Source organism: Lolium perenne, chromosome 2, assembly GCF_019359855.2.
Source record: "Lolium perenne isolate Kyuss_39 chromosome 2, Kyuss_2.0, whole genome shotgun sequence".
In the NCBI taxonomy this organism is placed as follows: Eukaryota; Viridiplantae; Streptophyta; class Magnoliopsida; order Poales; family Poaceae; genus Lolium; species Lolium perenne.
This window is the reverse complement of record NC_067245.2, coordinates 230,826,901-230,970,779: the sequence shown is the minus strand read 5'-3', so window position 1 is coordinate 230,970,779 and position 143,879 is coordinate 230,826,901. Positions and strand designations below refer to the sequence as shown.

General features: G+C 44.0%; 6 protein-coding genes and 2 long non-coding RNA genes across 15 annotated transcripts; 5 read left to right on the top strand and 3 right to left on the bottom strand.

Moving 5' to 3' along the window:
* Window positions 1-7,773: 7,773 nt before the first annotated feature.
* LOC127335187 (uncharacterized) lies at window positions 7,774-11,576 on the top strand. The gene is made up of 3 exons (XR_007872637.2): window positions 7,774-10,155; window positions 11,160-11,226; window positions 11,336-11,576. It is a non-coding gene; the product is annotated as an uncharacterized lncRNA (long non-coding RNA).
* A 488-nt stretch (window positions 11,577-12,064) lies between these two features.
* On the top strand, window positions 12,065-21,189 carry LOC127335186 (uncharacterized). Of its 3 annotated transcripts, none has more exons than XR_007872636.2 (21): window positions 12,065-12,240; window positions 12,326-12,398; window positions 12,496-12,618; window positions 12,746-12,915; window positions 13,340-13,498; window positions 13,755-13,901; window positions 14,068-14,131; window positions 14,664-14,968; window positions 15,845-15,973; window positions 16,112-16,225; window positions 16,312-16,398; window positions 17,007-17,129; window positions 17,242-17,335; window positions 17,407-17,541; window positions 17,642-17,776; window positions 18,690-18,838; window positions 18,921-19,052; window positions 19,767-20,090; window positions 20,312-20,453; window positions 20,542-20,708; window positions 20,824-21,189. XR_007872636.2 is itself a non-coding variant. In XM_051361784.2 (20 exons), exons 1-19 carry the CDS (start codon window positions 12,157-12,159, stop codon window positions 20,444-20,446), a joined length of 2,682 nt encoding a protein of 893 aa, XP_051217744.1. In that variant the 5' UTR covers window positions 12,065-12,156; the 3' UTR covers window positions 20,447-20,453; window positions 20,542-21,189. The 3 variants fall into 3 exon arrangements, 1 of the variants encoding a protein (XP_051217744.1); XR_011752440.1 differs by having other exon boundaries at window positions 20,542-20,728; XM_051361784.2 differs by having other exon boundaries at window positions 20,542-21,189.
* A 2,993-nt stretch (window positions 21,190-24,182) lies between these two features.
* LOC127335184 (obtusifoliol 14-alpha demethylase) lies at window positions 24,183-28,005 on the top strand. Of its 5 annotated transcripts, XM_071826531.1 has the most exons (5): window positions 24,245-24,272; window positions 24,757-24,839; window positions 25,622-25,859; window positions 25,992-26,105; window positions 26,799-28,005. In XM_071826531.1, the coding sequence occupies exons 2-5, from the start codon at window positions 24,826-24,828 to the stop codon at window positions 27,795-27,797; spliced, it is 1,365 nt and encodes a 454-aa protein (XP_071682632.1). In that variant the 5' UTR covers window positions 24,245-24,272; window positions 24,757-24,825; the 3' UTR covers window positions 27,798-28,005. The 5 variants fall into 5 exon arrangements, with proteins under 5 accessions (XP_051217740.1, XP_071682632.1, XP_051217739.1 ...); XM_051361779.2 differs by having other exon boundaries at window positions 24,246-24,272; window positions 25,622-26,105; XM_051361781.2 differs by having other exon boundaries at window positions 24,250-24,272; window positions 24,757-24,820; window positions 25,622-26,105.
* A 10,458-nt stretch (window positions 28,006-38,463) lies between these two features.
* LOC127335182 (cytochrome P450 CYP94D108-like) lies at window positions 38,464-40,243 on the top strand. 2 transcript variants are annotated; one of them, XM_051361778.2, is made up of 2 exons: window positions 38,466-38,529; window positions 38,622-40,243. In XM_051361778.2, the coding sequence occupies exon 2, from the start codon at window positions 38,759-38,761 to the stop codon at window positions 40,097-40,099; it is 1,341 nt and encodes a 446-aa protein (XP_051217738.1). In that variant the 5' UTR covers window positions 38,466-38,529; window positions 38,622-38,758; the 3' UTR covers window positions 40,100-40,243. The 2 variants fall into 2 exon arrangements, with proteins under 2 accessions (XP_051217737.1, XP_051217738.1); XM_051361777.2 differs by having other exon boundaries at window positions 38,464-40,243.
* Window positions 40,244-71,948: 31,705 nt separating this feature from the next.
* On the bottom strand, window positions 71,949-73,316 carry LOC127335185 (uncharacterized). The gene is made up of 3 exons (XR_007872635.2): window positions 73,188-73,316; window positions 72,860-73,049; window positions 71,949-72,369 (listed from the first exon to the last, which is right to left on the bottom strand). It is a non-coding gene; the product is annotated as an uncharacterized lncRNA (long non-coding RNA).
* Window positions 73,317-74,940: 1,624 nt separating this feature from the next.
* LOC139835750 (obtusifoliol 14-alpha demethylase-like) lies at window positions 74,941-113,250 on the top strand. Its single transcript, XM_071825613.1, has 4 exons — window positions 74,941-75,089; window positions 75,900-76,118; window positions 96,228-96,239; window positions 112,746-113,250. Exons 1-4 carry the CDS (start codon window positions 74,941-74,943, stop codon window positions 113,248-113,250), a joined length of 885 nt encoding a protein of 294 aa, XP_071681714.1.
* An 836-nt stretch (window positions 113,251-114,086) lies between these two features.
* On the bottom strand, window positions 114,087-118,255 carry LOC127335180 (agmatine deiminase). The gene is made up of 10 exons (XM_051361775.2): window positions 118,003-118,255; window positions 116,426-116,539; window positions 116,236-116,331; window positions 116,055-116,139; window positions 115,527-115,582; window positions 115,353-115,431; window positions 115,140-115,274; window positions 114,792-115,027; window positions 114,540-114,695; window positions 114,087-114,423 (listed from the first exon to the last, which is right to left on the bottom strand). Exons 1-10 carry the CDS (start codon window positions 118,093-118,095, stop codon window positions 114,334-114,336), a joined length of 1,140 nt encoding a protein of 379 aa, XP_051217735.1. The 5' UTR covers window positions 118,096-118,255; the 3' UTR covers window positions 114,087-114,333.
* Window positions 118,256-134,556: 16,301 nt separating this feature from the next.
* Window positions 134,557-138,761, bottom strand: LOC127335181 (agmatine deiminase). The gene is made up of 10 exons (XM_051361776.2): window positions 138,512-138,761; window positions 137,055-137,168; window positions 136,869-136,964; window positions 136,692-136,776; window positions 136,132-136,187; window positions 135,923-136,001; window positions 135,711-135,845; window positions 135,366-135,601; window positions 135,127-135,282; window positions 134,557-135,023 (listed from the first exon to the last, which is right to left on the bottom strand). Exons 1-10 carry the CDS (start codon window positions 138,602-138,604, stop codon window positions 134,934-134,936), a joined length of 1,140 nt encoding a protein of 379 aa, XP_051217736.1. The 5' UTR covers window positions 138,605-138,761; the 3' UTR covers window positions 134,557-134,933.
* Between the last annotated feature and the right edge of the window lie 5,118 nt (window positions 138,762-143,879).

Sequence of the window (143,879 nt, the reverse complement as noted above, 5' to 3'; positions counted from 1 at the left end):
ATTTTGATATTCCGTTCCCCATAGAAAAACTTGATATAGCCTCTATGATTAAACATGAATTTGTTTCAGATTCCTCCAACTTGGGTAACCTGTATTATAAGATGATATTTTATAAGAAAGTTTGGAGAATAACTAAAAAAACTGAGAAACTAGTAAGATTGCCTGCTTTGTTTTGTCTAACCTTGATTCCAGGAGAGATTGGTCGGTTACGAGAAGGTGCCTGGATGCACACATAGAGAGAGGAGGTCAACATGCAAGAGACGACACGGAGGTCGAGGAGCACCTCGACTCATCATCCGATGCAGCAAGTTCCTCGCATCAACATGGTGGATATGCGGAGCCTCCACGCTTTTCTTCTGCGCAGGAGCTTTACTATGACTACTCCATGGACTACCCACCGGCGAGGAACAACGACCCTCGTTGGGGTTGAACTTCACTTAGGCCAAAAGCCTAAGCTTGGGGGGAGGTATACTGGCATTACTCATTCTTTGCATATTATGGTTGCTGGATACTCGCACATACTTGTTTTGTTCGTTTGAGTGGTTTTCTAATGAGAGGAAGATGATATTTGGGGAAATGCTGCCTGAAAACAGATTCTGGAACGTTACTGTAAAAATCGTCAAAAATAGCCAGAGCGTCATTTTGAGCTGCAAATTTTTGTGTAGGTTCCCCAGGTTGTTATCTAACTTTCATTAGTTGAACACTTTTCGATCTGAGCAACGTAAGATTTTTGTTAAAATCGATTTCTGTACTGCTGTCAGGTTTTGGCAGATTTCTGCCATTTCGCTTTTCTGTGTTTCTTTTAGTTTGCTATCTCTTGTTTTTGTTTTGTTTCCTTCCCAAAACACAAAAAGACCAAAAATATTTCTGTTATTTCTCTTCACCATTTGTTTGCTTTAGTTTCTTGCATTTGTTTCACTTTATTTGCTATTGCTAGTTTGCTATAAGAAAACCCAAAAAGATTTTGCTTTGTTTGTTTGTTTCCTCTTGTTCTTATTTGCAATTTGAAAACACCAAAAATATTTGCTGTTCTTCTCTGGTTTGTAAAGTTCTTTATGAGTTCAATGGTCTTCGGTGGCTGGAGCGTGGTTTTCATTTCATATTATCCAAGCTACACAAGTGAAAAGGCAATAATGACGATCTACGACAATCTGATTGTGGTGAGAGGCTGGTATGAACTCTATTTGTTTTCATTTTTGTACATATACTCATCCATGTGAGCATGCTTAGTTGGTTCATGTGAGGTATATGTTATTTGAGAAAGTCTAGTAGTTCATGATCTCTCATGTTTAGCTCCAATTTATTAATATGAGTAGCATGTCATGTATGTTTGTTTGCATTGTTTTATTCATAAGTAAGTATGGCATTGTGGTATCCTCCTCTGAATAATTCATTTATATCGACTTGGCACATGCTCACGCATGCATATGACTGAACAAAAAAGTCAATTAAGCCTCGATGATCTATATTGCTTCAGAGTTCTTGTATCACTTTTATGCCTCCGTTAATTTATTTTGCCGCAAGCATGATTATGACGATTCTTTGCTCTCTTGATTTGTCGCTCCCTAGTCTTTTGCTAGCCTTCACTTGTACTGAGCGGGAATGCTGCTCGTGCTTCCAAACACATGAAAACCAAGTTATTCCAGAGTGTCCACCATAAATACCTATGCATGGCATTTCAAACCATTCCAAGTAAATTCTCATGCGCTAACTTTAAAACCTTCAAAATGCTTCTCAATTTGTGTTTATGTTTCATAGCTCATGAGGAAGTATGTGGTGTTTAGCTTTCAACCTTGTCATTTACTTTTGACGGACTCTCATATGGACTAGTGGCACATCCGCTTATCCAATAATTTTGCAAAAAGAGCTGGCAATGGGATTCCCAGTCCCGAATTAATTAACTTAAATAGACACTCCTCCATGGTTTGTGATTGTTGGACGGCACCCGAAGGATTCGGTTAGCCATGGCTTGTGTAAGCAAAGGTTGGGGGGAGTGTCATCGTCATAATAAAACTAAAATAAAAAGGCACTCCTTCATGGTATGAGAATGTTGGCAGGCACCCGAGGATTCGGTTAGCCATGGTTTGTGAAAGAAAGGTTGGAAGGAGTGCCAAATAAATATGCAATAATTCATGGGAGCCGCTCTTGAAAGTCCGGTTGGCAAGGTAGTTAGTGTACCCATTACCATTCGTTGACAACAACAAACACCTCTCAAAATAATTTTACTCCTGCCTTTATAAAAATGAAAAGCTCTAGCGCATGTTAATCCCTGCTTCCCTCTGCGAAGGGTCAATCTTTTACTTTTATGTTGTGTCTCCATTATTTCTTTGAGCACTATCTTGAGAGCACAACTGTCATTCTTAGTATAATATGCTTGTCTCAAAATATGATTGATTGTGGTATAACTTTGATGCATTTATCTTTTGACAATCACTACTTCTAGTCTTTCTATGAACTCCAGAGGTGCCCGGGCATTTATGTTTTGCCAACCAAATACAGGCAAGCGAGATACCACTTTATCATACTCTCTTATGAACATTGCAATCTTGCTTATATACATGATTCATGATGCTTCTTATTAATTGTTGGAACCTCTCCATGATTGACATAGCTGTTAGATGATCTTATTTACATGTATCTCATTATGAACTGCTCGAGTATTAGCCATTGCATGAGAATATATACATCATATGAGCAAATGTGTTCGTGAAAGTTCTTTTTATCGCTCGATTGTTAACTGAATTGCTTGAGGACAAGCAATAAGCTAAGCTTGGGGGGAGTTGATACGTCCAAAACGTATCTACTTTCCCGAACACTTTTGCTATTGTTTTGCCCCTAATTTGTGTATTTTGGATACAACTAACACGGACTAACGCTGTTTTCAGCAGAACTGCTCTGGTGTCTCGTTTTTGTGCAGAAATCCAACTTTCGGGAAAAACCTCAGAATTTATGCAGAAGGCCCTATTTTCCCAGGAAACTAACGGAGCCAGAAGGACAATTGAAGTGGAGGCCCGAGGGCCCCACACCATAGGGCGGCGCGGCCCAGGGGGGGCCCGCGCGGCCCTGTGGTGTGGCCCCCTCGGCCGGCCTCCGACGCCCTCCTTCGGACTACTTATTCGCCTCGACCTAAAAACGCCAGGGAAGAAGTCGAAGTCGCCGGGAAACCCTCCGTAACGCCGCCACATCGCGAAACTCCGTCGCGGGAGCCAGAAGTCTCCGTTCTGGCACTCCGCCGGGACGGGGAATTGGAGGAGATCATCGCCGCCATCACCGCCAACGCCTCTACATCAACCAGCAATGTTTCCCCCATCCATGTGTGAGTAATTCCCCCGCTGTAGGCCGAAGGGGATGGTAGGGATTTTATGAGATTGGTCATGTAATAGCATAAGATTGTTAGGGCATAGTGCCTAGTGTCCGTTATTGGTACTTTGATGATATTGTTGCAACTTGTTATGCTTAATGCTTGTCACTAGGGCCCGAGTGCCATGATCTCAGATCTGAACATGTTATTGCTTCATCAAGATATTCATTGTTTATGGTCTTACCTATAAGTTGTATACACATGTCGATGTCCGGAACCAATGGCCCCGAAGTGACAAGAATTGGGACAACCGGAGGGGATGGTAGCGATGTGAGGATCACATGTGTTCACGGAGTGTTAATGCTTTGCTCCGGTACTCTATTAAAAGGAGTACCTTAATATCCAGTAGTTTCCCTTGAGGCCCGGCTGCCACCGGCTGGTAGGACAAAAGATGTTGTGCAAGTTTCTCATTGCGAGCACGCACGACTATATATGGAACACATGCCTATTGATTGCTTTGTACTTGGACACCGTTTTATTATTATCTGCAAATGCCCTGCTATGATTGTTACATGAGTTTCTCTCATCCATGCAACGCCCGTCATCCGTCCCCGTGCCTACAGTATTTTAATCCTGCTGTTTACTAAAATCACTACTGCTTTGTCTACATTACTCTTTCACATTGTTATTTCACTACTGCTACTGCTATAAACCTGTTACTACTGATAAACCTTTGTGAGCAAGTCTGTTTCCAGGTGCAACTGAATTGACAACTCCGTTGTTAAGGCTTCCAAGTGTTCTTTGTCTCCCCTTGTGTCGAATCAATAAATTGGGTTTTGCTTCCCTCGAAGACTGTTGCGATCTCCTATACTTGTGGGTCATCACTTGGCCAAATTTAACAAACTTTATACTGTTGGAAAGCAGATGAAAAGCTCTATCCAACCACACTGGCCTCTCTTTGAAATCAGTTGTAGAATTAAGGTGACAAAAACAACAAGTCAGAGACTTTTCAGTATTCAAATAAATCTTAAAAATCAACCAATTTGAATTTTGAAGTAAATCCAATTGCTATAATTCTCATTTCACTTGCACTAATTGTTTATGCAAAAATATGGTATGGTTACCTTGAGTGATCATGGCCCAAATTAAATAAAGGACTATATGGCTATTTCTAGTCAAAGATATTGTCCAAAACTATTAATAAATCACATGGGAGTTTTTCTCTCATTTAAATCTTGTCATGAATAATTCAAAATGAGGTAGAGACTCTGGTCATTTAGGTCTCATAGGAATTGTTTGATGATATTAAATCTCTACCATGTTGAGATTAAATTGTATGAGGTGCTTCACCCCATTTAAATCATTTTCTTAAATGATGAGTATGAAGAGGTTGACTTTGGTCAACCTAGGTAATATATTATTCATGAGAGAAATTAAATCTTAATAAGATAATGAGAGGAAATTATTTCTCTAAGTAATTAAAGGTAACACCTTAATTAGTATGAGAGGAACTTATTTTTCTTAAATAAGAAAAACACATCTACCCACTCCATAGTAATGTGTGATGCTAGTTTAAGTTGTGTAAATCATATGAGGTGTTTCACTCCATTTAAATCTTACCCCAAGTACTTTCACATGAAGTTTGAACCCCTGGTCAAATGCTCTCATATGAAATACTTGGAGATTTTAAATCATTGGTAGAATTGTTAAATAGTATGAGGTATCTCTGCCTCATTTAAATCATTTTCTAAAATGATGATGATGAATGGTTGACTTAGGTCAACCTGAATTAATGAGTGATTGTTTGAGAAATTACATCTTAAAGAAGATTCAATGGGAGGAAATTATTCCTCAAGAACTATATGGAAACTATCATTTACATATGAAATGAGAGGAAATTATTTTTCCTCAAGCAAGACCACCAATGCACCAAATTGTATTAATTGTGTGAATAGAATAGTTTGTGTGAATACATGTGATGTTTAGAATAGCCAATGAATTGCTTGGTGATTGTATCCTCGTATTCGTGTATAGACGCTAGTACGGGAGAATACCAGGAAGAGGAAGGATTCTACCCAGAAGAAGAAGAGCACTTTGATCACCTCAACCACCAAGGCAAGCTAACACCAATGCAAGCTCTATTGTTGCAAGATAATACTCTTGCAAAGTGCAAAGCTCACCATGAGCAAGGCATTACCCATTTACTTTATGTTCATGATCCTATTTCCCAGTTTTACTTTACAAGCTTTACTTACCTTTGTTTTATCAAAATACTTTTTGATTCATGATTCATTGGGTGAGTATTGGATTAGTACAAAAGTATCAATGTTAGCCTAGAAGCAAAGCAAATTACTTAGCACCCCTCATACTTAGATGCTAGTGCTAAATTAAAATTGACTACTCTAGATGGGAACTTGTGAAATGAAAAGACTTTGAAAACCTTGGAATGATGAGTCATTCTATTGAAAGATTTTGAAGGTGATTGTGACTGGTGAATGACATGGTGAACTTTACAAAAACTGATGGTTGGGTTCGGATGCGATACCATTCCAATTTTACAAGTACCCCCACAATACCTGATATGGGTAGGGCTTAACTAGAAGTTTATGTATCTTAGTATGGGTTCCCTCTAAACAAGCGTCATCGGGGTTATGCCAAGGGCTGCCTCCAAAGAAATATGAATGATGTGAAATGACGTGATTATGAGGTGAATGTCCGGCCCAAGCCCTGTGCAGTTCCCAGGCTGACAGTTTGTCTTCACTGGGAGGCCAAGCTCATGGGGAGAGATGCCTATACTAGGATATGTAAGTGAAAGGTTATGGTTGGTAGTCCGCACACGGAGTGTGATAAATCAGGGCCAGTTAACCCTGACGGATTATTGCAAATGTTGTGGCATAAGTGTACGACCTCTGCAGAGTGTAGAACTATTCGAATAGCCGCGTCCACGGTTATGGACGGTTGGAAAGGCCATACTGTTCCGTCATCAGACCATTTTCAAAAATATGACATGTGAAGGGTGACTGGTGATTTGAACTTGAAATGGTGACTTTGACTTGAAACACAACTGAGTTGTGGGAATGACACTAATGTTCCCACTTGAGTTAGTTAGCACTTGAAGAGTTTTTATTTCAAATACTTGTGAACTAAAATTGGCTTTATGCAAAAGAAACTAGAGCTTAGCACCCCCTTACCAGAAATGTTAGTACTTACATTAGTATTAGTTTGCGAGTACTTTAAAGTACTCACGGCTTTGTCCCTGACTATTCAAATGGCCAGACTATGAAGAGGAACAACAGTATGAAGAGGATGGACAACAGGACGTCTACGACAACTAGGACTACTCCTGACGTCAAGCGTTGGCCTGTGGACTATAGAGTCCCCTTCTATCTACGCTTCCGCTATGTATTTGTGATGTGTGTTGAAACAATAGTTCAACTATTATTGTAATATTGGATCATGTGATCTATTTGTAAGACGACTATGATATGTAATGAATGATGACTTATGATATTCAACTGTTATGTCTCGCAACAACAATATTCCTGGGATTGCGATGTATGGCATAACAGGCATCTGGACTTAAAAATCCGGGCGTTGACAATAAGTTTTTCCATACCCATGACCCGACAGGGTACATGTAAATAAGATAATTAGTGTGCCAGTCACGGGACTAGAGGCGAAGATACAATTGTTGAGAACAAGACATAACCATAATTTATAAACAACAAGACATTATAAACATGAACATCGGAAAGTATTATTTGCTCCTGAGCACCAGTGCTCTCGCCGTTCAAATAAATTTAAAATCATGCTGTACAAGTTTTAAAAAAATCTGGAAATAATTTTGCACATAGTTAGTGTTGTATCCCACAAGCATGTCAAATCGTGACTTGAAATTCTTTATATTGTGGGCTACACAAAAATGACAAATCTGATAAAATTTGGGGATTTGAAACATACTTCTACATATCTACATTTTTGTTATTTTTTTCCAGCTCAGAATACAAAGTATTTGGAATTGATATTTTACATGTTTGTGGGATAATTCATGAACTACATCCGAATATTTTTTTATTTTTTTTTAAGACTCACAGATATGGTTTTGAATTTTTTGAACTAACCAGGAGCACTGGAGCTCGGGAGCACGAAATCTGCGTTCCATGAACATATATTATAAAAATAGTAGTATAACATATATTATAAACAACAACACTTGTTCATAAGCAACACATCGGGATGGATCAGGTAAAGAAGATAGTGATTGTGCGAGAGGCTAACTAGACGCATATAATTCTAACCAACCTACCAGCAATCATGTGACTAGAAGCGTGAGATTTAGCCTATCCACGTAAATGCATGGTTACTACTGGTTGGGGCGCCATTTGGGGGGCGGATCCTATACACCGACCAGGTCGGTGTATACAACTTGCCGCACACTCCCCCGGCATCGTTTGGGCCGGCCCATATCCTGCTTCGGTGTTCTGTTTCTTTCCCGTCTTTCTTCGTCGTTCTTCTTCGTTCTTAGGTGTCTCCGTGGTCCGCTTCGCTTCCCCAACTTCCAAATTGCGAGCTCGGAGCACGGATCAGATCGCCGAGTCGCGCGCCCCTCGCCCCCCGCTCCATCCCACTTCGTCCGGAGCCTCAGGTTTGGTTCGCTCCCCGCACTGAATTCTCGAGGTCTATTCGTGTTTCTTGTGAGGCGATTTCGTCTCGTTACTGGACTATTTGTTCGGTTGTTTCGTTAGTTTACCGCTGTGCTTTGATCCGATTCGGCCCTGATGCATCTCCGGCCGAAACGAGGGCATCTTCCCGGCGACTTTTGGGTACCCTGTATGACTTTTTCGTAGGCGTGTTAAGAAAATCAGAGCTAGGGTTTGTGCTGGAGATGTTCGATCCGGTAGCCTGAATGCGATTCTGGTATTTACCTGGTGAATGGATGCTGTTGCTGCCTGTGATATAGCGAGGAGGCGTGATTGGTTAGTCCAGCATTTAATTTGTACTAGCATACACGGATGAGAGCATAGAAATGCATAGTTAAGTATTCCGACAGCCCATCGCACTGTAATAGGGGCACTACTGCAGTGCTACTGGATTGAGCGAGGAGTATCATGTCAGGCTTTCAGCCATTCCAATCAGATTTGGCTGGGTGAGCATTGCAATTCTGCAGGTGTAGTACGGTACAAATTTGATATTTTCTGCAGCTGTGTTAGAATAAAATAGAATGTATCGATGCAAGATTGGTTGCTTCACTTTTGTTACTCCAGATATAATGCCATAGCGAAATTAGCATCTTGATCTCCATGTTTGATACTGTAGGAGGTGCTGCAAGTAAGGGCTCAATGTGTAGCCTATTGATTTTTACTTCATTGTGTTATGGTAGATAGGTTAGTGTGTGTTTTGTTCAAACTGCTACATCTTGATACAGATTCCGGACTTGAGTACTGGGTACAACTCTGTGGCCCTGTTTCCTATATCATCTATCACAGGTTTAGTTATTAAAAAATAATCTCACAAACATTTCACATGTCCTGATACTGTTCAAAGTAGAAAACCATTCATGCTTTTATTTTTGTTCAAGGTAAAAAAAAAAAACGGTTCATACATAGAATCAGTTCATGCTTTGCACGGATATTGAAATAAAAGCTCCGTTCATGCGTTTATTTATGTTCAAGGTAGAAAACCGTTCATCTTGACAAAGGATATTGAAATAAAAGCTGCGTTCATGCGTTTATTTATGCTCAAGGTAGAAAGCTGTTAATTCCAAGAATGCGTTCATGCTTTGCATTTTTATTTAAGGTACGAAACCGTTCATTCCAAGAATCGTTCATGCTTTTATTTTTGTTCAAGGTAGGTAAACCGTTCATTCCAAGAATCCTGTCATGCTTTTATTTTTGTTCAAGGTAGGTAAACCGTTCATTCGAAGAATCTGCATGCTTTTATTTATATTCAAGGTAGAAAGCCGCTAATGCCAAGAATCCGTTCATGCTTGGATTTATATGTTCCTTGTACGAAATCGTTCATGCCAAGAATCCGTTCATGCTTGCATTTTTGTTCAAGGTATGAAACCGTTCATTCCAAGAATCCATTCATAATTTTATTTTTGTTCAAGGTACGAAACCGTTCATTCCAAAAATCCGTTCATGCTTTTATTTTTGTTCAAGGAAGAAAACCGCTCATGCCAAGAATCTGTTCATGCTTTTAATTTATGTTCAAGGTAGAAAACCTTTAATTCCAAGAATACGTTCATGGTTTAGTTTTTTGTTCAAGGTTGAAAACCGTTCATGCTCGTATTTTATGGTCAAGCTACCAAAGCCATTCATGCTTGCATTTATGTTCACGGTTCGAAACCATTCATTCAAGAATCCGTTCATGCTTTTATTTCTGTTGAAGGTAGAAAATAGTTCATGCCAACGATCCGTTCATGCTCGTATTTATGGTCAAGGTAGGAAACCGTTCATGCCAAAAATTTGTTCATGCATTATTTAATGTTGAAGCTATCAAAACTGTTCATGCCAAGATTTTGTTCATTCTTGTATTTAAGGTCAAGGTAGGAAATCATTAATGAGAAGAATTCGTTCATGCTTATATTTTATGGTCAAGGTAGAAAACCGTTCATTCCGAAAAAAATTGTGTAAGCTTTTATTTATGTTCAAGGCACCGCTCATGCGAAAGAATCAGTTAATGATTCTTTTCCAAGGTATGAAACCGTTCATTCCAAGAATCCGATCATGCTTTTATTTTTTGTTCAAGATAGAAAACCGTTCATGCCAATAATTCGTTCATGCTTTTATTTTTGTTCAAGGTAGAAAACAGTTCATTCCAAGAATCCGTTCATGCTCGCATTTATGTTTAAGGTACGAAACCACTCATGCCAAGAATCCGTTCATGCTTACATTTTTTTCAAGGTTCGAAACCGTTCATTCCAAGAATTTGTTTTTGTTCAAGGTAGAAACCGTTCATTTGAAGAATCCAGTCATGCTTTTATTTTTCGTTCAATGTAGAATACTGTTCATTCCCAGAATCCGTTCATGCTTTAATTTATGTTGAAGGTAGAACTGCTCATGCCAAGAATCCTTTCTATTTTGTCTCCTATTTTTTATGCTTATTGGAATTTTCTATTCTTCCAATTAATGCAAATATGATTCTGGGATTTTTGTCATTCAGTTCATTAGATGGTACAACAGAATTGAAGTATAATCATTTTCAAATGTTAGCTTCATATTCTTTTAATTCTTCAGCATTTGACTTTTTCTTTCGTGTATGGAATTTATACTCTTTGGCATATGTTAAAAAAAAGTTTGACGTTCAAGCCATACGTGAAAAATCTCTACTCAACTTGTGATAAGCAAGTATGATGAGAATGAGATACCATTATCAAGACAATTCATTGCTAAACATACCAGTACTTTTTTTACCTGTTTTCATTATGCCCTTCCATCATGTCACACCTTAAACCTTCTTTTCGTTGGTACTAGCCTACACTTTCTTGTCCATTTGATGGCAAAATTATTCCACTTTCTAACAGTTTATAGCACTGGTTATGAGCACTATAGTTATCCGCGGGTAAAGTGTTCATGGCACTTTTCATCCTTTGTTTTCGTTCCCCAAATAGTCCAGTCTCGTCAAATTGTGTCATCTTCAGAAACTTTTCATCCCATCTTCACAAGAAGAATATGAACATATAGAAACATAAGTTATAGAAAAGAGTATATTCGGTAACTCTGAACTTTATATTTTCATCTGTGAAAATCCCTGAGCTTCTTCAGCCAGAACGTCATGGGAAACATGAAGACTCTGAAATGCATTGTCAATCCAACTTGTGGTAAACAGTAAAATGAAATTTCTCACTCTTTCGCAGGGTCCACACCTTCTTCATTGACCAAAGTTCACATCCTCCGAGCAGGAAGAGATGATATATCATAAAAGTAAGTTTCTTATTTTTTTGAGCAGTACAAAGAAATCAATATAATTTCTTTTGCATTTCAAAAAACATTAATCTAGATTTTTCTTCTTTTCTCTATTTCATTTTCCCAGATATTTCATAAGGGAAAGGAACAGAACACAAGCATGGAAATGCTTCTCCTACAAGGCAAGGAGATTCACAGATCATTCGGAAGGAAAGCATCGAAAACGAGTTTCCAAGTGATAAACATGAATTCTGTGTACCCAGACAGAAAAATGTTTTGTCCCTATTTGTCACATTTTGACAGTTTTTTCTCATTGATGTGTATTACGTGCTATACAAACGGGGAAGAATCAGTACAGTTCACTTTTATCATGTATATCTGATGCAAAAAAAAATGTTTCGTTGAACAGTACAGTTCACTTTTTAGCTTCTGGTTAATGCAAAAAAAAAATTCAATGGAACAGTCCGAAACAGTACGAAAATCATTAGGGAAAATGCATCGACTAAACACAACAGACAGGAACATGGAAACGCACGAAAACATCGAGCAAGAATAAATACCGAAGGGTTCACCGTAACTGGGCCAAGCCCACATACGACCAGAGGGGTGTGCGGCACCGGATCACTGCCGACCAGGTCGGTGCATAGCATCTCCCCCCTTGGGGCGCCTCCTCACTGGTGCTCTGCGTTCCAACCCTAACGCCCAAATACATGTGACATGGGTCATTGCCATATCCAGCCTACACGAAACACGAACCAGAAGAAGCGGTGGACAGAAAGCTCCCGTACGGCCCTACTCGTGAAATGGGCCTGGCCCACAACCGCAGGCGGAGCTCCCCTACTACCCTCTGCCTCTGCCTTCCCTCAAAAAATACAAGGAGCTCCCTCTGCCACCGCCGCCGCCGCCTCCTTCTCTCCCAGCCGCCTCCGGCCCCGAGCGCGTGGCGTCATGGGGCGACCTAAGGGCGGCGCAGGGGAGGCGTCGAAGAAGCCCAAGGCCAAGCCGAAGCAGCGAGGCGGCGTCGACTTCAAGGTAACCACCACCCCTGCCATCTCCTGGAGCGGGCGCCCCACAACCCCCAGTCACGCTAACGGGTTAAGATTTTGGTGGTTCGCAGAAGTACAAGCACAAGGTAGGGCGGAAGCTTCCGCCGCCCAAGAACACCACCAACACGGAGATTAAGTCCAAAAGTGAGGCCAGCTTTTCTGCCTGTTGGTCCCTACCTACTTGCTTCTGACGTGCCGCAGCGATTAACACACGGAGATTCGTTGTGTCGTCTGCTTGCAGTGATCGTGCTGCCGGAGCAGAGCATGGCGTCGGAGAGGGCGGGCATGGCCGTGAACAAGCGCGGGCTCACGCTGCGGGAGCTCCTGCAGCAGACGGTGCACTACAATCCCAAAGTGCGGCGAGGTCAGCTAGCTCTGCACGACGCATTGTGACAATAAATAAATGCACTGAGCTGCACAGCAATCCATCTCAATTATTCAGTCTAGGCAGCTCACAAGAACTATGCTGTATTTTGTTTTTGTTGTTGAAGCTGCATTGAATGGAATAAAGGATCTTGTCACTAAGCACCCGGCAGAGCTTAAACTGCACAAGGTTGCTATGATTGAGAAGCTGCAGGAACGGATATGCGACTCCGACAAGGTGGTCCGTGAATCGCTGTACACGATACTGCAGTCTCTGATATTCCCATCTTTGAAAGAGGTACTCCCTCCCCACCCTCTCACCAAATGCTGCGGAAGTTTGTTTAACTGAACAATTAAGATGCCATTCGCGTCACACCCTCTTCAAATAGATGCACGCACAGGCCGTAAACCTAGTATTGCTCATGTCATAATGTTCCCTTTATGAGCATAATATGCTGCCTGCTTATTGAATGCATCTTTTCTTAACACCTTGACGATCGGTGGTAATTCATTAAAATGCTCCAAACACTGAAGCGCCAACCTTCGCTTCATTCTTTTTAAAGCCAAAATTTTCTACTTTGTTTCACGGACCTTGGTAGTATCATAGATGTCATATTTGCAGCATCTTAGTCTTCTGACCTGCTCCAGTTTTCTAAATCTACTCCTATAGTTTCTTTGATCTTGGCTCGGGAAGTCATATTATTCTCTGTTTACTATTACAGGACAATGCAATATCTACGAGGAGTACTCTATCTCTGTTGATGGCGAATGTTTTGAATGGAATGACACACCTTTCTATGGATATCCAGTTAATGGCTTTCAGGTTTCTGGAGCTAGTGGTTCTTAATTTCCCATCTTCCTTTCCCAGATATGCTGAACAGGTCAGTGGAATTCAGTCATGTATTGGTGTGTTGAAACTTGAATGCTTCCCTGTGTGGTAAACAAGTTTAGTTTGTTACAAATGTAGTTCTGGGGTCTTGCTTCGTGCTCTTAGTTCTACAGTGGCTATATTATATGGAGTTGTCGACTAGGGAATATATTGTCCAAACTGATTTCCGTTCCTGCTAGGTGTATGAATTGTGATTGACCATATCTGTTGTCAAGTAATAATTTCTTTTGCGCTGTTGCTTCTGGCAGGCTTTCAACAACTTTGTTGCTGTACTGAGCAACGACAGGATCCATCTACAGGATAAGAGTAAACTTAACAGTGTCCTTGCTGGGCTTGGGCACTGCCTTTCCTTGGTTGCCCGTGCCACGGATAATGATGATGCATCAAATCGACCGGTTAGCAAGCTGAAACTTTTTTTTTGCTTCGATTTTTTCCTTCCTGACACAGCTGGGAGCTTTAATGAAGAACATGATGAGATCGCAAGTGCAAATATTCTGAAATGTGCAGATCCATGGAACACTTCTATTGTAATGAACATAATCTTTTCTTGTGATTCTACAGGGTCATAACCTTTCTACGAAAGAACTTTGGAAACCCACTCTTGATGAAGATAATTCGGGGAGTAGTAAGTCTTCTAAACACTATCTTCTTCTGTTGCGTACTTATATGCTAGCAATTTGTGCAGTTGTGCATTCCACCTTTAAGGAACCAAAAACACTGAATGTGAATTTGGTTGTTGTATAATCAGAGAAGCTCAATTAACAAGCCTGCTGGAGCCACCGAACTCCCTAGATATTTAGCACATTTTAGGCTTGTTCTCCATAGGATCTGCAATCTGGCTGCAAAATAAATGAACATGGAATGCTAAATTAGTAGTTCTAGCGAATTGTTAGATAGCTTTTGGACACGGTGGCACTTTCTGTTACGTTCTGACAAGCAAACTCAGAAGTCTTTAGTTAGGATAGCTAAGTGGTGTACAATTTATTTGGGTGGTCTAGTTGAAATCGCAACACCAAGTTAGAACAACATTCAAAAAAATGATAAATTTTTGGTTGATAGCATAGCACAGCTGTTACATCCCCTCTAGCAATTTTTCAGTTACGATCTTCTGTTCGTTGAGCCTTCTTATCAGTGTTTCATTCGCTTATGCAATGCAGGTACATTTGCGACATCCGATGTACTAACGAAGCTTCAAAACCTCATCCAAATTCTTGTTAATTCTATAGAGGTTTCAGCTTCAGAAATATGTGCAAAGCCAGCAAATGATGCTCCCTCAAGTGAAGCATTATTGTCAGCTCTTCATTGCCTGGATCTAATCTGTAGAACTTTTGTTCGCGAGGCAAAGAAACCTCAGATGGAATTTGGGAGAACCAAAACTCTGTTTGGGCCTGACTGGTTGAATAGCTCTGTGTTGGTATATCTAAAGAAACTGTGGGGAGTGAAACGCTTGTTTCATGAGAAGGTACAGTTTTTCCCTGCTCATTACTACCTCCATCTTGCTGATTATACTGAAACCATTATCTGATCAGCCAGTAGAGAAAAACATCGTAGGGTTTCTGGGTTTGATTAAGTAGTCTTGAAGTGATCATGAAGAATGGGTGAATAGAACCAGCATAAGTTGACAAGGAGGGAAAATAATCCTTCAGGATTCCTCAAGTCTCTCTTTGGGTGTCATCTTCACTAGATTTCTACAATATATGAAAAACAGGACAAATTCGAAGTAGTTTGTTTGGATTTCTACAGTATATGATTAAGTAGTCTTGAAGTGATCATGAAGAATGGGTGAACAGAACCAGCATAAGTTGACAAGGAGGGAAAATAATCCTTTAGGATTCGTCAAGTCTCTCTTTGGGTGTCGTCGTCACCAGATTTCTACAGTTTATGTAAAACAGGACAACTTCGAAGTAGTTTGTTTGGATTTCAGACAGTAAAGTTCCAGTAGTTGAGATGCGTTTCCTCCTATGAGTTATTCCTTTGTTCCGAACACCCTCCAGTCACACAGATTTTTTTTATGGGAGTCAATCCTTTCAAATTCGTATGTGGTTCCTTGATCTAAAAAAACAGCAAAAAGTTGATGCTGCAATTTGCGATTTATTCATGTCCTTATATTAATTTATACCAAAACACTTGGTGCTGTAAGGTGTTGGCAATGATATGGTTTTTATTTAAGATTTGCTTGTGTATTGTGATGTTCAAATATTGTAAGTCTTGTATTAACATATTTCTTGTAGACTTTATCCCGCTTCAGACTATTAATCATGCTTTCTTAGAAGGTTTAGGCTATAACAAACATTTTGGTGGGATCTTAGTTCTTATGAAGTTGTCTTTCTCATTGCAGGGAGATGACAGATTTTTTATCTTCAATCTGAAAATTGCTGAAATATTTTTGTGTTTGCGCACATCAGTGGATGATACAATGTTTTCATCTGAGGAGTTATGCCAGTTTGTATCTTCTTTATTTTCAAAGGTTGTCGGTGGTTTCATCAGTTTCAATAAACTGAGGCGTATTGTTGCCCTTTCTTGCAGATAAATCTTAGACAGCTTATGATATGTCTTTTGTGTCATTTCATGGATTTGTAACTGTGATTGGTGTTTTTTTAATCAGGCAAAAGTACTTCGCAACAAGGATCTCATGGAAACACATTTGGGTCCACTTATAACTTGCATACCTGGTCTTATATCCAATGCCGCAGATGACTCAAAAGGATATTTGTTGGAGGTATGACTGATTTCCTTATACTAGTCCGACAAATATGGTGGTTATTTTATAACTTTATCAAAATAAAAGAGTATATTCAACTGCAGGCATTTACAGATGCATTTAGGGACTCCAATGTGGATTGCAAGCTAATCTTGCCATACTTGGACGCAGTGGGAGAAATGTTGCTTCCTGTAGGTGCCTTTGTTGGATCTGAACTTAAATTCCTTCTGCATATATTGTCATGTTTAATCACCCAACCAAATAGCTAGTACAACATGCACATAATCTGGATTATCAGATTGATGCTTGTATTAAAATAAGGTTAAGGTACTCTATAAAACATGGAAGCTCAAGTTAAAACTCAATTACTGAGTAGAGAGAAACAATAAACAAAAATTCAGACAGATGATCAATAAATTAAGTTGATGCAAAAGTCACGTGTCACAGCAAACTTCTCAGTTCCCTTCTATAACACCACTCAATCATGTGAGATTTGATCATTTGCAAATTGTAAGTCATTAATTCCCTCTTACTACTACTCAATCATATTGAGAGTTGATTTTTTTAAAATGAAGATTGCTAACTGCTAAGTCATTCTGTAGATATGCTTCCATTTTCCTTGTACAGATTTTTTTTATTGATTTGGTCCTGAAATCTGAATACTTCCCTGCACTTATTCATTCTATATGTTCAGCTGAAAACAACATCACCCTATAAAGATTAACTTTCCCTTTCTTTACAAAGGGAGTACTGATGTATGATTTGCTTTCTAATATTTTTCCTTTGTTTTCTTGTGTAGGAGAAATCAGGAATAACTTTTACTGAACATGATTCAGGCATATCGGAATATCATAGCACTTGGATAAATGAGCTACCTGGGGTATTACTACAATCAGTTGATAAAGCTCCTACAGTTACAAAGGTCTGTTGCAAGTTTGTTTATGCAGCACATAGCTGTTAAACCATTCTTCACTATTGTCTGTGACTGACCTTCTCAGTAATTATGTAATTTATGATGATATGAATGATCATAGGTTGTTTTGGAGCTTCTTCTAAGAATTGGACAGTATTTCCCCACTTTAGAGTGTGAAAACCTGCGACCCATTGCACAGTTATTTGGTACTAAATGTAAGTACTCCACTACTTAAGAGATCTTATCGTCTGTTTTTATCCTGAACTAATATCATTTTCGCTGACAGCTTCATCTGGAACGGTAGAGCTTGGTCCTTTTATTTGCCTTCCACATGACTGCCAAGAACTTGCCATTGCATGCCTTTATTACTTCTCCAATCTGCTCCCTGACATAATCAAACCATTGGCTTGTTGCTGTTTAAGTAAGTTTTTATGCTTCAACAATACCGCTTTTTTTTAACAACTGTACAGCTATGTTATTCCCTGTTGAAGTTCGCGGATATTCTAATTTATGTAATGCAGGTGATAAACTAGAGCCCCTCATATTATTTAGAATTGTTGAAGTTCTACAGTCAACATACAAGGCTGGGAATTTACAGATAACAGAGCAACTCAGTTTCTTGTCATTGCTAATGGCACGATTCGATGTTAATCGTGGTGAGTACTTGAAGTTAATCAGAGTTTGCTCTTATTAAGTTTGTTATGTTAGCTGAAACTTTGTGTTTTACGTAGTGACTGGTACAGTAGGAAGTGATGGGGATAAGACTTCATAATACAAAATGGAATAACTTGTCGAAAGCTGCAACCATAGCAAAAAGCTATACCATTAAACATAATTTTGGTATCACATTGATTCTAGAAAATTTACAGCTTCATGGTAAAATACAACCCAGATTTTTGTCAACCTCATGATAGAATGCGACCTAGAAAAGTGTAACATCCTCAAACAAAATGCAACATTATTTTTGAGATGGTGGCACAACTGTCTTCGTTGCTGCTGGTGGTTGTTTTCTCGTTGCATGGGGGTCATGAGAGGATCAATATCTGCACTGTCTTCACTCGAGCCCCTCCACACTCTCCGGACCCACTTGCATGCTGCCACCGATGCCTCAGACGGATTGTGTGCTACTCTGCCACCACCTTGCTGTGAGAGGTGTAGGTGGCAGAGGAAGAGAGTCCGACAAGGAGTTTGAAGGAGGAAGCAGCCAGTAGGGTAGGATTTGGCAGGCTTGGGGATGTGGCATGCAGTGAAAGAAGGGAGGGGAATGGGGTGAAATTCAGAATGGTTTTAAGATTGAGCACTTGGCGTTTAGAATACCACTATCATAGGATTCAGCAGAGTACCATTTTTCTATAGAACGCGGGACCTCATTGATAGGCTGTTTTTTTTTTCCTGTGATGATAGACCGTGTTTCTGGTGGTAGTGCAGGGATAGAATAATAAGGAACCAGTTATAATTACCAATCCTTGCATTACCTGGAAAATCCCCAAATATGGCTTATTGAATGACTTGAGCAGAGTTTTTTTTTTTGGCTTTGTCTGACACTTGCCTTGGAATTTGTTGACCTAGGTATGGCCTGTACTCAGGAGGATGCCCGAAAGATGTCAAATTGGAATACTTTCAAGGCCTTGAATCACTTAATTTTGACTTCGTTATCTGAAATGGGTGATGGCTCCCTGGTCCTTGAATTGATATGGAATAATTTATCTAATGAGATTGTGAGCTTTCGTAACTGCTTTTTTAAAATATATTTTTCTCATAAAAACCCAATTGAACTCATGCTAGTTTGCTTTACTACAGGCACGAAAACCATCACCACATAATATTAATGGTCTGTTTAGGATTATTGTTACACTTGATGCAGCAACAAATAAGCTCATGGATGAAGATGTCATTAAGCTAATAGCTGGCTACTTGGTCGATGCTGCTCGGGTGTGTACTCCTTATTCGAAAGCTTTGATATTCATAGTTGGATGATTGTTGCACCTATTATTTTTCTGCTGCTTATTCAGCGGATCGTAACATAGATGAATTGCATTATATGTTAAAGAAATTCAGAATGGCTTCTACATTGAACACTTGGTGTTTAGAATACCACTGTATCTAGGATTCAGTTGAGTACCATTTTTCAATAGAAAACAGGACCTCATTGATAGGTGTTCCGTGTTTCTGGTGGTAGTGCAGGGATAGAATAATAAGGGACCAGTTATAATTACCAATCCTTGCATTACCTGGCAAATCCCCAAATATGGTTTATTGAATGCGATATATCACTGACGTTATCAGTTAAACTGAGCTATGTGTAGTTGCCAGTTTACAATCACTGAAGGAACTTTTTTTGCATACAGGCTCATTGTGATAATATTTGAGAAAAGAAATCAGAAACAAAGTTGATAAATTGGCATTATGTATACAATTTTTCTAGAAAGAAGTTGAATTTCCAGTGAACACTTTTGGACGATTCATCAACTTTATCAATTCACCTGGTTGATGCTAAGAGCAGATAATAGCTGTCCTTATTAGTTGATTAGCGTGCGACACAATCATTTACATGCTTCTCCTTCTGGCCATCATTTCTTGACCTTATTACTCTACTTCTGGTTGTGGGTGAGAATTGATCTTACCCCTGTTATCATGCATCTGCAGGATTTGTCAAAAACAATTGAAGTGGGCTTTCAGTCTGACAAGACAAGATTATTTCAATACTTTATAAAGCCCTGCAGAATCATGTTTGAGCAGAATGACAAGCTTCTCTGCAGCACATTGGAGATGCTTAAATCTTTTGCATCAGGAAACGATCATATATTTTCATCTGTCTCCAATTTAGATTACCCAAGGGAGCTTTCACAACGAGTTTGTATTGTCACAACCATACTGGTCTTCTTATTCAATGATCAGAGGCTCCATCGAAATCTCTCTCTGAACAAAACGGTTATTAAAGGCATCCTGCATTATATAAGGCATCAGATGGTGAGTGGTGATGAGACATTTTTTTTTTTTGGTAGTCACAGAGTAACTTTGAGCACCTTCAAATAAAACATTTTTTGTAATGTGTTAATTTGAGGATAGTGAAAACATAAAATGATAATGTAGCTCAGATACACTGGCTTGCGTTATAATTCCTGAACGTAGTTCAGACTTCAGAAAGACTTATTCTTACAACTATTTCATTTTGTGAATTCTTGCTGCAGGATCCTAATGTGCCTGATGTAACATATGGAGAAAAGCAGACATTAAAATTTGCTTTTGAGCAACTCAAGACCAAAGCATTGCAGTTGAACTGTTGGGATAGAAGTGAGCTGGAAGGGCTTTCAAGCACCACCTAATGTAAATGTGAGTAACTTCGTCATGATTCACTAATGATGCCACTTTCAAAAAAAATTTTTTTTTGCCAAATGAAACCCTCATCTATCTCTGACAGGGACATCCATCTGATGACTTCATATGGAAGTATGATGATGGAAGGAAAAGGATAGAGTGCTCGATGGAGAGGGTGGGCTGCGGATGTGCGCCATTTTCCAAGTTGTGTCACATTGCAGGGGTGCAGCATGTATGTCAGGCGTAGCTGTTACTAACAGTGTACTGAAGGTTGGTGCTTCCAGACAAAGGCAAGAAATGCCGTTGGGTATCATATATAATCATGTTTCACACCTATCAGATCAAATCAGTAGATTTGTCATGATCGTGCAAGTACTTACTGCAGGTGGTTAGAAAAGATGTACGGTTCACGTTTCTTGTGCCCTGGAAACTACCAGTCAAAGACTTCCAGCAAAGTACAGTTCAAGTTGCTCTTGAGATTTTCTTTTTGCTAGAATCTTTTTTGAGCTATTTTTTTGGCAGTTTTGAGTTAGTTAATTCGAAGAATGTAAGTTGAGAGTTTTTTTTTAGATGTATCCTTAAATCTGTTCAAGCATCCACTGTGTGAATTGCCACCCAAGCTGATTGAGCCAAACCACTTGTGAGTCGTGAGCACTTCATATATGGGTGGTGACTCTTGATTGCATTGTAAATGCAGAATTTTTGATCTCAGTTATCTCAAGCCATCGATTTGATTTACTATTACGTTGCATTTTTGTGTTGTGAAAACTATTCCTTCGACACCCCTCTTTGACCAAATGATGCTAACATCCAAATAATTGTCTAAATAATTATGTGATATTTTCAAATTTTCTAGTTATAGTACTGCCAGTGCCAGATATGAATCAAAGCAACGAGAGTCCTGCTATGCGTACGATAAATTTCGTCCGATTCCTGTACGATCGGACTTACTACACGCGGGACAACTAGTGGTTTAGCTTTGGGCGTACTGCTACTTGGGATGGGAAAGAGCGTGGCTTTCGTGGCTCATTCATTTCCTCATTCATTTCCAGACAGCGGTAGAGACGAGAAGAACTAGTCAAGTCATAGCACATGCGGCCGCCGGCGCGTGCCCTTCTGAAATTTTCACTCATCACATGAGGTTCTCATCGTGGCGCTCTCTGTATAATTTTGCTCTTCCTCCATGGCGAACTGGTCAATTGGCAATCGTGACCAGAACAAGTTAAATTGCATCAGATGGATGAATAAGAGCATCTTGAGCCGCGATTTTGTTCGTGTCGCGTTTGGAACGTCGCTTCCCAGCCGCGTCCCCCAAACAAAATTTCAGAAATTTAAAATTTGAGCGAATTCATTCAAACTTGCTATATATTACATAGATTCGAACGAAATTCGGTGAAATTTAAACTAAACCCTAATCTAGAAGTACTTACGGCGGCCAGAGTCGTCGTAGTACTGGTGGAAGTTGTACATGTCGTCGGTGATGATCTCCTGCTTGACGCGCTCGTCGGCTCGTCCTTCACCAGGCCGTTTGGCCCAGCCTCGCCGTCATCTGTGAGGTCCACGAGAGGCTTGCCGGTGTCGCGGATGGACATGGCGATCGCCCTGTCGAGGTCGCCCCTCCAGGCGTCCTTGTCGTTCAGCGACGCCACGAACGCCGCGTGCAACCTTGGACAGTCCTCAGGGTTAATGTACAGCGGCGGCAGGCGAAGCGGCAGCGGGTCGTTGGACGCAATAAATGCCGGCGCGGATGGCCACGCGGCTATGTATGACGAGACGCGTCCTTGCGCCGCCTGGAAAATCTGAGACGCCATTAACATCGCTTGACCAAAGGTAGGCGCCGGGGTTTTAGGCTCCCGATCCGCTGATGCGTCGGGCCCGCGCGTTCGCGCCTCGCATTTCGTTGTGTCTGGCGTGCCCAGAACGTCCCCTGTGTAGCGGGGATGGGCTCGGGGCACCGGACACCGTATTAGGCCGCACCAGACAAAAAGAGATTTTTGGGCACGCGGCTGAAAACGTTTTTTCGTCCCGTGCGCCCAAATCCCTTTGGGACGCGGCTGAAGATGCTCTAAATGCTTAGTACAGGAGTTTAAATTAGCGCCGGCCATGGCTACGCCATTAAGCTATCGACGCAGACAAAACTAGATCCAAAGGTTTGAATTGGGGAAGAGGATTGCATGTTTTGAAGCTGTGGGCATATTTTGGAGACGCTCGGCAGTACTACAGGTTTGAGTTTGGGCGAGACTTGGCCTCTGGGAAGGAAAGGGGAATTAACTAGCGCTAGGTGGAACATCATCGTACACACATCGGAAGATAAATTGTCGTGTGTGAAGCATTTTCGAAGCAACAACGAAGCCAGAATTGTAGCTGTTGTTTTTCTTTCTCAAAGATAGATCTACTTTTATGCACGATTTCTTAGTACTTATTTGTTGACGTAAATAAACTCAGGCTTTCTCAAACCATTTAAACCACAATCTAGATGTTAGAATCACCTAGAGGCTAGTGTCAATGCATACCGAGTTTCAAACACTTAACATGGAAGTTACAATCGGATTATTGTCTAACGATATGTATAGTGGCCTGCGAGGCTGCGACACAAACCACAATCTAGATGTTAGAATCACCTAGAGGCTAGTGTCAATGCATACCGAGTTTCAAACACTTAACATGGAAGTTACAATCGGATTATTGTCTAACGATATGTATAGTGGCCTGCGAGGCTGCGACACAATTTCAGAGTGGAAGACTTTTGATACACATACAATTATCAGTACTGGTACATTTTTCTTTGAGATGACATGATATCAGTACTGCTCCGTGCACTGTCTCAGTATGTATTTCTTCTCTACCTCGCCACACGCAAACTATTGCCTTGAGAGTGCAAGAATAAATGATCGGATCGTTACTGCAGTTGAGATCATGGTATGCCTTTGCTCATCTACGACCGGCTGCTGCTGCTGTGTGATGCAGTGTATGCCACCTCCCAGCACGATCTCTCTTGCGCGGATCCATTCAGATCATCTAACCTTACAGTGATTATTCCTGTCACAACCAGTCATGGCTTGCTTCAGCCTCGCAAGCTGACAGTGATCTTTACCACCTCTATCTGCCGCCCTTTTGCATCCGTGGACTGAGTGCCTTAGGGCATCTTCAATGCAAGGCGCTTGCCTGGACGCTTGAGGCGGAAAAAACTACTTCCTCTTCCTCTGGTTCATATTAATTGACTCTAATATAGATGTATCTAGACATATTTTAGTTCTAGATACATCTATATTGAAAGCAATTAATATGAATTGGAGAGAGTAGCAAAAATCGTTCGCATCGGTGGAGGAGTCGGACGGCTCCAACGCTAATGCGCGAGCGCTGACGCTTAGGTGAAGAAAAAATTGAGCAGTAAAATCGGGCCGTTGCGAGAAAATTTTGGTGAAGCGTCGACTCAAACTTTGGCATCGAGGCAAGAGCTTTTTCCAGGATTGGACTGGAATTGCTTGTAACTACCAGGGTATTAATCCTGGCGCCTAACTAAGCGTCCCACGTTGTACATGGCCTTAACCGATATATAATTCATACGGTGGGTCGTTCTCATCGTCCGTCCATGACAGGAAGATCACGCCGGGTTTAGTGACTTGTACTGTGCATAATAGGTACTTACTAGTTACTGCTACATCATCCTTGACTTCTCTAAATTATCTCGCCTAACTTCCCTATTGTACATTAGAGGAGCCGGCTCCGTCTACCAGTAGCTGCGCTTCTATATATTTAGTCAGACCTTGCGAAGTTTCCTCAGAAAGCACTTGCGTCTGGTGATCGAAGGAGTCGAAGCTCGTACTGAGGCAGGTATATGCTTCTGTCGTTTCTACAAATCTCTTGAGCTTTGTTATAGCGCGCGGCGCATTACATCCCAACTTAAGGTTGGTTGTACTGTACGTATCAGATGAATACTGAGTACTACATTGTAGCTTTTGTTTCTTATTTGAGTACACCACGTCTTTCTAACTAGATGGACTGCACTACTCTAGATCTGACGAGCTAAGCCATCTGCTACGTTAGTTTCATGGTCTGATCAGTTACTACTTGAAGCAGTTTACTTCTATTTTCCCGACGAGTGTATTTTTCTAAGGTGATCGAACACTAGAAATCATAATGCACAGTACTCCTTTTGGCCAAGAAAACAATCTCTAGCAAACACCCTACGAAAGGTGGTGGTGAACAATTGCCGCTAATGTCTAGGGCCTTTCCCGGACCGATTTTTGGGCAGCCTTGGATAGGCCTACTTTCAACAGCTTGTAATATGGAACGTCTAAGCATTCTATATCTGTAGGGGCGCGCGAGACGTGGTTCACATTCCAGACGGCACTGATATCAGAACGACAAAAGTCATCAAGGTTTCATGCAGAACTTTTGGTGAACCCTCACCTTTATTTGATAGCCACACTTCCGGAAAGATAAAAATATATATCAACTAAAAAGAATCATATCCAACAACAGGTTTCATATAGTAGAGTTCATGGCCTAACCTGATTCCGTTATATCAACTAGAAATATTCATATCCAACGACATGTTTCATATAGTAAAATTTGTGGCCTAACCCTGATTCCAATAACGGAAGAACGAAATATGTGAAATATATGTGTTCACAGAAAAAGCAGGGATGAGTTTAGCTTTCTGCTACATTATGCATGGTTACCGTAGGCTCCATTATATGGTTTTCTATCCAATAAATACTTATTTTGTTGTTTCTGCAATAATATAAATGTCCAAAGAAGTAAAAATGGTAACATGCATGATATATTGTTGTATGCAAATTAATATGCTTTGGTCTAAGCCAATTTCTGTTATGAATATTTTATTCTTGCTAGGGTTCATTTTCCACATGCATAATGCATCAAAAATAGGTCTCGCACATTATTTTTTTTCTTGAAATACTGATAGTCCAGTTTTAAATAGCCAAGTCATGTTTTGCAGGTTTACTACTCCCTCCGTGTAAAAATAGGTGTCCCAACTTTATCTAGATATGGATGTATCTCTAACTAAAATGCATCTAGATACATCCATATCTAGACAAAAGTGAGACGTCTATTTTAGACGGAGGGAGCAATAAAGGTACACATTTATAGTGTATCTATAATCAAAAACATAAAGTAAGACTAATGTGCTATTTGTGTTCTTGTATCGCTAATTATAGGAACTGCAATATGGACTTGACAATTAGCGCCCTGTGGATGGCATTAGCTCTTTTTTTCATCACTACAGTACTCACCAAAATTGCAAATGGAAGAATCACCTATGATCCTGTGTGTACACTACCACCTCCACCTGAGGTGAGGGGTATTGCTCTTTTGAGACTCTTACCTACTCTGTGTACAAAGGGCCCTGAAGCAACAATGCATGATTTGTATAATAAGTTCGGCAGTATCTTCACAGTAAGTTTTATTTGGAAAAGAATAACTTTTTTGGTTGGACGAGAGGCATCTGTTATTTTCTTCCAAGGGTTGGAGTCAGAGGTTGCCCAAGGAGATATAAATGAGTTCACCGTGCCCATGTTTGGCCAAGAGATTGGCTTTGCTGTAGATTACAATACTCGAATGGAGCAAACTCGTTTCCTTGTTGAGTCTCTGAGGCCAGCGCAACTAAGAAGCTATGTTGATCCCATGCTTCAGGAAGTGGAGGTAAGTACACCTTTGATCTCCACGAGCATTTTATGTTCTTTTTAAGCACAAGCTTCCAATTAATTAATTAATTCATTTGGTTATATATCATACGGTGGGAAAATTCTGCCGTTTTGCTACGTACATGTTTGTTAGTCTACATTTATATAATCATGTGAAAACTTAGATAGACTTTTTTATGTAGCTAGAAATATAATGTAGTATTAAATGTCCATTTATAGGTTACATTTCTGCTCTTATAAGTCTACAATGACGTGCCGTCAATGTCCTATATGGTTCATCAAAGAATTGCTCATTGGGTTGGCTTTTCTGATAGCCCTATGGACTTGATTTGATGGCCACTGTATTTCAAATTTTCAATTATGGACTTTTTGCAAAATAAATATTCTAAGGAAAAATAATACTTTGGATGACATAATAATAACAATCACAGTAATACAAAAATTAGATGGCAAGACAACTTCACGTTATTTGTTGCGTGAAATGAGAAAATAACCGCATGCGGTTAATTACAGCGTGTCGAACAAAAATGTAGTCTACCCACACTGCAAATGAGAACAACACTTCCCGCAAAAGCATCTTATGTGTAATTTTTAATGATGCTAGTGTTAGAAACTTGCCTTGCGTCTTTGTTTGCTACTGTACGAAGGATTCGATTTGCTGACAATGTATTAATGTATTTATGTTCCACAGAAATATTTCGCAAAATGGGGAGAAGAAGGGGTAGTCGATCTGAAACATGAATTTGAGGAACTACTTATGTTGATTTCAAGTCGATGCCTTGTCGGAAAAGAGGTCAGAGAGAAGATGTTTGGCCAGTTCTGCAAATTGTTTCATGAAATTGAGGAAGGTGTGAACTTTGCCAGTTTCATGTTCCCATACATCCCTATTCCAGTAAATCGTCGGCGTGACAGAGCACGGATCAAGCTTACAGAAATACTATCTGAGGTTGTTAGGTCACGCAAGAGCTTCAAGCGTGTCGAGGAGGATGTGCTCCAGAGATTTATTGATTCAACATACAAAGATGGCAGGGCCACAACCATAGAAGAAGTCAGCGGGATGATCCTTGCCTTGATCTTTGCGGGAAAGCACACAAGCGCAACGACTAGCACGTGGACTGGAGCTTGCCTTTTGAGCCATGAGAATTTCTTAGATGCTGCTTTAGAGGAGCAAAAGTGTATAATTGGAAAATACAATGACAAGATAGACTACCGTATATTGTCAGAGATGGGCACTCTGCACAACTGCATCAAAGAGGCGGCACGTATGCACCCTGCATTGCCGACGTTAGTCCGCCAAGTAAAAAAGAATATCATCGTTCGCGGAAAAGAGGGCAATGAATATGCCATCCCCAAAGGTAACATCTTAGTAAACCTTGTAATGGTGAACGGTATGTTGCCACACATTTACAAGGACCCTGAGGTGTTTGATCCAGATCGATTTCGTCCTGGAAGGGAGGAGGACAAAGCTGGTGGTAAATTCTCTTACACGTCTTTCGGTGGTGGCAGACATGCATGTGGTGGCGAGGCTTATGCCTACATGCAAATTAAAATTATATTTAGCCATATGCTGAGGAATTTTGAACTCAAGCTCATTTCTTCTTTTCCCAAGCCAGACTGGACCAAGTTTATGCCAGAGCCTAAAGGGAAACTCATGGTGAGCTACAAAAGATTTCAGCTGCCTAGCAACTAAGATATTTCATAGGCCTCAACGCGTATTTTCGTGGATGTATCTTTGTGTGCGTGTAGCTTTCCTACGGGCTAAGGCAACGGGTATTGTTACTTCAGTCATGTGTTTACTTTGACATCAGCTACAATTTATTCAACCGTTTGGCCGGTAGTCCTAGGCGGTCCTATTATGTAAAAGTTCAAAAATAACGAAGGGAGTGTATTCTTGTTTATGTATGAGTGGAGCGGAGCTACGCCCTGGGCAACTATAGCCATGGCCCGGTATGCAACAATTAAACCAGGCTATTACCCATGTTGATTTATGATTTTGTTCGGGTTGAGCTCAGTACTCTGGCCCAACACAACTGAAACGAGCAAACCTAGAACCTTCCGCTCACAGGCTCGCCGTGATGCTGCTTGGCTGCTCCTGTGCCGCCGCCGCCGGCCCGCCCTCTCTGGCTGCCTCCTGCCCTGCTCCGCGTAGACATTGGCCGGTGCCGCTAGCCCTCAGCCTGCTCTCACAAGCTGATGCAGTGCCATTGCTCAAGTGTTTGATGATGCGTGCCTGCGTCTCAGCTCCGTGGCTATGCGCCTCCCCCTAGAGACGGTCTCCTAGCAAGACTCCATTGTTTCTTGGTTCGGGCTCCTTCCGAACCAGGTGATCTATGTTCATCACATTTACTTCAATTAAATTGATTTATGTATGCGGACTAACTGGAATTGTACCGATACACTGATATACCAAAAAGAAAACCGGAAATGCTTCACACACGATGATAAGCTATGCTACTAGGATTCCATCACAGAGGACACACGCACATGAATTGTAGGGAAAACTGGGAATTAGCCACTTCCAGCTACGCCTTCTTGGCCGAATATTGTGAGGTTTACAAGAGGCGTTCGCCAGCCGGAACATGGCGGCTAGGGTTGAGACCCAACAGGGAAAGATGAAAATTAATTAAAAGAGAAATTTGTGGCCATATAGCCTTACAAACATGGTGAGCTGTAAAGCGCTGCCAAGGGAACGAGCACCAGCACGTGAGCCTGGAGGAGATGCCTTACAGGATACCCGTTGGATGGACGCGTAGTTAAGTGATAGTCGTCGACGATTAGTCCTTCGTCGACGTCTTGTTCCGTCAGCACACATCAGTAGTAACTGAAGATCTTCTGCCTGACAATCCCCCGGACAAACATCAGACTTGTCCTCAAGGCTGAAAGTGAGGGAATACTTTCTGGATGAATGAAGCGTCCTCCCAAGTAGCACATTCCTGAGGTAGATTGATCCATTCCACTAGCCACTGAATAACCGGAATAGAAATGTCACCCTGCTTTCTTGGAATTAATTTCCGTTCCAGAACTGCAGCTGGACCAGTTTGTATGTTGCCCTGAGCATCAATCAATGGAAGTGTGGGTTCAGGAACAGCTACCGGACCGTGGTGTTTTTTTAGCTGGCTGACATGAAAAGTAGGATGCAGTTTACAACCTTCAGGTAATAGGATTTTGTATGCTGTTTGTCCAACCTTTTCCATGACTCTGAACGGTCCATAAAATTTGGAATGCAGTTTGATACAGTGATGGAGACTGAGAGAAGTATGCCTGTAAGGTTGTACTTTGAGATACACCATGTCGCCAAGTTCCAACATCCTCTCTGATCTATTCTTATCAGCATAGTGCTTCATACGGTCCTGAGCTAGTTGCAAGTTTTCTCTGATCACCTGGTTGGCTTGCTGCCTTCTTTGTAGCATAGTATCAGCGTCTTCTACTGTGTCCTCGACCAAGAACATCTCGGCCACTTGAGGAGGAGAAAATCCATATAGGGCTTGAAAAGGGGTCATTTTCAGGGCAGTATGGAAGCTGGTATTGTACCACCACTCAGCCAGGGATAATAGAGAGTGCCACTTCTTTGGTTGAGCAAAAACCATGCATCTTAGGTAATTTTCCAAACACTGATTAACCCTTTCAGTCTGGCCGTCAGTTTGAGGGTGGTAAGATGTGCTTAGGTGAAGTTTCACTCCCAATGCCTTGAACAAGTCTTGCCATAAGTGGCTTGTGAATATTCTGTCACGGTCAGTCACTATAACTGAAGGAAGGCTGTGTAACTTGAAGATATTGTCAACAAAAGCCTTTGCTACATGCTTGACAGTAATGGGGTGTTTCAAGGATATAAAATGTGCATATTTCGTAAATCTATCCACAACAACCAAGATCATGTCTTTGTTTTCAGATGTGGGCAATCCCTCCACAAAGTCCATGCTAATGTGAGTCCAAGCAAATACTGGAATAGGCAAAGGTTGTAGCTTACCAGGATATTTAGTATGCTCTGGCTTGTTTATTTGGCAGACAGGGCAGTTTTTGATGAAGTCCATTACTTGCTGGCGCATACCTGGCCAGAAAAAGACCAGTTGTAGTCTGTGAAAGGTGGCTCTTTCCCCAGAATGTCCTCCCATTTCAGAAGTGTGAAACGCAGACAACAACTTCTTCTTGAGTTCCATGTTATCTCCAATAACAACTTTCCCTTTGTATCTGAGAATGCCTCTATTCAGAGTATAGTGTTCATGTGCCGCTGCATCTATTGCTAGTTCAGTGAGGAGTTTCTTGCATCTCTCATCAGTATCATAGCTGGCTACTACCTCAGCAATCCAAGCTGGCAAGACAGCAGATGAAAATAATGCAGAGAGGTGATATTTGACCATGGATAAGGCATCAGCCACAGTGTTTTCTTTCCCTTTCTTGTACTCTACTGTATAGTTATACCCCAGTAGCTTGATTAAGAGCTTGTGCTGCACACCTTCAGTGAGCTTTTGTTCTTGGATAATTTTCAAACTCTGTTGATCAGTCCTAATGATGAGTGAAGTAGCAGCAAAGTAGTGTTTCCACTTTTTTAAGGACTCAATGATAGCTAGCGCCTCCTTGTCGTAGGTGGAGAGAGCAGCCGCTTTAGGACCAATCGCCTTGCTGAAGAAAGATATGGGTCGGCCCTTTTGCATTAGTACTGCCCCAATACTGTGTCCACTAGCATCTGCTTCAAGAACAAATGGTTGGCCAAAGTTAGGCATGGCTAAAACAGGGGCAGTTGTCATCTTGGTCTTCAGGGTGTTGAATGCCTCTTCTTGTAGGTCAGTCCAAGTGAATGCATCCTTTTTCAAAGAGTCAAACAGGGGCCTGCAAATGGCTCCATACCCAGCTATGAACCTTCTATAATATCCAGCCAAGCCTAAAAAGCTTCTCAATTCAGTTACATTGCTAGGACTAGGCCAATTAACAATGGCAGTGATCTTGTTAGGGTCAGTAGCCACTCCATTGCCTTGGATGATGTGTCCTAGATACTCCACTTTGCCCTGGCCAAAACTGCATTTTTCTCTTTTTGCTTTCAGTTTGTTGTCTCTAAGGACTTGTAAGATGCTGGACAAGTGGTTTGCATGGTCTACATCAGTCTTGCTGTAAATAAGAATGTCGTCGAAAAATACTAGGGCATATTTTCTGAGAAATGGTGCTAGAATCTTGTTCATTAAGGCTTGAAAAGTGGCTGGAGCGTTAGTCAGCCCAAATGGCATAACAACATACTCATAGTGACCCATATGTGTGCTAAAAGCTGTCTTGGGAATATCATTCTCTTTCATACGTATCTGGTGATATCCACTTCGTAGATCAATCTTGGAGAATATTTTGGATCCATGTAATTCATCCAACAAGTCTTCGATGACCGGGATAGGAAATTTGTTCTTCACTGTCTGGGCATTGAGCTTTCTGAAGTCATTGCAGAATCTCCAAGCCGAATCTTTTTTCTTGACCATTATTGCAGGAGATGAGTATGGACTGATACTTGGTCGGATCACTTTGTTTTGGATCATGGTTTTGATTATGTCCTCCATAGCATCCTTCTGGTGGTGCGGAAGTCGGTAATACCTCTGGTTAACAACCTTGGCATCTGGCAGCAAGGTAATAGCATGGTCACAGTCTCTTTTTGGTGGCATATCAGATGGTTCAGAGAAGACATCTGGAAATTTGTCCAGCACAGCTTGGATATAAGTTGGTGTTGACTGAATATCGTCATGTTGTTTTTGCATAGTCCACTTTATTCACAAACAGTATAGCTCCACAAACTTCCTCGTGTAGCAGTAAGTTAATGTTATCAGTACTTTGTATAGTGGAATTTGTGGGTAATGACTCATCCCAAAAGGTTAGCCTACTGCCGTCGTCCACTGTTATTTGCATGAACATTTTCTTGTAGTCCAAAACTACAGGACTATGATGTTTTATCCAATCTGTGCCCAGAACTAGGTCATAACCCTTGAGAGGCAAAATCTTGAAGGCATACTGTAAGTCCTGGCCTTGAATACTGTAGTTACAGGTCTCAGTATGAAATTCAGTAAATAGGTTGCCACCATTAGCTACCAGCACCCTGACTGGTTTGTTGGGAATAAGATTGCATTGTGCCTGTTGTGCCAGCTTCGGTGTCATAAAAGTGGCTGAACTTCCCGAATCGACCAATGCTGTGGCTAAGACATCACCAAATTTTGCAGTTAGAGTAAATGTATAGTGTGCCTTATCTGACCCTTGTATAGCATGCATTGAGATTTTTAGCACCGCTTCCGGTTTAGGAACCACCACTTCTTCCTCATCAGACTCATCATACTCAGTGACGTAGATGATTTCAGCAGCTGCGTCAGCTTGCGCTTGCAATGCCTGGATCTGTACTTTGTTTGCTAACTTGCAAACCTTTTTGTGACCAGGAAACCAAGGTTCCTTACACTTGTAACATAGTTGCTTCAGTTTTGCTTCTTGAATTGGGTTTTGGGCTGGGCCACTGCTTTGTGTGTCCAGATATGTCGGCTTCCTGTGCTGGAAGGACACTGGTTGGTATACTGGTTTCCTGGGTGGCATAGACTGCTCAATACGCCTAGCTAGCCAGGTGGCCTCTTGCATCGTTGTTGGTTTGTGACATTGCAGATGATGCTGAATATAAGATGTTAATCCAGAGATGAAACAGTTCACATAATAGTCGTTTGGCAGGTTGGGATTATCTCTGCGCACCAAGTTGACCAATTGCTCGAAATCTTCAATGTATTGGCTGACAGTGGATGTCTGGGTTAAAGCATGGAAAGCTTTGACATTGTCACAGATTGATCTCTCAGCAAACCTTTCAGTGATATAACCACAAAACTTGTACCATGGAAGTGTTGAAGCAATGTAACCAGAGCCACGCCACCATTGAACTGCTTTTCCTTTCAGATAGGAAATGGCAATCTCAGTTCTTTGGTCTAGAGGTGTTCGTGCTGCATCAAAGTATTGCTCCACTTGTTGAATCCAAGAATCAGCGTCTTCACCGCCAAACTCTGGAATGTTGAACTTGGCTGGTTTCACCAAAGGTGCATTTTTTCTTGGTTCTCCCATGTTCGGTGTTCTGTACTTGGTCACTCTGTTTACATCATATGGTTCTTCTTCTGGCACATGTTGTTCTTTATGATGACCCCAATGTGTGACTTGATCTTCAGGTTTGTACAAGGCATTTGGATGCCGATAAGGTAGCTTGGGAGTGCTATCCAGATGCAGTTCACGGCCGTTGTGATCAAATAATCTGCCTGATCCAGGTGGAGCAGTCTGAGGCCTGGGGCCTTTCACTGGTGCCTGTTGTTGTTGTGCATTATCAGCATTGGTCCGTGGTAACAGGGGAATGTTGCTGCCTGTACCCGAAGGAATTTCCTTGTCTGGAGAAGCCACAGCCTGACCTCCTTCTGCCCGTGATGAGAAGAACTTTGCAAAGTTTGCTTGGATGGTGGAAAAATTGTCTTGCATTTTCTGGAAGTTCTCTGCGACATTCTGTGTGAATTCAAGAAAATCCCTTCTGTCTTCTTCCCGCTGGCGTTGCAGCGTAAGCACATCCAACTGCAAGGACTTCAATTCGAGTACTTCAGTGTTGTCAGAACCGGAAACTGCCCCTTTCTCCATGGCACCAATGATAGTTTTCACAAGTCAGTGCCTTTTGCTCCGACCTCCACACCGACGCCAACGCCACCCGCCTCCGAATGACACACGAGCAAGGGAATCGAGAACGGGATTTGACACCACAGAAAGGATCTGTGGAAACCGGGGATTACCTCAAGCCTGTGTCCGAATTGGTGCCGCTGCCGCCAAGCCGCCTCCAGATCTTGGTCCACCGCCGCCGATCGCCACCAGAAGCAGCTCTACCGCCTCCACAACGTCGCCGAACTCCTTCTATCGCCGCCAAGATCCATCACGCCGCCGAGAACCGTATGAATCTGATACCACTTGATAAGCTATGCTACTAGGATTCCATCACAGAGGACACACGCACATGAATTGTAGGGAAAACTGGGAATTAGCCACTTCCAGCTACGCCTTCTTGGCCGAATATTGTGAGGTTTACAAGAGGCGTTCGCCAGCCGGAACACGGCGGCTAGGGTTGAGACCCAACAGGGAAAGATGAAAATTAATTAAAAGAGAAATTCGTGGCCATATAGCCTTACAAACATGGTGAGCTGTAAAGCGCTGCCAAGGGAACGAGCACCAGCACGTGAGCCTGGAGGAGATGCCTTACAGGATACCCGTTGGATGGACGCGTAGTTAAGTGATAGTCGTCGACGATTAGTCCTTCGTCGACGTCTTGTTCCGTCAGCACACATCAGTAGTAACTGAAGATCTTCTGCCTGACAATCCCCCGGACAAACATCAGACTTGTCCTCAAGGCTGAAAGTGAGGGAATACTTTCTGGATGAATGAAGCGTCCTCCCAAGTAGCACATTCCTGAGGTAGATTGATCCATTCCACTAGCCACTGAATAACCGGAACAGAAATGTCACCCTGCTTTCTTGGAATTAATTTCCGTTCCAGAACTGCAGCTGGACCAGTTTGTATGTTGCCCTGAGCATCAATCAATGGAAGTGTGGGTTCAGGAACAGCTACCGGACCGTGGTGTTTTTTTAGCTGGCTGACATGAAAAGTAGGATGCAGTTTACAACCTTCAGGTAATAGGATTTTGTATGCTGTTTGTCCAACCTTTTCCATGACTCTGAACGGTCCATAAAATTTGGAATGCAGCTTGATACAGTGATGGAGACTGAGAGAAGTATGCCTGTAAGGTTGTACTTTGAGATACACCATGTCGCCAAGTTCCAACATCCTCTCTGAACGAAGAGCAATGGACGAAGAGCAAAATTGAGCGCCACAATGAGAATCTCATATGTGCTAAGGGTATTTCTAACGGGGCGACGTAAACGGATCCATAGTGTTCGATCGGTCCGGCCAGACGCAAACGCGCTCCAAAAAAATGCTCCGCGAATGCGTCTGGACGGACTGGCCTGCCTGACAGCGACACAGATGTTTCGTCTTCAGCGCGGCATAACTGATGGGCGGCGCGTTGAATCTTTTTGCGTCGCGTTAATGGCACGCCTCACCTTCCGTGCGCGTGCATGCGCTGGTGGGCGGCGTCGCAGTGGCTTCAATGGCAGGGCAATGAAGACGAGGTGATATCCGAGCCTTCTTAAGGACCGCTGGCGGCGCATATTTTCTGCATGTGTTTTCTGCGTGACCGGTAGTACCAGTCTTGGCAGCGGTAGTACCGCTACCACCCTCAACACCAGGTAGACACCAGCTAGAACCGCCTTGCCGTTACTACAGCTTCCCCCGCGGAACCGATACTACCGCTGGCGGTACTGCTTGCGGTACCGGACGTGTGGCCTTCGCTTCTGGAAAAGCTCCGGTACCAGAGTGGTACCGAGGTCGGAACTACCGCTTGAGTCACTCTTACGAGGTTCGAGTCCGATGGCCATGTCCAAGGCGAAGACAGCGACCACGACGACGGTGGCCTGGTGTGGGATCCGGAGACCCAACCGCCGGACATTAGAGAGGAGGAGGTCATTGCCATCACAGTGGCCAATAGCGAGCTCGACCAGCTCGCTATGTTGGACGGCCTCACCATCCAGCTTGTCGAGTCGTTGCTGGCGCAGGGGAGGCCGACGACTCCTCTGGCCACGCCGACACGTACCCACATGTGTCGTCTCCTGATCCTTCGACGGCCTGGGATCCGTAGCCACCTTCAGCACAGCCTCCTGCTCCTCATCGTGGGTGTCAACGAGGTCAATGAATATCGGAGGCGCCCAAGGCCACGACCAGTATAGAGCCAGATGTGGTGTCGGCGGTGTTTGTGCGTGAGGAGGTGGTGGTGGCGGCGGCGTAGCCATGGGAGGAGCTGGCAGTGTGCATGCTTGGCTACGACCAGGGTGACTAGACGGTGTCACTAGCCTGCCCTGAACTAATGCGGAGTCCAGTAGCTGAACGGCGAGGCCGTGCCACTAGGCGAGCTCGTCCGGTTTTGCGCGATGGCTAGCTCGATCACCTCCTCCTTCGTGAGGTTTGGTGGATGGACCTCCGGGTTCATGCCGACGGCGGAGCAGGCGTCCCGCCGTTGTTGAAGAGGTCATCATCGTGGTCCTCGGTCTTCGTCCTCCTCCTCATCGTCTAGACCGACGCCTCACTCCCGGTTGCCGAAGCTCACGTAGCCAAGGTAGCCCGCTCGTAGCCCTCCGCGTGTCCATTTTGACCGGCGAGAGGATGAAGCGGCGGCGGCTGATCTCGTCCCGCCGCTCGCCGCCCTTCGCATGCCCATTTTGACACAAACGGACAAGTTTGCTCCGCCTCCCCAATATTCAAGAACAACCTCGAGGCCGCCGCCTTAACATTCACTACAACCGCCGACGAGACAAACCAACTTAGCAAATCCGGCGATGCTTCCAAGGAGGGAATGACGAAGTTGCCGGCCATCCGCTTTTTCGCTTATTTTGAATACAACCCAAAATCAGATTAAAACATTAATAGACTATTTTCTAAGCGTGCTCTTGGCTTGAGTTCTTCAGCATTCCTTTTAGCGGAAAGAAGGATGATAGCACAAGAGAAAATTTGGCTGGGCTTGGATTGGTAAGAGAAAAGGCAGAGTCCAACCGTTGCCCATGTGAAGGAAGGAAGCTGGCGCTACAAAGGATCGTACGGGTATCGAACATAAATTGTGGTGTGTATAGCAGCACTCAAAGAAAATATACCGGCCTCATGTTTTAGGACTGAAGATGAAGAGAACTTATTTATCCTTTAATGGGGACGCCTAGCCAATTAGAAAATATCGACCATTGGTTTACTATATATATCTTTTGAATTTTGCATCCCAATACTAGTATTTTTTTTTTCATCTCTCATGTACTTTGTTGGATAGTTAATAGTTGAGTTGAATTAGGCCAACTTAGCACCGTCGGCGCCATCTGCCTCCCTCTCTTCTTTCCCTTCCCTCCCGGGTCGCCTCGTGCGGGGCGACTCTGGAGGCCTCTCCCCCATCCTACCGACCCACTCCTTGATCTACAACCCACGGCCGCTGCCGCCATCTTCGTCGGTTGTGGCGGCCACGTCCAGCCTGTCAAAGATGGGTGGTGAGCGGAGACGAGCTCCGATGGTCTCCTATGTGCAACGCGGAGCGTCAACAGGGCGGTGCATGTGTAACGCGGGTGGTGGAGGAGGTCTTCCATGGTGGCGCGTTGACCGACAACGGGGGCTCCTCTTTCTACGCGGTTCGGCTTAAAATTTGAAAAGTTTAACTTTAATAAATCTACAATGCTAACTAAATAAAAAGGGAGGGAGTACTGCATTGATGCTCAAAGTTGAGGGGGTACCTAATAGAGGTCTTTTACGGTGCGATTTACTACTCTTGTGTGTCGAAGAACAACATTGATGTCCAATATTTTAAACCGTGTGCGTGCGTTCTGGTGGCCCCCTCCGCGGGTACAATGCACATGGAAATGCTTTCTAGAACGTAACATTATATTCGCATATGGTTGATTTTGGAGAAAGCGTCAGTGTATAGATCCACTATCGCAAACGGTTGTAGGGTAAACTAGAGTATCATTATTTTTTATGCAAGCTTAATACAAGATTTTCTCATAAATATATATAATAGGCATCACAAACTTAGTTATATGTATAAAGATTCATCAAGACTTCTATGCCCCGTGTAGAAGTTCAATCTATCTTACAAGAAAAATTGTAATCCTCTTGATTCAGGTTTGGCTTCAGTCAACATCTATACACCCCAACCTAAATTCTTTGATTTAGGATTTGGCTAATAAATAATTGATGACGTCCCATCTCTTTGATTCAAGTTTGGCTTCCGTCAACATCTATGCACCCCAATCTGACTATCAGATTGATTGAGTTAAGGGCTTCTTCAACAGGCCGACGCAAAATGAATGCTAAAAGTGTTCGCGCGCGTCCATTTACGGCGGCCCACAGATGCCAAATCGGTTGTACAAGCTTCTGAGTTCGTTTGCGTCGGGTATGTCCAATGGGCCGACGCGTTTTTTTCCTGACAACTTGAAGGTTGGTAATGGCGGTTTAACGTCCTATCAAGCCTTGCCTCCAGCGATTACCGCTTCCTGCCCAGGGCGTTTACTATACACAGGGTCATAGACTCATTTTCTTGCCAACTTTTACCATAATTTGTAGCGCCAAATTTCTTAGCCACACTTTTGGGCTGTCATATTTACCGAACTTTAGCTTGGTAAAATATGAATGGGAACCAGACACCGCCTAAAATACGATCACTACAAGTCTACAAGTCTTTGGACAGCGACATGGCAGGCTTCCATGCTATAAATAAGACAACCAAGTCGGAGGAGCCCAAAATCCTTCATCTCTTAGCATGCACCAGCACATGCTCTGGGAAGTTAAAGTTTGATCTAAATCATCCGAACCGGCCGGTATATGGAACTCTCCTTGACCGCATCCCTCCTCCTCCTCCTCATATGTCTCCCACCCCTTGTTTACTTTTTCTATCTGCAATTGCAAGTAGATGACTCCAAGACGCAGCGTCACGACCATGGCCTCAAGGTGTATCCCATCCTGGGCACGACTCCTCACTTCATCAAGAACCGCCACCGCTTGCTGGAGTGGTCGACCGGCTTCCTCCAGACCAGCCCCACGCACACCATGTCTTTCAAGGTGCTGGGCCACTCCGGCAGCGCCTTCACGGCCAACCCGGCAAATGTCGAGCACATACTGAAGACGAACTTTGAGAACTATCCCAAAGGCGAGCTCGCGGATATGCTGGATGACTTCCTTGGCCGCGGCATCTTCAACTCCGATGGAGAGGAGTGGCTGCAACAGCGCAAGACCGCCAGCTACGAGCTCAACAAGCGCTCGCTAAGGAACTTCGTGGTGCATGCCGTCCGTTTTGAGGTGGTGGAGCGGCTGCTGCCGCTCCTCGAGCGGGCGGCGGGGCCTGGGCGCCGCACTTTGGACATGCTGGACGTTCTCGAGGGCTTCGCCTTCGACAACATATGCCGCGTGGCTTTCGGCGAAGACCCGGCTTGCCTCACGGAGGAAGGCCTGCGAGGGAGAAACCAGAGCATGGAGGTGATGCAGGCCTTCAACGTCGCGAAGAACACCATCATGACCAGGTTCCTGTTGCCCTCCTGGGTGTGGCGCCTGCTGAGGCTGCTGGACCTGGAGCCCGAGAGGAAGATGCGCAAGGCGATCGCCGTCATCCACGGCTACGCCAACAAGATCATCCAGCAGCGTAGAGATAGCGGGGGGACAGCAGGGTCGGCGACCAAGGATGACCTTTTGTCTCGCTTCGCCGCGTCTGGCGAGCACACGGACGAAGGCCTAATCTACGTGGTCACCAACTTCATCGTCGCCGGCCGCGACGCAACCGCGGGTTCAGTCTCCTGGCTCTTCTGGCTGGTGTCCTCCCGGCCCCAGGTGGAAGAAAAGATCGTGAGCGAGATCCGCGCGGTTCGTGCGAGAAGCGGCGGTGACGCCACGACGACGACGGCCACCACCACGTTCAGGTTCGACGAGCTCCGCGAAATGCACTACCTCCAGGCGGCCCTCACGGAGTCCATGCGGCTGTACCCCCCGGTTGCTCTCAACACACGCATCTGCCGCCGGGACGATCTTCTTCCTGACGGCACCTTCGTCGGAAAAGGGTGGCAGATGACCTACTGCCCGTACGCCATGGCACGGTTGGAGGACGTGTGGGGCAAAGACTGCGAGGTTTTCAAGCCAGAGCGATGGCTGGATGAAGCGGGCGCGTTCCAGCCGGTGGCCCCGTGCAAGTACCCGGTGTTCCACGCCGGACCCAGGATGTGCCTCGGCAAGGAGATGGCCTACATACAGATGAAATCCATCGTGGCATGCATATACGAGCGGTTCAGCTTGCGGTACATCGGCGGGGAGGGACATCCCGGGCTCCAGCTCGCAGGGACGCTGCGTATGGCAGGCGGTTTGCCGATGCAGATAATTCCAAGGGTAGGGCCAGCGGCCTAGCTCAAATTGGACGAATCCATTTCTTCACTTAGTTCTTCATTTTCTAATTGCCTTCCCTTTTCACTTCGCATATGTCTACGGCAGTTTATGTTGAGATTCACCTATGGATCAATCATATCAAAAGTTCAAAACAGATGAAAATAACGAACACAAAATTTATCGCCAAGTGTACGTGTCGCACCCTCTAATTTTTCTCTCTCTCATTATTTATTTTTCCATTTTCTCAACTCAGTACAACTTGATACAATCTTGCATTCCAGAATCCTCTCCATATATATGCATCAGCCACCGACCTAATACCACCTAGACTTATAAGGACCGACTTAAACTAGAACTCTCCTAGCTACCTTGTACTACTCTAAGGGTTCCTTTGATTCATAGGATACGAAAATCATAGGAATAGAAAAAGTATATGATTAAAATATTATGGCTACTTGAATCCTATGAAAAGATGAAGTGTGTTTGATTGTAACAAATGAAATTTTCCACCAGGAAAACTAAAGAAAAACATTGTTGTACAACAGGGGGGTTTCACGTCCTCATCCTCTTGGTCGTACTCGCAACACGTGTCCGCGTCCTGGTGACGGAAATGGAAACATCAAGCAATGGGTCCCCACCTTACCTTATCCCCTCAACCGACGACTCTCCTCCTGTCCTTTTCTCGTACCTCCTTCCTCATTGCAATCTCTCCCAACACAACTTCCATCACCGCATGGCACCGAAGTGAGATGTTCCTTCCCCACCCACGCGTTGCGTTCCTCCCTCGTCGGACGTCGGCAAGATGCTCCCTATCTCGATGAACGCCGCCCCGCTGCTCCTCATCTCGCTATCACGAATCGCTGGGATCTGAGAGTGAGACTTGATGACAGCGACGACTTTGCAGAGGACGACGGTGCTACGTATGGTGGTTCTGCAGGTGGTGAGCGGCGTTGCTACAAGCGACCATCGACGTTGCTACAAGCTGCTGTCCACGCTGCTACAAGCCTCCCGCGACACTGCTACAAGTTGTCGGTAGCACAACTACAATCCTCCGACGCCACTGCTACAGTCGTCCTGTGGCTCTGCTACAAGCCGCTGGCCTTGCTGCTACAACCGTTCGGCACCGGCGAACCGCTGCTACAATCTGCCGCCTACTCTGCTACAAATGTCCTGCAGCGCTGGTACAAACTGTTGGCAGCGCTGCTACAATCTTCCGGTGCCGCTGCTACATTCCTCATGTGGTTCTGCTACAAGCCGTCGGCCACGTTGCTACAATCGTTCGGCACCGGCGCACCGCTGCTACAATATGTCGGTCACGCTGCTACAATTGCTCGGTGGCATTGCTAAAATTGGAAACTGTAGACACCAAGTCAGGTGGTGTAAAGCTGGCCGCTACAACCATCAGGTTGCGGCGCTGCCAGCGCGTCGATTGTTGTGGATATACTTCATAGGTATACCATCGACATGGTCCGATTCCGGCAAGCCCGGGTGGCCCACAGATGGTGGTGATGGCATATGGCCCACCGGGCGGCCCAGTTGTTGTTGATCAAGATGGAAGATGTCCAAACCAGGAACAAGGAGCCGGATCCGAACCGCCCTACGAAGGTAGCCGGATCCGAACCGCCCTACAGAGGTACCCGGATCCTAACCGCCCTAGGAAGGTAGCCGGATCCGAACCGCCTTACAGAGGTACCCGGATCCGAACCGACCTACAGAGGTACCCGGATCCGAAGAGGTCTATGCCAGGAGTCAGATCCGTGAAGGCCCATGAAGAACCCGGATCCAGTACGACGTAGGTGGAAGGCGGATCCTTGACGTACACGGCAAGACATTGTACCGTAGTTAGGCAACCTGTAATCCGGTTAGGACTCTCCATGTAAACCCTAGATCCGTGCGCCTATATAAGCCAGATCCCGGGAGCCCTGAGGGGAGATCTGGGGAGCCCTAGAGGCACAACCACAACTCATTGTAACAACGCGAAAGCGTCCAGATAATTCCAGACAAGCAGCAGTAGGCCCTGTCTTCGTGCAGGCGTTCCGAAGCTGGGTAACTCGCGTACCACCGTCCCGAGAGCACTCCGCCCTATGGCCCCTACTTCTTCTCCCCCTCGTGAGGATCCCTCCTCCGGGGTACCGTCGATTAGGCAACGACAGTTGGCGCCCACCGTGGGGCCTGCGGCGTCTGGAGGCCGGAACCGGGAGGGTTCCGCCATGGGAAGCTACGACGACACCATCGCCGTGGGGCGCGTCCTTTACGCCGGAAACCTTCCGATCGTCCCTCCGGACGAGTGCTGGGTTCCGGCCAAGACAAACCCCGTCAAGCTTTCCATCGTCCCAGTTGGCGGCATACACATCTTCATCGGCGAAACCGTTGATTTCGACGGAAATGCACTGGTAAGTAATGTAGCTACGACCGCCGCCGAGCAGGACGCAGCTGCAAAAGATCCGATCCGAGTCGCTGGAGCTTTCCACAGAAGAATCCGCCTTAGACCCGGAAATTTCAAATTCTGGTTTTGGTAGCCGGATCCGCGCCTACGTTTTTGGTAGTCGGATCCGCACCTATGTTTTTGGTTGCCGGATCCGCGCCTACGTTTTTGGTAGTCGGATCCGCACCTATGTTTTTGGTTGCCGGATCCGCGCCTACGTTTTTGGTAGTCGGATCCGCGCCTACGTTTTTGGTAGTCGGATCCGCACCTATGTTTTTGGTTGTCGGATCCGCGCCTACGTTTTTGGTAGTCGGATCCGCACCTATGTTTTTGGTTGCCGGATCCGCGCCTACGTTTTTGGTAGTCGGATCCGCGCCTACGTTTTTGGTAGTCGGATCCGCACCTATGTTTTTGGCAGCCGGATCCGCACCTAATTTTTGGTAGTCGGATCCGCACCTATATTTTTGTAGCCGGATCCATGCCAAAATTTTGGTAGGTGGATCCGCACCTAAATTTTTGGAAGTCAGATCCACACCTAAATTTTGGTAGGTGGATCCGCACCTGCAGGACCACTGCGACAATCAATCTCGCACCGGCTCGACGGAACGCCGAAGAAAAACCGCCACGACCGACGTTGACTCCGCTCCAAACAGCTAAGTCCCTATTTATATTTAATATTTTAAAATTTTATGATCATGAGATTAAGATTGGTTCACTCATATCCTGAATCTTTTACCGCTTTCACTGTTGGTCATATCTTTCCCACGATTTGCCTCGCGCTCGTGAAAAACTTTGTACTGTTTTTGCCGCTTAAGGCTCCAGTACGCTGCAAAAATTCCGCTTTCGGGCGTTAGCTTAAGTTTTCTGGCCTACACGTTTTCTGTTGTTTTATGTGTGGATTCCTTAGTAGTGACATCTCGGTACTTAAAGCCGGCCTCTGTTTCTGAGGTTCTTGATTGTTTCGCTATTAAGCGCTATCGTCTCAGCAGATGTTCTGTGTTTAAAGTTTGCCGTCTCGCGAAAAGTCAAGCATATAAACCAGAAGAACGGATAAACCAGCACTTGCTTAAAACATATAAATTACATTAACTGTTCAAGATAGTCGAGTTTTTTCCGCCTTGACAGTTTTATGTTGTTCAACTGCTGCATAGTTTCAGCTTTAAAACATTTGTTCAAAGGCCGTTTTTGTTCCGCCTTACATTTGTTCGTTGAACATGATCAAAGAAACAATTTAATACAAATATGTTTTTATGTTTATGTATCAGGTACATGACGCTTGGACGTACAACAGTCCCCCGAGGTTAAGCGGATCCATGGCGTGCACAGCTGGAAAAGCAACTTGAGTCTTGATTCCGCTATGCTTAGCCGGAACCAACCCTCGGGGGCTGCGGTTTGATCTTAGGTGAAAAGTGTGTTTCCTTTCGGGTATCAGTGCTGGAAATTTCCGCCTAGATGCTTGGGATTTATGCTATTCCTAAGTCACATATAAAGATAAAGCTACTCTAAGAGCACCAAGCTGGATTTTCAAGTAAATTCACCTTGGCGCTCGGGGGCTACATCGATGAAGTTCTCTTTGGAGCAACATGCCGGAAATTTCCCACCTTGACGCTTGGGGGCTAAGTTTCTGAGCATCGAGTCTCCTTGGAGCAAGCCGACTCAACGCTCGGGGGCTACATACATATGGCTATGTCAAGAAAATTTTCAAAGATTGCGAAAATCTGGCTAACTAGTCGGATCCGCACATAATTTTTTGGTAGCCGGATCCGCACCTAATATTTGGTAGCCGGATCCGCACCTCAATTTTTGGCAGCCGGATCCGCACCTAATTTTTAGTAGTCGGATCCGCACCTCAATTTTTGGCAGCCGGATCCGCACCTAATTTTTAGTTGTCGGATCCGCACCTCAATGTTTTGGCAGCCGGATCCGCAACTAATTTTTGGTAGCTGGATCCGCACCTAATTTTTTGGTAGTCGGATCCGCACCTATATTTTGGCTAGTCAGATCCGAACCTACATTTGGCTAGTCGGATCCATACCGAAGATTACGTTGGATGGTGTCTCCGAAGAATCTGACCATTGGATCATGAAGTTTCCGACCAATACTTGGTTGAAGATATGAAGTTTGGAGTCCTTCAATATTCTCTATTATTCATTCCAGCCAAAGGATGAAGATACATGCACAAGCTGAGCTGGATGGAAGAACGGTGAATCTTGGAGAACTCCGGGGGCTACTGTTGTGGATATACTTCATAGGTATACCATCGACATGGTCCGATTCCGGCAAGCCCGGGTGGCCCACAGATGGTGGTGATGGCATATGGCCCACCGGGCGGCCCAGTTGTTGTTGATCAAGATGGAAGATGTCCAAACCAGGAACAAGGAGCCGGATCCGAACCGCCCTACGAAGGTAGCCGGATCCGAACCGCCCTACAGAGGTACCCGGATCCTAACCGCCCTAGGAAGGTAGCCGGATCCGAACCGCCTTACAGAGGTACCCGGATCCGAACCGACCTACAGAGGTACCCGGATCCGAAGAGGTCTATGCCAGGAGTCAGATCCGTGAAGGCCCATGAAGAACCCGGATCCAGTACGACGTAGGTGGAAGGCGGATCCTTGACGTACACGGCAAGACATTGTACCGTAGTTAGGCAACCTGTAATCCGGCTAGGACTCTCCATGTAAACCCTAGATCCGTGCGCCTATATAAGCCGGATCCCGGGAGCCCTGAGGGGAGATCTGGGGAGCCCTAGAGGCACAACCACAACTCATTGTAACAACGCGAAAGCGCCCAGATAATTCCAGACAAGCAGCAGTAGGCCCTGTCTTCGTGCAGGTGTTCCGAAGCTGGGTAACTCGCGTACCACCGTCCCGAGAGCACTCCGCCCTATGGCCCCTACTTCTTCTCCCCCTCGTGAGGATCCCTCCTCCGGGGTACCGTCGATTAGGCAACGACATCGATGCTTCAAGGGTTGACCGTCGGTGCTACAATGGGCTGGCGGCGCAGCTGCGGGGTGAACGGCGCATCTGCGACGGTTGGGCGTTGGTGCGACAAGGGGAGGCGGTGCTGCTACGTGGCCAAGTCATCGAAGCTAGACAATTTTCACCGTTCATCCTTAACCTTGCGGAGACTTGCTACTGCAATGGGATGGGAGAGGGGACGAAAGCGACATTAACTGGGTCCACCCACCTTGGAACGGAGAAAACAATGCTTAGCATATGTTTTGCTGGATCGGATGTACCGCCATCAGACGGCTGAGCACCCGAGGGATCGAGCGTTTTGATCACCAGGGGATGCTCAGCCATCCCCAAAACTAAAACCGACTAAAGCCTAAGCTTTCCTCGAAAAGTTTTTTGGCTCATAGCATCAGTGCTCCTGCTGTTTAAAAAAAATCGAAAATCTTATATATTTATTTTAAAAAAATCTAAAAATAAATCTGGACCTAGTAAATGAAGTAACCTACAAAAATGTAAAAATTTAATATGATTCTTTTTATATTGTAGGCTACACAAAATAGATAAAATCAGTTGAAATTTGGAGATTTGAAATATGCATACAGGATCTACACGTTTGTCATTTTTGTGTAACCCAGAATATTTTGTATTTGAAATTGAAATTTTATACGTTTATGGAATATAATTCATTGTCTACACCATAATTTTTTTAAACACATAAATATGATTTTTATTTTATTTTAAATAGCAGGTGCCGAAAAATTAAAGTCTCTGTCCAAAACTTTCCTATCCTACTTCTACTAGGGCAAGTACTAGGACCAAACGTACTCTACTAGTACCACACGGCCGGCCGATCGATTTCTACTTGACTTGGAAACTAATCGTAACCAGCTAGTCACGTCCGAACCTACTCGTACTAGCACCAGGACTCGATATTGACACGCAAGCTGGTGGAGGCGGCCGTGGACGGCTGGCACGAGGCCGCAAACGGCTAGTACGAGGCCGCGAAGGAACACCGCAAGAGGGCCGCCGCCGAGCCACCCAGCTGGTAAGCTGGAGTGAAATCCTCACGCGTACAGGTCATCCGCATCGAGTGAAATCAACGGCCCCGGTGGCGAGTCGCCGGCGAGTCGGTGGCGAGTCGCCGGCGAGGCCGCCGACTAGTAGTAGGAACTATTAAGAAAATTGTAATATGTTTCATTTTAATTAAAAACGAAATTATGTCCCTATGACACGTGGGCCAGGGGAGGACAAGGGAGGACGCGAGCGGCCAGCGATGGGCGTCCGCGGCCACGCAAACGCGACCCAGATTTGGGCCGGCTTTGGGTCATCCCGGACGCCGCAGCAATCCGTTATAGGATAAGTTCGCGCGCTGGGCCGGATTTTTGTCCAGTTTAACCCATCCGAACGCGCGTGGTCGAGTCCCTATAACGGCTATGAACGTACACACGCACATCCTACCCTATGACCACCTCCGGAAGACTAAGCTGGCGGATTGGGTCTTGAAATTGACGAAGTCATCACAGGCGCCTCGCTGTCGACGGGAACGTCGCCTCCCACTGAATGAATATTTCTCGTTTACGAGACACACAGATATCAAACCTGGGGTTTAAACTCTGATGGGTACAACCACCCACCTAACCACCCAACCTCAGGTTGGTTCTCTTCCTTTGCGATGTATAGAGGCGCTGGTATGTAGATCTTTACCACAGTACCTCCATCTGCCACCCTTTTGCATCTGTGGATCACACTGACAATGCCTTATGCCTTAACCGATACTAGATGACCCAGTGCGCCCTGGCGCAGAGACAAAAGCGAGACGATACTGGTAGATCCTAGGAACAACTAGAGTAGATCCTATGCGGGTTTTGACTATCTCTGTAAAGAATACCTGCTTGTACCGTGAGAGAGAGAGAGAGCACGAGGAAAGGAGGCGTACCTTCTCCTTATCTGGAGGAACCGGAGGCGTTGGTGAGAGAGAGCGCGAGGAAAGGAGGCGTACCTTCTCCTTTACTGGAGGAACCGGAGGTGTTGGCCATGGTGGCGACGGCGGTGGCGTGGGTGAGGTAGTGGTGGCGTGGTGGCGGAGCTTCCCATCACTAGTGCGAACCCTCGATCGGTAGGGTATGTCGGTGGGGTGTACGGCGCGCGACAAACCTCGTGATGTGTGCCGCCGGCCCCCACCTCTTTATATAGTGCAGCGTGACAGGGGCCCATCAACCATAGTGGGTTGGGCGCCCCCGATCAAGACGCATGTCAAAGGGTCCCAGTGGGCCATTGGGCCCACTCGGGAGAGAGATCAATCTAACATTCTCCCCTTGATCTCAACTTTATTTTTAACTTTATACCTTCACTTTATTCGTTTCATTTTGGATCAGTTCATAGGGCATGTTTCATCGTCACAGCTCTATTGCCCATAGATAGACAACCACAATACACTTTTCTGTTTTGAAACATATTATTTTACTTTTGGACCTCTTATGATCCAGGATATGTAAGACTTCCCCTTAAACCCATGCCTGCTACGTGTTCCTCGAACACGCTGGGTGGTAAGCCTTTCGTTAGCGGATCCGCAAGCATATCTTTTATCCTTATATGCTTGAGACTTATAGTTTGACCTGGATCTTGTGTTTCACAACATAATACTTAACTCAATTGGTTTCGTAGTTGTACTCGACTTGTTGTTGTGAGCATAAAATATTGCGGGCTGATTGTCGCAATACATCTTTAGTGGTTTGTCAATACAATATACCACTTTCAAGTCAAGTATAAATTTCTTTAACCATAATGTCTGCCCCATGGCTTCATACCATGCTTTAAATTCTGCATACATCGTGGATGATGCAACTATTGTCTGTTTGGAGATTCTCCATGAAATAGCTCCCCCTGCGATACATATCTAGATGTGGATTTTCTACATCTTTATCTCCCGCAAAATCTGCATCTGAATACCCTCTTATTTCTAGGGAATCATATCTTCTGTATGTTAGCATGTAGTTCTTTGTATCATTTTCTAGTGTTTAAAACCTGGATTTTCTGGATATCTACCGAGTACTTCGGTGATAAAAGCTAAGTCAGGACGAGGGCACACTTGTGCATACTGTAGGCTTCCAAGGGACGAAGCATATGGAACCGCTTTCATTTGATCGAGCTCGTATTAATTCTGGGGACTTTAAAATTTCTCAAAACTGTCGCCCTTGACTATAGGGGTAGGTGTGGCATTGCTCTTATGCATATTATACTTAGTTAGAATCTTTTCTAAATAAACCTTTTGAGATAGTCCTGATACTCCATTTTTCTTATCACGGTGAATTTCTATGCCCAAAACATATGATGCTCCACCAAGATCTTTCATATCAAAATTTGAGGACAAAAACTTCTTTGTCTCTTGTAGTAGACTCACATCACTGCTAGCAAGCATAATATCATCCACATACAAGATTAGGAAAATGTATTTCCCACTTTTAAACTTTGCATAAATGCAGTTGTCCTCAATATTTTCTTTAAATCCAAATCTCTTAATTGTCTCATTAAACTTTAGATACCACTGTCTGGAGGCTTGATTTAATCCATAAATGGATTTATTTAGGCCACATCTCATATCTTCCTTGTCTTCCATGATAAAACCCTTGGGTTGTTTCATGTAGACATTTCCTTCTAAATCCTCGTTTAGAAATGCTGTCTTTAAATCCATTTGATGCAACTCTAAATCAAAATGTGCAACTAGTGCCATTATGATTTTGAAGAAATCCTTACATGAGACTGGAGAAAATGTCTCATTGTAATCTATCACTTCTCTTTGTGTAAATATTTTTTCCACAAGTCTTGATTTGTACTTTTCTACATTACCATTGAAGTCATACTTTATTTTGTAGGACCACTTGCAGCCCCCTATTTTGGATCCTTTAGGAATGTTTTCTAAGTCCCAAACATTGTTGGCACTCATCAATCTCATTTCGTCTTCCATTGCCTCCACCCACTTTGATGAATCTAGGTTTCTCATGCCTTCTTCATATAAAGTGGGATCACCTTCCATATGAATTGTTTATGTGTTGTAAACTTTGTAATCGGTCAAAATGGCTGAGTTTCTAGCTCTTGTAGACCTTCTAGGGCCTCATTCTCTGGAGCATTCTGTTCCTCAACTTGTGGCTCAGCTTCTAGAGGTGGTTGTTATTTCTCCCTTTCATAACAAATGGTTCATTCGGCTCCTGGCGGACAGGTTCCGAATTTTCACTCATCGTTGTCATGGGTGGATTCACAACAAGTGCTTGCACCACAATCGGAGAGATTATCGGTGCAGGTGCACATGGTAGCGCAAAAATGGATCCCGAGTCATCGGATTAGGTGCATGCACCTTCTTCTCCTCCTCAAGATCAATTTTCCAAGCTACCATGCTCATCCTCATCATTTCGTCCTCTAAGAAGACAACATGTATCGTTTCACAAACTTCGTGTATTTATCTGAATAGTAGAAACAATAACCTTTTGACTTTTCAGGATAGCCAATAAAATGGCAGCTGACTGGTTTAGTCTCTAACTTTGCAATATTTGGATTAAATATTTTGGCCTCAGCAGGGCTCCCCCACACTTTCAGGTGGTTTGGAGAAGGCACTCTTCCTGTCCATAGCTCATACAGTGTTTTAGGCATCGATTTGCTTGTTACTTTGTTTAGAATGTGAATAGCAGTTTTAACGTCTCAATCCACAATCCCAATGGTAGGGTGGAATAACTCATCATACTGCGCACGATATCCATAAGGGTACGATTACGCCTTTCAGCCACCCCATTCTGCTGAGGTTCGCTCGGCATATAATACTGGGCAACTATTTCAGTCTCCTGTAAGAACCTTGCAAAAGGTCCAGAGACTTGGCCATATGGAGTATGTCGACCGTAGTACTCCCCTCCACGATCAGATCTCACTATCTTTATTCTTTTATCATGCTGATTTTCAACTTCAACTTTGAATATTTTAAATTTATCCAACGTTTCTGTTCTTTCTTTGATTGAATAAATATAACCATATCGGGAGTAATCAGATGTGAATGTTTTGAACGAATCATAGCCATCCACACTTTTCACAGGAAATGGTCCACATATATCGATGTGAATTATTTCTAGTGTTGCGGTGCTTCGATTTGCACCCTTTTTAATTTGCTTTACAAACTTTCCTTTAATACAATCAATGCATTGTTCTATGTCTGAGAATTCTAATGGGGAAATAATATCATTTTTAACAAGTATTTCTATTCTCCCCTCGAAATATGACCTAAGCGACAATGCTATAATTTCGATGATTCGTTAATTCTTTTCTTTTCTTTTGTTCGTTTTCCGACGCGGATACTTGCTCATTCACTTTACACACAGACAATACTTTTTCACGCAAGGATTATAAATAAAGCTCATCATGGAATAAAGCAACCCCCCACATAAGTATTATTACACCACATTGCACACTTACCATGTCCAAAATAACACTGATAACTGTCTTTATCCAAACATGATACACTAATCAAATTTCTGTGTAAAGAAGGAACAAATAAAACATCTTTGAGCAGGCCATCAGCTAACTCCGAAGAGACGTCACCAACAACCTCAACTTATGCTTGAACTCCATTCTCAACTTCAATACATCTTCCACTTCTTTTCGTAGTTCGCATCGAATGGAATCCCTGTAAAGAATTTGCAACATGAACAGTTGCACCTGACTCAATACACCAAGCGGATTTTGAAAACTGTGTATACAGGGATTCATTTACAAAGGAAACTAAATTTTACTTCTCTTTGCCATTAGTTCTTTCAGCCAATCAGGACAGTCTTTCTTGTAGTGTCCAGTATTTTTGCAGTGAAGACACCGATCTTTGTTCACTCGGATTAGCTTGTGCTGGTACTGTTGATGATGCTGCATTGGACCTTTTGCATATGGCTTGGAAGGAGAGCCATTGTTGCTTTCTGTGAAGGTCCTTTTCTTGTCACCCTTCACATAATTTAGGGAACCTCCATTCTGTGCTTTGATTCTATCATCCTCTTGCACACACATGGCTATAGTCTTTTCTATATTCCATTTTTTCGGGTTCATGTTGTAATTGACAACAAAGCTGTCAAACTGTGCTGGCAATGAAGCCATGACTAAGTGAACCATAAGTGCAGGCTTCAGCTCCAGGTCATCATCCATGAGCTTCAGCTTTGCAACCAGGTTGCTCATCCTGAGGATGTGCTCCCTGATGCCATGTGCACCTCCAGTGTACTTCTCTGTCACCAGCTGCTTCAGAAACTGGGTTTCATATGTCTTTGAAGAACCAGTGAACTGGCTCTTTATATTTTCCAAGTAATTCCCAACAGAAGCACACTCTGCAATTGAGCCCACGATGGTGTTCTCAATTGTGTTCTTTATAAATTCCATGCATTTCTTATTGGTTGTCAGCCACTTTCTGTTCTCTAGGGTGTAGGCCATCTCCACATGAGTATGGTCCTTTTTCTTTCTATCCCATGCATCATCATCCTTGTCATCTCTAACAGGTCAGCAGGCTTTGTGGGCTGCAGTGTTTCAAGCACCCAGTCCACCTCAGCACATACGAAGGCGAAATCCACCTTCTTCCTCCACTCAGTGTAGTTATCCCCTCTTAGGGTGTGAACATCCTTGATGCAGCTCATCAAGTAGTACCCTCCTGAAAACCACAGATGAGTGAGAACAATACAATTGCATATAATAATCCAACGTTGGTCCGAATTAAGATATGCAATTGTTAGTGCAAATAAAACTATATCACCGTTGGGTAAAAAATAGAGGTAAATGCACATATCATTGCAACAAAACATGATCATGCCATTAATAGCGTTGGTCATAAAATGACAGAATGATAATTGTTTCAACAATCACTTTTAATCATACTTTTAAATTTTAATAATCACTTTTGCATTTATCAAATTAAAAATGCTCTTTATAACTATTTGCAGCGGAAACTTTGAATTTAAACTATTAACTTTAAACTTTTTAGAGGCATAAACTTTCACTTTTTAATTCCTGAAAAAATATCTGGTTGGTTCTATTTATTCAGAAAAAACTTGAAAAATTAGGCCTAAAAAACAGCCCAAACTGACTAAAAAAATGCATGTGTAAATTAATTAACAGAAAACAGAAAAACCATTAAAAAACTGTGCGCAGGGCATGACTTTTGGCCCACGGCCCGAGGCCTGCGAGGCACCCACAGCCCACGCGGCCCACAGCCTGCTCGGCTTGTCTTCCTGAGGTCCGCGGCCTGCCACCGCACGGGAGGGGCAGCGCCAGCCATCCGATCAAATCCGACGGACACACGCGCGTTTTGCCCCATATATATCAGGCTGTTTCGGCCGGAACCCTAACCCTAGCTCATTTCGCACCCAGCCCCGCGTCTCTTCTGCCCCCGCCAGTCTCTAGCGGCGGAGGGAAAAAACGATGCGCGCCCGTGGCCGGCGCCCACCAGGGCGGCGGCTCGGCGGGGCTTCCCTTTTCTTTCCTCTCTCTCCTTTCTCTGGCGGCGCGGAGAGAGAACGCCTCCCGCGCGCATGCGCCGTCATGGGAGCTCGCAGGTGATGGTGGAGCTCCTCTCCCTTCCCCCCAGCCACCATACACCAGCGACGACCAGGAGACGCAGCAATAGCGCCCCCTTTGGCCAACTTTCCGGTGCGTGCATGCACCCTTGCGTGGGCGCACCGCCGGCAAGCGTCTCAAGAGGTTGTGCTCTTTCCTTTTCTTTGCCGGTGCCACGTGCTCAAGCAGTAGCAGTCGGTGATGCTCTAGCAGCAGCAGCCGCAGGTGAGGATCTTTCCCCTTCCCGTTCCCACTTGATTCGAATTAGGGTTAGGGATTCTGTTTGGGGGCGAACTAGGGTTTTGTATTTTCTTTTCCCGAATCAAAAGATCTACTACTAGGAGCCTGCTCTAATACCATTGATAGATCTTAGAAACAACTAGAGTAGATCCTATGCGGGTTTTGACTATCTCTGTAAAGAATATCTGCTTGTACTGTGTGAGAGAGAGCGCGAGGAAAGGAGGCATACCTTCTCCTTTACTGGAGGAACCAGAGGTGTTGGCCATGGTGGCGATGGCGGTGGCGTGGGTGAGGTAGTGGCGGCGGTGGTGGTGGAGCTTCCCGTCACTGCTACAAACCCTCGATCGGTATGGTGTGTCGGTAGGGTGTACGACGCGCGGCAAACCTTGTGATGCGTGCCGCCGGCCCCCACCTCTTTATATAGCGCAGCGTGATAGGGGGCCGTCAACCATAGTGGGTTGGGCGCCTCCGATCAGGGCGCATGTCAAAGGGGCCTGGTGGGCTGTTGGGCCCACTCGGAAGAGAGATCAATCTAAGAAAATACTGGAATAATAAGTTCTACTTCTCTAATGTTTGTTTAGCTGTCCAAGAATTTAAAAGATCTTTTTGAGAGCCCATAAGCCTTTATAAGCAGTTTTTAAGGAACAAAAATGAAAACTTTCAAGCAACAATATAGAGATAACACATGTATAATGCAGGGATACCATTCTTTGCACCAAACTATTTGTTAATAGCAAAGAGAAATGGATGTGAATAACATAGAATGCAAGATCATGTTTTTAGGTGCCATCAACACATTCAATAAGTACATGTGGGGTGTTATTTCTTAAATAAAAGACTTCTTGCTAAAATAATTTTGGCCATTGATTTTGTCGAGATGAAGCAAGAATTGAGCTTGTTTGGGTCAAATTCGAAACAAATATTTTGAGTAAATCAATAGTTGACGATTCAGTTAAAGGCTAGACCCCATCAAAATTGTCTCGCCTTGTAAAATCTATGCTAGTGAAGAACACATAAAACCGAAAACTAATCAACACGGTGATGCGCCGACCATAATGTGACCTATTAGCATACAATTCTTCAATTTAGGCAAAGAAACAAAAGGAAAAAAAGATGGTCATATTATGTTCTGAGAGTTCACAATAAAAAAAGTGTCCCCTTATTATATTATTTTTATAGGTAGCTAGAGCCCTTCACTAATTACTGAACACCATATAGTGATAATGTATTTAATTATCGGTAGTTCCCATCAGCTTGAGAACGACCTGCACATTTGATTGAATCGACTTAAAATTTATTACTTCCTCCGATTCATATTACTTGATGCTGATATAGATGTATCTAGACATATTTTAGTTGTAGATACATTCATTTTAGCATCAAGTAATATGGATCAGAGGGAGTACTATCTTACTAAAGTTTCCCCTATGTTTAAATGAGTATTATAATTTATGTTTGATCATTTATCCTTTTAATATATCCTATTATGGAAAGCCATTTTAAAGCGATAACGCTTAATTTGGTACCAGTCTTCATCACTGCATTAAGTTCACAAACGATGGTAAAGTATAACATTATCTCACACAATTGTTTGATCATGCTCCACATTTAACATTTTTGGGAGTTGAATTTTGCATTTGTGAAGAATGTAGGATTGATATCCTTAGCAGTATATTTCCATATTTATTACATGTAGGGTTGCAATTTCTCTAAGTTCAAATTACCAGAAATAAAAGAAGTCAATTTACTCATTCAATCGTAAGCCAAGCTTTCAAAATGTGCATAGTTGTTAGGCAACGTATCACGTAGATCTCCTACTCTAGATACTTGTGGCGGTTAGGATCTAGATTTCTTGGTTATCAAGTTTACTTGTAACACAATGTAACTTGTCTATATATATATGAGAGGGATTGAGAGGCAGGCCATTGAGCCGCCCTGCTTGCACGATTACATGGTATCAGAGCAGGCTTTCCTGCCCCCCTCCCACCACAACCCTCTCCTAAAAACCCTAGCCACCGCCTAAACTCTCTTCCTCCTCTAGCCTTCCTCCCTCTCCATCACCATGACGCCCGACGAGATCGCTGCCAAGGAGCGCGAACTTGATGAACGCACCAAAGCCCTCGACTCCCGCGAAGCCACCCTCACCCAACAACTTGCGGCCAACACCACTGCCAATCCCAACGCCAGCACCATCAACGCCGGCGCCGCCACCCCACAAAACCCTACTCTCGCCATCACCACCGCCCCAAACCCTCCCACACACACTCCCAACCCCTCTACCTATGCACCCTCCATCAAAACCCACGTCCCAATTACTCTCAGCCTCAACGACGGCCACTACACCAGCTGGAGGGAACTCTTCCTTGTGGCGCTCGGTCGCTACAGGCTCAGTGCCCACATCCTCTCCGACGAGACGCCCTCCGACAACGGCCCCAACTCTGACTGGGGCCGTGATGACTACACCGTTCTGTCGTGGATCTACGGCTCCATCTCCACCGAGCTCCTCAACATCGTCATGCGCCCCGGCTCCACCGCCTGGGCGATCTGGAACGCCATCGAGAATCTCTTCCGCGACAACAAGATGCACCGTGCTCTGCAACTCGAGGCTGACTTCCGCAACACACCTCAGGGTGATCTATCGATCCACGACTACTGCGCCAAGCTGAAGGCCCTCGCCGACTCCCTCGGTGATGTCGGACAACCTGTCTCCGATGAGACCCTCGTCCTCACCGTGCTTCGTGGCCTCAATGAGAGCTACGCGCATCTGCGTTCTTTTCTTCCGTTTCAGGCACCCTTCCCCTCGTTCCTGCAGACAAGATCAGCCCTCCTCCTCGAGGAATCACAGAAGAAGCTGGACACCAAGAACGCGGCTGGGATGGCCCTATGGGCGAGCGGTCAGAGCGTGCAGCCCAACCCTGGCGGCCCGCGTCCCCCTCCACCACCACCATCGTCGCCCGGGGGCGCGTCGTCCGGGGGCGCCACGTACGGGGGCGCTGGCCGTGGCTCGGGCCAGTCTACCCTCTTTGCGCCGTACCGTGGCAGCCGCGGTCGTGGACGTGGTGGACGTGGTCGTGGCCGCGACTCGCCCTGGCAGTTCAACCCTTGGACAGGCGCGCTGACTCGCGCCAATCTTCAGCAACAGCAGGCTCCCTGGCAGTCTGCACCATGGTCGCCGCGTCCCTGGACTCCTCCCACACACGGCCTCCTCGGACCACGCCCCGGCATCGCTCCTCCGCAGGCCTACACTGCATACGGCCAACCCTCCACCAGTTATGGTCCGCAGCCGCCTCCGCCACCGCCGGGTCATCACCAGCCTCCCCTGTACCCGGCCCTCGTCAACGGCCTAAACAACATGCAGCTCTCCGGCAGTGAATGGTACATGGACTCTGGTGCATCCTCCCACATGGCATCCGACCCCGGTATACTCTCCTCTCTTAAACCTTCCTCTTCCAAATTTGTCACAGTCGGCAACGGCTCCTCTATTCCCATCACCCACACCGGCTCTTACACACTTTCCTCTCCATCTAAACCACTCCACCTTAATAATATTTTTGTCATTCCTCACATCATCAAAAACCTTATTTCTGTCCGACAATTCACTATTGATAATTATTGTTCTATCCAATTTGACCCATATGGTTTTTCTGTGAAGGATCTTCTCACCGGGACCGTGATCATTCGATGCAATAGCTCCGGTCCTCTCTACCCGCTCTGTCAAGCCCTCCACCATGCCGCCCTCAACGTCTCCCACCATCCAGACCTCTGGCATCGTCGACTCGGTCATCCCGGAAACCACACCATGAAGCGTCTCCTCAAGCATCCCTCCGCCAATAAACCAGGGTCATCCCTATGCCATGCATGTCAGTTAGGGAAACATATTAGGTTGCCATTTTATCCGTCGCATTCTAGCACTAGTCGTCCGTTTGAGCGTCTCCATTGTGATCTTTGGACATCACCTGTACCCAGCACTTCCGGTTTTTGCTATTACCTTATCATAGTCGATGATTTCACTCATTATTTCTGGAGCTTTCCTTTACGCAAAAAGTCTGAAGTTTATGCTACTTTCACAGCTTTCCATGCCCTAGTCCGTACCCAATTTACCCTCCCTATTCTCTCCATCCAATGTGACAACGGAACAGAATTTGCCAACTGCAAACTCGATGCGTTTTGTTCCACCCATGGCATCCTCCACAGATACTCCTGTCCCTATACCTCCCAACAAAACGGTAAAGCCGAACGCGCCATTCGAACCACCAATGATGTTATTCGGACGCTTCTCTTTCAGGCTTCCATGCCACCCTCCGTGTGGGCTGAAGCTCTCCACATAGCAACCTACCTACTCAATATTCGCCCCACTTCTCTCCATCCAGCCACCACCCCATACTTCTCCCTCCATGGCATTACTCCTCGATACAATGACCTACGTGTTTTTGGCTGCCTTTGTTACGTAAACACCTCCTCCACAGCCCCAAACAAACTCTCCCCTCGATCAACTCGCTGTGTTTTCCTAGGCTACCCTTCTAAACATCGGGGCTACCGCTGTCTTGATCTCAAAACTTGCAAAATAATAATCTCCCGTCATGTCACCTTCGACGAAAATAGTTTTCCATACTCCACAACCAACACCCCATCCCCCGCCGCCCCCCCCCCCCAATGACCCACTACCTGATTACCTCCCTCCCCCTATACTCCACTTGCCCCCTACCGCATCCTACACAAATCCTGCCGAGGGCACAGAATGGCTGCCCCGGCAGCCTGACCCGCTGCCCTCTCCTGCCGTGTGCACAGACTCGCTGCCCCGGTAGCATTCTCCGCCACTATCCCCTGCCGCGGCAGCGCCACCAAATCCTGAACCAACTCCCGCACCCGCACCACCCCAACCCAGAATCCCTCGTGTCTACACTCGCCGCACTGCAGCCGTGCCTACCCAACCTCCTCCTACACCACCACCCCCTATTATCCATCGCACCCGCAGCACCACCGGTAGTCTCCCTCCCCCAATCGACAAACTTAACCTCTCGGCCGTTGTCTCCTCTCCTCTCCCTCACAATTACCTCACTGCACTTCGTGATCCTACTTGGCGCCAGGCCATGCAGGACGAATACGATGCACTCATCCAAAACAACACCTGGTCCCTCGTCCCTCCTCCTCCCGGTGCCAACATTGTTTCTGGCAAGTGGATTTTTCGCCACAAACACAACTCCGACGGCTCACTGGCTCGACACAAGGCCCGTTGGGTCGTCCGGGGCTTCACTCAGCAGCCGGGCATCGATTTCGATGAAACCTTCAGCCCTGTAGTAAAACCAGCCACGATTCGCATTGTCCTATCTCTTGCTTTTTCTCAACAGTGGCCCATCAACCAACTTGATGTCAAAAACGCCTTTCTCCATGGTGACCTCACCGAAGATGTCTATAGCCAGCAACCCTCGGGTTTTATTGACCCTCGTTTTCCCACCCATGTTTGCAAACTTCAAAAGTCTCTCTATGGTCTTAAACAAGCACCCCGTGCTTGGTTTCAATGGTTTGCCAACCATGCCCGCACCATTGGTTTCCTTGCCTCCAAATCTGATGCCTCTCTCTTTACATACCACCATGGCCCTCACACTGCCTACCTCCTTCTCTACGTAGATGACATTATTCTCACAGCTTCCTCCTCCACTCTTCTCACATCCATCATCAACACTCTTAGCTCCGCGTTTGCTATGAAGGACCTCGGTCCTCTTCATCACTTTCTAGGTATTTCTGTCACCCGCACAACCTTAACCCTCCACTTGTCCCAACGTCAGTACATCCTAGACATTCTCTCTCGTGCTGGTATGCGTGACTGTCATCCTGTACCTACACCAATTGACACAAAGTCCAAACTTTCTGCTTCTAGTGGTTCTCCTTATCCTGACCCTTTTCACTACCGCAGTCTAGCTGGTTCCCTACAATACATCACCCTCACACGTCCCGACATATCCTATGTTGTCCAACAAATTTGCCTTCATATGCACGATCCTCGTGACTCTCACTATCAACTCATCAAACGCATTCTTCGCTACCTCCACGGCACTCTAGATTTAGGACTTACTCTACACTCCACCTCCTCTCATGCTCTAACTGCCTACTCGGATGCTGATTGGGCCGGCTGCCCGGATACACGTCGATCCACTTCCGGTTTCTGTGTGTACTTGGGTGATAATCTTGTGTCCTGGTCTTCCCGCCGACAGCCTACTGTCTCTCGCTCGAGCGCTGAAGCGGAGTACCGTGGTGTTGCTGCTGTGGTTGCTGAAACTTGTTGGATGCGTCACCTTCTGCAGGAGCTTCAGCGGCCTGTGCACAAAGCTACAGTGGTCTATTGTGATAATGTCAGTGCAGTTTACCTCTCAGCCAACCCAGTTCAGCATCGTCGCACAAAGCACATTGAGATTGATATCCACTTCGTGCGGGAGAAGGTCGCCATTGGTGCTGTTCGCGTTCTGCATGTGCCATCGAGCTCTCAATATGCGGATATTTTCACTAAAGGGTTGCCTACAGCTTTGTTCCAAGAATTTCGATCCAGTCTTCACGTCTCTCCCGCTCCTCGTTCAGCCTGCGGGGGCGTGTTAGGCAACGTATCACGTAGATCTCCTACTCTAGATACTTGTGGCGGTTAGGATCTAGATTTCTTGGTTATTAAGTTTACTTGTAACACAATGTAACTTGTCTATATATATATATGAGAGGGATTGAGAGGATGCAACCCGCTCCATGATTAGGCGAACATCTGGTCACTAGCCAAGCAGAAGCACGCCAGCGTCAACCAACCCTAGCTGCCTAGGTAAGCACGGTGGAGGCTGAAAACTGAGGCGGCGATGGCCTGTGCGACGTCCGCGGCGGCGGCTAAGCCTTCGGCCAGGACGGAGGGGCCCTGGCGGACTCCGACACGACTAGTTCGCCGGCGGCCAGGATCTCCTTTCCCTCCGACGGTGTTCCCTACTCCGTCACAAGGCCGTTTCGATCCGCTCGACGACCTGGATGTGGAGGATGGATGTTCGGTGGCGGAGGAGGTGGCGTGGGCTGGTCTTGAAGATGATCCGGAGGTGCTGCCGATCGACAAGGATCTAGATCGTGAAGCGCTCTTGGAGGACTTTTGGGCGAAGATTGGCTACTCGGCGGCGGCAACCAGGTCCTGGGGGAGGAAGGCTTCGACGGAGGCAAAGGCTGTGCCGCGGGCACGCTCGTCGTCTCCTCCGCGTGCTGCTGCGAAGATTCGTCGGGCTCTCTCTAGCTCGCCGCCGGGGAGGCGGCTTCCGCGGCAGCCGGTGCGCCTTAAAGGCTGGAAGGGCCCGTTGCCACCCAAGAGGTTCACGCCGCCGGCGGTTTTCGGAGATTTCCTCGATGCAGCAGCCAAGGGAGCGAAGCAGACGCCCGGCGACGAGCACCGGCCGGCGAGCGAGGCGGTTTCTCCGCCTTCGTTTCAAACGGATTCAGAGGGGTCTCCGCGCCTTGGGCCGCGGCCGTGTTGGGCCAAGCTGGGCCGCGCGCTGGTGGGCCTGCAGCGTGAGGTTAGACGGGTGGGCGTGTCGGCGTACGATCATGCGATCACATGTCCGTTTTCACACCGCAACCACGTCGCCTCCGCCTCGTACCCAATTTCGCCGCCGCCCCTTCCTCCTGAGCCTCGCCTGAACCTCTCGCCGTCGTCCGCCCCGGTTGTGTGCGATCCGCTTCGTCGCTCTTTCGCCGACGTGGTGGCGTCGGGCGCCTCAGGTCCCATGGCCGGGCCGCCCCGCACCGTTCCTCCGGGGACGGCGCCTGCTCCTTCGGCGCCGGCTCGCCCGCAGGCGGCGGCTGCTGCGTCGGTCGCCGCAGGATACCAAGGCCCCCCGGGGTTCCAAGGATGGCCGCAGGGGGCCCTCTTGCCGCCGGCCCCTGCGCCGCAGCCCCGGCCCCAGGTGGGGTATCGCCCACCGCAGCCGCGCATGCCGACCGCTCCTTTCGTGCCTCCTCAACAGCCGCCGTACCCTCCGCAGCAGCAGTACCCCCAGTACCCGCCGCAGCAGCAGTATGCTCAGTTTCAAGGTCAATTTTTCCCCGCTACTAATCCAACGCAGCAGCCGGTGGTGTCACAGGTACCACAGCAGGTTAATCCGCCGGCGCAGCCTGGGCAGCAGAACAAGAGGAGGAAGAAGAAACCCATCGCAGCGGTGGGGACAGCGGGAGGTGGTAATGTTGCGCCACCAGCTATGATGCAGGGTCACATGCAGGACCCGCACCCGGCGGGTATTCCTACGCCAGTGTTGGAGGCGGTTCCTGCACCGCTGCCGATGCCGGTTGTTCCACCTGTGGTTGCTGCACCTGCGGCGACTGCACCTGTGGTGAAGCCGAAGAAGACGGGTCGCTGTTGGAAGTGCGCGGTCAACACACATGCTTCTAAGGACTGTAAGGTTCCTCATTACTGTTTGGTGTGTGACTCTGGGGCTCACCCGACTATTCGTTGTCCTGTGCTGAAGACCCCGAGACCTATGAGTTTTTTTGTGGGTTGCGGTAATGACGCCACACTAGATCTCCAGGTTCCTGACTTAGTCTATAAGCCACAGATGTTATCCAGCGGAGCACCTACTGCTTTGGTACAGGTGTCAGGGGAGGGGACTGTTGCAGCGGCAGATATTCAGAATCTCATGGCGTGCATGTGTCCGGGGAACCCCACTTGGAAGTGGGAGGCGCAGCCTCATGGTGATAGCGCTTTTCTGATTGGGATCCCCACCGCTGAGGACTTGTCGAGGATTGACGGTATGCAGATGAGCGTGCCAAAGATTAATGCACAGGCCATGGTTTCTTCTTGGACTCAGCAGGATGTTATGCCAGAGTTTGTGATGGAGCCTGTTTGGGTGCATGTCAAGGGCGTTCCGAATGCTCTACGTCACTTCCTCGGTCTATGGGCTGTTGGTACTTTTATTGGTACTACTGTTGATGTGGATTTGTACACCTTGAGGAGTCAAGGGTTAGTTCGTATTCAGGTGGCCATGAGAGATACTTCTGTTCTGGAGAAAGATAAGGCTAAACACGGACCACCATGCTTAGAGGTGCTGGCTCGCTTACAGCTTAATGGATACAGATTCAGATTTCGCCGTGAGTCTTCTGAGTACAAGCCGGACCCTAGATTTCGTCCTTTCTTTTGGAAGGGTGAGGATGACGACGATGCGGCTCATGGTGACGATGATGGTTTTGATGATGCCGCGGCAGAGGGGGCACCAGGGGCCTCACATATGGACGTTGATGGCCATGCATCTTTGCCTACTTCTGGCTCAGCTTCGGTACCGGTTACTCAGGTCGCCATGACCCCGTTTAACCACTCGCCGACGACAGACAGGGGCAAGGCGATTGTGGCTAGAGCTTTGTCGGTGTCGCCACACTTGGTGGCAACTCCGCCTCCGTCGCGTGTTCGGACTTTTATGCAGGGGAGGACTCGCCCGGTGTCTTCGTCTTCTACTTCTTTCGGTGGTCCTCTTGTTGCTCCCACTCCGTCTTCTACCTCGCCTCAGACGGAGAGGGGGCTTCAGAGGGCTTCTTCTTCGGCGGTTGGCTCGTCGAACTTGGGGATGCAGCGCCACGCCGCGGTGGTGGTGGAGCAGCAGCAGCCGGCCTTGGGCTCGGCGCTGCCGCTGCTCCCTGCCGCTGATGCGGCAACGCAGCAGCAGACCCTTGGTCCGGCGGGGTTTCAGCTGCTGGCCGGGGGCTTAGCGGCGCAGCAGCAGGTCGGCACGGTGGGGCAGCAGCCACCGCCCCCGGTCTCGTTGGCGCCACAGCAGCCGGCTACGGGCAGTGAGGGACTGCACGCAGCCCTTTGCGTGCCTGGGCAGCAGTCGGCCTCTGGTCAGGGTGCTCCGTCGCCGGGCGGAGGGCCTGGGGTGGCGCCGTCCTCGCCCCGTGCGCCTCAGGAGGAGGAGCAGGACTGGTTGGGGAGGAGCCCCAGCCGGTCCCCTTCGAGGCGCCGCAGCCGATCCCCGGCGCCCTCCTCGCCTATGGGGGTTTCGGCGTCGCGGTCGGGTTCGGTGCAGGGGGCTCCATCGCCATCTACCCCTGCATCGAAATCTTCTTCACCAGCGTCAGGACGGTCTTCTTCACCACGCTTGTCTCCGCCTCCGCCAGTTGCCCCCGTCTTGCATCCTCCCCCCACTATTCCTCCACCAGTTGCGCAGCCGCCGGTGAGGAGGAGTGGGAGGTTTGCTACGACGGAGGATGGCGTGGAGGCTACGGATGAAGACGTGATGCAGAGAGCTATGCGACGCAAGGCGGAAAAGAACCTCGACACGGCAGGTACCAGATTTTCATCCAAGTCCTTCACTTCTTTTTCTGATTCTAGAATTTCTTCGAATTTGAGTAGTGTAGGTATATCTTTGGGTAGAGGTTCGGATGAGATTTTAGCTTCAGCTCATGTGTTGAGACAGACGGAGCTTGACCGTTTAACGGTTGCTCCAAATGGATCCACTGAGCTGGCTACTTCCACTGTTGACGATGACGAAGATGATGGCATCCTAGATGGTCATCTTCTCTCGGCTTTAGTTGGGAGTGTGACAGAAGTTGATTTAGACCACTCAGAGCTTAGTTCAGTTTATGACCTCTCTGCCTCTGAACGTGGTTCTAGATCATCGGCTGGAAAGAAATCTCGTAGATATGGCAAAAAATCTAAATCCAAAATAGTTTCTCGATGAATGGCATGTTTCGGAATAGCAGAGGTCTTGGTGACTTGGCTAAGCATTCTCACATTGCCGATGGTTGTAGAGATTATGATTTAGATTTCATTGCTATATCGGAGACGGGTAGGCGAAATTTTACACAAAGTTTTCTCGACCGATTGTCAGGCGGAATTAACTTTCAGTGGTTTTCTCGCCCACCCCGTGGTAGATCCGGTGGTATTTTACTTGGCGTCCGTATTGATACCATGACTGTCCTAGCTAGTTCTGATGGAGAGTATCACATTAAGCTCGACATTCAGAATAAAGCAGACGGGTTCAAGTGGAGTCTGGTAGCTGTGTATGGTGCCGCTCAGGATGCTTTTAAGGCTGACTTTTTATGTGAATTGGTAAATCTTACAAAAGATAATCCCTACCCGATTTTAATCGGAGGCGATTTTAATTTGTTGAGATTTCCTCACGAGAAAAGTAAAGGCCACTTTGATGGACATTGGCCTTTTCTATTCAATGCTGTCATTGACAGTCTTGATTTAAGGGAGGTGTTCATGTCTGGTCGACAGTTTACTTGGGCCAACAGCTTGCCTGAACCCACTTACGAGAAACTAGATCGCGTGTTGATGGACACCGAATGGGAAGATAAATACCCTATGGTGTCTGTCCGTACACTAGAACGTATTGTAAATCTGTCTGACCATGCCCCCATCCTCCTAACCACTGGGGAACCCCGTCCTGTGTGTAAGCGGCCGTTCAAATTTGAACTTGGTTGGCTACATCGGGATGGTTTTCATGATATGGTTAAGAAGGTTTGGGAGAGACCGGTCGGTGGCAGCTCTCCAATTCTGAGATGGAACAATAAGATGCGATCATTGCGCAAACATCTCTGTGGTTGGGCTGCCCATACGGCTGGTATTCTTAAAAAAGAGAAGGCTCGCTTATCAAAGGTCATTGATGAGCTTGAGGCTTTTGCGGAGGTTAGACCGCTGTCGACGCAGGAGATTGAACTCAAAAATCAATCAAATGCGCAGATGGCGAGTCTTCTTCGTGAGGAGGAACTCAAATGGTACCAGCGATCCAAAGCTCAGTTCATTTTAGAGGGAGATTCAAATACGCGATATTTCCATGCTTTAGCCAATGGGAGACATCGGAAAAAACGTATTCATTCTCTTACTCAAGATGAAAGGGTGATTGAAGGCCATGAGCAACTCAAATCGTACATTACTAATTATTATAAAGGCTTGTTTGGTCCTCCGGAGGAAAGTACTTTCTCTCTTAATGAGGATCTAACGGCCGATATACCCCAAGTTTCCGTTGAGGAAAATGGTCTCCTAACCGCACCTTATACTGAGGAAGAGGTTCAGAAGGCAGTTTTCCAAATGGAATGCAACAAAGCACCGGGTCCTGATGGTTTCCCAGCTGAGTTTTATCAAACTTTCTGGGACACGATTAAATCGGACCTTCTAGATTTGTTCAGTGATCTACACTCTGGACAACTAGAATTATTTCGTCTAAATTTTGGTGAAGTAATCTTGTTACCGAAAGTTAATGAGGCAGAAATATTCAACAATATAGACCTATCTGCCTATTAAATGTAAGTTTCAAGATTTTCACGAAAGTGGCCACCATTAGACTTAATACGGTTGCGGATCATGTTGTCCAGCCATCACAGACGGCATTTATGCAAGGAAGAAATATCCTTGATGGAGTGGCGGTCTTGCATGAGACGGTACATGAGATGCATTCTAAGAAATTAAATGGGGTTATTTTGAAACTAGATTTTGAAAAGGCGTATGATAAAGTTAAGTGGTCGTTTTTTCAGCAAACACTCAGGATGAAAGGTTTTTCTCCAGAGTGGCGCGCTCTGATAAATGATTTTGTGTATGGAGGTAGTGTTGCAATCCGGGTCAATGATGATACCGGTCACTATTTCCAAACACGAAAAGGGTTACGCCAAGGGGATCCGTTATCACCGATGTTGTTCAACATTGTAGCGGATATTCTGGCTATACTCATAGAGCGGGCTAAGGCTGATGGCCAGATTGAAGGAGTGATTCCACATCTAGTTGATGGTGGCTTATCTATACTTCAATACGCCGATGATACAATTCTATTTATGGATCATGATCTTGAAAAAGCTCAAAACTTGAAATTAATCTTGGCGGCCTTTGAGCAATTGTCAGGATTGAAAATCAATTTCCATAAGACTGAATTGTTCTGCTTCGGTGATGCCCAAAATGATGTGACTCTGTACACAGAGTTGTTTGGTTGTGGGCAAGGCCAATTTCCGATTCGTTATTTGGGTATTCCGATTCATTATCGGAGACTTACAATCGCGGAATGGAAATTAGTGGAAGAAAGACTACAAAAACGCCTTAGTAGCTGGAAAGGCAAGTTGCTGTCCCTAGGTGGAAGATTGGTACTCATTAATTCGGTACTCACAAACATGGTACTGTATATGTTATCATTTTTCATCCTACCAAAAGGAATTCTGCATAAACTCGATTATTATCGATCCAGATTCTTTTGGCAAGGGGACAGTGAGAAAAAGAAATATCGACTGGTTAAGTGGAGTATAGTTTGTAGTCCCAAAGACCAAGGTGGGCTTGGAGTTCATGATTTGGAAGTCAAGAATTCGGCCCTATTGGGAAAATGGCTGTTTAAGCTCCTCACTGAGGATGGGACTTGGCAGACTATCCTTCGGCGAAAGTATATCGGTTCGAAGACATTATCCCAAATGGTTTGGAAACCAGGGGATTCTCACTTCTGGGCCGGGCTAATGGCGACTAAAAATGAATTTTTTCGCCATGGCACTTTCTCAATCAGAAATGGAGCACAAATACGTTTCTGGGAAGATGCTTGGCTTGACAACGCACCCCTAAGTGAACAGTATCCAGCTCTTTATAGGATTGCTCGTCGTCAAGGTGATACCATTGCTACTGTAATGGCTACCTCACCCCCGAATGTGACGTTCAGACGGGTTTTACTTGGACAAAGACTTGCGGCATGGAATACCTTAATTCAACGGCTCGAGGATATTCAATTATCGGACGAACCGGACGAATTTAGATGGAACCTTCATGCCAACGGTGCTTTCTCTGTGAAATCTTTCTACAACGCGATCCTTCTTTCTGATCTACCAGTTGATAATAATAAAAAGATTTGGAAGATGAAGATACCATTAAAAATTAAAATTTTTGGGTGGTATCTTCGTCGAGGGGTAATCCTCACCAAAGACAATCTTGTTAAGCGTAATTGGCATGGGAGTACTCGATGTGTTTTCTGTCAACAGGACGAAACAATCAAGCACTTGTTCTTCCAGTGCCAGTTCGCGAGATCTATATGGTCAGTCATCCAAGTAGCGTCTACCCTGTATCCTCCGACTAGTGTTGCCAATGTCTTTGGTAATTGGCTCCATGGTGTTGATTCAAGGTTTAAGTTGCTTCTTAGGGTGGGGGCGCTAGCAGTTATCTGGGCGCTTTGGCTATGTAGAAATGACAAGATTTTTAATGATATGAATTGCTCTTTGTTGCAGGTCATCTACAGATGTACAGGTATTCTCCGTTCGTGGTTACCTCTTCAGCGAATGGAGAACCGAGACCTGTTTACGGAGGTCTGTACACGGTTGGAGGCTACGGCGAGGGATACTTTTTCCCAACATGGGTGGCAGCATAGTCTACGGATAGATGCCCCACCTACTTCTTAGGCGTTATATGTTTCATCTTGATGTGTATCTCGCCTAGTTTTTGTTTTTATCTTTTTCGAACCTGAGACAACATAAACGGCTGTGTGCATCCTGGTTATGCAGAGGCTGGATGTAATTGCTTATAAAAGTAATGAAAAGCATCCTTTATCGAAAAAATGAGAGGGATTGAGAGGCAGGCCATTGAGCCGCCCTGCTTGCACGATTACAATAGTCATATTTTCAAACAGAATCAAGTGACTGCGAGTAGTCCACTCAGTTGGAACAATCTTACATACATTCGCAAAAAACAATGGCTATCCCTTGATGTAGTGCACCGCTGATTGTCTAATTATTCACTATTTAGCTAGCAAACAAGTGAGTTTGTTCAGAAAACGTTTATCACTCTCCCCGTCTACACAAACCTCCAAGATGCAGCAAAAGGAAAGAACGACTATCAAATACGTTGAAGGTGAGTAACAAATTTTGATAATAGATAACGAAGCAATGATTCTGCAGACATATATCCAGGTACAAATTTTATAGCGAATAGCACCAATCTTGACAAGAAAAATGGGAAAAACTCCAAACGTTAAGGCAAAAGATGCAGATCTGAAGACGAAACATATATCAGACAAAAAAACTTAAACTTTGCTTCCTCGCTTTGGGAACTAAATATCCAGCAATGTTTCTTCATAGCTAAGCTCTCGCTTGGAGTATCTGCCCTGAACAAGTCTATTCTAAGGTTACTATCCAATTCGAGGTAGTGGATCCCTCAAAATATTCATCAAGAGTGCACCGAGTTGTTCCATTCTCTGGATCCTTCAAAACCTTTATATTTTTTCAAAATGGAGGCCAAGCCCCAGCCTCTGCATCAATTGATGCATGCAGCTTTTATTACTTTATTAGAATTGTAGAGTTACACAAAAGAAGTATTCAACTGTCACTGAGGGTCGATACATGAATCAATCATCGGAACAGGAACATAAAGGGTGTGTTTGGTAGGTCGGCTCCTCTCAACAATCGTTTCTCACCTCATCCCTGCTGATCTCAACTGTGTTGAGTTGAGAATTTTGGCTTGTTTGGCAGACCGTATGAGTTGAGAAATTCTGAGTGGAGAAGTTGTTTGGTTCTCATGTATGACCTGAGCAGTGCTATACTAAAATAAAAAGCAATCAGGTCCCTAAATACAAAACGAAAAAGCAATCGGGTCCCTGAACAGAAAACTTTAAAAGCAATCGGGTCCTGTAATGTTGGGCTCAGGCTTGAGGAGCCGCCGCCGGCGAGAGAGCCGCCGCCGGTGAGAGGAGCAGCCGCCGGAAGGTTGAGCTTCTCCTCCTCCGTGCGTGGTAAGGGCAAGCTGGGCCGTCGAGGCCGTTGTCGCGCGAGCATAGCTGCGGTGCGAGATGCAGCCATGGCCGTGGACGCCGTCGTCGCGCTCGGTGCGCAGGGAGGCGGCGCTCGCGTGGGAGAGGCGGCGCTCGCGTGGGAGAGGCGGCGCTTACGTGGGAGAGGAGGCGCTTGGTGGTAGGAGGCGGCGCTGGCGCTCGGTGTGCAGGGAGGCGGCGCTGGCGCCCGGTGCGAGGAGGCATCGCTCGGTGGGAGAGAGGAGGACGAGGGGTGCGAGGGGGATAAGCACGGGTCGGGCGGGGGTCTGGGGGTGCGGTGGGGGCCCGAAACAGTGTTTCGTGGGATGAGGAGAGCCCGGGCGAGGAGGGAAGCTCGATTTGAGCTTCGCTCCTCAGCCTGGCTCTGAGGCGTTTTTCGTATGAGGTCGCCAGTGCTGGGAAGGCCCGACCCGACCTAACAAACATGTTCTCTCTCAAATATCTCGGTTGAGATGGGAAAATCTGTGCTCCCCCGGGCTACCAAACACACCCAAAATGGCTTGGCATTAACATTTAATCCTATGATCAAAACGCCAGCTTTTGCCTCAACGTTTATATAGAGGGGACAGAATTGTTCCATTCTCGGAACATTGGTACCCTGTTTCATGTCCAACACAAGAACACTAAAAAAATTACTATAGGATTCCCATAAACCACATGATGCAAGCCTACAACTGCACAAATGATATTAAGTGTCACCTTCTCTTTTACTAAGCAAAACACTCTTAAAGAAAAATACAGAGTACAATAATTCTATATCCAACACCAAACAATGAGCTGCTAGTAAGATAACTCATGGTAATCAATTGTGTGACTTTATATATATAAAAGAACTAAAACAAGTCACAAAATACAATCATTGCAGCCTAGCTACCTGGGTCTTGCTATCGGAGTACACATACACGATTATGCTCCAGCTGCATCATATTGAAGCTTCAAATGCCCCCAGCCCAAACTGCAAATTGCTATTTGTACTTTCATGAGTAAGGAGTGGATTCTGATGAGACATGCTAACACATAGTGTAAGCAAAATTCTCAAACTTTTCAGAACACAATATTTTCGAGGAGACACGATATTATTTTCTAAGAAAGTATCCCGATGAATTAGGAAATGTAATACATTTCGCTTTGAAAAGGTTCATGCATGAGACAGAACTCTCACCAAGCGTTTGGCCTAGCAAAACTTCATCTACATCATTTTAAACGGACAAGGGAAACTTAGTTTAAAAATCCCGCGTATAAGTGGCGGAAGACTGGAAGTGCAGAGAACAGAAATCACCAAGCGTTTGTCCTGACAAAACTTCATCTACATCACTGAGCCCCGAGCCTGTATGCCATTAGATTAGATCAAAAGCTTCATGGAAGTATGAATGATACATTCCTATCGTTCTCAAATCTGGCCAAGCGTGCACGCCGTTGGCAAAATAGAAAATGGATGTGCTCAAGTTCTATTGTAATGTGACTTGACCAGAAAAGGAGAGTACTATAGCTTACCGATGAATTTGATTCATCAAGTTCTATTGCCTCTAATTTGGTTGCTCGCTCCTAAAGCTCCAAAAGAACCTGTCATTCAAATTGCATTCAGGCATTCCACTGACCCAAAATATTTCAGTATTACTGGGGTCATGGATGTATATTTGAACACAAGGAAGCACATATAAGTAATATATCTAAATGGTTGGGAAGCCTGTAATAACATGACTAACCTAACTAATTTTGAAAAAATTCTACAGCACTGCAAACAAACAATGGTTAGAAGAGGACGGGAGACCAGACTAATACCCTAAAAAACCAGCAGAAACAACAAGAAGTAAGCAGAGCACCTAGCTAGTAACCTTTGATGAAAACACACCTCATTCCCAAGAGATTTATATATTACAATATAAATACAGTCAACAGCTCACTCTCCAATTAGCGCTCTGGACATAAAATCAGAATCATGAGGCTTCGTAATGAACTGCAAAATTCTAAACCATCACCTAGCCTCACAATACCTTTCAGTACAGTACCTACAACATATTCTAGCCAGTTACACAAAAATGACTGCTTCTTTTCAGATGGCAAACGCAGAATAGTCATCTGAGATAGTAAAATATAGAAACATGGAGCAGCACAACATAAGAAGTTGGTTCAACTTATGCTCACCTGTGATGATGACCTTCTTGTATAGCTACAGAATATTCCAAACCATGAAAACAAACTGCAACAAACACATGGGAAAAAAATTAATAATCTGCATACTATAATTTAAGCATGGATGTTAGTACAAAATAAAGGAGGCACCAAAGGGCCTAAATGTCTCAGTTCAGATACCAATCAAGAAGCGAAGTCATGTGCTTTTGCTGAAGCTATATGTACATGAATAACCATATATCTTTAAACACAAGAACAATAATCACAAGGGAGTTTTACTATTAGCAGAAATTCCATAAGAAATGGGCAAAGAACCTGCAACCTACATGCAGAGGAAGGCATGCATAGAACTCTGGAACTTGGTACATGTGGAGTTGCTTTAGCATTATATGCAGAAAAAAGTCCAACTAAAGAATTTCACTTTCAAAAGTGATGGGTAGAAGCCTATCAAACAGTTAAAACATGAAAAGAGTTGGCAAAGGATCCAAACTAAATAAGGGTAAATTTTCACTAAATGGGCAGCTAACACCTTGTTACATCTATTTAGGGATATCAAGCTTGACCATTTATTTGTTAGATCCAACCGGCCACCTGCAGCTATCAAATCATGTCCTTTCCAAAGTCTAGATAGTTGTAGCTTTCCATATCACATTGAACCTGACATTGCAGGGAGTTGTAGCTTTCCATATCACATTGAATCTGACATTGGAGGGAGATGGCATCAATACATCATTTGCAGACTGATAAACAGCCATGCAATGTTGCTCCCCCCAGCAAAACCAGGGACATGAAACAATAGAAAATCAACATGTATAATTTTATGGACTCAAGAAACAATAGAAAATCAAGAAACGACTTTGTACCTGCTACTGTCCACCGTTGTCCATCAGCTAAGGCTGCGGTCGTCCACCCTATGCTGCCATTGTACACCATTCACCGAGCTCCTCCCGTGGCTTCTTCGTGGAGAGGACTCGCAGAGCTGCCATCATCAGCTGGGCTTGGGGTGCGGCGGGCCTCCTTGGAATTTATCGAATACCATGTAGGCGTAGAGAAATAAAATCTACACAAACAGAAATGAGAAGCTCTATGAGTTTGATCAACATAATTTATTCATCTTACTATATATCACTTGAGAAAAGGAGATACAGAGAGCTGAATAAGAAATCAAACTCAGAAAAAAAAAACAGAACATGATGTGAACCTGAGAATATGTGAAGAGGAGAAGAGAGACATAAAGAGGCTCACCTGGACCTGATGAAATCCAGATACCCAACTTCAGAGCAGCTTTTTTAGAACTGCATACATCTTTAAGATGCGATAGGTACTGCAGTTTAATTAAGTACTGCATACATTTTCAGAAACTTGACACTGAAAACAGCCACTGAGATACAGAGAACACAAAAGTACTCCCAAGAAAAATCAAACATCTTTAAGATGCGATAAGTAAGGAAATCTAAAGCATGTTGAGTAGTACTTTATGCAGGAGTTGGAATTCCACCAAAATGATACGACCCTGTACTGAAACTAATAACTTTTTCACAAAGAATAACTAAATGGAGCTGCTTGAGTAAATAATGCATACAACCCCAAATCACAGTACCTTAGTTTCAAAGACTAATCACCCAGCCCAAATGAACATATACAGCTGTCCTAAATTCATCACCAGACCGTCAGATCATAGAGAGGCACTTGAAAACAATCATGTTGAATAAAACAAACATGAGGAGGATCTACGACTCACCATGCAAAAATTGATCTTATTGGCAATGGATGTGGCTCCATGTCGCTTATATGTAATCTGCACTTGCTTCATATAAGAGGATTCAGCTAAATAAATTTATCGTCTGGCATACTCTTGATCATGCCTTGCATCCAGTCATCAACAAAGCTGCGAGGTATCTCCATACCTCCAGGCTGCTAGTCTACCCGACCTTGCCATTTAGAACAGAATCAAAATTAATTATTGCAAATAGGTACATAAAAGATAAAACCACTCGAAAGTCACCTCTGAAGGACACATCTTTAAATCTACGCAGATATTGTTTTAAATATGAGGTGAAAAAAATTACCAGGGCAAACATCCAGCAAGTCTTGCTCTCTTGCTCCTGTTGTCCTCTCCCTCCAATGCAATGAAAAAATCATCCCGGGTAAACATCCAACAATTTCTTGTTGTCCTCTCTCTTCAATGCAACGAACAACATCTACATACACCATACAGTAAATGTTAGCAACAATACATACGACATATCTCCATTACTTCTTAAATGAAAAACTAAAAATGAATTGCTTCTCACACAAAAAAAAACAGTTTAGCTACGATGCACCAGTTGCAAATGCTTTTGCAGACCTTAAACGTGGGACAATGGGAGATGAACTAATTTTAATTTTTACTTAAAATTCAGATTCAGCAACCACCGTGTCACTTGAGCATAAAGAATATATGCATATCTTCAGAATATAAAGGATGCATGCTAAATCTGGAAAACAAGAAGGAAATTAATTCTGATTATCTGAAAAATAAGCAAAGACAACATCAATTACTTGCAGGCTGCTGCATTGTTGTTGTTGCTCACTCAACACCCCTTGTGGCTGAAAGAAGTTGAATTGGATAAAAAAAAATAGATGGCAAGACACCTTCACGTTATTTGTTGCGTGAAATGAAAAAATAGCTGCAGGCGTTTAATTACACACTACAGGAAAACCAAAGCACACGGTAAAGGGCCCTTTCCTCACGGCGAATCCGTTGCCATGTGTTCAACTTAATGGTGGAGACACGTGGCCACAAATTCTCCGAGAGGATTTGTTTGCCGTGATTTTTCTTTTTATTTTGACGTGTGCCTTGTTTCGCCGTCTGTTTTTTCAAAGATTCGCTGTGTGGTTCTTGTTTTGCCGTGTGGATTTCGTTAACGTTGCAGTGAGGTTTTTGGAGGGCGGACGGGAATTCGAGATTTACCGTGAGCCCTGACGTTTTAATCACGGTAAATAACCGTGCACACGGCTAAATTTGAGTTTCCCGTGGTCACAGCATGTTGAACAAAAATGTAGTTTACCCATGGTGCAAATGAGACCAACACTTCCCGCAAAAGTATCTTATGTGTAATTTTTCTTAATGATGCTAGTGTTAGAAACTTGCCTTGCATCTTTGTTTGCTACTGTAAGAAGGATTCGATTTACTGACAACATATTAATGTATTTACGTTCCACAGAAATATTTCGCAAAATGGGGAGAAGAAGGGGTAGTCGATCTGAAACATGAATTTGAGGAACTACTTATGTTGATTTCAAGTCGATGCCTTGTCGGAAAAGAGGTCAGAGAGAAGATGTTTGGCCAGTTCTGAGGAAGGTGTGAACTTTGCCAATTTCATATTCCCATATATCCCTATTCCAGTAAATACTATCTAAGGTTGTTAGGTCACGCAAGAGAGGAAAATGGCCTCCCGGGTCGTCCCCGCTCGGGCGACTTCGGAGGGGGCCACCCCTGGTCACCCCACCTCCCTCTCAATGCCCCCCGGCTAGGTTGTCGTCGTCGCCGACATTGGCGGCGGTGGCGGCGCCCTTCCCGCCAAGCGGTGGAGGGTATAGGGTAGTGGAGGCAGCGCGTCCACCGGCACATCCGGGCGGGGAGGTGCGGCGGCGGGCGGGTTTAGCGCAGCGGATGTGGCAGAGAGGCGTCGGGGTGCGGGTAGCCGACGGTGGGCGACGGCGGCATGGTAAGCTGGCAGCAGCGCGGGTCTGATCTAGGCCCGTTTTGGGCATGGTTGTTCTGCTTTGTCCTCTACGGTCTACCACGACGACGGCTTTGGACGATTCATTCGGGCGACCATGGGCAGCGCCGCCGGGTTCCTGAACGGGGAACGCACCCTACTGCCAAGTCTTCTTCTCTGCGACCGCCATGGGCTTGGCGGCGACGACTTAGCGAGGCGATTACCTCCTTCATCATCGTCGGGCGGTGGATGGCAGCGTGGGGGCCGGTTCGTCCGCATCGAAGACTAAAGGTGGCGGTTTTAGGATTCTTCTCGCACCAAGTTTGAAGATTTGTCGGGTGCTTGTTCCATCCAGTCTGGGTGGATTGTCGTGTTCCGGAAGGTCCTGCTGGAGAAATTCATTATGCAAACAATGCTTGATGATTGCTAGATTGGGTGATTTCGGTCGTACGCACCCATGTTTTTATCAGGCTGTTTGGTTTCAGAGAGATTGCCTCGAATCTCTGATGGCTATTAATATCATGAAGCTCGTTTTCTTTCCATGGTGATAGCGGAGAAGGTCATCAAGCCGAGATCGGTGGAATACCTATAATCTCGGATCTTGGTGCTGAGCTGGAATTGGCTTGGCGACTCGTGGCTAGCTTGTAACAACGACTGGTATGTGGGGGCGGCTGCACAGGAGAAGCTCAGAGTCTTATCTTTCTTGGTGAAAACCCAAGGTATTGCCTTAATTGGTTGTGTCTGACAATGTTCTTGTTGAAGGCATTGTTTTGAGAGAGATGACTTTCTTCAGGGTCAAAACCTAAGATCTATGATCGGGCGACGACATCGTTTCTGCATTGTTTCCTTCTTTGAGGCGTCGCTTATGGAGAAGCTGAGTTTCTGGTGTTGTCTTGGTGGTGCCAGTGTTGTTGTTTCAAGTTATGGATCTGTGTAGCGGGACCATTCTTTTTCTGTAATTATTTTCTCTCTTTTGGCTGTGTGCATCCTTTATGCCATTATGGCATGATGTTTGTTGCAGAGACTGGCTGTAATTGGTATCTCCGCGGTATTAATATATGCTCTTTATTGAAAAAGGTCACGCAAAAGCTCCAAGCATGTCGAGGAGGATGTGCTCCAGAGATTTATTGATTCAACATACAAACATGGCACAGCCACAACCATAGAAGAAGTCAGCGCGATGATCCTTGGCTTGATCTTTGCGGGAAACCACACAAGCGCAACGACTAGCACGTGGACTGGAGCTTGCCTTTTGAGCCATGAGAATTTCTTAAATGCTGCTTTAGAGGAGCAAAAGTGTATAATTGTTGCCGATTCTTGTGTTTATTGTGCTAGTACCTGGATCAATCGCTAGCACACACAGTTTAAGATGTAATACCAAGAAACAAAGATCTTTATTACATTCGCATAGTCTGGAGTTAATAACTTACAAATTTTGCTTAGCACAAGGCTAGCATAACATCAGAGATTACACCGAAATAAAGACAACATGAAATCCTTTATCTTCATGTGCCACAGACGAGCATGTTGAGGATAGATTTGTAACCCTAGTTATCAAAACTCACTCGTTAAAATCTGCAACATAAAACATTACAACCCAAAGGGTCAATGCATTTGAATTGTATTGGCAAGATGTCACATTTGGTGGATATAAATGGCGCATAACAACTACATGCTTATTTGGCTGGTAGATTTTGGCTCATTTGCAGAAAAGCAAGCATTTTTCCCTATCATTTGTAAACATTATTTGTCTTTGAAAATAAATGTCTAGGAGCATGAACCCACGTTCTCATCACACTGGCTCACCAGGAAAGGATACGGCCGATCCAGCTTCAAACATTTCAAATTGTATAAGAGCATGAACCCAAGTTCTCATCACACTGGCTCACTAGGGACAGCCTCATACATTACTACCCAAGTTTGCCCATCATATTTTAACTTAAGAAATTTGGATGAGAGAGATCTTCCAACAACTTCAGATCCAGTTGCTCAAAGTTGTCCGTAACCGGGGACACGGCTAAGTACTTATTTTTACACTCTGCAGAGGTTTGCACACTTTACTCGCACGACTCAGTCTGCCCTTTTTCCACCATGATGCTCATTTTCCTCAAATGGTTGGGAGAAGACTAAGACGAAACTATTTTCAGAAGTAGGAAGTCGAGTCCTCTGGATGGACCCGTGCCAACCTACACAACTACATCTGCTGGTCACGTTGGGACGGTTCCTACAACCTACTTAGTCAAGACAGAGCCCATATGACACTAAACATGAAACATGTTCAATCTCTTTTGTTCCTGGGCGGCGGACCCCACCAAATTTCACCGTGCAGGCGCTTCACTCATACCAATTCGCCTAGGTGATTCATTCATCAAGTTGTTTTCATTTATAACAAAAAAAATTCTTCATCTCATCTGATCATGATATCCCAACTACGTATCTAGTAGCATGACTAAGCAAAACTACCTACGATGGCAACTTAAGAAAAACTAGAGGAATCCTAAGAATATAGGTCAGCATAGCCTAGCATATATACTCTTTGCTTGAAAATATCCTACACATGCAAATTCTACTAAGTAAAACTACATGCATAGAAAAATAGTAGAACATGAGTGACACTTGCCTTAGTGAAATTTGATGGTGAATACTTCTTCATGACATTCGCTCGCGCACTCCGATCAAATCTAACGTATATAAAAAGTAGTGTTAATAAACAACCATTGCAAATAAAGAGTCAAACAAAGCACATAACATATAAACAAAAGGCAAAACACACCAATATTGTTAAATATACTATTTACTTTAAATAACATTAGAGTGGAATGTTTTGAAGGATATACGGTGTCGTGATGATCAAATTGCGAAAAGATTTACTCAGGTGAAACTTTTAGATCTGAAGATATGACAAAACAAAGTTCAAAATCAGTTTTAAAACATGTAGATTCGAAAATTCATTAATCCGAAGAAGTGGTATCACTAGATAGATAATTTTACTACCCAACAAAAGGTATCTAAAACGGAGCTATATAATTAGAGATAGGGAATTTCAAAGTTAGACGTGAGCTAGTACAAACCATGTTAGCTTATGATCTGCATATGAAAATTAAAGGGTCGGTACGCATGGTAACATAGCATAGACTAGTACCAGTTCAGTATGTGATCTTCAGTAAGTGATCTGATTGGCGTTTTATAGTTAGGACAGAGATAGTAGTTTCTAGCTACAGACTACGGATGGAACGACCTAGGGTGGTGGTGTCGTAGAAGACGATGACGACGGGGTCGTACGTGTTTGATGGCGACGCTCCGGAGAAGTTGACGATGTAGTTGACATAGGGGTCCGCGTGAACGAGGTAGAAGACGTCGGTGATGTTCCGGCGGCCTGTATGCGTCGCTTCGGTGACCTTGAGTTCTTGACTGAAGCTTCTCCGGAGTGATCAGATTTGAGGCGATGGAGTTGATGGAGTGGTGGCTCTTAGCATGGTGAAGACAGAGGCGTCCTCGGGAAGGTTCCAAGGTCCTCTCGCACCGGTGGCTGCAAGACCGTGCGACGGGGGCAAGGCTAAGTTAGAACATTTCCACCGGCAAACAAATAGTCACCGGCAGAGGCGTCGGCACCTCCGTATGGGGACATCGGCACTGCATCCTCTATTTGAAGATGTTGTTTTCATACCGGTGCCTCCAAACCGGCGGCCTCGATAGATGTTTTTTTACATAAAAAAACATATTAATATTTGTAGTTTCGTTTTAGTGTCATTGAGGATCGATGAATGAATAATATTTTCGAGCAAATCTGAGTAAAACATTATTCACTCCTCGACCTCGGACGAAACCTGCTTATCTCTTACCTACTACCTACTGGCCACCCGACTCTGTGGAGGTGGACGATCGGCCGGAGCTCTCTCCCATGCTCTCTCCTCTGGTCTCTCCGTTGCTCCTCTATCGTCGATTCCCCGCTGCTCTCTCTGTCACGAACGTCAAGTACGCGGCTCTATCCGCGGCCACTGCCTCCCGACCAGCTGCATCTCCAGCTCATCCCGCTGCCGACGGTGATCCAACTCCTGCCTCTGTAGCCGGCTCTGTAGCCGGAGCTGCAACTCCGCCAAACTCCGCCGCCCGTAGACTTCATCCTGGCGCTGCGTCTCCTCACGTTGCCGTCGCCGCAGCTCAAGCTCCTCCCACCCCTTCTGCTGGCTCGCCTCCCACCGGCGCTGGCTTAGCGCCTCCCGCCGCCGCCGCGCCTCCAGGAACTCTAGCCGCTCCGCCTCCTCCGCCTCCTCCCGCAGCCGCTCCGCCTCCCGCCGCGTCACCCGCAGCCGCCCTCCGCCTCCTGGCCCTGCCGCTCGTCCGCGACATAGGCATCTATGGTCGCCGCTAGCGCCGCCTCCTCCCACGCCTCGTACTCTGCGAGTTGCGGGTCCGCCTCCACGACTTCTACGGCCGCCTCTAGCGCCGCCTCATCCCACGAATCGAATATTGTGCTATTTTTCTAGGGTTTTTGCACCAATGAGGCGGGGGAGGAGGGTGATACGTCTCAAACGTATCTATAATTTCTTATGTTCCATGCTAGTTTTATGACAATACTCACATGTTTTATATACACTTTACATCATTTTGATGCATTTTCCGGTACTAACCTATTAACAAGATGCCGAAGCGCCAGTTCCTGTTTTCTGCTGTTTTTGGTTTCAGAAATCCTACACAGGAAATATTCTCGGAATTGGACGAAACAAAAGCCCACGGTCTTATTTTCCACGGAGCCTTCCAGAACACCGAAGAGGAGACGAAGAGGGGCCACGAGGCGGCCACCCCACATGGCGGCACGGTGGGTCCCCTGGCCGCGCCGGCATATGGGGTGGGCCCCTCGGGCGCCCCCGACTCTGCCCCTTCGCCTATTTATTTCTTCCGTCGCGAAAACCCTAGTACCGAGAGCCACGATACGAGAAAAGTTCCAGAGACGCCGCCGCCGTCAACCCCATCTCGGGGGGTTTTGAAGATCGCCTCCGGCACCCTGCCGGAGAGGGGAATCATCACCGGAGGGCTCTACATCACCATGCCCGCCTCCGGACTGATGCGTGAGTAGTTCATCCTTGGACTATGGGTCCATAGCAGTAGCTAGATGGTTGTCTTCTCCTCTTGTGCTATCATGTTTAGATCTTGTGAGCTGCCTATCATGATCAAGATCATCTATTTGTAATGCTACATGTTGTGTTTGTTGGGATCCGATGAATATGGAATACTATGTCAAGTTGATTATCGATCTATCATATATGTGTTGTTTATGATCTTGCATGCTCTCCGTTGCTAGTAGAGGCTCTGGCCAAGTTGATACTTGTGACTCCAAGAGGGAGTATTTATGCTCGATAGTGGGTTCATGCCTCCATTGAATCTAGGACAGTGACAGAAAGTTTTAAGGTTGTGGATGTGCTGTTGCCACTAGGGATAAAACATAAATGCTTTGTCTAAGGATATTTGTATTGTTTACATTACGCACAGTACTTAATGCAATTGTCTGTTGTTTGCAACTTAATACTGGAAGGGGTGCGGATGCTAACCCGAAGGTGGATTTTTTAGGCATAGATGCATGCTGGATAGCGGTCTATGTTCTTTGTCGTAATATCCTAAGTAAATCTCATAGTAGTCATCATGATATGTATGTGCATTGTTATGTTCTCTCTATTTGTCAATTGCCCAACTGTAATTTGTTCACCCAACATGCTATTTATCTTATTGGAGAGACACCACTAGTGAACTATGGACCCCGGTCCATTCTTTTACATCTGAAATACAATCTACTGCAATCATTGTTCTCTGTTGTTATTTGCAAGCAAACATCATTCTCCACACCATACGTTTAATCCTTTGTTTACAGCAAGCCGGTGAGATTGACAACCTCAGTGTTAAGTTGGGGCAAAGTATTTTGATTGTGTTGTGCAGGTTCCACGTTGGCGCCAGAATCTCTGGTGTTGCGTCGCACTACACTCCTTCACCAACAACCTTCACGTGGCCTTCATCTCCTACTGGTTCGATAACCTTGGTTTCTTACTGAGGGAAAACTTGCTGCTGTACGCATCACACCTTCCTCTTGGGGTTCCCAATGGACTTGTGCTTCACGCGTCATCAAGCATATTTTCTGGCGTCGATGCCGGGGAGATCAAGACACGCTGCAAGGGGAGTCTCTCGCACCCAATCTCTTTACTTTGTTTATTGTCTTGCTTTATTTTATTTTCTGTTTTGTTTGCTTTCTTTATATCAAAAACACAAAAAAAATTAGTTACTTGCATTTAATTTATTTTGTTATCATGTCTAGTCCTGTACTTGTTACTCTGTCACCTGAGGAATTGATCTTTACTTTTAAACAAGGGGATGAGGAGAGTTTTAAAGAAGCTTGGTCTAGAATTTTTGATTCTTATGGTAAAACTGAACCTAAAATGACTCTAAGCTTGCTTCTTAGTAACTTTTATTTTGGGCTTATTGTTCGCTATAGATATGCTTTGGATGCTGTAGTAGGAGGAGATTTCCTTCACTGCAATGGGTATCAAGCTTTTAATGCCATAAAAAAAATTGGTTGCATCATCTAGCTCAGCTAATAATTTTGATTCATCTCTTGCAAGTATTCATACTAGATTAAACACTCTCGAGACAAATATATCTTGTTTAAAAGAAAGGTATAACCATATTCGTGAATATTATGATTATGTTCCAGTAAGCTTTGAACCTTCAATGTGGGTCCCTACTATTAAGGTTGTTATTTGTGGTGAAACTTTTTATGCCCGTTGTGATATTATGTCTGAGTTTTGCCTTATGCCTAAAAGTATTTATGATTCTTTGACACTTTCGAGACTTACTGAAGGTGGAGAAGGAATAACTCTTACTGATAATTCTATTATAATTCCTAAGGGGATAGCTGAAGGTGTGTTCACAACCTTTCTTGGAAGAACAGTATCCACTGATTAACTCGTTATTGAATGTGTAGGAACAGGACAAATCACACTTGGAAGATCCCTGCTGAAACTCTTGGGAGCAACCATAGATGTGGGAAAAGGTACTCTAAATTTTACCTCTACACCCGGATGCGGTCATGTATTCCCTAGACCAAAGAGTAAGAATAAGAGTAAGAAGGGTAGGCGTAAAGTCCCTGGTAATAATGTTAATGCTTCTTCTCTTGATGATACTTGATTTACACTTTCTGCGCCTAGCTGAAAGGCGTTAAAGAAAAGCACTTCTTGGGAGATAACCCATGTTGTTGTTTTTTTTATTTTGCTACTGTTTTGTTGTGTCTTGTAAGTTGTTATTACTGTAGCAACCTCTTCTTATCATGTTTATTTCATTTTTGTGCCAAGTATAGTCTTTGATAGTAAAGTTGATACTAGATTTGGATTCCTGCGCAGAAACAGATTTTTAGCTGTCACGAATTTGAGTTGATCTCTCTGTAGGAAACTCGTAAAATCCTGAAAAAATTCATGCGTGGTCCTCAGATATGTACGCAACTTTCGTTCAATTTGAGCTTTTTCATCTGAGCCTGTTAAGTGCCTCGAAAAAATTCATCTTTACGTACTGTTCTGTTTTGACAGATTCTGTCTTTTATTTCGCATTGCCTCTTTTACTGTGTTGAGTGAACTTCTTTGTTCCATTAACTTTCAGTAGCGTTGGGTAATGTCCAGAAGTGTTAGGAATGATTGTGTCCTTGCTGAACATGTGAATTTTTGATTATGCACTAACGCTCTAATGAGATTGTTTTGAGTTTGGTGTGAAGAAAGTTTTCAAGGATCAAGAGAGGAGGATGATATGATATGCTCAAGAAGAGTGAAAAGTCTAAGCTTGGGGATGCCCCGGTGGTTCATCCCTACATATTTCAAGAAGACTCAAGCATCTAAACTTGGGGATGCCTGATACGTCCAAAACGTATCTACTTTCCCGAACACTTTTGCTATTGTTTTGCCTCTAATTTGTGTATTTTGGATACAACTAACACGGACTAACGTTGTTTTCAGCAGAACTGCTCTGGTGTCTCGTTTTTGTGCAGAAATCCAACTTTCGGGAAAATCCTCGGAATTTATGCAGAAGGCCCTATTTTCCAAGAATACAGACGGAGCCAGAAGGACAACTCAGGTGGAGGCCCGAGGGCCCCACACCATAAGGCGGCACGGCCTAGGGGGGGCCGCGCGGCCCTATGGTGTGGCCCCCTCGGCCGGCCTCCGACGCCCTCCTTCGGACTACTTATTGGCCTCGACCTAAAAACGCACGGGGGGAAGTCGAAGTCGCCAGAAACCCTCCAGAACGCCGCCACATCGCGAAACTCCGTCGCGGGAGCCAGAAGTCTCCGTTCTGGCACTCCGCCGGAACGGGGAATTGGAGGAGATCATCGCCGCCATCACTGCCAACGCCTCTACATCAACCAGCCATGTTTCCCCCATCCATGGGTGAGTAATTCCCCCGCTGTAGGCCGAAGGGGATGGTAGGGATTGGATGAGATTGGTCATGTAATAGCATAAGATTGTTAGGGCATAGTGCCTAGTGTCCGTAATTGGTACTTTGATGATATTGTTGCAACTTGTTATGCTTAATGCTTGTCACTAGGGCCCGAGTGCCATGATCTCAGATCTGAACATGTTATTGTTTCATCAAGATATTCATTGTTTATGGTTTTACCTATAAGTTGCATACACATGTCGCTGTCCGGAACCAATGGCCCCGAAGTGACAAGAATTGGGACAACCGGAGGGGATGGTAGCGATGTGAGGATCACATGTGTTCACGGAGTGTTAATGCTTTGCTCCGGTACTCTATTAAAAGGAGTACCTTAATATCCAGTAGTTTCCCTTGAGGCCCAGCTGCCACCGGCTGGTAGGACAAAAGATGTTGTGCAAGTTTCTCATTGCGAGCACGCACGACTATATATGGAACACATGCCTATTGATTGCTTTGTACTTGGACACCGTTTTATTATTATCTGCAAATGCCCTGCTATGATTGTTACATGAGTTTCTCTCATCCATGCAACGCCCGTTCATCCGTCCCCGTGCCTACAGTATTTTAATCCTGCTGTTTACTAAAATCACTACTGCTGTCTTTGTTACTCTGCTGCTGTTATTTCACTACTGCTACTGCTATAAAACTGTTACTACTGATAAACCCTTGCGAGCAAGTCTGTTTCCAGGTGCAGCTGAATTGACAACTCCGCTGTTAAGGCTTTCAAGTGTTCTTTGTCTCCCCTTGTGTCGAATCAATAAATTGGGTTTTACTTCCCTCGAAGACTGTTGCGATCCCCTATACTTGTGGGTCATCAAGACTATTTTCTGGCGCCGTTGCCGGGGAGCATAGCTTTATTTGGAAGTTCACTTGGATTGATATTGTTCGCTGCAAATTCTCCATCATGGGCAAACCTCGCGATACTAAGGTCGCCATATTACCATCCACTACAAGAAAAGGTACAACTCTGAGTACCTCTGCTGCTCTTGATTCACCATCTGTGATTGATAAACTTGATAATATTTCTGCTGTGCTTGATGATAGTGGTTCATTGGGATCCTTTCTAGATGCTACGATTGCTAGGTCTAGACAAATTGAAAATACTGAAACTCCTAGTGCTACTACACCTGTTAATTCACCTGAACTTGATTATTCTAGTGATGATCCTGATGAAGATTATGTGGAGCTTAATGATGATTTTATTGAAAAATGCAATGCTGCTACTGATGCAAGAAAAATTAAAAAGTTGCTTGCAGAACATGCTGTTAGATATAAACTGTCTCCTGATCCTAAATTTGCCACATCTCCTATAAACATTAAGGATAAAGATTATGATTTTTCTCTTGATCTATCTCATATAGCTATTGTTGAGAAAACACCCTTTTGTGGTACTGAAAAAGAAAGTGCTGTTGAACACATGATTGAGTTATCTACTCTAAGTAGCTTGTTTTCTGATGATGTCAAGATGCGTACTTACTTTGTTGCTAAAATCTTTCCATTCTCATTAAAGGATGACGCTAAACCTTGGTATAATAGTTTGCCACCTAATTCTATTAAAAATCCAAAAGAATTGCTTGATGTTTTCTTCCGTAAATACTTTCCTGCTAGTGCTCAACATATTGCTTTGCAGAGAATTTATAATTTTAACCAGGAAGATGGAGAGAAATTGCCTGAGGCTTGGGCGAGATTTTGCTCTCTTATTAGAGCTCGGCCTGACCATGATTTGGAAAAGCATGATTTACTTGATATATTTTATAGTGGACTAACCATTGAGTCTAGGGCATACCTGGATAGTTGTGCTGGTTGTGTTTTCAGGAAAAGAACTCCAGACGACGCTGAAGAATTATTGGCTAAAATAGGCCGGAATCATGATGATTGGACTACGCCTGAACCAACTTCAACGCCAATATTGAAGAAGAGGGGTATGATTAAATTAAATGATGAAGATATGAGGGAAGCCAAGAAGTCTCTTAAGGAGAAAGGTATTAAATCTGAAGATGTGAAGAATCTTCCTCCCATAGAAGATATATGTGAGATAATTCCCCCTTCATCCATGATTGAGGTAAACTCCCTTCAACGCTTTACTAGGGAAGATATTCCGTATTCGAAACCTCCTGCACAATGCTTAGATGAGTTTGATAATTATATTGTTAAGCAAGAAAATTTTAATATGAGAGTAGAGAATCATTTAATGGAAAATTCTCGAGCTATTAGTGAATTGCATGATATTGTAGAGAGAACCTCCAATGATGTTAAGATGCTTGTTAAACATTTTCATATGGTTCAAACTCAAATTGATCAACTCACTAAAGTGCAAAATGACTTGTTAGGAAATAATTCTAAAGAAAAACATGCTTATGAAGTAACAACTAGAGGCGGTGTTTCTACTCAGGATCCTTTATATCCTGAAGGGCATCCCAAAAGAATTGAACAAGATTCTCAACGCATTGAACCTAGTGCTCCTTCTAAGAAGAAAAAGAAGAAGAAACATAAAAATGTTGTAGAATCCTTTGAACCTGCTAATGATCCTAATAGTATTTCTATTTCTGATGCTGAAACTGAAAGTGGTAATGAACATGATAAAGATAATGATAAGAATGATACTCCTGATAAAGAAGAGGTTGAAGAAGAACCTGAAAAGCATGTTAAAAACAAAAAGTATACTAAAGAAGATTTTATTGCTGAGAAACATGGTAATGAAAGAGAACCTTGGGTTCAAAAGCAAATGCCTTTTCCTGCTAAGAAATTAAAATCAAAGGAAGAAGAACACTATAATAAATTTTGCGATTGGATGAAACCTTTATTCTTGCAAATCCCTTTGACTGATGCTATTAAATTGCCTCCTTATTCAAAGTATATGAAAGATATTGTTACTAACAAGAGGAAAATCCCCAATGAGGAAATTTCCACTATGCTTGCTAATTACTCTTTCAATGGCAAAGTTCCAAAGAAGTTGGGCGACCCAGGTATACCTACTATTCCTTGTTCTATCAAGAATAATTATGTCAAAACTGCTCTATGTGACTTGGGAGCCGGTGTTAGTGTTATGCCTTTTTCTCTTTATACGAGACTTTACTTAGATAAGTTGATACCTACTGATATATCTTTGCAAATGGCTGATAAATCTACTGCTATTCCTGTTGGTATATGTGAGGATGTTCCTGTTCAAGTTACTACTAACTGCTTGATATTAACTGATTTTGTTGTGTTGGAAATGCCTGAAGATGATAATATGTCTATTATTCTTGGGAGACCCTTTCTTAACACCGCAGGGGCTGTTATTGATTGCAATAAAGGAAAGGTTACCTTCAATGTTGATGATAAAGAGCATACCGTCTATTTCCCCAAGAAGATTGATAAAGTATGTGGAGTCAATACTATTTTTAATGTGAGAACTATCAAAGTTGGAACTATTGATTGTCCTATATATGAGCCTAAAGAAGAATATCAAACTCTCGTGATTGGATCCATATCAATACAATTCAAGGTAACATGATTGATTTGAGGTTTATTTCTTCTTATGCTATGTAAAATTTATTTGGTGGCAAGACTTGATCAACCTTGTTAACAAATACTTTTTATATGCATAGAGGAGGTAAACAACATCTCTTTCTCACTCCATTTGCTCCAGTTGCTGTAGCACTTTTAATTTGCAAAGTTCCTTAGTTAATTGGAGATTTCAAAATTTTCCTTGCCACTAATAATAAACTAAATACCCAGAAATGTTCATTTTTCAAAGATTTCAAAAATTATACCGTTGGTCCTATTTTTCGACGAGGCACCTGGGAGCACTAGAGGATGACCTGTGGGGCACCACAGGGTGCCACACCACAGGCCGGCATGGCCAAGGAGGGGGGCGCGCCACCCTGTGGTGTGGGCCCCTCCTTGCCCCACTATCTCATCTCTTTCTCCCAGCATCTTCTCTCTCCCGAAAAAACTCGTACCAGGTTCCTCTCACTCGCGTTTTTGCTCAAGAGCTTTAGATTTTTCGATCTCTTTGCTCAGCCCAGATTTCTGTCTGAGATTTGGCACATTTGCTCTTCGGTATGTGACTCCTCCGATTATCCAAGTAGAATTTTGTTTGGTTGAGTATATCTTGAATATTTTGCTGCTGTAGGTAACATGTTTAGTGAGCTTGCATGCTTGTTCTAAGTGGTAGAAACTAGTTTTGATGCATGATTAGTACTCTAGCAAGTTCCTATGGTAGTTTCCCTCAATTATATGTCACCAAATCAAATTTTATATCACTTGTTGAAAATTTCAGAAAAGAGATGAAGAAGTTCAACTTTGGAGAGTTGTTCAAGAAAGGAACAACCAGCACCGGGAGACCTTCTAGGACCGCCACTCAACTTAGGCGATCGTACAATGAGGATATCATCGCGCCTAGCTTCGCGCCCGAAGAGGACAATGGGGCTCCTAATGCTTCATCCTTCCCATGTTATGATTTTCTGACAAATGCAGGGATACTGGATGATTTCTTCACCCTTGTCAACAAGGCGGGCTTAGCCACCTACGTGGGAGATGAAAGGGAGCAATACTACATGCTCACCAAAATCTTCGTCGAGAGCTTCAAGTTCCAAAACACGCAATATGAGCCGACAGTTGCATTCAAGATCTATGGTAATCCTGTTACTATGGAATTGAAAGAATTTTGTCGTGCATTGGATATTGCCCCTGTAGGTACAGCAAGGAGGATTGATGACAACCCCCGGGACTTGTTGGAGCTTTATCGAGGGATCACCAATGATGATTGTCGCACCATTCAGCGTGGCAAGATAAGGAACATTCAACTCCCCGCCATTAAATATTTTGCATATTACATTGCTACTAGCATTCTTGGTAGGGAGAACACTAGCAATATTTCTAGTTACCATCTTGCTTTCTTGAATATTGCACTTACTGGACGGACATCTTATCATCTTGGTTCTCTTATTGCTCGCCGCCTGACTAACAGGGGGTCTATTTTTGGAGGAACTATTGCATTGCGCGTTTTAACACATTTAAGACTTCCTATTGATCCTAATGATGTGCCATTAACCCCTAGGAGGCTTGATATCGCTGCTATGAAAAGCCATCATTTTGTTACCACTGATTCCACTCTAGATAATATGGTCTATAGAATGTTGTTTGCTGACGGGGATGAGAAAGAAATCCCTCTTCCCCAGCCAGGTTTGTTCTGTATTGACAGGCAACCATGGTCGCGCACTAAGGAGGAGGTGGATGAACATATGAAGATACAAGATTTCCACCAGCAGCATGACTCCGAGGACGCCGAGCCCTCCTACGACTACACCGTCACGTATCCGGGTGCTTCTTCTAGCACATACCCGGAAGATGATCCATCTTCGTCGTACTACGGAGATACTACCTCATGGGGTCGATGGGATTGAACTCCACTTAGGCCAAAAGCCTAAGCTTGGGGGGAGGTATACCGGCATCACTCATTCTTTGCATATTATGATTGCTGGATACTTGTACATATTTGTTTTGTTCGTTTGAGTGGTTTTCTAATGAGAGGGAGATGATATTTGGGGAAATGCTGCCTGAAAACAGATTCTAGACTGTTACTAGAAAAATTCGTGCGCACAGCCAGAACGTTATTTTGAGCTGCCAATTTTTGTGCAGGTTCCCCAGGTTGTTATCTAACTTTCATTAGTTGAACACTTTTCGAGCTGAGCAACGTAAGATTTTTGTAAAAATCGATTTCTGTACTGCTGTCAGGTTTTGGCAGATTTCTGCCATCTCGCTTTTCTGTGTTTCTTTTAGTTTGCCATTTCTTGTTTTCGCTTTGTTTCCTTCCCAAAACACAAAAAGACCAAAAATATTTCTGTTGTTTCTCTTCACCATTTGTTTGCTTTGGTTTCTTGCATTTGTTTCGCTTTATTTGCTATTGCTAGTTTGCTATAAGAAAACCCAAAAAGATTTTGCTTTGTTCGCTTGTTTCCTTTTGTTCTTGTTCTCAAATTCGAAAACACCAAAAATATTTGCTGTTCTTCTTTGGTTTGTAAAGTTCATCTTGAGTTCAATGGTCTTCGGTGGCTGGAGCGTGGTTTTCATTTCATATTGTCCAAGGTACACAAGTGAAAGGCAATAATGACGATCTACGACAATTGGATTGTGGTGAGAGGCTGGTATGAACTCTATTTTTTTTCATTTTTGTACATATACTCATCCATGTGAGCATGCTTAGTTGGTTCATGTGAGGTATATGTTATTTGAGAAAGTCTAGTAGTTTATGATCTCTCATGTTTAGCTCCAATTTATTAATATGAGTAGCATGTCATGGATGTTTGCTTGCATTGTTTTATTCATAAGTAAGTATGGCATTGTGGTATCCTCCTCTGAATAATTCATTTATATCGACTTGGCATATGCTCACGCGTGCATAAGACTGAACCAAAGTCAATTAAGCCTCGATGATTTACATTGCTTCAGAGTTCTTGTATCACTTTTATGCCTCAGTTAATTTATTTTGCCGCAAGCATGATTATGACAGTTATTGCTCTCTTGATTTGTCGCTCCCTAGTCTTTTGCTAGCCTTCACTTGTACTGAGCGGGAACGCTGCTCGTGCCTCCAAACACATGAAAACCAAGTTATTCCAGAGTGTCCACCATAAATACCTATGCATGGCATTTCAAACCATTCCAAGTAAATTCTCATGCGCTACCTTTAAAAACCTTCAAAATGCTTCTCAATTTGTGTTTATGTTTCATAGCTCATGAGGAAGTATGTGGTGTTTAGCTTTCAACCTTGTCATTTACTTTTGACGGACTCTCATATGGACTAGTGGCACATCCGCTTATCCAATAACTTTGCAAAAAGAGCTGGCAATGGGATTCCCAGTCCCAAATTAATTAACTTAAATAGACACTCCTCCATGGTTTGTGATTGTTGGACGGCACCCGAAGGATTCGGTTAGCCATGGCTTGTGTAAGCAAAGGTTGGGGGGAGTGTCATCATCATAATAAAACTAAAATAAAAAGGCACTCCTTCATGGTATGAGATTGTTGGCAGGCACCCGAGGATTCGGTTAGCCATGGTTTGTGTAAGAAAGGTTGGAAGGAGTGCCACATAAACATAAAAAAATAATTCATGGGAGCCGCTCTTGGGAGTCCGGTTGGCGAGGTAGTTGGTGTACCCATTACCATTCGTTGACAACAACAAACACCTCTCAAAATAATTTTACTCCTGATTTCAAAAAAATGAAAAGCTCTAGCGCATGTTAATCCCTGCTTCCCTCTGCGAAGGGTCGATCTTTTACTTCTATGTTGTGTCTCCATTATTTCTTTGAGCACTATCTTGAGAGCACAACTGTCATTCTTAGTATAATATGCTTGTCTCAAAATATGATTGATTGTGGTATAACTTTGATGCTTTTATCTTTGACAATCACTACTTCTAGTCTTTCTATGAACTCCAGAGGTGCCCGGGCATTTATGTTTTGCCAATCAAATACAGGCAAGCGAGATACCACTTTATCATACTCTCTTATGAACATTGCAATCCTGCTTATATACATGATTCATGATGCTTATTATTAATTGTTGGTACCTCTTCATGATTGACATAGCTGTTAGATGATCTTATTTGCATGTGTCTCATTATGAACTTCTTAAGTATTAGCCATAGCATGAGAATACATACATCATATGAGCAAATGTGTTCGTGAAAGTTCTTTTATCGCTCAGTTGTTAACTGAATTGCTTGAGGACAAGCAATAAGCTAAGCTTGGGGGGAGTTGATACGTCCAAAACGTATCTACTTTCCCGAACACTTTTGCTATTGTTTTGCCTCTAATTTGTGTATTTTGGATACAACTAACACGGACTAACGCTGTTTTCAGCAGAACTGCTCTGGTGTCTCGTTTTTGTGCAGAAATCCAACTTTCGGGAAAATCCTCGGAATTTATGCAGAAGGCCCTATTTTCCAAGAATACTGACGGAGCCAGAAGGACAACTCAGGTGGAGGCCCGAGGGCCCCACACCATAAGGCGGCGCGGCCTAGGGGGGCCCGCGCGGCCCTATGGTGTGGCCCCCTCGGCCGGCCTCCGACGCCCTCCTTCGGACTACTTATTGGCCTCGACCTAAAAACGCACGGGGGGAAGTCGAAGTCGCCAGAAACCCTCCAGAACGCCGCCACATCGCGAAACTCCGTCGCGGGAGCCAGAAGTCTCCGTTCTGGCACTCCGCCGGGACGGGGAATTGGAGGAGATCATCGCCGCCATCACCGCCAACGCCTCTACATCAACCAGCCATGTTTCCCCCATCCATGCGTGAGTAATTCCCCCGCTGTAGGCCGAAGGGGATGGTAGGGATTGGATGAGATTGGTCATGTAATAGCATAAGATTGTTAGGGCATAGTGCCTAGTGTCCGTAATTGGTACTTTGATGATATTGTTGCAACTTGTTATGCTTAATGCTTGTCACTAGGGCCCGAGTGCCATGATCTCAGATCTGAACATGTTATTGTTTCATCAAGATATTCATTGTTTATGGTTTTACCTATAAGTTGTATACACATGTCGCTGTCCGGAACCAATGGCCCTGAAGTGACAAGAATTGGGACAACCGGAGGGGATGGTAGCGATGTGAGGATCACATGTGTTCACGGAGTGTTAATGCTTTGCTCCGGTACTCTATTAAAAGGAGTACCTTAATATCCAGTAGTTTCCCTTGAGGCCCGGCTGCCACCGGCTGGTAGGACAAAAGATGTTGTGCAAGTTTCTCATTGCGAGCACGCACGACTATATATGGAACACATGCCTATTGATTGCTTTGTACTTGGACACCGTTTTATTATTATCTGCAAATGCCCTGCTATGATTGTTACATGAGTTTCTCTCATCCATGCAACGCCCGTTCATCCGTCCCCGTGCCTACAGTATTTTAATCCTGCTGTTTACTAAAATCACTACTGCTGTCTTTGTTACTCTGCTGCTGTTATTTCACTACTGCTACTGCTATAAAACTGTTACTACTGATAAACCCTTGCGAGCAAGTCTGTTTCCAGGTGCAGCTGAATTGACAACTCCGCTGTTAAGGCTTTCAAGTGTTCTTTGTCTCCCCTTGTGTCGAATCAATAAATTGGGTTTTACTTCCCTCGAAGACTGTTGCGATCCCCTATACTTGTGGGTCATCAATGCCCAAGGCATCCCCTTCTTCATCAACAACTTATCAGGTCACCTCTAGTGAAACTATATTTTTATTCCGTCACATCTTATGTGCTTTACTTGGAGCATCTGTTTGTTTTTATTTTTGTTTATGTTTGAATAAAATCGGATCCTAGCATTCATTCTGTGGGAGACAGACACGCTTCGCTTTTTCATTTGAACACTTGTGTTCTTCGTTTTTAATGTTCATGGCGAAAGTTGAAGTCGCTTCATTTATTGCTATTTGGTTGGAAACAGAAAATGCTTCATGTGGTAATTGGTATATTGTCTTGAATAATTTGATACTTGGCAATTTTTTTGAGCTCTCAAGTAGATCATGTTTAAGCTCTTACATCATGTACTTTAAACCTATTAGTGGAGAACTACCGTAGAGCTTGTTGAAATTTGATTTGCATGATTGGTCTCTCTAAAGTCTAGATATTTTCTGGTAAAAGTGTTTGAGCAACAAGGAAGACAGTGTAGAGTCTTATAATGCTTGCAATATGTTCTTATGTAAGGTTTGCTGTACCGGTTCATACTTGTGTTTGCTTCAAACAACCTTGCTAGCCAAAGCCTTGTACGGAGAGGGAATGCTTCTCGTGCATCCAAAACCTTGAGCCAAAACTTATGCCATTTGTGTCCACCATAACTACCTACTATGTGGTATTTTTCTGCCATTCCAATGTAAATTGCTTGCGTGCTTCCTTTAAAAATTTCATTCCTTGTCTTTGCAATACATAGCTCATGGGAAAGTAGCATAAAAACAATTGTGGTAATGAATATGTCGCTTATGTATCTTAGTTCTTATAAGTTGCTTGTTGAGCGGTAACCATGTTTCTGGGGACACCATCAACCTGTTACACCTTTGTTGAATATCATGTGAGTTGCTATGCATGTTCGTCTTGTCTGAAGTAAGGGAGATTTCTCATGATTAAATGGTTTGAGTATGCATATTGTTAGAGAAGAACATTGGGCCGCCAACCAAAGCCATGTATCATGGTGGAAGTTTCAGCTTGGACATTAATCCTCAAATCTCTTATGAGAATATTATCTGTTGTTGAATGCTTAAAGCATAAAAGAGGAGTCCAATATCTGTTTTCTATGTTGTCCCGGTATGGATGTCCTCAAGTTGAGATCTATCAAAATTGAGAAATCAAATGCGATCTATCTCCTTGGACCTTTATACAGGTGGCATAGAGGTACCCCTTTGTGACACTTGGTTGAAACATATGTAATGCAATGATAATCCAAGGAAGTCCGAGCTAATTAGGACAAGGTGCGGGCACTATTGGTATTCGATGCATGAGGCTTGCAACTTATAGGAGGTTTTATGCATAACACATATGAATTATTACTACCGTTGACAAAATTGTTTCCATGTTTTCAAAATAAAAAGCTCTAGCACATGAGTAATCCCTGCTTCCCTCTGCGAAGGGCCTTTCTTTTACTTTATGTTGAGTCAGTTTACCTACTTCTTTCTATCTTAGAAGCAAACACTTGTGTCAACTGTGTGCATTGATTCTTACATGTTTACTTATTGCACTTGTTATATTACTTTATGTTGACAACTATCCATGAGATATACATGTTACAAGTTGAAAGCAATTGCTGAAACTTAATCATCCTTTGTGTTGCTTCAAAACCTTCTATTAAGAATCTATTGCTTTATGAGTTAACTCTTATGCAAGACTTGTTGATGCTTATCTTGAAAGTACTATTCATGAAAAGTCTTTGCTATATGATTCAGTTGTTTAGTCATTATCTATTTGTTAACAAACTATAGACCATTGCTTCGAATCACTTCTTCATTCATCTCATATGCTTTACAATAGTATTGATCAAGATTATGATAGTAGCATGTCACTTCAAAAATTATCCTTGTTATCGTTTACCTACTCGAGGGCGAGTAGGAACTAAGCTTGGGGATGCTTGATACGTCTCAAACGTATCTATAATTTCTTATGTTTCATGCTAGTTTTATGACAATACTCACATGTTTTATATACACTTTACATCATTTTGATGCATTTTCCGGTACTAACCTATTAACAAGATGCCGAAGCGCCAGTTCCTATTTTCTGTTGTTTTTGGTTTCAGAAATCCTACACAGGAAATATTCTCGGAATTGGACGAAACAAAAGCCCACGGTCTTATTTTCCACGGAGCCTTCCAGAACACCGAAGAGGAGACGAAGAGGGCCACGAGGCGGCCACCCCACATGGTGGCACGGTGGGGCCCCTGGCCGTGCCGGCCTATGGGGTGGGCCCCTCGGGCGCCCCCGACTCTGCCCCTTCGCCTATTTATTCCTTCCGTCGTGAAAACCCTAGTACCGAGAGCCACGATACGAGAAAAGTTCCAGAGACGCCGCCACCGTCAACCCCATCTCGGGGGGTTCTGAAGATCGCCTCCGACACCCTGCCGGAGAGGGGAATCATCACCGGAGGGCTCTACATCACCATGCCCGCCTCCGGACTGATGCGTGAGTAGTTCATCCTTGGACTATGGGTCCATAGCAGTAGCTAGATGGTTGTCTTCTCCTCTTGTGCTATCATGTTTAGATCTTGTGAGCTGCTGATAACGCGTGAAGCACACGTCCGTTGGGAACCCCAAGAGGAAGGTGTGATGCGTACAGCAGCAAGTTTTCCCTCAGTATGAAACCAAGGTTTATCGAACCAGTAGGAGTCAAGGGTCACGTGAAGGTCGTTGGTGACGGAGTGTAGTGCGGCGCAACACCAGGGATTCCGGCGCCAACGTGGAACCTGCACAACACAATCAAAATACTTTGCCCCAACGTAACAGTGAGGTTGTCAATCTCACCGGCTTGTTGTAAACAAAGGATTAAATGTATAGTGTGGAAGATGATGTTTGTTTGCGAAGAACAGTAGAGAACAGAGTTTGCAGTAGATTGTATTTCAGATGTAAAACAATGGACCGGGGTCCACAGTTCACTAGTGGTGTCTCTCCCATAAGATAAATAGCATGTTGGGTGAACAAATTACAGTTGGGCAATTGACAAATAGAGATCCATAAATATCATGATGATTACTATGAGATTTAATCAGGGCATTACGACAAAGTACATAGACCGCTATCCAGCATGCATCTATGCCTAAAAAGTCCACTTTCAGGTTATCATCCAAACCCCTTCCGGTATTAAGTTGTAAACAACAGACAATTTCATTAAGTATGGTGCGTAATGTAATCAACACAAATATCCTTAGACAAAGCATCGATGTTTTATCCCTAGTGGCAACAGCACATCCACAACCTTAGAACTTTCTCACATCGTCCTGCATTTAATGGAGGCATGAACCCACTATCGAGCATAAATACTCCCTCTTGGAGTCACAAGTATCAACTTGGCCAGAGCCTCTACTAGCAACGGAGAGCATGCAAGAACATAAATAACATATATGATAGATTGATAATCAACTTGACATAGTATTCAATATTCATTGGATCCCAACAAACACAACATATAGCATTACAAATAGATGATCTTGATCATGATAGGCAGCTCACAAGATCTAACATGATAGCACAATGAGGAGAAGACAACCATCTAGCTACTGCTATGGACCCATAGTCCAGGGGTGGACTACTCACACATCGATCCGGAGGCGATCATGGCGATGAAGAGACCTCCGGGAGATGATTCCCCTCTCCGGCAGGGTGCCGGAGGCGATCTCCTGAATCCCCCGAGATGGGATTGGCGGCGGCGGTGTCTCTGGAAGGTCTTCCGTATCGTGGCTCTCGGTACTGGGGGTTTCGCGACGAAGACTTTAAGTAGGCGGAAGGGTAGGTCAGGGGGCCACACGAGGGCCCCACACAACAGGCCGGCGCGGCCAGGGCTTGGGCCGCGCCGCCCTAGTGTGGCATCGCCTCGTGGCCCCACTTCGTTTCCTCTTCGGTCTTCTGGAAGCTTCGTGGAAAAATAGGCCCCTGGGCGTTGATTTCGTCCAATTCCGAGAATATTTCCTTACTAGGATTTCTGAAACCAAAAACAGCAGAAAACAGCAACTGGCTCTTCGGCATCTCGTCAATAGGTTAGTGCCGAAAAATGCATAATAATGACATATAATGTGTATAAAACATGTGAGTATCATCATAAAAGTAGCATGGAACATAAGAAATTATAGATACGTTTGGGACGTATCAAGCATCCCCAAGCTTAGTTCCTACTCGCCCTCGAGTAGGTAAACGATAACAAAGATAATTTCTGAAGTGACATGCTATCATAATCTTGATCAATACTATTGTAAGCATATGAGATGAATGCAGCGATTCGAAGCAATGATGAAGATGATGAGTAAACAAATGAATCATATAGCAAAGACTTTTCATGAATAGTACTTTCAAGACAAGCATCAATAAGACTTGCATAAGAGTTACTCATAAAGCAATAAATTCAAAGTAAAGGCATTGAAACAACACAAAGGAAGATATAAGTTTCAGCGGTTGCTTCCAACTTCAACATGTATATCTCATGGATAATTGTCAACACAAAGTAATATAACAAGTGCAATAGGTAAACATGTAAGAATCAATGCACACAGTTGCCACAAGTGTTTGCTTCTAAGATAGAAAGAATAGGTAAACTGACTCAACAATAAAGTAAAAGATAGGCCCTTCGCAGAGGGAAGCATGGATTACTATTTTTGTGCTAGAGCTTTTCATTTTGAAAACATAGAAACAATTTTGTCAACGGTAGTAATAAAGCATATGTGTTATGTATAAGATATCCTATAAGTTGCAAGCCTCATGCATAGTATACTAATAGTGCCCGCACCTTGTCCTAATTAGCTTGGATTAACACGGATTATCATTGCATGGCATATGTTTCAACCAAGTGTCACAAAGGGGTACCTCTATGCCGCCTGTACAAGGGTCTAAGGAGAAGGTTCGCATTGGATTACTCGCTTTTGATCATTCTCAACTTAGACACCCATACCTGGACAACATAGACAACAGATAATGGACTCCTCTTTTAATGCTTAAGCATTCAACAACAAGTAATATTCTCATAAGAGATTGAGGTTTTGTGTCCAAACTGAAACTTCCACCATGATTCATGGCTTTAGTTAGCGGCCCAATGTTCTTCTCTAACAGTATGCATACTCAAACCATTTGATCATGAAAATCGCCCTTACTTCAGACAAGACGAACATGCATAGCAACTCACATGATATTCAACAAAGGTAAAAGTTGATGGCGTCCCCAAAAACATGGTTACCGCTCAACAAGCAACTTATTAAGAAATAAGATACATAAGTACATATTCTTCACCACAATAGTTTTTAAGGCTATTTGTCCCATGAGCTATATATTGTAAAGGCAAAGAATAGAAGTTTAAAGGTAGCACTCAAGTAATGTACTTTGGAATGGCGGAGAAATACCATGTGGTAGGTAGGTATGGTGGACAAAATGGCATAGTATTTGGCTCAAGGATTTGGATGCACGAGAAGAATTCCTCTCAATACAAGGCTAGGCTAGCAAGGTTGTTTGAAGCAAACTCAAGTATAAAAGGTGCAGCAAAGCTCAGATATGAACATATTGTAACTATTATAAGACTTTACATTGTCTCCTTGTTGTTCAAACACCTCAACCAGAAAATATCTAGACTCTAGAGATCAATCATGCAAACCAAATTTTAACAAGCTCTATGTAGTTATTCATTAATGAGTACAAGGTACATGATGCAAGAGCTTAAACATGATCTATATGAGCACAACAATTGCCAAGTATCACATTATTCAAGACATTAAACCATTTACCACATGCGGCATTTTCCGTTTCCAACCATATAGCAATGAATGAAATAGTCCAACTTTCGCAATGAACATTAGAAATAAAGCTAAGAACACATGTGTTCATACGAAACAGCGAAGCGTGTCTCTCTCCCAAACAAAGAATGCTAGGATCCGATCTTATTCAAACAAAATGAAAATAAAAACAAAAATAAACAGACGCTCCAAGTAAAGCACATAAGATGTGACGGAATAAAAATATAGTTTCACTAGAGGAACCTGATAAGTTGCCGATGAAGAAGGGATGCCTTGGGCATCCCCAAGCTTAGATGCTTGAGTCTTCTTAAAATATGCAGGGATGAACCACGGGGGCATCCCCAAGCTTTGACTTTTCACTCTTCTTGATCATATTGTATCATCCTCCTCTCTTGACCCTTGAAAACTTCCTCCACACCAAACTCAAAACAAACTCATTAGAGGGTCAGTGCATAATTCATATATTCAGAGGTGACATAATCAGTCTTAACACTTCTGGACATTGCACAAAGCTACTGAAAGTTAATGGAACAAAGAAATCCATCAAACATAGCAAAACAGGCAATGCGAAACAAAAGGCAGAATCTGTCAAAACAGAACAGTTCGTAAAGACGAATTTTTAAGAGGCACCAGACTTGCTCAGATGAAAATGCCCGAATTGAATGAAAGTTGCGTACATATCTGAGGATCACGCACGTAAATTGGAAGATTTTTCTGAGTTACCTACAGAGAACCATACCCAAATTCGTGGCAGCAAGAAATATGTTTCTGCGCAGTAATCCAAATCTAGTATTGACTTTACTATCAAAGACTTTACTTGGCACAACAATGCAATAAAATAAAGATAAGGAGAGGTTGCTACAGTAGTAACAACTTCCAAGACTCAAATATAAAACAAAAGTGCTGTAGTAAAATGATGGGTTGTCTCCCATAAGCGCTTTTCTTTAACGCCTTTCAGCTAGGCGCAGAAAGTGTGTATCAAGTATTATCAAGAGATGAAGCATCGACATCATAATTTGTTCTAATAATAGAATCATAAGGTAACTTCATTCTCTTTCTAGGGAAGTGTTCCATACCTTTCTTGAGAGGAAATTGATATTTAATATTACCTTCCTTCATATCAATGGTGGCACCAACAGTTCGAAGAAAAGGTCTTCCCAATATAATGGGACAAGATGCATTGCATTCAATATCCAAGACAACAAAATCAACGGGGACAAGGTTATTGTTAACCATAATACGAACATTATCAATCCTCCCCAAAGGTTTCTTTATAGCATTATCAGCAAGATTAACATCCAAATAACAATTTTTCAATGGTGGCATGTCAAGCATATCATATATTTTCTTAGGCATAACAGAAATACTTGCACCAAGATCACATAAAGCATTACAATCAAAATCGTTGACCCTAATCTTAATGATGGGCTCCCAACCATATTCCAACTTCCTAGGAATAGAGGTTTCAAGTTTTAGTTTCTCTTCTCTAGCTTTTATGAGAGCATTTGTAATATGTTTTGTAAAGGCCAAATTTATAGCACTAGCATTGGAACTTTTAGCAAGTTTTTGTAAGAACTTTATAACTTCAGAGATGTGACAATCATCAAAGTCTAAATCATTATGACCTACAGCAATGGGATCATTGTCCCCAATGTTGGAAAAAATTTCAGCAGTTTTATCACAAGCAGTTTCAGCAGTTTTAGCAATTTCAGGTAATTTTGCACGCTTTGCACTAGGAGTAGAAACATTGCCAACACCAATTATTTTACCATTGATAGTAGGAGGTTTAGCAACATGTGAATCATTATCATTACTAGTGGTGGTGATAGTCCAAACTTTAGCTACATTATTCTCTTTAGCAAGTTTTTCATTTTCTTCTCTTTCCCATCTAGCATGCAATTCAGCCATCAATCTTATATTCTCATTAATTCTAACTTGGATGGCATTTGCTGTAGTAACAATCTTATTTTAATTATCCTTATTAGGCATAACTTTCAATTTTAAAAGATCAACATCAGAGGCAAGTCTATCAACCTTAGAAGCAAGAATATCAATTTTATCAAGCTTTTCTTCAACAGATTTGTTAAAAGCAGTTTGTGTACTAATAAATTCTTTAAGCATGGATTAAAGACCAGGGGGTACACTCCTATTATTGTTGTAAGAATTCCCATAAGAATTACCATAACCATTACCATTAGCAGAAGGATATGGCCTATAGTTGTTACCAGAATTATTCCTATAAGCATTGTTGTTGAAATTATTAATTTTAATGAAGTTCACATCAACATGTTCTTCTTGGGCAACTAATGAAGCTAAAGGAACATTATTTGGATCAACATTAGATCTACCATTCGCAAGCATAGACATAATCACATCAATCTTATCACTCAAGGAGGAGGTTTCTTCACAGAATTTACCTTCTTACCTTGTGGAGCTCTTTCCGTGTGCCATTCAGAGTAATTTATCATCATATTATCAAGAAGCTTTGTTGCCGCCCCCAAAGTGATGGACATAAAGGTACCTCCAGCAGCTGAATCCAATAGGTTCCGCGAAGAAAAATTCAGTCCTGCATAAAATGTTTGGATGATCATCCAAGTAGTTAGTCCATGGGTTGGGCAATTCTTTAGCAAAGATTTCATTCTCTCCCATGCTTGAGCAACATGTTCATTATCTAATTGTTTGAAATTCATTATGCTACTTCTCAAAGATATAATTTTAGCAGGAGGATAATATCTACCAATAAAAGCATCCTTACATTTAGTCCATGAATCAATACTATTTCTAGGCAGAGATAGCAACCAATCTTTAGCTCTTCCTCTTAAGGAGAAAGGAAACAATTTTAATTTTATAATGTCACCATCTACATCCTTATACTTTTGCATTTCACATAGTTCAACAAAATTATTAAGATGGGCAGCAGCATCATCAGAACTAACACCAGAAAATTGCTCTCTCATAACAAGATTCAGTAAAGCAGGTTTAATTTCAAAGAATTCTGCTGTAGTAGCAGGTGGAGCAATAGGTGTGCATAAGAAATCATTATTATTTGTGTTTGTGAAGTCACACAACTTAGTGTTTTCAGGAGTATTCATTTTAGCAATAGTAAATAAAGCAAACTAGATAAAGTAAATGCGAGTAACTAATTTTTTTGTGTTTTTGATATAGAGAACAAGACAGTAAATAAAGTAAAACTAGCAACTAATTTTTTTGTGTTTTGTTTAAGTGCAGCAAACAAAGTAGTAAATAAAATAAAGCAAGACAAAAACAAAGTAAAGAGATTGGAAGTGAGAGACTCCCCTTGCAGCGTGTCTTGATCTCCCCGGCAACGGCGCCAGAAAAAATGCTTGATTGCGCGTGAAACACACGTCCGTTGGGAACCCCAAGAGGAAGGTGTGATGCGTACAGTAGCAAGTTTTCCCACAGAAAGAAACCAAGGTTTATCGAACCAGTAGGAGCCAAGAAGCACGTTGAAGGTTGATGGGGCGGAGTGTAGTGCGGCACAACACCAGGGATTCCAGTGCCAACGTGGAACCTGCACAACACAATCACAGAACTTTGCCCCAACGTAACAGTGAGGTTGTCAATCTCACCGGCTTGCTGTAAATAAAGGATTAGATGTATAGTGTGGATGATGATGATTGTTTGCGAAGAACAGTAAAGAAAAATTGCAGTAGATTGTATTTCAGATGTAAAGAATAGGACCGGGGTCCACAGTTCACTAGTGGTGTCTCTCCCATAAGATAAATAGATGTTGGGTGAACAAATTACAGTTGGGCAATTGACAAATAAAGAAGGCATAACAATGCACATACATATATCATGATGAGTACTATGAGATTTAATCAGGGCATTACGACAAAGTACATAGACCGCTATCCAGCATGCATCTATGCCTAAAAAGTCCACTTTCAGGTTATCATCCGAACCCCTTCCGGTATTAAGTTGTAAACAACAGACAATTGCATTAAGTATGGTGCGTAATGTAATCAACACAAATATCCTTAGACAAAGCATCGATGTTTTATCCCTAGTGGCAACAGCACATCCACAACCTTAGAACTTTCTATCACTGTCCCAGATTTAATGGAGGCATGGACCCACTATCGAGCATAAATACTTCCTCTTGGAGTCACAAGTATCAACTTGGCCAGAGCCTCTACTAGCAACGGAGAGCATGCAAGAACATAAATAACATATATGATAGATTGATAATCAACTTGACATAGTATTCAATATTCATCGGATCCCAACAAACACAACATGTAGAATTACAAATAGATGATCTTGATCATGATAGGCAGCTCACAAGATCTAACATGATAGCACAATGAGGAGAAGATAACCATCTAGCTACTGCTATGGACCCATAGTCCAGGGGTGGACTACTCACACATCGATCCGGAGGCGATCATGGCGATGAAGAGACCTCCGGGAGATGATTCCCCTCTCCGGCAGGGTGCCGGAGGCGATCTCCTGAATCCCCCGAGATGGGATTGGCGGCAGCGGCGTCTCTGGAAGGTTTTCCGTATCGTGGCTCTCGGTACTGGGGGTTTCGCGACGAAGACTTTAAGTAGGCGGAAGGGCAGGTCAGGGGGCCACACGAGGGCCCCACACAACAGGCCGGCGCGGCCAGGGCTTGGGCCGCGCCGCCCTAGTGTGGCGTCGCCTCGTGGCCCCACTTCGTTTCCTCTTCGGTCTTCTGGAAGCTTCGTGGAAAAATAGGCCCCTGGGCGTTGATTTCGTCCAATTCCGAGAATATTTCCTTACTAGGATTTCTGAAACCAAAAACAGCAGAAAACAACAACTGGCTCTTCGACATCTCGTCAATAGGTTAGTGCCGGAAAATGCATAATAATGACATATAATTTGTATAAAACATGTGAGTATCATCATAAAAGTAGCATGGAACATAAGAAATTATAGATACGTTTGGGACGTATCAAGGATTTCTGAAACCAAAAACAGCAGAAAATAGCAACTGGCTCTTCGGCATCTCGTTAATAGGTTAGTGCCGGAAAATGCATAATAATGATGTAAAGTGTGTATAAAACATGTGAGTATTGTCATAAAAGTAGCATGGAACATAATAAATTATAGATACGTTTGAGACGTATCAAGCATCCCCAGGCTTAGTTCCTACTCGCCCTCGAGTAGGTAAACGATAACAAGGATAATTTCTGAAGTGACATGCTATCATAATCTTAATCAATACTATTGTAAAGCATACGAGATGAATGAAGTGATTCGAAGCAATGGTAAATACAATGACTAAACAACTGATCATATAGCAAAGACTTTTCATGAATAGTACTTTCAAGACAAGCATCAATAAGACTTGCATAGGAGTTAACTCAGAAAGCAATAAATTCTTAGTAGAAAGTTTTGAAGCAACACAAAGGAAGATATAAGTTTCAGCGGTTGCTTTCAACTTCAACATGTATATCTCATGGATAATTGTCAACACAAAGTAATATGATGAATGCAAATAAGCAAGTATGTAAGAATCAATGCACACAGTTGACACAAGTGTTTGCTTCTAAGATAGAAAGAAGTAGGTAAACTGACTCAACATAAAGTAAAAGAATGGCCCTTCGCAGAGGGAAGCATGGATTACTATTTTTGTGCTAGAGCTTTTATTTTTAAAATATAGAAACAATTTTGTCAACGGTAGTAATAATTCATATGTGTTATGTATAAGACATCTTATAAGTTGCAAGCCTCATGCATAGAATACCAATAGTGCTCGCACCTTGTCCTAATTAGCTTGGATTTACATGGATTATAATTACCTCTATGCCGCCTGTACAAAGGTCCAAGGAGATAGATCGCATTTGATTTCTCGTTTTTGATAAATCTCAACCAAGGACATCCATACCGGGACAACATAGAAAACAGATAATGGACTCCTCTTTAATGCATAAGCATTCAACAGCAGATAATATTCTCATAAGAGGTTGAGGATTAGTGTCCAAACTGAAACTTCCACCACGATTCATGGCTTTAGTTAGCGGCCCAATGTTCTTCTCTAACAATATGCATACTCAAACCATTTGATCATGATAAATCACCCTTACTTCAGACAAGAAGAATATGCATAGCAACTCACATGATATTCAACAAAGGTGTAAAAAGTTGATGGCGTCCCCAGAAACATGGTTACCGCTCAACAAGCAACTTATAAGAAATAAGATACATAGCAACATATTCAATACCACAATAGTTTTTAAGGCTATTTTCCCATGAGCTATGTATTGCAAAGACAAAGAATGAAATTTTCAAGGTAGCACTCAAGTAATTTACTTTGGAATGGCAGAGAAATACCATGTAGTAGGTAGGTATGGTGAACACAAATGGCATAGTTTTTGGCTCAAGGATTTGGATGCACGAGAAGCATTTCCTCTCAGTACAAGGCTTTGGCTAGCAAGGTTGTTTGAAGCAAACACAAGTATGAACCGGTACAGCAAAACTTACATAAGAACATATTGCAAGCATTATAAGACTCTACATTGTCTTCCTTATTGTTCAAACACTTCACCAGAAAATACCTAGACTCTAGAGAGACCAATCATGCAAACCAAATTTCAACAAGCTCTATGGTAGTTCTTCATTAATAGGTGCAAAGTACATGATGCAAGAGCTTAAACATGATCTATTTGAGCACAACAATTGCCAAGTATCAAATTATTCAAGACAATATACCAATTACCACATGAAGCATTTTCTGTTTCCAACCATATAACAATCAACGAAGGAGTTTCAACCTTCGCCATGAACATTAAAAGTAAATGCTAAGAACACCAGTGTTCATATGAAACAGCGGAGCGTGTCTCTCTCCCATAAAAAGAATGCTAGGATCCGAGTTTATTCAAACAAAAACAAAAACAAACAGACGCTCCAAGTAAAGCACATAAGATGTGACTGAATAAAAATATAGTTTCACTAGAGGTGACCTGATAAGTTATCGATGAAGAAGGGGATGCCTTGGGCATCCCCAAGCTTAGATGCTTGAGTCTTCTTGAAATATGCAGGGATGAACCACAGGGGCATCCCCAAGCTTAGACTTTTCACTCTTCTTGATCATATTGTATCATCCTCCTCTCTTGATCCTTGAAAACTTCCTCCACACCAAACTCGAAACAAACTCATTAGAGGGTTAGTGCATAATCAAAAATCCACATATTCAGAGGTGACATAATCATTCTTAACACTTCTGGACATTGCACAAAGCTACTGAAAGTTAATGGAACAAAGGAATCCATCAAACATAGCAAAACAGGCAATGCGAAATAAAAGGCAGAATCTGTCAAAACAGAACAGTCCGTAAAGACGAATTTTTCTGGGGCACTTAACAGGCTCAGATGAAAAAGCTCAAATTTAATGAAAGTTGCGTACATATCTGAGGATCACGCACGTAAATTGGCAGATTTTTCTGAGTTACCTACAGACGGGGCTGCTCAATTTCGTGACAGTAAGAAATTTGTTTCTACGCAGTAATCCAAATCTAGTATCAACCCTACTATCAAAGACTTTACTAGGCACAACAATGAAATAAAGTAAAGATAAGGAGAGGTTGCTACAGTAGTAACAACTTCCAAGACTCAACAAAACAGTAATAAAAACATGCATGGGTTATCTCCCAAGAAGTGCTTTTCTTTAACGCCTTTCAGCTAGGCGCAGAAAGTGTGAATCAAGTATTATCAAGAGATGAAGCATCGACATCATAATTTGTTCTAATAATAGAATCATAAGGTAACTTCATTCTCTTTCTAGGGAAGTGTTCCATACCTTTCTTGAGAGGAAATTGATACTTAATATTACCTTCCTTCATATCAATAATAGCACCAACAGTTCGAAGAAAAGGTCTTCCCAAAATAATGGGACAAGATGCATTGCATTCAATATCCAAGACAACAAAATCAACGGGGACAAGGTTATTGTTAACCGTAATATGAACATTATCAATCCTCCCCAAAGGTTTCTTTGTAGAGTTATCAGCAAGATTAACATCCAAATAACAATTTTTCAATGGTGGCAAGTCAAGCATATTATAGATTTTCTTAGGCATAACAGAAATAATTGCACCAAGATCACATAAAGCATTACAATTAAAATCATTGACCTTCATCTTAATTATGGGCTCCCAACCATCTTCTAACTTCCTAGGAATAGAAGTTTCAAGTTTTAATTTCTCTTCTCTAGCTTTTATGAGAGCATTTGTAATATGTTTTGTAAAGGCCAAATTTATAGCACTAGCATTAGGACTTCTAGCAAGTTTTTGTAATAACTTTATAACTTCAGAGATATGAAAATCATCAAAATCTAAACCATTATTATCTACAGCAATGGGATCATTTTCCACAATATTTTGAAAAATTTCAGCAGTTTTATCACAAACAGTTTCAAATAGCTTTAGCAAGCTTTGTGCAGTTTTGCACGCTTTGCACTAGTAGTAGAAACATTGCCAACACCAATTATTTTACCATTGATAGTAGGAGGTTTAGCAACATGTGAGGTATCAACATTACTAGTGGTGGTAATAGTCCAAACTTTAGCTACATTATTCTCTTTAGCTAGTTTTTCCTCTCTTTCCCACCTAGCATGCAATTCAGCCATCAATCTAATATTTTCATTAATTCGAACTTGGATAGCGTTTGCTGTAGAAAATGACTTAATATCTTTATCTTCATTAGGCATAGCTTTCAATTTTAAAAGATCAACATCAGCAGCAAGACTATCAACCTTAGAAGCAAGAATATGAATTTTACCAAGCTTTTCCTCAACAGATTTGTTAAAAGCAGTTTGTGTACTAATAAATTCTTTAAGCATGACCTCAAGACCAGAGGGTGTACTCCTACTATTGTTGTAAGAATTACCATAACCATTACTATTATTAGAAGGATATGGCCTATAGTTGTTACCAGAATTATTCCTATAAGCATTGTTGTTGAAATTATTATTTTTAATGAAGTTCACATCAACATGTTCTTCTTGGGCAACCAATGAAGCTAAAGGAACATTATTTGGATCAACATTAGATCTACCATTCACAAGCATAGACATAATAGCATCAATCTTATCACTCAAGGAGGAGGTTTCTTCAACAGAATTTACCTTCTTACCTTGTGGAGCCCTTTCCGTGTGCCATTCAGAGTAATTAATCATCATATTATCAAGAAGCTTTGTTGCCGCCCCCAAAGTAATGGACATAAAAGTAACTCCAGCAGCTGAATCCAATAGGTTCCGCGAAGAAAAATTCAGTCCTGCATAAAAGGTTTGGATGATCATTCAAGTAGTTAGTCCATGGGTTGGGCAATTCTTTACCAAAGATTTCATTCTTTCCCATACTTGGGCAACATGTTCATTATCCAATTGCTTAAAATTCATTATGCTACTTCTCAAAGATATAATTTTAGCAGGAGGATAATATCTACCAATGAAAGCATCTTTACATTTAGTCCATGAATCAATACTATTCTTAGGCAAAGATAGCAACCAATCTTTAGCTCTTCCTCTTAAGGAGAAAGGAAACAATTTCAGTTTTATAATATCACCATCTATATCCTTATACTTTTGCATTTCACAAAGTTCAACAAAATTATTAAGATGGGCAGCAGCATCATCAGAACTAACACCAGAAAAGTGCTCTCTCATAACAAGATTTAGTAAAGCAGGTTTAATTTCATAGAATTCTGCTGTAGTAGCAGGTGGAGCAATAGGTGTGCATAGGAAATCATTATTATTTGTGCTAGTGAAGTCACACAACTTAGTATTATCAGGAGTACCCATTTTAGCCGTAATAAAAACAAGTAAAGCAAACTAAATAAAGTAAAGTAAATGCAAGTAACTAATTTTTTTGTATTTTTAATGTAGAGAACGCAAACAAGACAATAAATAAAGTAAAGCAAGTAACTAACTTTTTGTGTTTTTGATATAAAGAAGCAAACAAAATAGAAAACAGAAAATAAAATAAAATAAAGTAAAGCAAGACAAAAACAAAGTAAAGAGATTGGAAGTGAGAGACTCCCCTTGCAGCGTGTCTTGATCTCCCCGGCAACGGCGCCAGAAAAAGAGCTTGATAACGCGTGAAGCATACGTCCGTTGGGAACCCCAAGAGGAAGGTGTGATGCGTACAGCAGCAAGTTTTCCCTCAGTATGAAACCAAGGTTTATCGAACCAGTAGGAGTCAAGGATCACGTGAAGGTCGTTGGTGACGGAGTGTAGTGCGGCGCAACACCAGGGATTCCGGCGCCAACGTGGAACCTGCACAACACAATCAAAATACTTTGCCCCAACGTAACAGTGAGGTTGTCAATCTCACCGGCTTGCTATAAACCAGGATTAAATGTATAGTGTGGAAGATGATGTTTGTTTGCGAAGAACAGTAGAGAACAGAGTTTGCAGTAGATTGTATTTCAGATGTAAAAGAATGGACCGGGGTCCACAGTTCACTAGTGGTGTCTCTCCCATAAGATAAATAGCATGTTGGGTGAACAAATTACAGTTGGGCAATTGACAAATAGAGATGCATACATATCATGATGATTACTATGAGATTTAATCAGGGCATTACGACAAAGTACATAGACCGCTATCCAGCATGCATCTATGCCTAAAAAGTCCACCTTCGGGTTAGCATCCGCACCCCTTCCAGTATTAAGTTGCAAACAACAGACACTTGCATTAAGTATGGTGCGTAATGTAATCAACACAAATATCCTTTGACAAAGCATTGATGTTTTATCCCTAGTGGCAACAACACATCCACAACCTTAGAACTTTTCATCGTCCCTGCATTCAATGGAGGCATGAACCCACTATCGAGCATAAATACTCCCTCTTGGAGTCACAAGTATCAACTTGGCCAGAGCCTCTACTAGCAACGGAGAGCATGCAAGAACATAAACAACACATATATGATAGATTGATAATCAACTTGACATAGTATTCAATATTCATCGAATCCCAACAAACACAACATGTAGCATTACAAATAGATGATCTTGATCATGATAGGCAGCTCACAAGATCTAAACATGATAGCACAAGAGGAGAAGACAACCATCTAGCTACTACTATGGACCCATAGTCCAAGGATGAACTACTCACACATCAATCCGGAGGCGGGCATGGTGATGTAGAGCCCTCCGGTGATGATTCCCCTCTCCGGCAGGGTGCCGGAGGCGATCTCCTGAATCCCCCGAGATGGGATTGGCGGCGGCGGCGTCTCTGGAAGTATTTCCGTATCGTGGCTCTCGGTCATAGGGTTTTCGCGGCGGAGAGTTTAAGTAGGCGGAAGGGCAGAGTCGGAGGGCTGACGAGGGGCCCACACCATAGGCCGGCGCGGGGCCCTCCCTGGCTGCGCCGCCCTATGGTCTGGCCACCTCGTGGCCCCACTCCGTATGCTCTTCGGTCTTCTGGAAGCTCCGTGAAAAAATAAGACCCTAGGCGTTGATTTCGTCCAATTCCGAGAATATTTCCTTTGTAGGATTTCTGAAACCAAAAACAGCAGAAAACAGCAACTGGCTCTTCGGCATCTCGTTAATAGGCTAGTGCCGGAAAATGCATAATAATGATGTAAAGTGTGTATTAAACATGTGAGTATTGTCATAAAAGTAGCATGAAACATAAGAAATTATAGATACGTTTGAGACGTATCAGCTGCCTATCATGATCAAGATCATCTATTTGTAATGCTACATGTTGTGTTTGTTGGGATCCGATGAATATGGAATACTATGTCAAGTTGATTATCGATATATCATATATGTGTTGTTTATGATCTTGCATGCTCTCCGTTGCTAGTAGAGGCTCTGGCCAAGTTGATACTTGTGACTCCAAGAGGGAGTATTTATGCTCGATAGTGGGTTCATGCCTCCATTGAATCTCGGGGACAAAGGATGTAAAAGTTCTAAGGTTGTGAATGTGCTGTTGCCACTAGGGATAAAACATCAATGCTTTGTCTAAAGATATTTGTATTGTTTACATTACGCACAGTACTTAATGCAATTGTCTGTTGTTTGCAACTTAATACTGGAAGGGGTGCGGATGCTAACCGGCCGAAGGTGGACTTTTTAGGTATAGATGCATGCTGGATAGCGGTCTATGTTCTTTGTCGTAATGCCCTAAGTAAATCTCATAGTAGTCATCATGATATGTATGTGCATTGTTGTGTCCTCTCTATTTGTCAATTGCCCAACTATAATTTGTTCATCCAACATGCTATTTATCTTATTGGAGAGACACCACTAGTGAACTGTGGATCCCGGTCCATTCTTTTACATCTAAAATACAATCTACTGCAATCATTGTTTTCTGTTGTTCTTTGCAAGCAAACATCATTCTCCACACCATACGTTTAATCCTTTATTTACAGCAAGCCGGTGAGATTGACAATCTCACTGTTAAGTTGGGGCAAAGTATTTTGATTGTGTTGTGCAGGTTCCACGTTGGCGCCGGAATCCCTGGTGTTGCGCCGCACTACACTCCTTCACCAACAACCTTCACGTGGCCTTCATCTCCTACTGGTTCGATAACCTTGGTTTCTTACTGAGGGAAAACTTGCTGCTGTACGCATCACACCTTCCTCTTGGGGTTCCCAACGGACATGTGCTTCACGCGTCATCAGAGGGATAATATAGACCGCCGGCAAGGCAGGAAACCTCCCGCGCGGTGTCGCGACGGGAGAATTTCCCGCGCGGCGTCGTGGCGGGAGCGTCGTGGCGGTAAAATATCCCGTGCGGCGTCCTGGCGTCACTGACATACGGCTCCCACGTCCAAAATTTTCCGCTCGCAAGGCGCCGGCGCGCCCGATTCGCGCCATTGGCCAAGGGACCGGCACGGGGTTGCCGGCGCTTCTATTGGGCTTGGAAAAGCGCTAGCACAGTTTGGGACGCGCCGGTGGAGATGCTCTTAGACGATGTAACTCACGATCATGTCCAGGAGGTAGACGACGATTAGAAAATCACACTGGTAAAGGGAATCGAGCACAAGAACTCCAATGATGTTGCAGCCATCAGCGACAACTTGAAGCATCACTATGTCCTGGAGGTAGGCCACGATTAGGATAGCACGGTAGAAAAGGGAATCGTGGAAAGAATCACTGTACGCGACGTACTCGTCCGATGAACTTCGAGTTTGGATGAACAAGATCTTCTCGGAACGGGCAGTGGAGGGCTCCTCTGGACAATGTTTGTGAACCACAGTGGGTGAGGGGAATGGGAGGCATGAAGTGACGCGCTCGGTTTGTTTTGGTGTGACCTGAATGAGGAGATCGGAAGACACATGCCAATGGGTGGCATTCGGGGCGCCGGTTCAGTTTGGAAAAATTAAGACAATAAAGTGAAGAAATAATTCCCTGAACGGAATGGACATCTAATGTGGAGTAACTTTCGTGTTTATAGTAAGCCGTTTTGTGGTCGTTAATGCCATAGAGAGGAGGGGGAGAAAACGTCCATGGCTGTAACGTATGACGGTATGAGCTCCTGTAGGTGAACCTGAGGAAGAAGATGAGTGAAATGTTTTCGCTCTGTCGGGCTGGATCAGATACGAAAAGTGTCTTTAGCACATGAGCACCAGTGCTCGTGGTGCTATAAAATCATATTATTTGAATTCTAAAAAATTTGAAATTAAATACCTACATACATATAAATATTCCAAAGATACAGTAAAACTTTTGGAGAAAAATATATTATATTTTGAGTTATACAAAAAAGATAAATTTCTAACAAATATACGTCCCTATACGTACCCACAAATTTGTTTTCTCCCTGTAGCTCAAAATACAATGCAACTTCTAGCGAAACTTCTCACGAGTATTCGGAACATATATGTGTATTCATGGAATAAATGTGATAATTTTTTGAAACATAGATACATAACTTTTTTAATATTTAAAAAACTGAGAGCACTGGTGCTCATGTGCACCAAATACTCACTCGACCAGATGGGCCTAAATTATTTGCCTAAAACCAAGATGGAAGTAAAGGAAACAAAAAAAAAAACTGGAGAGGAGAAGGCTGCTCTTGCTAGACTGGGCCAGTTCGGTCCGGTCTGGTTCAGTTTCGTTTTTTTTCCTTTTCCACGATTTCTTTTCTAATTTTTGATTTAGGGCTCTAAATCTATTCAAACAAATTCCTAAAAAGTTTTATAAATTTAAAAAAAAATTGGACAGTAAGGGAACCCATTTCTTTTCAGTTCAGAAATCGAAAAAAACAATCTTATGCACTTTGGCCTATATGGCTACTTGTGTAATGATTTATGAAATAGGGTTCACGATTTTTGTTTTCTCAAAATAATACATTTTATAAGTTTCAAAACTTCAAAACAAAATAGTGTATTTTTAAAAAATATTTTGAAACCAAAGGTTTCTGAATTCATCATTTTGGAAAATGTTTTTAAGTAACTTCAAAAGTTTTAAATTCTTGAGAATTTTCAACCAAGTCAACAAACAAGGATCTTTTTATTTTATTTTATTTTAAAACTAACATTGAAAAATTTGTAAAACCTTGGGATGTTACGATAATTAGAAAATACAATGACAAAATAGACTACTGTATATTGTTAGAGATGAGCACTCTGCACAACTTCATCAAAGAGGTGGCACGGATGCACCCTGCAGTGCCGATGTTAGTCCGCCAAGTAAAAACGGATATCATCGTTCGCGGCAAAGAGGGAAACGAATATGGCATCCCCAAAGGTAACATCTTAGTAAACCTAGTAATGGTGAACGGTATGTTGCCACACATTTACAAGGATCCTGCGGTGTTTGATCCAGATCGATTTTGTCCTGGAAGGGAGGAGGACAAAGCTGGTGGTAAATTCTCTTACACGTCTTTCGGTGATGGCAGACATGCATGTTGTGGCGAGGCTTATGCCTACATGCAAATCAAAATTATATTTAACCATATACTGAGGAATTTTGAACTCAAGCTCATTTCTTCTTTTCCCAAGCCAGACTGGATCAAGTTTATGCCAGAATCTAAAGGGGCAGTCATGGTGAGCTACAAGAGATTTCAGTGGCCTAGCAACTAAGATATTTCATCATGCCTCAACATGTATTTTCGTGGATGTATCTTTGTGTGCGTGTAGCTTTCCTACGGGCTAAGACATATCGTACGGGTATTGTTGCTTCAGTTATGTGTTTACTTCGACGTCAAATGCAATTCTTCAACCGTTTGGCCGGCAGCCCTAGGTGGCCCTATTATGTAAAAGTTCAAAAATAACGAAAGCTAGTTTATGTATGATGAGTCAGGGGTGGAGCTACGCCCCGCGCAACCAGAGCCATGGCCTGGAGCGCAACAATTTAGCCAGACTATTACCCATGTAGATTTCTGATTTGGCTTGGGTTGAGCTCAGTACCACTGCTTCTTCTCGGGCCCAACACAACTGAAACGAGCAAACGCAGAAATTTCCCCTCACTGGCTCGCCGCAATGCTGTTTGAGCCAAACGACTCGTGAGCACTTCATATATGCGCGGTGGACTCTTGATTGCATTATAAACGCAGAAATTTTGACCTTAGTTATCTTGTGCCGTCGATTTGATTTGCTATTGCGTTGCATTTTTGTGTTGTGAAAACTATTCCTTGGACACCACTCTTTGACCAAGTGTTGCTAACATCCAAATAATTGTCTAAATAATAATGTGATATTTTCAAATTTTCTATAGTACTGCAAGATATGAATCATAGCCACAAAGAAGCCAGAATTGTAACTCTTGTTTTTCTTTCTCAAAGATAGATCTACTTTTATGGCATGATTTCTTAATACTACTATTATACTTTGACGTAAATAAACTCAGGCTTTCTCAAACCATTTACACCACAATCTAGATGTTAGAATCACCTAAAGACGTGGAAGTTACAATCTGATTATTCTCCAACGATATCTATATATTGGTCTGCAACACAATTTCAAAGTGGAAGGCGTTTGATACACATATAATTATCAATACTGCTACAATTTTTTTAGATCATATCGGTACTGCTACTGAGCACTGTCTCAGTATGTATTCCTTCTCTACCTCGCCACACGCAATCTATCACCTTCAGGGAGCAAAATAAATGATCGGATCGTAACTGCAGTTCAGATCATGGTACGCCTTTCCTCACTGTTCATCTACGACGGGCGTGCCGGCTGCTGCTGTGTGATGCAGTGTATGTTTCCACCTCCCAGCACGATTTCTCTTGCGCCTTCCACCATCACAACCTGCAGTTCACGGATCCATTCAGCTCATCTAACCTCACAGTAATTATTCCTTTCACAACCAGTAAAAACAGTCATTGCTTGCTTCAGCCTCCCAAGCTGACAAAAGTAAAACTAACCTCATATTCAGGAAATGCCTTCTGGAGGACCTCACGTGCCTCATCGTCCCGCTGGTTATCGCCAAAAGCAGGTGCTATGATCCCACCATTGGCAGGGTAGAAGTTCACGTACGAGGCAGCCAATCTCTTGCCTGGCTCCCTAGCTACAGCATGCCCCTGAAAACAGTCACAGTTTTCGGATCTTTTAAACGGTTTTAAAAATCAGCCTTACGAAAGACCCGTAGTTAAACAAACCATAGCTGCGGTACTGACCGTTACATCAACACCATTCCCCTCTTCCTTTGTGATGTATAGAGGCCCTGGTACGTGGATCTTTACCACCTCTATGTGTTGCCCTTTTGCATCGGTGGACTGAGTGAGAACTGACAGTGCCTTAACCGATATCTCATACTGTGGATCGTTCTCATCATCAGTCCATGATAAGAGGATCACACCAGGTTTAATGAAACAGCATAGGTTGTCAACATGCCCATTTGTATCCTCATCACCTGGAAAATCATCATAACTTTACTTATCAGTAAAATGGTCAAGGAAGCAAAGGAGATGAAACCCTGCGGTTTTAGAACTTCTGTAAGTGACAAAATACTCAGCATTTCTTACCGTAAAGTCCATTAGGTATCCAAATGATCTTTGTGACTCCAAGGAAATCCTTCAATTCATTCTCTATATCTTGTCTAGTCATGTCGGGGTTTCTGTTTGGGTTTAACAAGCATTCTTCCGTTGTAATGCATGTACCTTTTGTAAATGTGACACAATTGTTAGCAAAATAACAAAAGACTGAAACTGTTTGATCGACAATGATACAACAAGTACCTTCTCCATCGACATGGATGCTTCCACCCTCAAGAACCATCTTGTGTGGAAACCTAGGGATCCTCTCAATCTCGAGTATCTGAAAATTAATGGCAGGAGTAGGAAAAAAGTTAAGTACAGAAAGAGGCTAACAAAAGACACCTAGTTTGTTCTTAGGTAGGATTAATTCTTTACTTTCTTGGCAATGTTTCTGTCCAGACTCCAATCATCATAGCAACCACCACCGAGTCCTGCAGGGCAGTAGGATCAGAACATACTGAATTATCATGCAGTGAAGGTGATTACATATTGACTTCTGAAGTCATGAAATTCTTGCTCTGGAAATAGTACAGTGCTTCAATGCTTTGCTAGTGCCAACCAAGTCCTCTATTGCTTTGTAAAAAACATGGATCCATGCAAGTTGCTACTGAAACATTGGCATGGGTTGATAACTACACCGTTATGAAGTATTGCTCCCTCCGTTCCAAATTAGTTGACTCAGTTTTGTCTAGATACGCATATATCTACACACTAAAACACATCTAGATACATGCGAATCTAGAAAAAGTTGAATCAATTGATTTGGAACCGGGGGAGTAGTTCTGTACCAAAATATAAGATGTTTTGGTAGGATGTTTTAGCCTACGAAAACATCTTAACTTTTGGAACGGAGGTAGTACTGAATAGATATAGATATACATACTTCAACCTGAAACAACATACCTCCCCATGCGTTAAATTCCCAATCAATTCCCGCTATTGTTTGCTCTGTGAGTCCTATTTCTGATCTGCCTTTACGGATAACAAACTAAAAAACAGGCATATATTATTAGCATCCCCAGGCACCAGAATTGGAATCAGAATAGAAGAAAAAAGATACAAAAAAAAAATTTAAGTTACGCACAGTGGGACCAGTATCACGAAACCAGGAATCATTCATGCTCATCTCGACCACCCTGATGTTCGGCTGGTGCTGCATCAGTTCGTGGACATGAGGATACTGCCGAAGACAAAAAAAAAGTGGAACTGAATATCCTTTGTGTCGCACATGATCACGCATCATTTTGTAACATAGTTCATGTGAAGTGTGTCACCTGTTCAGCGCTTGCACAAATGGTGACGGGCTCAAACTTTGATATGGCAATTGCAGTTCTCGCAAATGTTATTCGAGCTGGACCAGCATTCTCCCGCCAGTTGTCTGGACGCTCCTAAGATTTCAAAGAGGTGGCGATGATGATTACAATGCTGCACTTCAAAATTGTTCAAGGCATGCTGAGGATGATACACGATGACAGAAGGAAACTACATAGGTCTTTTAAGAAACTATCACATTAATCTACTCACTACTGTGCTTCCCAGATCATCCTCGTTGATAATACTCAATGAAAACACTGAGAGGACACTTGTAATAAATACATATTATTCAATCATAATAGAAAGTGAGGAAAATAGAATGATGAAGGTTCTCACAAAAAGAAAAAAGAGGAATCCACCAGAAAATGAATGAAAGAACATGTTGCACACTCTGAGTAACTGTTACAGATTTCCAAATAGGTGTGGTCTATGATATTATCAGAAACACTAATATATGTGATGTTTGCGGTTCATAAGGGATCTTAAATAGTTCATGGCAACACCAGCCACTCCAGTTTAAGAAGCACTAAATTTCTGACTGCCTACTCCTTACTGGTCCTTTGAAAACCGTAATAATAAATTCTCAGCTGTAGAGCCCGAAGGGAACGAAAAGTTGGTCGACAGAAAGTGATTAGACAGAGACAAAGCACAACAAGGAACTAGATAGTGTATGGCAGACACATAGCTGCAGATCATAGACAACGAGGAGAAGCAATTGTTACCTTGATTGACGGATTGAGCTATTCAGGGAGAAGGAAATGCAGCACATAGTAGAGATTAAAGGTGAACTGAATTTGTGTCGTGTCAGCAAGATTACATTGCTCGATCCAATGCACAACTTTGGTGATATGCTTGTGGGTATGAGAACAAATGCATTTACACCTTGCTAGCCATTCTTTGGATGTAATAAAATCAGTTGTTGGTGTGAATATAAAAAAAAATGCCCAAGAAAATACACCATCTCTTCTCCTGCCTATTTATTTAGAAGAGAAAAAAGTCGTCTGATTTGAACAGTTTGTCTGTCTGGCCGGTTCAAAGATTCCACTTGACAAGGAATAGAGTAACCTGACAATGGATTGCAATATTAAATGTTCAACCTTGACAATTGTTCCTGCTTCCTGCTACCAAGCGCACCTGACATGTGCGTTGATACGTTTATTTGTTGGAAAAGAAAATCGATCATACATACCACTCTTTGGCTCGCTTTCATGTGGTCCACTGACCCACATGTCAGTGTGGCAGTAAATAAATCCTGGTGTGTCGATCTGGATGTTTGCCACACCGAGACGAATCTGGTGGATGAGCAAACAGCTGCCGGGGGCAGAGACGGCGCTCCGGCGAGAAAGAACCAAGAGATGCGGCGACGGTCCGGGACAAACCGCCACCGCAGACGCGAGCGAGTCCATAGCGTTTCTCTAGCCAGAACGGAGCGAATTCGACCGGAATCTATCAGATGAACAGGCGCCGCGGGCGGGACTTGCAGTCGCGAAGGATCGAGACAAACCTAAGAGCGAGAGGGGGGGAGAGGAGTACGTACGGGCCAGCCCATCCAGCACTGCTCGTGCGGCTCCCACTCCGCCGGCATCCGGAACCCCATCTTCGCCGGGCACCCCGCCATGGCCTTCGCCATCCTTCCCTCCTCTCTCGCCAAGCCTTGATTAATCTGACGGCGGGACACTCCTACGCACGCTATACTGATGAGATGGGAGCCCTCGACTCCGACTCCAAGGGCTGCTTGCTTTATGCGGGAAGGGCAGGGAAAGGGCAGGGCAGGGCGGCTCAGTCCGCAGGAGAGAAATGTCGTGAGGGCAAACGGAGGTTGAGCCACCGTTTTTTTTTTACCTCCCCCTGCCGGCGGTCATTTTCCCGACCAAACCATTGCCAGATCCTACACTATCCATCCCACCGACGCCATGAGGAAAAAATATTGGCCGTTCCGCAAGACCAAGAACGACCACGAGGCTAGCGGCTCGCGGTCCGGCAAGAAGGCACGGGTCGGCCGGTACGTCTGCGTCGACTTCGCGCGGCAGCTATGGGAGAAAAACCTGTCGGTACCATGGCCGGACGCGAACTTGCCGGGAAGGGGCTGGTACCTCAAGTCGAGGTGTGTACCGGTCCCCCCGTGTCGTGCGAGGGCCGAGAGCGGCGGGACGAGGTGCGCCGCCGCCGAGCGATCTTGACGCCGGATCTGCGGGAGGATCGGGCATACGCGCTGAACTCCTACAACTGGATTTCATTCGGGACGTGGGAGTTCGACGCGCGCCACCGCGCTGGCTACCTCGGCGACGTAGACTACTTCGATCACGAGATCGCCGCAGAAGAAGAAGAGAACGACCAGGAGGACGCGGACGAGGACCTGGACATGGCAGACTACGACCACAACGACGGCGGGCCGGCGTGGGATCCGGAGACCCAGCCGCCGGACATTTCTGAGGAGGAGGCCATTGCCATGACACTGGCCAACAACGAGCAGGACGAGCTCAACGACCTCGCTTTGTGGGACGGGCTCGCAATCCAGCTCTGCGAGTCAGCGCTCGCGCAGGGGAGGCCGGCGACGCCAACGCGTTCCAACGATCGTGCTCTGCCTGCTGCTCCGGCGTGGGATCCCTGGCCACAGCCTCCGGCCCATGCGGCGCTACCTCCTCCACCGCCGGCGTACGAGCTTCCATGGCCGACGCCGGAGTTCATTGACCTCATCAGCGACGACGAGCAGTAGGCAGCACCTACTTTTACCACGCCTTTATGGCTTTTTATGTTTTTTATTTATGTAAATTATGGTTTCATGAATGGAAAAAAATACGCGTCGTGCCGCTGGAGCCACCCCCGACGCAAACGGACGCCCGGATGATTTCGACCATTTGGGTTGGCACACGTGTCCGTTTGGATGTCCGAAATGTGTCGCGCCGCTCGAGATGCCCTGAGAGCATCTCCACCCGTCTGTCCGGGAACGCCCCAGGACCTTTTTTATCATGCGGATATACGGAAAGGGTCTAGTTGGATCCTCGTTTTCGTTCGGATTTGGGCTTTCATCCATCCAGGGAATCCAGGTCATCCCCGGCTCCCCGGGGAGCGCTCGGGGAGCTCGGAGGAAACGAAAGCGTGGGAAACATCGAGAAAACTTCTCGCGCGCTGGTGGCCCCGACTTGTCGGCGAGAAAGGCTGATAGTCGTTCTCATCGCATCGTCTTCCGCGCGCTGTAAAAGCCTACCGCCAGTCAGTCTTCGCCGGACACGTAGCTTCCACGCGGCGAGTTAATGACGTCGCCTCGGTTTCACGCGCGTTGCCCTCTATTTATCGCGGAACTAGCGCGTGTGGCCGCATTCACCACGCTGTCTCCCTATTCTCACCACCTCTCTCCCCCAACTCACGAGCGAACAATGGTGAACTCCGGCGAAGGCGCGGCGAACAACGGCTTCGGCCGTCGCTCTATCCACCAATGGGAGGGGAGGCCCCGCACCGCCGGAATTCCGCACGCCCGGAGGCTAGCGCCTGAGCGCGGGCGGTGTCCCGATCCCGCCGCCAGTCGGTCGCGCCGCGCTGGAGGCGGAGATCGACGCGGTGCTCATCACCCTCAGCGACGAGCAGCGCACGGAGTAACGCTTCTTCCCGGACAACTACGACGCCTGGACGGAGTTCTTCCGGCGAAGGTACGAGCGAGAACTCGCCGCGTACGATGGCCCTCCTCCTCCTCCCGCGCGAAACAATGCCTCCGACCGCCGCCCCTGGTGGAGCGGCCCTGGCCGCACCCTCGAGAATGTGCTCGCGCACATCGAGGGTGGCAACTCCCCCGTTCTGGGGATGCCACCACCGGTGGCGCCTACCATGTCGCGCCGGCACGGTAGCTCCTGGACACCGCGACGGATGACGATGTCCTACTCTTCGTCTGGATCGAGGTCGGCATCCAGGTCCGGCGGGTCGGCTCCTCCACCTGCGACGCCGACCGTCGTCAAGAAGGAGCCGGCCTCTCCACCGCCGACCAGAGGGCGCAGCAGCGGCGCCCTCGTCATCTGTGACCAGGGAGGCACCGCTCGTCGTCTCTCCCGCGCAGCCGCAAGAGGAAGACTTCGAAGAAGGAGGCTGCAGCGGCCGCCGCCGCGTCCCAACTCACCGAGGAGGAGGCCAAGCGTGCCGAGGACGCCGCGGTGGTGAAGGCGATCGCCAGGTCGTTGAACGACCTCATCCCCGCCGACAACGCCCTCCCCATAGACGACGCGCTCGACTGGTCCAGGCGGGACTGGGAGCGGCAAGAGGCGGAGCAGCAGAGGCGCCTACTGGACTTGGCTGCCGCGCGGCGCCGCGCCGTCCGCGCCACACCGACCGCCGCACCGACCGCACCCGTCGCGTCCCGTGCCGCTCATCAAGCTCGAGGAGAGCAGCGACGGCGACCTCTACCGGCCGATGCCGCCACGCGGCAACCCTGGCCAGGGATCAAGCCGTTGGTACGAGGCACCGCCGCCCGAGGACGTTGGCAACTCCAGCGACGATGACGGTGGCGACTACACGGCCTTCTGATGACCCACAAGTATAGGGGGTGTATCGTAGTATCTTCAACAAGTAAGAATGTCGATCCCAACGAGGAGCAGAAGGTGTTGACAAGCAGTTTCGATGAAGGATTCACTGTAAATGCTCACAGACAAGTATTCAGGGGGTTTTGATGTAACAGATGAATAAAGTACGAGTAAGTAAAGTGCGAGAGTAACAATTGCAGCGAGTGGCCCAATCCTTTTTAGCACAAAGGACAAGCCGGTTTGTTTACTTATAATGACCAAACGTTCCTGAGGACACACGGGATTTTAGTCTAGTGCTTTCGCTACATACGGCTAATTAATCTTCATTGTTTTGATAAGTGTTGTGTGGGTGAACCTACGCTAATGTACCGCCCTTCCTAGGACTAATACATACTTGTGATTATACCCCTTGCAAGCATCCGCAACTACAAGAAAGTAATTAAGATAAATCTAACCACAGCCTTAAACTACGAGATCCTCGTTATCCCTCCTGCATCGATATACCAACGGGGGCTCAGGTTTCTGTCACTCCGGTAACCCCGCAATTGGCAAACGAGTACAAGATGCATTCCCCTAGGCCCATAAAGGTGAAGTGTCGTGTAGTCGACGTTCACACGACACCACTAGAAGAATAACACCACAATTTAAATATCATAACATTGAATATTACTCAACCATACTTCACTACTAACATTTAGACTTCACCCATGTCCTCAAGAACTAAACGAACTACTCACGAGACATCATATGGAACATGATCAGAGGTGATATGATGATGAATAACAATCTGAACATAAACCTTGGTTCAACGGTTTCACTCAATAGCATCAATAACAAGTAGAAATCAACACCGGGAGAGTTTCCCCTATCAAACAATCAAGATCAAACCCAAATTGCTACAGCGGTGACGATGTGCAGCGGTGGAGACGGCGGTGATGATGATGAAGATGATGATGATGGTGATGGAGATGATGTCCAGCTCGATGACGGTGACGATGGCGTCGATTTCCCTCCTCGGGAGGGAATTTCCCAGCGGAACTCAGCCTGCCGGAGAGCTCTTTTCTCTCTGGTGTTCTCCGCCTCGCAGAGGCGGCTGTGACGCTCTACGACTATTTCCCTGGGGCTTAGGTTTTCGGGACGAAGGCGTACGCGAAGAAAAGGAGGCGAGAGGGGGCTGTGGGCCCCCTCCTCACAGGGCGGCGTGGCCAGGCCTTGGGCCGCGCCGGCCTATGGGGTGGGCCCACCTCGGGTCCCCTCTTCTCCCCCTTCTAGCTCCCTTCGTCATCTGGAAAAATAGGATTTTTTATATAATTTCTGTCGGCTGTTGATCTTCCGAAATATTGCATTCTGACGGTGCTTTTTCCAGCAGAATCCTGGCTCCGGTGCGCGATCCTCCAATAATCATGAAACATGCAAAATAGATGAAATAACATAAGTATCATCTCCAAATATGAAATATATCAATGAATAACAGCAAATTATGATATAAAATAGTGATGCAAATTGGACGTATCAACTCCCCCCAAGCTTAGACTTCGCTTGTCCCCAAGCGAAACTGAACTCGGTAAACAGGACCACATGTTTAAGGAGTGAGGAGTCGATAAATAAAATACGGACAAGAAGCTTCACATTCATTCACACAAGATATTTTAGTAAACAACTTTCTCATATAATTCAACTTGAAACAAGTATAAGGTAATCACAAATAAAGGTGCATAAGAAATCATAGTTGGTGATGGCAAACTTCGTTCTTGGTCAAAGAACAGTTAGCAGATTATACTTATCTATTGAGCAGCGATCTCATGTTAAAGTTTATATGGCACAACTTGCATACTCAATCATAATAACCTCCTCATGATCATTGATAACTTGCAAAGCTATATTCATTCAGATAAAACTTGTACTAAACAAGGAAGAATAAAAACATGATGAAGCAAATCACAATATAATGGTTTGATCACAACAACTCAAATGCTTGCTTAAGATGGAGGGAAATAGGTTTACTGACTCAACATAGAGTAAAAGACAGGCCCTTCGCAGAGGGAAGCAGGGATTAAATCATGTGCTAGAGCTTTTTCAGTTTTGAAATCATATAAAGAGAATGAAAGTAACATTTTGAGAGGTGTTTGTTGTTGTCAACGACTGGTAGCGGGTACTCTATCCCCCTTGCCAGACAAACCTTCAAAGAGCGGCTCCCATTTTATTTTTATTTTTGTGTGGCACTCCTTCCAACCTTTCTTTCACAAACCATGGCTAACCGAATCCTCGGGTGCCTGCCAACAATCTCATACCATGAAGGAGTGCCTTTTTATTTTAGTTTTATTATGATGACACTCCCCCCAACCTTTGCTTACACAAGCCATGGCTAACCGAATCCTTCGGGTGCCGTCCATCAATCACATACCATGGAGGAGTGTCTATTTAGGTTAATTAACTTGGGACTGGGAATCCCATTGCCAGCTCTTTTTGCAAAATTATTGGATAAGCGGATGAGGCCACTAGTCCGTTGGTGAAAGTTGCCCAACAAGATTGAAAGATAAAACACCACATACTTCCTCATGAGCTATAAAACATTGACACAAATAAGAGGTAATAAATTTTTGAATTGTTTTAAAGGTAGCACACGAAGTATTTACTTGGAATGGCAGGAAATACCATGTAGTAGGTAGTTATGGTGGACACAAATGGCATAGGTTTTGGGTTAAGGTTTGGATGCACGAGAAGTATTCCCTCTCAGTACAGGTCTTTGGCTAGCAAGGTTAATTAGCAAGCATAAGAGTCGAGGGAAACAAACAAATATACATGTGATAGAAACAATCATGCAGCTTCCTTGTAAGCACCAACAATTTTAACTTCAGAATAATAAGCTATGAGCTAACAAGAAAGAAAGATAATGAAACAACTACATGTATTTCTCTTTTCTACTTAAACCTCAAAGTTTTGTTGCTATTGACCAGTGCTAAGTTTGCCAAAACCAAATAGATTTATTTAGTGCTCCCTAAGTGGTACCAATACTAATAACAAGATCAATCATATAATAAGGATTGCAAACTAAAATAAGATGTGCAATATGTAAATGATAAGACTTCTCATTAATATTCCATAACGATAACTCACACCAAGGGATTCATAGACAACCAACTAAATGAGAGATACTTCCACACTGCAACCCATCTTATATGATAACTTCCCTACTCATGATATAACACTATTTGATAGTAAAAAGTAAAAGATAGTGATGATGTGATACCGCGGCACTCCCCCAAGCTTGGAACAAACCAAGGGGATGCCAATACCGATGATGAGTTACTCCTTCGGCGGTGGTGGTGATGAATTCTTGACAAGCTTCTCAACAAGCTCCTGAAGCTCATCAATCTTGTACATGAGATTGCGGATCATCTCCGAATTATGCTCGACGCGGTTAAGAAGTATGTCCGACGGCGAGTCCCAACTCTTGGAGTTATTTCCCCACTCTTCAGCTTCAGGCTTCATCCTTCCTGCAGTGTTAGAACAATCTATATCCCAATTGCTAGGCAATGCTGCCTTGGGAGTCCTTTCAATTTGATTATTGTAAATTAGATTGCGGAAGGGGTTGTAGGTACCTGGAGGAGATGTCTTTGGAGCTAGGTAGTGACGTGGAACCTTTCCTCCGGTGCGAATTCTTGCGTTCCTCTTTGCACTGAAAGGGTTCTCCACCACCCTGATGCTTGCGATGGTAGCACGCGGGTGCGCACGCGAGTCTTCCTCCACTTCTTCTTCATCTTCTTCCTTGACGCTCTCGTCCACCTCTTTCCACTCGGGATCTTGAATATCTTCATCCGAAAGCCCCTTGCCTTTGTTGTTGGAGACCATGGTGCTTCTAGATTGAAAACAGATCCTGGCAGAAACAGCTCGAAATAAAACACGTCGAGAAAACGATATACGAACCTCCAGGGGTCCGGGGGATTATATAGAATAAATTTTTACAGCATAAGGAAAGTACCAGGTCGAACCAGAGTCGGAGAGGGGCGACGAGGCGGCCAGCTCATAGGGCGGCGCGGCCTGGCTGGGGCCCGCGCCGGCCTATGGGGGCACGCCCTCGTGCGTCTCCTCCACTCCGTTTCGATCTCGTAATTTTTCATATTTTCCAAAAACAGCAAAAACATTGTTCGGAAAGTAAATCGCGAACTTTTTATTACCAGTACTGTTACCTATTCAAAGTCGAGTTCTAGCGGACTGTCAATTTGTCCTTTGATGAAAGCCTCCGGTGTTTCCACTCGAATAACATCAACATCTACATTGTAAGAATCACCTGAGATATAATGCTTGAGTCTTTGTCCATTTACCACTTGTGTGACATTGCCTTGGAGAGAGCTAATTTTTATTGCTCCTGAACGATACACCTCCTCAACAACATATGGTCCTTCCCATTTCGAGGGCAATTTCCCTGCAAAGAATCTGAGACGAGACCGATACAATAGGACTTTATCCCCAATATTAAATTCTCTTTTGATAATCCTTCTATCATGCCATTTTTTAACTTTCTCTTTAAAGAGTTTAGCATTTTCATAAGCTTCACTTCTCCATTCATCTAGAGAACTCAATTGCAGCAACCTCTTATTACCAGCTAGTTTAGGATCTTTATTTAATTCTCTAATGTACCCAATAAGCTTTGTGCTCTAGTTCTAAAGGTAAATGACAAGCTTTTCCATAAACCATTTTATAAGGTGACATTCCCATGGGATTTTTATAAGCAGTTCTATAAGCCCATAGTGCTTCCTTCAATTTACTAGCCCAATTCTTTCTAGTTTTATTAACAGTCTTTTGCAAGATAGATTTAATTTCTCTATTTGATAGTTCTACTTGCCCACTAGTTTGAGGATGATAAGCGGAAGCAATTCTATGATTAATGCCATATTTAGCAAGAGTTTTTCTAAAACCACCATGAATAAAATGAGAACGTCCATCAATCATAATATATCTAGGAACTCCAAATCGAGAAAAAATAATATCTAAAAGCATTCTTAAAGAGGTCTCACCATCAGCACTTTTTGTAGGTATGGCTTCCACCCATTTAGTAACATAATCAACAGCAACAAGTATATGAGTGTTACCTTCTGAAGAGGGAAAAGGTCCCATGAAGTCAAATCCCCAACAATGAACGGTTCAATAACAAGAGTATAATTCATAGGCATTTCATTGCGTCTGGAGATATTACCAACCCTTTGGCATTCATCACAAGATAAAATAAACTTCCTTGCATCTTTGAAGAGAGTTGGCCAATAAAAACCTCATTGTAGAACCTTTTGCGCGGTTCTATCTTCGGCGTGATGTCCTCCATAAGCACTCCCATGACATTTACTCAATATCTCCTGCTGTTCATATTCGGGAACACATCTTCGCAGAATACCATCCACTCCTTCTTTATATAAGTGTGGGTCATCCCAGAAATAATGCCTCAAGTCATAAAAGAATTTCCTCCTTTGCTGAGCTGAAAAGGTCGGAGGCAAGTACTTGGAAACAATAAAGTTAGCATAATCAGCATACCAAGGACTGTCTCGCGAGCTCACCTTTATTACAGCCAATTGTTCATTTGGAAAACTATCATTGATAAGAACAGGATCATAAGCAATATTTTCCAATCTAGACAAATTATCAGCAACAGGATTATCAGCACCTTTCCTATCTACAATATGTAAATCAAATTCTTGCAACAGAAGCACCCATCTAATAAGCCTTGGCTTAGCATCTTTCTTTTGCATAAGGTATCTCGATTGCAAAGCATGATCAGTATGAATAGTAACTTTTGAATCAACAATATAAGATCTAAACTTATCACAAGCAAAGACTACAGCTAACAATTCTTTTTCAGTAGTAGCATAATTTCTTTGAGCAGCATCAAGAGTTTTACTAGCATAATGAATAACATTCAATTTTTTATTTACTCGCTGTCCAAGAACAGCGCCTACAAAGAAATCACTAGCATCACACATAATTTCAAATGGTAAGTTCCAATCAGGAGGTTCAACTATAGGAGCAGTTGTTAAGGCTTTCTTTAGAGTTTCAAAAGCTTCCTTACAATCATCATCAAAAACAAAAGGTACATCTTTTTGAAGAAGATTAGTAAGAGGCTTTGAAATCTTAGAGAAGTCTTTAATAAACCTCCTATAAAACCCAAAGATGACCAAGAACACTACGAATACCTTTAACATCCCTAGGATAGGGCATCTTCTCAATTGCTTCAACTTTAGCTCTATCAACTTCAATACCTCTCTCGGAAATTTTATGTCCCAATACAATTCCTTCATTAACCATAAAGTGGCATTTCTCCCAATTAAGAACAAGGTTAGTTTCTTCACATCTCTGCAAAACTTTATCAAGGTTCCGCAAACAATTATCAAAAGAATTCCCATAGACAGAAAAATCATCCATGAATACCTGTACAATACTCTCGCAAAAGCCATGAAAAATAGCAGACATGCATCTTTGAAAAGTAGCAGGAGCATTACATAAACCAAAAGGCATACGTCTATAAGCATAGGTTCCATAGGGACAAGTGAAAGTGGTTTTCTCTTGATCCTTAGTTTTAACAGCAATTTATGAAAACCCAGAATAACCATCAAGAAAGCAAAAATGATTATTTTTGGATAACCTTTCTAACATTTGATCAATAAAAGGCAAAGGATAATGATCTTTCTTAGTAACTTTATTAACTTTACGAAAATCAATGCACATTCTATAACCTACAACTACTCTTTGAGGTATGAGCTCATCATTATCATTAGGCACAACAGTCATTCCTCCTTTTTTAGGAACACAATGCACAGGACTGACCCATCTACTATCAGCAATAGGATATATAATACCAGCTTCAAGAAGTCTTAATACCTCATTTCTTACCACATCCTTCATCTTAGGAATTAAACGACGCTGAGGTTCAACAACAGGCTTTGCATCATCTTCCATATTAATGGCGTGTTGGCAAATAGAGGGAGAAATCCCCTTCAAGTCATCAAGATGTAGCCAATAGCACCTCGGTGTTTCTTCAATATTTCCAATAACCTTTCTTCTTCAAACTCTGTAAGCTTAGAACTAATAATAACAGGATATATTTTCTTATCATCAATATGAGCATATTTAAGATTATCAGGTAATGGTTTTAAATCAAAGACAGGATCTTCCTTTGGTGGCGGTGTTGTACCCAGATCTTCTACCGGTAAATCATGCTTAAGAATAGGTTGACGGAGAAAAATTTCATCAAGCTCATTTCTTTCTTCCCTAAAAACTTCACTCTCACTATTCTCCAAATGTTGCTGCAAAGGGTTATTAGGAGCGAGAGCAATAGATGCACACTGTTCAACTCTAAAATCATTATTAGGTGAATCAGCTTTATAAGGAGTTTTGGTAAATTTAGAGAAATTAAACTCATAAGATTCACCAGCAAATTTAGTCAAAATTTTCTCTTTCTTGCAATCTATAATAGCTCCACAAGTATTTAGAAAAGTTCTACCAAAAATGATAGGACAATATTTACTAGCAGCAGAACCAAGTACCAAAAAGTCAGCAGGATATTTAATCTTACCGCATAAAACTTCCACATCTCGAACAATACCAATTGGAGAGATAGTCTCTCTATTAGCCAGCCGAATTACCACATCAATATCTTCAAGTTCACAAGAACCAATTTCGTGCATAATCTCCGTGTAAAGCTCATAAGGAATAGCACTAATGCTTGCACCAATATCACATAAACCATAATAACAATGATCTCCAATTCTAACAGATAGCATAGGAACACTAGCTTTCCTAGACTTATTAGGGTGTGAAACAATATTAGAAGCTTCTTCACAGAAAATAATATGACCATCTTCCACATTTTCAGTCACAAGATCTTTAACTATTGCAACAGCAGGTTCAACTTTCATTTGTTCTTCAGGTTCTATAGGTTTCTTTTCACTTTTATGAACCGCACTATTTATAACAGAGTACTCCTTCATTTTAGCAGGGAAATGAGTTTTTTCAATATAAGCTTCAGGAATAACATGATCCACAGTTTCAACTACAACACATTTATTTATAGATGAATCAATTTTATCTTTATACGGTTCATGAAACTTATCAAAATTCTTCTTAGGCAATTCATAATGAGAGGCAAAAACTTTATAAAGATTTGCAGCAACTTGAGAATCAAGACCATAAGTAGCACTCATATTACGAAATTTATCAGTATCCATAAAAGCTTCAATGCATTTGTAATCATAATTTATACCTGATTCTCTATCTTTGTCGTTCTCCCATCCTTCAGTATTTTCCTGGATCCGATTAAGAAGGTCCCTTTTAAACTCTTCTTTGTTGCGCGTGAATGATCCAGAACAAGAAGTATTCAGCAAGGTCTTGTCTTCAAAAGAAAATCTTGCATAGAAATTATCAATAATAACATTACCAGGAAGCTCATGAATGGGGCATTTGAGCATTAAAGACTTCAATCTCCCCCACGCTTGGGCAATACTCTCTCCATCATGAGGCCAAAAATTATATATGCGGTTCCGATCCTTATGAATTTCACTTGAAGGATAGAACTTAGAATAAAACCGGGGCACAATATCATTCCATTCAAGAGAATCCCCATTATCCAAGAATTTATACCAATGCGCCGCTTTACTGCACAGCGATATAGAGAATAGTTTCTTCCTCACTTCATCCATAGCAATACCTGCACACTTGAATAAACCGCATAATTCATGTAAGAACAGTAAATGATCTCCAGGGTGGACAGTTCCATCCCCTGTATAACGGTTATCCACTACACGTTCAATAATTTTCATAGGTATTTTGTATGGTATCTCTTCCTCACCTGGCGCCTCATCCACTACCTTTGCAGTAGTAGTAGATTTTCCAAACAAACATTCGAGAGAAGATCTCTCCATAATGAATTATAGCAAAGTGCAGAAATAAAATCAGCACTAACAAGAAAAGTTTCCCTTTGCAATTCAACTTACCACTAGCGCTTCTCTCCCCGGGAACGGCGCTTAAAATAGTCTAGATGACCCACAAGTATAGGGGGTGTATCGTAGTATCTTCAATAAGTAAGAATGTCGATCCCAACGAGGAGCGAAGGTGTTGACAAGCAGTTTCGATGAAGGATTCACCGTAAATGCTCACGAGACAAGTATTCAGTGGGGTTTTGATGTAACAGATGAATAAAGTACGAGTAAGTAAAGTGCGAGAGCAACAATTGCAGCGAGTGGCCCAATCCTTTTTAGCACAAAGGACAAGCCGGTTTGTTTACTTATAATGACCAAACGTTCCTGAGGACACACGGGATTTTAGTCTAGTGCTTTCGCTACATACGGCTAATTAATCTTCATTGTTTTGATAAGTGTTGTGTGGGTGAACCTACGCTAATGTACCGCCCTTCCTAGGACTAATACATACTTGTGATTATACCCCTTGCAAGCATCCGCAACTACAAGAAAGTAATTAAGATAAATCTAACCACAGCCTTAAACTCTGAGATCCTGCTATCCCTCCTGCATCGATATACCAACGGGGGCTCAGGTTTCTGTCACTCCGGCAACCCCGCAATTGGCAAACGAGTACAAGATGCATTCCCCTAGGCCCATAAAGGTGAAGTGTCGTGTAGTCGACGTTCACACGACACCACTAGAAGAATAACACCACAACTTAAATATCATAACATTGAATATTACTCAACCATACTTCACTACTAACATTTAGACTTCACCCATGTCCTCAAGAACTAAACGAACTACTCACGAGACATCATATGGAACATGATCAGAGGTGATATGATGATGAATAACAATCTGAACATAAACCTTGGTTCAACGGTTTCACTCAATAGCATCAATAACAAGTAGAAATCAACACCGGGAGAGTTTCCCCTATCAAACAATCAAGATCAAACCCAAATTGCTACAGCGGTGACGATGTGCAGCGGTGGAGACGGCGGTAATGATGATGAAGATGATGATGATGGTGATGGAGATGATGTCCAGCTCGATGACGGTGACGATGGCGTCGATTTCCCCCTCCGGGAGGGAATTTCCCCGGCGGAACTCAGCCTGCCGGAGAGCTCTTTTCTCTCTGGTGTTCTCCGCCTCGCAGAGGCGGCTGTGACGCTCTGCGACTATTTCCCTGGGGCTTAGGTTTTCGGGATGAAGGCGTACGCGAAGAAAAGGAGGCGAGAGGGGGCTGTGGGCCCCCTCCTCACAGGGCGGCGCGGCCAGGCCTTGGGTCGCGCCGGCCTATGGGGTGGGCCCACCTCGGGTCCCCTCTTCTCCCCCTTCTGGCTCCCTTCGTCATCTGGAAAAATAGGATTTTTCATATAATTTCTGTCAGCTGTTGATCTTCCGAAATATTGCATTCTGACGGTGCTTTTTCCAGCAGAATCCTGGCTCCGGTGCGCGATCCTCCAATAATCATGAAACATGCAAAATAGATGAAATAACATAAGTATCATCTCCAAATATGAAATATATCAATGAATAACAGCAAATTATGATATAAAATAGTGATGCAAATTGGACGTATCACCTTCTACCACCATTTCGGCATGTAGATCGCTCTTTTTAAATTTTAGTTTTTGTTTCCCTGTGGCCGAATTCAAATATATTACGAATTCGGCCTATATATGTACGAACTCGCCTATATATGTTAAATATTTCTAAATTTCACCTATGTTTGAACGAAATTCGTCTTGTTTTATCTGAATTCGTCGGCATTTATCCAAAATTTACATCCATTCTAGACTCGCCGCTAGAAAATGGGCCTTCCCAGATCAAACTTTACATTCATTTTTTTAAACATAAGGCTATGAGCCCGGCTTTATATATAAAGCCCCAACGGAACCGCATAAGCGTCAGATACAACACACCCAAGATCTCAACAAGTCTGCACGGCAACCCTGCCTAGGCCAGCACACATGCCCACACGGAGTACTCACGAAGATACATCAAATGACAAGCCCTGGAGCGGGTCGAAAACAGAAGTAGCATAGCATAAGCAGTCTCTGATGGCGTCGTCTACCCTCCGGCTCTACTCCTCGCGTGCAGCAGTCGTACCGCCTCGAGCGCCTCGTCCAGCAGCGCCCTGTCCCTCCGTCTGACCAGTACCCTCCAAGACTGCATGTGAAGCATCATATGGTAGAAGGCGTCGGTCGGGTTGTTAATCAGCTTTCCTTCAATAGTTAGTTTATTCCTAATGTTCCAAAGCGACCAAGCCATGGCTGCAAAGGTGAACCAAACTAAACTACGAAGAGGGCCTGAAATGCCCTGGGCTAGCGCAATGAAATCCCCCTATCCCGCCCGGGTTCCATTCGCAATGCAGCAGTTCCCTAACTCCCGCCCACATGAATCCCGCCATGTGGCAAGTGAAGAAGATGTGGTTGCAATCTTCCACCTCTCCGCACAAAGAGCATCGGCCATTAGACGGACCACGCCGCTTGGCCACCTGCTCAGACGATGGTAGCTTGCCCCCGATAAGCTGCCAAAGAAACACCTTGATTTTTGGAGGCACCCGTGCCCGCCAAACATCTCTAAAGTGTGACACCGACGCCCCCTGCGTCAGTCCGTAGTAAACCGACTTAGCCGAGAACATCCCTGAGGGTTCCAAGGACTAGGAAACTACATCGTGTTGGTCATCAGTGGGGAGAACTTGTATCTCGCGACAAAGGTTGTCCCACTCAACCATCTCCGCCAGGCTGAATTGCCTTCTAAAGCGGAGGCGCCACGCTCCCGGCGCGCCGCCCCTATCCCTTGCCGCATCCACCGTAATGAACGGTTGATCACAGCAGCTGAAAAGCCTAGGGAATCTCGCCCTGAGGGGGCCGGGTCCTGACCACCAATCGAGCCAAAAATAGGTCCTTTTCCCATTCCGGACCTTGTGCCTTGCTCCAAGTTTGAAATACCACTTGATCTTGTGAATGGCGTTCCAAAACTGGGAGCCTCTAACTGGCACGTCCCTATCAAATAAGTCCCTATCCCCTAGGTACTTAGCGCGAATCAAATCAGCCCACAGCCCTTCTGCGTTCTGATAAAGCTTCCATATCCATTTAAGCATCAGCGCGATGTTCATAAGCTTCGTGTTGAGGATACACAAACCCCCCACTTCTTTCGGCTTACAGATCGTAGCCCAATCAACCATATGGTATTTGCGCTTGTTTCCCACTCCTTCCCAAAAGAAGCTGGATCTCGGTCTGTCCATGGCAAGATGGGTCGCGTCATGGAGCAAATAAATGCCCATTGCGAACATAGGTAAGCTAGACAAGCACGAGTTAGTCAGCTCAAGGCGCCCGGCCGAGGCCAAAAAAAGGCCTTGCCATGGGTCAACCCTATGTCCCACCTTCTCGGGGAGGAAGCACCAGTCCGCTACCCTAAGCGGGCGATCGCTCTCAAACTTTACATTCATCCGACACTAAATAGCGCCGGATTTCGGGCCTGGGAGACCCAACGGGCTGGAGATGCTCTGAGGCGGGCAGGTCCAGTACTCCAGTCCAGGGTCAGGGATGCTGCTGTCTGCTAAGGCCTGGCCCCATACGGCAGGCTCTGTGCCACACTAGCAAATCATCGAGATATTTAAAAAAAAATCTTCCACGATACAATTTTATGCTTTTCTAAAAACAACAAAAAAAAAGATACCAAAGCATAACCTGAAAACACCAACGAAGGTTCTCTAGTAGTTTTAATTTGAACCGCAATGCGAAGGTACCTGCACACGCTCATGCATTAAAGTAGTCAATCAGCACGAATCACCTTTATCGAGATAATCCTCCTCGTGGGAGCCATGATAAAAGATTCAAAATCGATTTGGTGAAATAAGATCTAAAATCTCATACCTAGAGAATCCTCTTACACCACAATTAACGTCACAAATGAGATCTTGTCGTTGAACGAAAGGCAAACACTTATTGTAGATGATGCAATCTTCATTGAGCTTGGTAGAAGCCAACAAGAAGATGGCTACAAGAACCTAACCTGATATGTTGAAAACCTACTTTTATTAAAAACTCCACACATAGATCGGTTCCCCACCCGTCCTGACTTCGGCGATTGTTAACACTCGGCCTCGGATTAACATTTCAGAAAGAAAAAAGGTGTCTAAAATCATCGAAAAAGTTTGCTATAGTGTCGGTTCCTTCGCATGGCTTTATTTATAAAATAGGATGAAAACGTACTTCTAGGAGTTTTTTTTTTTTGCGAGAATGTTATCTCAATTCGTGTGCATTTTCAAAAGGCTGCAGTCAAGCTAATGCCACGAAACTAGATAGGCATGCGCGACAATGACGAATTGTGAGCCTAAGTCACATGTGCAAGTCGTTTCAGATTTTAAAAAGATTTTAAAAAAGAATTAAAAAATCGTGTCAAATGAGGATTAATATGGGGGTGAACCATTATTTGTACCTTACACCATCTTTTAGTGTGCCCTCCTACAAAATGTTGATTTTAAGAGTCAACAATCTCAATGCATTGTACTTATAAGTACTGTATGCTCTACCCCAAAGCCCAACTGGATCGTAATATGAATTTTAGTGATTTACGCGTATGACTCCATGCAGACGCTCCATCCTCTCTTCTCACTAAATATACACTAAGAAGAAATCATTGATACTCTGTTCCTTTTACATCTAGAAATGATAAAACCTCTCATGGTTGCTCAACTGAATTCACCCCGTTTTCATCATTCCTCACAATGCCGAGCAAACTAATTTTACATTTTGAGCCGAGCAGCCTGAATGAGGCGTACATGAGAAAGGAAACTCAGTTAGCATGTCTCAGAATTCAAAGCCTTAGGTAATCAGCTGGTATGCTGGCGCCCTCCTCCAAGCCTTGTTTGAACAGCCAGCCATCTCGTCAGCTCTTGCTGTCATTTCCTCTCCTTGCCTGCACCGGCTGGCTGCTGTGTCTTATTATCGCCAGCCACACACCAGTCACCCCTCCTTGCCTTGCCGTTCTTCGTTCTACTATGACGGGCGTGCCGGCTGCTGCTGCGTGATGCAATGTATGTTTCCACCTCCCAGCACGATCTCTCTTGCGCCTTCCACCATCACAACCTGCAGGCAACAGTTCACGAGTCCCTTCAGATCATCGAACCTCAATGAATTTTCATTTCTACAACTAACAGGCACTGCTAGCTTCAGGAGCATGAGAGCTAACCTCATGATCAGGAAATGCCTTCTGGAGAACCTCACGTGCTTCGTCGTCCCGCTGGTTATCGCCAAATGCGGGTGCTATGATCCCACCATTCGTCGGGTAGAAGTTCACGTATGATGCAGGCAGTCTCTTGCCTGGTTCCCTCGGTACAGCATGCCCCTGGTAACATGTCCGAGCAAAGAAATCAGTGTTGCGATGGACCCATAGTTACTCATGAGAATAGCTGCAATACCGATACTGACCGTTGCATCAACACCATCCCCCTCTTCCTTTGTAACATATAAAGGCCCTGGCACGTGGATCTTTACCACCTCTATTTTCCGTCCTTTCGCATCGACGGACTGAGTGAGAGTTGATAGTGCTCTAACTGATATTTCATACTGTGGGTCATTCTCATCATTAGTCCATGCCAAGAGGACGACACCAGGTCTAATAAAACAGCATAAACTGTCAACATGCCCATTTGTATCCTCATCACCTGGAAAACCATCACAAGGTTACTAAGCAGTAAAATAGTTCTACAAGTGAGGAGATAAAATTTTGCGGTTTTTAGAACTGCAAGTGATAAAATACTTTAAATTATTTACCAAAAAGTCCCTGAGGTATCCAAATGATCTTTGTGACTCCAAGAAAATCCTTCAGCTCATTCTCTATATCTTGTCTAGTCATGTTGGGGTTTCGGTTAGGGTTTAACAAGCATTCTTCTGTTGTAATGCATGTACCTTTTTCAATATGACAAAATTATCAGCAAAACACCAAAAACACTGAAACCATTTGATCAAAATGATATGACAAGCACCTTCTCCGTCTACATGAATGCTTCCACCCTCAAGAACCATTGTGTGTGGAAACCTAGCGATCCTCTCTATCTCAAGTATCTGGAATTTAATGGCAAGAATAGGGAAATTTTAAGTACAAAAGGAGATTAACAAAAGACATTGTTTTTCAGTACTCCCTCCGACCCATATTACTTTTCGCAGATCTAGTACAATAAGATTCATTCCTTACTTTCTTGGCAACATTATTATCAAGACTCCAATCATCATAGCAACCATCATCCACTCCTGCAGGACAGAACGATCAGAACATGCTGAGTTATCATGCGGTGAAGGTGATTACACCTTGACTTGTGAAGTCATGAAATGCTTGCTCTAGACACAGTGAAGTGCTTCTATGCTTTGATAGTGCAAACCAGGTCCTCTATTGGTTTTGTAAAAAAATATGGAATCGTTTGCAAGTTGCTACTGTGACATTGGCATGGGTTGATTTAACTAAACCGCGGTAAATTACTGAATATAGATATACATACTATTATAACCTAAAACAACATACCTTGCAGGCGTTAAATTCCCAATCATGAAACTCATGCTCCAGAGATAGTAGAGTGAACCATTGCTTTTCTAGTGCAAACAAGTTCCTCTATTGCTTTTGTTAAAACTATGGAACCGTTGCAAATTACTACTGAGCCATTGGTATGGATTGATAACTACAATGTTTGTAAAGTACTAAATAGATATAGATATAACCTTTTTTTAGGGAAGATATAGATATAACCTAAAACAACATACCTCCCCAGGCGTTAAATTCCCAATCAATTCCCGCTATTGTTTGCTCTGTGAGTCCTGGTTCTGGTCCGCCTTTATGGATAATAAACTAAAAAAACAGGGATAGTATTAGCAACCCCAGACACCAGAATTGAAATGAGTATAGAAGAAAAAAGATACAAGAACATTTAAGTTACACACAGTGGGACCAGTATCACGAAACCAGGAATCATTCATGCTCATCTCGATCACCCTGATGTTCGGCTGGTGTTCCATCAGTTCGTGGACATGAGGGTACTGCCAGAGACAGAAATGTAGAGCTGAATATCATTGTGTCATACATGATCATGCATCAGTCTATAACATAGCTCATGTGAAGTGTGTCACCTGTTCGGCACTCGCACAAATGGTGACGGGCTCAAACTTTGATATGGCAATTGCAGTTCTTGCAAATATTATTCGAGCTGGACCAGCATTCTCCCGCCAGTTGTCTGGGCGCTCCTAAGATTCAAACAGGTGGCGATGTTTATTATGATTATGTATTTTAAATTTTCAAGGCATGCTGAGGAGGCAGGAGGATACACAATGACAAAACGAAACTACAGAATGCTTCTAATAAACTAGTACAACAATCTAATGTGCTTTCAAGTTTCAATGAATGAAAGATCATCCACATTAATAATAAATGTATGACATGTTTCTGGTTCATAAGGGAATAAGATATCTTATAAATAGTTTATGACAACAACAACAACAACCGTTCCAGTTCTGTAGTCACAAGGAAAGGAAAAGTTGAGTCAACACAATATTGATAGCTATAGATCATTGATAAAAGCACACCATGGAACTAGATATCATGAATTGTGATAACTTTTCAAGTGTTGTGCTACATGACCCCAACAGAGACAGATGATAGCTATAGATCATAGAAAACCGGGAGAAGCAATTGTGGTCATGCTCGACATATTGAGTTATTCAGGGACAAGAAAAATACAGTGCATAGTAGAGATTGAAGTTGAATGAAATTTGTATTGACAGCAAAATTACATTTATCGAGCTATACACAACCTTGCTGATACTTGTGGTTATGAGTACAAATGCAACCATACATGATTTACTCATAACCATCGTTCCTGCCCATTCTAAAGGAGAAAAATGGCGTCTCCTTGGAAGAATTTGTCTGCCTACTGAAACATAATCGATGTGCTAGGTGGTTGAACTGATAAATGCTACGGCGAGTCCAAATTAAGCATATATATTAATATATAGTACTGCCCCGGTTCAGAGATTCCACACGATAAGGAATAGACTATAGAGTAAGCTGACAATGAATCCAATATTGAATAACTTAACAATTGTTCATGCTGGCTGCTGCTAGATGCACCTACCATGGATCATACAGTTATCTGATGGAAAAATAATTTGTTTACCACCCTTTGGATCTCTGCCATGCGCGCCCGGGACCCACTCGCCGGTGACTAACAGTCGGTCCTAGTGTGTTAATCTGGATATTTATTTGTCAGAATGTTTTCGTTGATCCGTTCATCAGCAATTTCATGCCTAGAAGAATCTCGGGGTGCGCAAACAACAGCCGCAGCGGCAAGAAAGAACAGTGGAACCAATGGATGAACCGCCGCCGCCGCCGCACCGAACAAGCCCAACCGATCGGCAGCGAGCGACGCTGCCAGACAAACCAAACATTTGCCTAGGTTCGATCGAAATCAGAAACTCCCATACGGAATAAACAGAGTTAAGCTAGGATAGAGTAAAGCGAAGAACGCCGTGGGGAGGGATCCAAGCAAACAGAAGATCGAGGAGAGGAAGGGGGAGGGAGGAGTACGTACGGGCCAGCCCATCCAGCACTGCTCGTGCGGCTCCCACTCCGCCGGCATCCGGAACCCCATCTTCGCCGGGCACCCCGCCATGACCTTCACCATCCTCCCCTCCTCCCTCGCTAAACCTGATTAATCTGACGGTGGAGTGAGACACCGCTACAGACTTGACTGATTTGATGAGAGTCCGGAGCCGCTTGTGTGGGAAGGGGAAAGGAGTGAGGGACAGAGGTTCATTGAGTAGCTTTGCTTCAGAAAGTCACAAGACGTGACTTCGCCTCGCGACCTTGTTGTACTCTAATCAAGATCCAGCACACAAAGTTGACCCAAATTTTGAACTCAAATTCTAAATTATTCAGAAAAGTTGAACAAGATTCATTAGATCATATATATTTCATTGTGTATTCTACGAAGGAAAGTTTAGTTTCACCTGGATCCAAATGGAATGAGGCTCTTTTGGAATACACAATGAAATGTACTCGCTCCGATACTTTTTATGAATCGGAGGAAGTATATGATTTACTATTTTTTCAATTTTGTGGACTATTTAAATTTAAAAATTAGGATCAACCTTATCCAGTATATTTTGATTGGATGACCTAGGCGAAGAAGCGCCAAGTCCCGCCGTGATTTTGTTTCACAAAGTCCGTGAATCTCTATCCTAATGGAGATGATTGAGATTTTTGAACTTGGAGGCTTTTGGGTGACTTTGAGTCACTGATAGGTGGACTTACTTAGTGGCTCGAAGTCACCTCTCTCTAGAGCCTACAAAGTCAGAAAATCCGTGCCATTTTTGCAAGCGAGAAACAAAGTCGGATTGCCATCTTTTCGTTAATTGTAGGTTCACCGAAAGAATTTGGCAAGGCGCCAAAGCTTGGATGGGCATCCCGGACATCCAACCTAACCAATGGATGGATCTTTCAATCAAGCATTGGTGGAGTACAATGACGAAAGGTTCTATTCCTAACATCAAGGCCATTGCTTCCCTCACCTTACTGTTGGGGGCAGGGCACAATGAGAAGAGGATGATAGACAACCTCAAGGCCCCACTCAGCATGTATGAAATAGATAAACTTCGAGTATATATAACTTCAACCTATAGATACGTAGTGGAAAAACAAACACAAGAACACGCACATGTGACATATGGATTTTCGTGGAAAACCTCCTCAACATGAGGAAGGGAAAAAAACATGGGTGTGGACCAACCGGTCCATGCAAGCTTTGTTGCGGTCAGAAACCCACCGGCGAGCAGCGACGGGCAACACAGTAGAGCCGGGAACAACTTAGGGCTGCGGCTGGCCCTGGTCCCTCCGAGCGATGGCCCGCAAAGCCTCCGGCACGCACGTCCGATGCTGGTGCAAGGGCGTGCCACCTGACCTATACCTGGTCAGGAAGGTGATGGAGATGCCTCGCTTAGTTTCCTGCATGGCATACACGTAAACATTAAATACGAGCCTCGATCGGCTCTCAGGTTATCCTGTGAATCGGCTCAAGGAGCCGATCCACCCATGATTCGCACGAGGTGTACGAATATATGGTGGTCCTGCTTGATCAAGATAAAGCTAAAACGATCTACGACGATTTAGGGTTTTCACCGCATAATCGGATCATCCTACTCGCGATTGGGCCTCGCGGTCACGTACGGTGATCGTAAGCCGATCCTAGACAAGGCCTAAAAACCAACACGAGGTTGATCCCCGGAACATCCTGTCTAGGGCTAGCAAACTACACCCTACGCGTCGCTGGATCCTCCAACCCTTTGTAAGGCCTAACTATTGCAGATATTAAACTAATCCTTGAAGAACAAGGAGCAACCGTAACGGATCGGATCTACTAAATAATGCTCAAGCGGGGTGCCGCCCCTACACCTAAAATAGGTGTAAGGGCGGCTAGATGTCTAAGGGTTGCACTACGACAGCATATGATACGAAGAACAATGCTAACCCTAACACATCTAAGATAACTACGTTGCTCGCCATCAAAAAGGCTTCAGTACGAGCAACGCATGGCAACGAATAAACTTGTACTGCCTAGATCGCAAGATGCGATCTAGGCAGCATGATGCTTACCCGGAAGAAACCCTCGAGACGAAGGAGTTGGCGATGCGCCTAGATTGATTTGTGGTGAACGATGATTGTTGTTTATTTCATAAACCCTAGATACATATTTATAGTCCAGGGGACTTTCTAATTTAGGCGTGCACCTAACCGTGCACGGGTTAAACTCTATCTTTCAATCTAAGATGCGATCTACTATATTACAGATACAAGGGCAATCTAGCCCAAACTTTGCTTAACAGGCCTTTTCACGTATTTCTTCCATGTATATTCTTTAAGCCCATCTTGATCGCGGCCCACCTCTGACTTGGTCAAATTCTGGTGATAACACATGCCCTCCTGGTTTTGGAATTGATAATTCCAAAATCACTCTGCTTTTTCTTCGTCGGGTCATGTCGTGGCAGAGCAGAACCGTTGTAGTATCCTTCATCATGATGCCTTGTCTTCTCAACTTCTCTGCAAAATTTGATAGTTTCAGCATCACTTCCTCGGAAACTGCAATGGCATTAAATCTCCACTAGGCTCCTCATTATTTAACCGTGCCGATCGATTAGCCCTCTTCATCCCCTTCCTCTGTTCTAGCTATCGGCACCAAAAAACCCTCTTTCCCTGTAGCAATGTCTTCCTCTTCCTCCGTCTCCTCCGGCCTCTCCCTCCAGTCTTTCTCCTCGAGCGAGCCGGAGTGGAACTTCGACCATGTGCCAGACGGTCCACCCGAAGCATTCGTCGGGTCAGATGGCGACCTGCCTCTGACCGATAGGGAAGACGACCTCAAGTTCCTCATCGAAGGGGAGCTGATAAGCGAAAGCGAAGACGACCTCCATCCCTGGGTGAAACCCACCCCCTCCAACGGGAAGGAGGAAGAAGAAGAAGTAGAGGAAGAAGAGGAAAAGGAGGAGGATGATTCCTCCTCCCCCGCTAAACATCCGCCGGCAAAGCGATTCCGCGCTTGGGCGGACAGCGAAGACGATGATGATGACGAGGAGGAAGAGGAGGAAGATGAATCCTCCTCCTCCATCGGATACCCGCCGACAAAGTGCTTCCGCTCTTGGGCGGACAGCGAGGATGATGATGATGACGAGGAAGAAGAAGCTCCGGCCGAGGGCTGGGGCAGCAGCGACGAGGAACTTCCTGGGAGCAGCGCCGACGGCATCGACAACGGCGACGATGAGGACAGCGACGACTAGTAGAGTAGGACTAGTAGTAGCAGTGCACTAGGCACCAGATCCCCCTTTTGAGAGCCATCGGCTCTTTCCTGTAAAGCCGCTCCTTTGAATTAATAAGAATTGTTCTTCCAATTTATCTTTCAATTAATCCAATTTCAGTCCTTCCGCTCGCCACACCAAGACCGATAGCAACGTATTGGATTTTTTCCTTTAGACGCCCATGAAGCCGGACTCAGATATCGATCAGACCGTCAGTCAAGCACTTCTCAAAATCAGGCTGTGATTTGGTACCTGACCATAATATTTCGCAATCCTATAGCCGATGACTGTTCATCGGCTATTTTGAGAATCCAGTCTCCTTCCTTTCTTGCAGCAACAGGTCGGTCCAAACCCTGTAAAAGACGACGGCTCCCCTTTCCGGCTCCTCTCCGTAGCTTTAGCAGTCTTCTTCTGCAACAACTCACCGCTTTCGGAGAAGGTTATGATGCAGGGTCAGCCGATGCAACTCCACTCGGCTCCCAAAAACAGAGCATCTACCAAGTTAGTTGCCCCCCGAGCCTTAATCAAGGCGAGAATACCGGCGAGGATGCACAGGTCAAACAAAAAGGCTTTGACCTCAGGTAATCTGGTAATCCGAGATAGCCACCATGAAGAGTCAGCCAAACTTGCCCCCATTGATCAGCTTTCTTCCACTGAACGCCGATGTTGTAGATGAAACACCAACAGCTTAATGAGAAAGAGGCTGCCTTGCATGCCAAACTGATGTTACTGCTGAACTGGCGCAAAGGGTTGTCGGCTCATTGCAGCCGAGGCTGCTCTCATTGTACATTCCCTTCAAGGAAACAGAAGCTCTTGAAGCCGAACTGAAAACCATCTTGGCGAAAATCTGAGCCTTGAGCACATAGCCGGTAGGTCTTGTGTAATTGTACTAGAGTCGATGGCTGTGCATCGGCTTCGTTTCTTAGTTCTAAAGTCGATGTCCTTGCATCGGCTGTATATCATGAAATTTTTTTTTTACTGGCCGATTTTTCTATCGGCCCCCAACATTTCACTGCACACATGTTCATCTGCACATGTTCGCCTCACATGTTCACCTGATTAGGTGCCCCCCGAGCCGAATCTTTCAGGGAACTGCAGATATCGGCTCTGTAATTTAGCCAAGGCATCGTATTTGCACGTCGACTCCGGTAGGCCCAATGTTGATTTTTCCTAACTCATCAGCCGACGTAAAACCGCTGCCCAAAGAGATTCCAAGCAGAACATGTGGTGAGGATAATTTTGGCCGATTGCTGGAATCGGCCTCCATATTGAATCGCTCAAATGAAGGTTTTGTAATGTTCCTTCATAGATCTTTGGGGCCGATCCCAAGGATCGGCCTCGCCACGTTTGCTCATCGGTTTGCTCTTGCTACATGGTCAGGCCAGTGGATAAGACTAGCCTAACCCTGCCCTTCGTCACGTTGATGTGCTCGCAGTCGTCAAAATTGGGTGCCTCGTGTAATCCTGGAGCACTAAACTCCGTCGGAAGGACGAGCACCATGTTTGTGCCAGCCGATGTCTCATCATCGGCTTTCTTTTGCTTGGGGCGCCACTCCATTTTCCGTGGTCGACCCTCTTCATCCAGGGTTCGCTGAATTTTCGCGGCCAGATCAGGCCGCGCCTTCCTTAGCGTGTGCAGGTATAACCTTTCGGCTTCCTCCAAGCCGCGCAATCGCTGAACCCTACGCTTTTGGGAACGGCTGAGTCCATCAGGGCACCACCTTGGTCGGTGGTACCTGTCTTCTTCTTCTTCTCCCTCGTCTTCCAAATCCTCGAGATCTTCCATCCGAGGGGACTCAGCGTGTTTGCTTCGAGGTAGGAGAGGCCCTAGACGTTTGAACACGGACACGTTAGCTGCATCCTTCCTCTTCTGTCTACATTCTCGGCGCTTGCCGATTGTAGGCAATCGGCTCATTCCCGAATCCCAGCAGTTGTCCGAAGAAGGGACAGTCCAGTGCCTATCTTCGTCGTCTTGCTCCCTCGATTCTTCCTTGGCACGGCGCTCGTACTCCTCCTCCTCGCGATCATGCCGACGATGTCTCCTGGCGTCCCTAGCCAGACGGTCTCTATCATCATCGTCGCTGGATCGTCGGCGTTGGCTATATTGACTCACATA

What these genes read in the sequence shown, in the direction of transcription:
- LOC127335184 (XM_051361779.2), top strand. An exon ending in CCATGCTTCAGGAAGTGGAG is followed by an intron (nt 26,106 to 26,798) that starts GTAAGTACACCT and finishes TATGTTCCACAG; the next exon opens with AAATATTTCGCAAAATGGGG.
- LOC127335182 (XM_051361777.2), top strand. Translation starts at nt 38,534, where the DNA reads ATGGAACTCTCCTTGACCGCATCCCTCCTCCTCCTCCTCATATGTCTC.
- LOC139835750 (XM_071825613.1), top strand. Translation starts at nt 74,941, where the DNA reads ATGGGCAGCGCCGCCGGGTTCCTGAACGGGGAACGCACCCTACTGCCA. An exon ending in GGATGGCAGCGTGGGGGCCG is followed by an intron (nt 75,090 to 75,899) that starts GTTCGTCCGCAT and finishes TTATTGAAAAAG; the next exon opens with GTCACGCAAAAGCTCCAAGC.
- LOC127335180 (XM_051361775.2), bottom strand. Translation starts at nt 118,095, where the DNA reads ATGGCGAAGGCCATGGCGGGGTGCCCGGCGAAGATGGGGTTCCGGATG. An exon ending in AGTGCTGGATGGGCTGGCCC is followed by an intron (nt 116,540 to 118,002) that starts GTACGTACTCCT and finishes TTGAAATCTTAG; the next exon opens with GAGCGTCCAGACAACTGGCG. An exon ending in CATCCATGTCGATGGAGAAG is followed by an intron (nt 115,275 to 115,352) that starts GTACTTGTTGTA and finishes CATTTACAAAAG; the next exon opens with GTACATGCATTACAACGGAA.
- LOC127335186 (XM_051361784.2), top strand. Translation starts at nt 12,157, where the DNA reads ATGGGGCGACCTAAGGGCGGCGCAGGGGAGGCGTCGAAGAAGCCCAAG. An exon ending in ATTGGCTTGTTGCTGTTTAA is followed by an intron (nt 17,542 to 17,641) that starts GTAAGTTTTTAT and finishes TATGTAATGCAG; the next exon opens with GTGATAAACTAGAGCCCCTC. An exon ending in ACTTGGTCGATGCTGCTCGG is followed by an intron (nt 19,053 to 19,766) that starts GTGTGTACTCCT and finishes ATGCATCTGCAG; the next exon opens with GATTTGTCAAAAACAATTGA.
- LOC127335181 (XM_051361776.2), bottom strand. Translation starts at nt 138,604, where the DNA reads ATGGTGAAGGTCATGGCGGGGTGCCCGGCGAAGATGGGGTTCCGGATG. An exon ending in TTTGTGCGAGTGCCGAACAG is followed by an intron (nt 136,965 to 137,054) that starts GTGACACACTTC and finishes TGTCTCTGGCAG; the next exon opens with TACCCTCATGTCCACGAACT. An exon ending in GATACCTCAGGGACTTTTTG is followed by an intron (nt 135,602 to 135,710) that starts GTAAATAATTTA and finishes ATGGTTTTCCAG; the next exon opens with GTGATGAGGATACAAATGGG.